The following is a 144,179-nucleotide window of genomic DNA, read 5'->3' as shown; positions in this document are numbered from 1 at the left end:
TCAAACAACACCCAAAACACTCAAAACTGCCTTAAAAACACTTTCTGGGCAGTTTTGAGCACTTTGACTACTTTGGATGAAATTGGGTAATAAAATGAATCAAAACACTTAGAAACACAAACTAAGACACTTTCTAACTAAGTTGGACGCTAAAGCATAGGGGGATTGAGTTTTTTTGACGAATTTGAAAACAAAACTTAAAACTTTGTAAAACGAACAAATTTTAAAACGAATTTGGATTTAATGAATGGAATGGAAGCTAGCTAAGGGGTTCATCTCCACACATGCCATACTTGCACACAAAACGATTTCTAATTGTTTTTCAATAACCCATGAATTCTCAACGCCCCAGATTAATCGTGAATTGCACTAATTAACCCTCAGATTTTCCTAACGTTATTGAATTGGATGATTGCATACGACAACCCAAAGCATTCCCCACAAGTTCCCTACATGAATTGCATAATAGAGATACAAGCAAGAATCATTAAGTTCTTTGAAAACCATAAGCATTGACGAAGCATTCGTTACTATGAATTGCATGAAACTTATGCCAAGAATTTACTTAACGCAATTGAGGTCATCAACTTTTACTACTTGTGAATATAAGTTTGTAACGATTAGGAGAAACTTCCTTATATCCTAGCATTAGATTTACGCATGATAATTAAGCGTGCACTCTCAACCAACACACACAAATCAGTTTAATTCAAATGGATAAGTAAATTGAATTCACAACTTATGAAACGCAATTAGAGGTAATCAAATCATATAGCAAGCATGATCATGGTTTCGAATCCCCCCCTAGCCAAGGGGGTTTAGTTCCTCATACGTACAAGACAAAGATAAGTAAATTTAACCATTAAAATCAAGGAGAGGAAAACACCTAAAAATTCCAACAACTCAAACTTGAATTGTATGAACGTTTAAGCCCTCTTCTCCTCCTCTTTGTTGTGGCACAAGGTCTAAGGACAGGTTTTGGGGTGGTATTTGTATGGAGGAATGGATGTGTGATGGTAGGGTAGTGTTTTGGAGGGATGGGGAGTGTTGGAAATGGATGTGTGATGCACGGCTCTTTGTGGAAGGCTGGAATGGATGTGTGATGCACGGCTCAAAGGGGAAGAGAATGGTGTGAAGTGTGTATGAATAATGCTTCATTTGTGGCTGCAATGGATGTTTATTTATAGGTGGCTGAATGATTAAAGAGGGAATATGATAGCTAGGGAGAGAATGTGGCTGCCATCATGAAGAGTGCATGGATGTGGCTGAACAATCACATGGGAAAGCATGTGGCTGAATGGATTAAAGAGGGAATGATGATGGGAGAGCATGTGGGTGACAGATAGGTTGGTTGGTGGCTACAATGGAAGTGTGGAATGATGATGGGAGAGCATGTGGCTGAAAAATATGTGAATGAATGAGAATATGGTGCGGCTGCAAGGTTGTAGTTTAGGGTTTTTGAGTGAATGGCTGAGATGGTTTGATGAATGAATGGATGGCATGAATTAGGTCGGCTAGGGTGAAAATAAAGGGTGAAAATCTGAGATGGAATGAATAATAGAGCTAGGGTGCGGCTGGAAGTTAGTTTATATAGGGTTATAGAAAATAAAACCCTAGCTTATTAAATCAAAGGCTCACAAAATTAGGGAAGAATTTTGGTATAGAAAAGGGTATGTGAATTATGGCTGAGCTTGGTATGAAAAAGGAATGTGTTTAAATGGTTTAAAACAGGAAACAAGGCCCTTCCTTGCACGGCAAGGAAGGGAGACACAAAGGGACTCACGGCATGGCTTAAGGTTGCAAGTTTTGTGACCTAGAATAGGTAGGAACCTTTGATATTGCTGAAATATGGAGTCATTAAGGCTCTAGGAAAGATTAAACCCAAAATAGGAAACCTTGGCTTAACTTTCCAACTTGAAGTAGGAAACCTTCTTTGACTAAGATTCCTCATTTGATTAGGAATCCTCTTCAATTTCGTCCATTCTTTTTGCTCCAAACGTAAGCTATCCATTCCAAGCCCAATTTTGCTCCAAAATGCAACTTTTTGCTTCCTTAGCCATATGAACCTAGAAACACACGAAAATGGCATAAAGGACTAAAATAACTAAAGAAACACAACGTAAATGCACGAGAACAAGCCAATTAAGTCGCATAAATATGCTCCTATCAGTTTTATGTCGTCGGTTCCAATCAAATGTCATCATAACTGAGTCGAAGGAACAGCCACTTCGAGCTAAAGCATTGCAACTAGCGCCTTCAACTGCGGCAACATTTAAAAAAATGATCGGTGTAGGCTAAAGCCAGAAAGTTTTTGATAGGCTCGGCCCTTAAACACATAATAACAAGCCGTCTTCAGCCGAACGGTGACTTGATTTCGACGTGCCATTTTACAATGAAAATTATTATGCGTGCAACTCTAGCAACTCAAGTTCACTCATCAGCGAACCTTCAAGCCACCTGAGTCACACAACTAACGTTGGTATAGTTACAATTCCCCTATCAGTGTATATATCGTGTTGTCCAAATTGCAGAAACATAGTCACCAAATAATAGACTGTATGGCTTGTTGATAAGTAACCCAGGCTACCCTAGCTACCAAATGGCAGCCGAAAGAAATGGTGGGTAATGAAGATGACCGACAACCTTCGACAATCATAATCGAGTTACTTAAAAGAAAGAAGGTAATCGATCATGATTTTGAAACCACCATTGAAGAATCCAAGAAGCGAATCAAACTCCTTCTTCGGCCTGGGGAGATGAAAACTCGCTTCGAGCACTTTCAGAAAGAAGCCGAAAGCAAACTTCCTCTGTTACCCCTACAAGAGCCATTAATTAAAGTTAGATGAAATCGTTACCCGCCGTTTCTCGCTAAGGCTTTGGAATGCCAAATGCATGCCAAGAGTCTCTTGATCTGGCGTTAACCTCCCCCGATGTCGAATAGATCATCTAAAAGTGGTCAAATTTGAGAATGAAAGCTAGGTTCTAACATATACGTGAGGCTCGAGTTCTCAGCTTTTAGGTAGAACCATATATTGATTGATACTGTTGATCTTCCTTTCTCTCTCGAGGACTTCCAAAACTACGGTACCATTTTGAAGTTTTCTCAACCGTTTCTCTTTTCGGCCTTACAGTCGATAAAAAAAACCTCATGGCGTGTTTAGATGCGTACTTAGACATAAGAAACGCTCGCATCACATATCAGGAGCGGACTCGCAAAGCTTTACAAGCGTCAGACCAAGTCTCAATGCCAAGAGAGCTAGTAGTCGAAATTCAAAACAAAACAGCTCCGACAAACATGTCGCATGAATGTGCTTTTGCTGCAACGGAAGATGGCTAATTGAGTAATGCCCATGAGTAAGACATTTCGCCCAAAAATCTAGAGGATGAAGACCACGACCTAATGGGCTCTTCGATCATCGACAACATAAGTATCAGGATGGTCCATGTCTTACTCGTACAATTCTGACCGACAACATCCCAACCAAATTTCCTGGACAGTGACATGATTGTTAAGGAAGCCACATAAGTCGATTTTGTGGTCACCAAAGAAACTGAGCAAATAAGCAAGGAGGATAAACTTAAAACAGCTTTCGCCGAACTATTTCCCCATTCTTCATCTGTTAATCTTCATCACTTCAAGTCGTTGTATGTCACAACCCATATTGAAGGATACCCGATTTCCAAAAATTTTGTCAACTGTGGAGCAACGGTCAACATCATACCCATTTCTATCATGAAAGCATTACATTGCTCCAAAGATGAACTCATTCCATTAAGGGTAACCATGGGCAGCTTTGTCAGCGACAAATCTTAGACTAAGGGAGTGTTTCCTTTAGAGGTGAATATCATAGGTCAAAATCACATGATCGCATTTTTTATAGTCAATTCAAAGACTGAGTATAATGCATTGCTTGGTCATGATTGGATCCACCAAACTGGTTGTATCCCCTTGTCATTATATCAAGCCCTCATCTTTTGGGATGACAAATCGACTATAGTTCATCCCACCGATAATCAGTTGTTCGAAGCTAATATGATTCAAGCTTGTTATTACGATGATCATGTCGGCTATATCACCCTGTAAGGTTTCAACGAAGAAAGACAACCAACTCGAATCTTAGTTCAGAAAGTCATCGATGTTGATGCTGAGACTGTTAAGCAAGATTTGACGAGACTCGAGTTGGCTAACCTAATTGATGATCCCGATGCCTGATACCAAACATGATATACGCCGAGCTGTGGTTTCATCTATCATAGAATGCCTGTTAGCCCATTGGTATACTATTTCCAAGCAATCGAATTCTAGCATGAACTTAGTTGAGTTCCTCACCTAAGGAGACATGGTTCAGTCCTGTCACTTGATAAAGTCCAAGTTACCTTGGTCGAACACAAAGACAGTCGGCTTTAAGTCAAAGATCCATTAGACATAATAAACGTTGGAATGGCCGATGACCCTTGACTGTTATTTATTAATTCTTTGTTGCCCCAACCTATGAAAGCGAGCTTTCTAAACTGCTCGAAGAATTTAAAGACTGTTTCGCTTGGAGTTACCATGAAATGCCTGGCTTGGATTAAACACTCATCAAGCACGAATTATGCATCAAGGTTGGTTGTAAACCTTTCAGCCAACCCCCCTGACGATTCTCAACTGAAGTTCAACATTTAAAAACTGATTTTATTCAGACAGCCCGATACATCGAATGGTTGGCAAATATTATCCCAGTTTTGAAGAAAAATGATGCTCTACGTATTTGCATTGATTTTGGTAATTTGAATTTGGCAACCCCTAAAGACAAGTATACAATGCCAATTTCAGACTTGTTAATTGACGTTGCAGCAACGCAATGTTATCTTTTATGGATGGCCATGCTGGTTATAACCAGATTTTCATTGTTAAGGTCAATGTCCACAAAACTGCTTTTTGTTGCCCCGGGGCACTGGAGACCTATGAATGGGTCGTCATGCCTTTCGAACTTAAGAACGCTAGTGCCACATATCAACGCGCTATGAATACCATTTTTCATGACCTGATTGGCATAGTCGTTAATGTATATATCGATGATGTTGTGGTCAAATCAAAGCACTACCGAACACATTTAGATGATCTTTGGCAAACTTTCCTTTGTATGCGCCAATATAATCTTAAATGAACCCTGCAAAATGCACCTTTGGTGTATCGGTAGGCAACTTCTTAGGTTTCCTTATACATCATCGTGGCATTAAGGTAGATGAGAATAAATCTTGAGCAATCAGTGATACTCCACCCCGACAACCAATAAGCAATTACAATCCTTACTCGGCAAAATCAATTTCCTTCGCCGTTTCATTTCTAACTCGGCGGGGAAAATGAAGGCTTTTTCCACGCTCTTGAAACTTAAGGATTCTAACAAATTCGAATGGCGCAAAGAACCTTAGGATGCTTTCATGCAAATCAAGGTCTCCTTCACTACCCCACCTGTCCTTGTGCCACCTCGGCATGGTAAACCTCTTAAGTTGTATATCTCGGATGCCAAAGAATCCATTGGTTATCTTCTTGCGTAAGACAATGACACTAGGCAGGAGCATGCCATTTTTTATCTTAGCCAGAATCTTAACTTAGTTGAGATAAATTATTTAGCCATCGAGAAACTTAGTTTGGCTTTGTTCTTCGTTGTGTCTAAACTCAGGCATTACATACTCCCTTCTGTTACTCAAGTCATCACGTAGACAGATGTTATTCGCTATATGCTTACTCGGCCGATATAGTAAAAGGTTGAATTGGGAAATGACACTGGCGTTGTCCGAATTTAGTTTGCAATACAAGCCCCAAAAAGCTATCAAAGGACAAGCGTTGGCCGATTTCTTATCTCAACATCCTTCTTCATACGATTTTGGGGCCAACGATGTCGAAATTGGCATGGTGGAAACATGTGATAATTATTAGACGATGTATTTTGACAGCTCTAGTACCTCGACCTCGGCCAGCATTGGAATCGTCATCCAATCCCTTGATCACTACCGATGGTATTTTTTTCTCAAGTTGGATTTTGATTGTACAAACAATCAAGCCGAATATGAAGCCCTCGTCATCAGCCTTAATGTCTTTCACGTATTGAAGGCAGCCCACGTGCTCATCCTTGACAATTCAGAACATGAGATTAACCAACTCAATGGGACTTTTCGTTGCATAAGTTGTACTTTGGCGCCCTATCATATGGTTGCCAGCTATTTAGCTGAATCATTTGTAGGCACTACGTTCAAGTAGATCTCACGAGTTTGAAATATTGATGCAGACATGTTGGCTCAAATAACCTTCAGAGAATAACTCATGGGGGACAAACTGGGCTGGATCATACTAGTGGTGCGACGTCTACAGCCAGCGTTGGTTAATCAACAAGTTCTTCAACACGACCACGTAATCCGTACACGAGTTATATCCCTACCTTCGCTATTAGAACGAGAGGATCATATAGATATTTTGCACGGTCGAGACATTACTAGACGATTAGAAAAGATTAATTATGCAGTATCTTAATGATCTCAATGGCAAACACGACCGCAAGACAGTGGTACATGCCACTAATTACATAATGTACCAAAATGAACTATACCAAAAATGTGAAGACGATATATTGTTATTGTGCCTCGGCCCCAAAGAGCATGCCCAAGTTATTATAGAGATACACAAAGGAATATGCAGGCTCATCAATTCGGATGCAAAACACATTGGTTGCTCTGCTGACACGGTTAATTTTGGCCTAGTTTGTTAAAAGATTGCTCTGAATGTGCGTGAGGTTATGTACAATGTCAAATCCATGGGCCTATATAGAGGGTCCCGATTGAATTACTTCACTTGATCACCAAGCCATGGCCATTCAGAGGATGGGCCATGGATGTAATTAGCAAAATTACGCCATTTTCCAGATCAGCAAAATATGCATGGATACTTGTAGTGGCTGACTACTTCACCAAGTGGGTTGAAGCAAAACCATACGCCAAGTTAACATATAAAGAAGTTTGTAATGTTGTAGAATAAAACATCGTGACAAGATTCGGAGTACCAAAAACAATTATAACGGACAACAACATGATTTTTATGGCCAACAGGTTTAAAGAATACACAGTAAGTTTGAAAATTTTGCTCGAGCAGTCCACATCGTATTACCCATAAGCAACCAGACAGGCTAAAGCAAGTAATAAAGTTTTAATCAGTATCCTTGAGAAAATAATAAAAGAAAAGCTCGGTATATGGCATTTGAAGTTAAAAGAGGCACTATAAGCATATTGAACTTCACTTCAATTGGCAACAGGGACGACCCCATATGCGTTAACTTATGGACACGAAGAAATGCTATCGGTCGAGGTAAGCATAAGCTCTTTGCGAGTTATCAAACAAAACATTTGTTCAATGCCGAGTATAGTTAGGCTATAAGGTAAAAGTTGGAGAATCTGGAGGAAGCTCAGCTCGATGCCTATAACTTACTAGTGGTGCAGAAAAAGATTGCCAAACGAGCTGAAAATCGACGAGTTAGGCAAAAGACGTTCGGTGAAGGTGAGTTAATGTGGAAAACCATGTTACTAGTAGGGATTAAGGATCCCAGATTTAGGAAATGGTCGTTGAATTGGGAAGGAACATTCATCATCTACAAAGTTCTCGGCAATGGGGCATACCACCTTAAGGATCGAACTGGTTTAATTCATAAATTACCAATTAACGGGAAATTCTTAAAGAAATACTATCTGGTCACTTGGGAAATGCAAGAATAAAGGCTTTGTTTCATTAATTTTGAAAGGGAGTACACACAAAATTACAAAAAGAAATTGATCAGTCCATAAGTCGACACCAGAAAAAATTCTAGGGAGTCACTTTGCCCATTGTAACCTCGGCCTGTCATGTTCTTTTGTCAGCCTTTAGTTGCTGTATCCACTTCGAGCCAGCCACGTACTCTGCCAATTGAGGTTTGTTTGACTCAAAATCTTTTTCGAGCTCAGAAGCAATGGCCGACCTCTGACAATAAAGTTCGGCGATTTGACGGTCAAGGTCGGCCAATCTCTCCTTCTTTGCCTTTATTACCTCGAGCCCTGATCAGATAGCTTCGTGAGTGACCATTGCAGCCTTCAGGTCGTCATTTGTCCGCACTTTCCCATAGAGTTGAGGCCTTTGCGTTGGAAGATTTATAAGGCCGAAAGAGATAGAAGTTCATGCAGTTTGGGAATGGCACTAGACTCGTCCATAGTTGCAAAAGGCCCAACCGTCGCCGAAGTGTTGGAGAGAAAAGCGTTAAGCTCGACTTCCCATGAAGGCTGCATAGAGAAGAGTTGTTAGAGAAAAGAGAATTCAAAAGGATGGCAGAGGATGAAGTTGTTTAGGACCTGCCGAGAAGAGACTTTGGCAATATCTGTTGGTTTGTTGGTCGAACCCAGAGAGCTTAATGGCCAAGCCTAATGTTTTAGGTAGTTTTTCAATTCATACAGCCAATGAAGGTTATCTACGTTTGATGGCTACTAGGGTGGCTAGGAAATATAAATAACGTCATTTGATGCATAAAATTTTCAGTGATATAAGTGATTGAGCACCCGCCATTTAATGCTTTCCTTGGTTTACAGTTCTAAGGCAAGAAATTATAAAAGAAAATGATGATGAGTCTTACAAAGGTTAAAGAAACCTCTTGATGACAAATGTCGAAGTTCTTGTCCTAGGGATGAACTGGCGTCTTTATCGTCATTTCTGGCTCAACAAGAGGCACCGCTTCATGTCCTGGACCTACTTTGGCCGCATAGGGGTCAACCTGGCCCACCACCTCGACCGTCGATTGGAAATCACCTTGAGGGGATGTGACACCTTTGCCTTTGCCTAGAGGCAAGGGACTTGTAATTGGTGGTTCAACTCGTCGAAGACGCCTCACCAGCGAGGGTACTTCGTTCTCATTCTCTTGATTATAAAAGAAGATCGTCTGTTAGTTAGGACATCCATTCAAAATGAAAGGGAAACCATTATTAAAGGAAATTGTTGAGGTCAAACAGTTTTACGGTACCTTTGTCGAGACCTGGATAACAGGAGAAGGAAGAGGGATACTAGAAGTGGTTGTTCTTGTGTTTTGGCTTGAAATAACATGATTCTCTCGTTCTCCCTTCTTTTCCTTTTTCTGAATACGCTTTTGGCACTGGGCAACGTTACCAGCCATCTTGACCTCCAGGCAAGGTAGTTTGCTCATTGTAATCGGTGCATTAGTGGTGGTCTTTTCGGCTAAAAGTCACAATAGTTGCAACTTCTTTGGAGGAGGATCGAGGTTCTTCTTGGCTGTGATCATCGTAACCACATCGGCCCGTTTATTTGCATGACCACCTGGAAAAACTAAGCCTGAGTCAGAATGAAGTTTGAATAGACGAACAGAGAAATAAAAAAATATATACCTTAAGCTGTCTTCTTGGATTTTAGAGCAAAATTCTTCTTTGGTTGATCGCCAAAAAGTTTCTTTGAAGTTTCCTCAGTCGAAGCATCGAATAAATCCTTGAAATAAACATCCCACCAATTGGCGAAGGTGCTGGTACTATGGGTTTCTGAAGTATTCGACCAAAGGTGGAATTTGGTACATTACTCTTAAAATTCTTGCTTGGCTTCCTCGCATTCCCTCTTTGAGGAGTCGAAGAGGTGTTATCGGCTCAAGAATGAGTGAGAGATGAGGAGTGGCACTGGACAGCCCTGAAGCAAGCCCAATTGACAAGCTATGAAGTGGGGATGGTAAACTTCCTATCTAGCTCGTCGAGCATCGCAACCAAAGGGAAGGTCACGAGCTAGGGTAAACAATCCCCAGGATTGTCGAAGGTCTACTTCCTCCCATGCTAATGTAGGGAGTTTGATGGAAGACAGATATTTCTAACGGCGGTAGACCAGAAATTTGTCATCTGACAAATCTTTAAGGCCGAAGAAATACTTGAAGATGTCTTCGGCTGAGTGAGTAAGAATGGGGCACGATGCCAATTGAAGACCCATCACTTTAGAAAAGTTGAAGCTTGGGATTTCTAGCCTCAACGTGGCAAAGTAGACATGCAACCAGAGTGGGTCGTTCTGTTTTGGATCGATTTTCCCAATAGAGGCCTCGTCCAAACACCGAGTGAGGTTAGCGATGATGGTTGGCCTAAGGGCCAAGACATGGCCACTGGTATATTTTTGACCAAACACTTGTTTGACTTGGTACAAAAGATGAATTTATTGTACCAGTAAAACAAAAAGGCCTTGTGTTCTCCTTTCTTGAGACATTCCTCATCTGAGCTAACAAAGTGGCTGATTAAGGTGTTGTAGTTGAAGAAATTCTTGTGCCGTTTGTGCATATCTTCTTTTTATGCTGCCTAATCTTTCTTTGTCAAAACTTCGACTGCATGATCGTCGAAGACTGTTTTCAAAACGAGGATGAATTGATACCGAGAAAGAGTAGTATCAATTAGGAGACCAGAGGGAGAAATGCCAAGTATGGTTATGACATCCAGCATGGTTGAACCAATGGACCAATAGGAAGAACCATAGTATTGGTGGCTAAACACCAGAAACTCAAGGCAGACATTAAGATCTCTCAGGTCCATGTTGATCTCAAGGGTTGAAAGTTTGATGGTATTAAAGATGCCGATAGTTTTCCACTCATCACCAAAGTGTGGCTCCATTCGGGTGACCCAAGCGGCCCAGGTCACGGGGGTCGAAGGCTAGGCTCCTTAAGCTTTGGTCAATTCCCACTTTGACCAATCATACCCTTGGAATAAAGATTTTAGGCAACGGGCCTTTAGCATTTTGGTGATCATTTTTGGGGCATTGTCTTTGAAGAGTGGTCCCAGAATCTAGTGAGAGACGTTTGAATGACCCTCAAATCAGAGGGTTTTATAGCATTCTGGTTGATGAAGTCTTAGCAGTTGTTGAATTCCTCGGTAACTTGGTATTGAAAGTAATGAAGGCCATTGATGAAGGTTTGGAGGTTTTTCTGGGTTTTGAAGTTTGGGTTCTTTTTCTAGGCTGAGAGCAAAATGGCAAGAATTTATGAAAGTTGAAAGCGGGAAAGTTCAAATGAAGCTGGGCAGAGTATTTATAGGCAATTGGGGGAGAATATCAATGATTTAGGTTTAAGAGATGAAGGGTAAATCCAACTGGAGAATTTCATAATCATAAAAGATCTTTTGAAAATCTAGGGGAAGAGTCTAAAAAGCACGTAAATTAAGGTTGCACGATTGTGTGTAATGGTGAAGTTTATGATGAAAAGATGTTTCGGTGTTTGCACACCTCAAATGTGAGGATACACATTATTGAAGATGTACAGTCACAATGAGGATCTGCCACGTGTCAAGTTTTGCAACGTTTTAAGAAAACTAATAGGGGTGAGAGATTGTGCTTAATAAATGCGTCTAGGTTGTTGTAGTATTCGAGGCTTGCAATGTTCACTGGTTTTTTTCTAGAATGAATATGTTAAGAGTTTATTCTTTGGCAATAAATCACTTCTTCAAGGTTGAGGCTTGGCCAGGAATTATAGGCCGAAAACTTCAAAATCGAGGGGGTAATGTTTAGGCCCAAAATAATATTTTGGGCTGAGCTTAGAGTCGTTCTCGATCCAGTAACATTCATCTAGAATCTTGTCATAGGCTGTCCAGTCAAGGTTGGATCCTATTACAAAGAGGATTGGTTTAGATAAGGGTGAGGTAATCGAACCCTAGTGCAACAATGAGTCTTAAAGCTAAAGATGCTTAGAATTAGGAGATGAATCTGGTTCGTTAAGGAGCTTAGTTCAAAGTCCTATATGGGTTAGGATTGGCCGAAACCTGATTAAATTAGGTTGAGGAGTTCTAATCCAAGTAAATTACTAGTTCGGCCATAAGGGGGTTCGTTGCAATAAATAGAGAGGGGAGTGCATCATTCAAAGCTCCTTCAAATCAACACATAATTTTCCCTGTGCAAAGCTTCTCAATAACCCTGAGATTTTTTCCTATCCCCTTTTTTTCTCACCGACACATCTTCAATTTAGATAGACAACATTGAGCCATAGAATCAGCTAACTGAAGAGCACTTTCAGTTTGGATAAACAACACTGCTTCGAGATCGACATGTTATTTATCCAAGTCTAAGTCAACAAGGATTTTCGAGTCTTTGTTGGTAGAGGTCATATCATCAACTTTCTCGGCAAAGTGAGGTGTTACCAGGTTACTAGCCTCAGCACATTGAAACCCGAGTTTTATTTTATGATTGGATATTTGCAAGTACATTTTAGAGTTCGGCATTCTGATGGTCGAACTACATTTACAATCAAGACATTTATCTCTTTCGACTATTTGTGTCCGTACAATCTGGTACTAGTTCAACGTACTTATACTCTTACGAATATAATTACCGAGACCGAACCTGGCACTGATGATTTGTGAACTTCGAATAAACTAGCAGCCTTGTCTTCAGGCTCTAGAACCCAAAGGCCGAGACGTGTTTCTTCCTCGGTTACAATCGCAAGATCAAGAAGTCAGCAGCACACCCAATGCCACATCAACATATTTTACTCCTTGGCCGAACTAGGCTGACGAGTTAGCACGCCCCGTATACAACAGAAGGATGTAGTTACCTTATTAATTATTTGGCATGCGCGCCAAGTAAGCTTGGTAGTTTTTAGGGTCAACAATATTGTTGAATAAACCCAACATACTTAATACACTCCATATTTGTTTTTTCAATTACAAATTTTCCTCATACACACCACATACTTCCTCATAATACCCTCACACCCCACATTCTCAACACATACCTTACATTTTCTACATACATCCCACATTTTTCAAATCTTACAACACTCATTTTTAATTTTCAAGGATTGAATCAAGCTACCATACTGTTCCCATTTTCTACATTTTTTTTTTCTGAATAAACAATATTATCTAAGAGGGAGATGGCGGGCTTAGCCTTACAATATGCTAGCAATAATGTGGTTCAAATTAACCTTTGGCGAGAATTGAACCTAAGACCTCCCCCTTACCAATATAAAAGAATACCACTAGCCCATAGTACTAAGTGGCAGCACCATTTTTTATACATTTATTGTTTCATTTCCATCTTGCCCATTTTGTACAAATCGCTCTATTTTGGTATGAAATCTCTTAATCAATTTGTCAAATGATTTTGTGTAGGGAAGCTAATGTTTTTTCTTATTCATATTTGGCCAACTTGTTTGACCTGCACACAGATAGATACCATTAAAACATCAAAACGCACCTTGGTATAGTGGTACGAAGAGTAGAAACTTGCTAATCTTTATGAATTTATTGACTCATGATATTCATAATAAATTATGGGATTGAGTAAGACTTCGAGGTGCCATGGCTTTTGTTCTCGCTTTGCAATCAGTCCTTGATCTCCCAGAAGAAGGGAAAGGGATGGGCCATGGCTTTTATAAAATAACACAGAAAAAGGGAAAGAGATTGGGTAAGGAGGGATGTGGCATATATGAAAGTGCAGTGAAGGTTTTCAAAGGTGGAGGTGTGTTGGATAATGAAGAGGCAAGATCCAAGAAGAGAAAAAGAAGGCCTGGTGTAGTGGGCTTGTTGACATACAACAAAAGCAGGCTTAAATAATTACCAATGTTGTTGAAATTACTAGAATAATGAAAAATATGAAGTCTTACCTCATGTGAAGTTTTCGAAATATCGATTTCATGTTCCATTCGTCAAAAATAAATTTTCTCAATCAACATGTTTGTAGTTTCATTGGTTACAGTTTTGTTCAACAATGAAGGGTGAGATGGGTTTTGATAGTTGAAGAAGAAAAATAATATGTTAAAAGTGATTTGGGTGTATTTAGAATTTTTTTTTTAACCCAATAGGGTCAAAATTGTCATTGCATAGTAGGGTACATAAGTCAATTAATATTAAGTTTTAATGTGGGGTGCTAATATAAAAAGCCAATTTATATATGAATGGTGTGCATAACAAATTCGATATCTATTTATTTATCAACTACTTTTTTGTTTTTTGAACAAACGATATTACCTATAAGGGATGGGGAAGAGCATCATAATGGACTAGAATAATGTGATTCAACATCACCTTTGGCGAGAATCGGACCTAAGACCTCTCATTTACAAATGAAGAAGAATACCACTAGACTATAGTACTAAGTGGCATTTACCAACTACTTAATATAGATATATTAGTTTTATATATAAAAAAAGGTGTAGTTTATCAACAAACAAGTTTACAATCATTGGTCGGTCAATAAGATATTCAAGGACAAGTACAAATTACCCCTTGTCCATGGAAAGATTAATTGCACAATGCTCAAAATTATTTAGTCCAATGATCTTATATTTTGACAAATGATAGCATTAGTGGGTTAAACTATTAGTTGTTAGGAGAGAGAGGAATTGTTGGAGATTGAATTCACACCAAAGTGCATAGGCGTGATTGCTTTCCGCCATATGGAAAAACACCATTTAGTTTAATTTCAGTATACTAATTTTTATTTTTAGTCAATAAAGTAAGTTTAATTAAAAGAGAAAACTAGTACAAGGTAAAGACAATACAAAGAAAGAGTCCAAAATAGCCAAGCAAAAGCCCAACTCCATAAAAGAAAATTACAATGAAACAGGCTCTAATTGAGCAGTCTATAGCAACATTCCAACAGAAAAACCTAGACTTCAAAAAGTAAAGGAGCCAAAAGGATGAACGGAAAATGGGGGTAGGCAAGCTACCCGTGCCATAATCTTACCTACTAGTGCACCTTAAATGCTCCTAACCACCCAAGCCCATCGTGGGAGGAGACACCCGATGAAATAAGTAGCATGGGTAGATGGTGGGGGATTCATGATAAGGAGTGATATTTGAAAAGGAACAAGGCATAAGAAAATGATCAAAGACAAATGCAAAGCAAATTGAGACAAACTCAAGGCAAATTGAGACACAAAACGCTCAAAGTGATGACAACCGAAAAGCTAAGGGCATAAAAAGATAATTCAAAACCACCAACAATGGTGGTTTGATGTAGGAAAGGGGAATTAAAACCAAGGAAGGAAAAATAGAGATAGAGTCGGAGGGAAAGGTTAAAACCAAAAACAGGGAATGATGGAGGGAGAGGGAGGATTTAGAGGATGAGAAAGAAAGGGTAAAGGGGATAGGGGCTAGGAAAGGGTGGGCACTGGGCTGCTGCTGACCCTAAGTCGAAGTAATGGGTTGACATCTAGTAAACTTTCAGAGGTAAGGGTTTTGGGATAGAAGGAGAAGGAACAGAGTCATAGCAGAGGGGAGAGTCTAAGTTCTGTATATATACTAATGGTTGAACAAAGTAAAACGTCCCACATAGGCTATCTCACAAAACAAATCACAATTTATATCAAATGTTTCCACTTCTAGTTGTATCAAGGTCTTTTGCATAAAATTTCAACACAGGTAATTTAAGTAGAAACAATATTGATGCAATTAGTGGTGGACCGCAACCTGCGTCTCTAGAACTTTAACATTGATTTGATTGCCAAAGAGTTGTTAGCATTAGTGGCAAGCGAGGAATTTAAAACAATGGGGTCAAAAATAGCTTTCAAAAATCGATCATACTTTCATTTATAATTGTCCACGACATGTTCTCGTATTTTGGAAACGTCATATCACAACATCATTATCAATAAAATGAAAAACATCTTTCTCAATGCATATAACCAAACTATTATTCAACCATTGTTCATCCATCCTATTACTATGTGGATTCTTCATAATTTTCATCACCGAAAAAGCTATTTCAACTGAAGCGGTTACAACAGGTAAAATCAATGCTAATATCACTAGGAAGTACATCAAAGGATACTGTCTATCCCTCTTTGTCTCCACCAAATTTTGTGAAAGACTACAAATTCCTTTCAACATAGAAAATTCATTATGCAAACGCATGCCAAAAATATAATTCTTAAGTTTATCTTCAAGAAGTGTGAGCTCCATATCAGAAAAATTATTTAAAATTGACCAAGACAAACTAGCTTTTCAATGTCAAAAGATGAGAATGAGTCATCCGAGCTTAAACATGCAACACAAAGAAGCAACTATGTACTTGCCTCATTAAAACGACTGTCCAACTCTTAAAGTTACTTATCAATAACATCAATAAAGAAACCAACTCAATAGTGATGAAGGTTTGTCAAATTTTCAACTCTATGTCGTGATCGCCCTCAAGCTACAAAGATATCATTTATATCAGGAATGTTAATTTCATGCTTGCCAAAAAAAGAAGAAACTTTATCAAGCCAAGCATCCCATCCATTATCCCTCAATGCTTATATTGTTGCTTACATGCTTTGACTAAAGTCATAGTACTCACTATATCGAGATCTTCTTTTTGCAATGTCTATAACACATTTTGGGATTCTCAATATTTCCTTCATTAGAAGAAGGCTAGAGACAAAATCAAAAGATTCAACATAACATCCACTTCACCTCTTTGACTAAGACTTTCACCATCATCTACAATCATCTAAAGCACCTCAATTACATAAGAGAACACTTTAATCAAACTTACCAAGGTATCATAGTGCGAGCCCCAACATGTATCACTTGCACGTTCGAGATTAGTTTTTTGGTTCAAGCCTTTGCCCACTTGGGACCTTATAATTTTGAATAGCTTCCATATCTTTGGCTTGTATTTCTCTAACCATGTCTCGACATTTACAAGATGCTCTGGCAATAGTAACAACATTATTAACCAAGCAAAAAAAAAAAAAAAAAAAAAAAAAGACAATTTCAACATGATGTTTTGTCATAGCTATAAGAGCAAGTTGACGTTTATGTGCAAAGCAATGAATATAAAATGCACTTTCAGTTTCTTTCAAAATAAGTGTCCCAAGACCATTAAGCTCACATTGTATCTTTATAGCCCCATCATAACCTTATCCACGCAACCTACATATATTCACTCTGTTTATAGAGAATAACTGATTAATTGCCTTTTTAAGTGATAAAGCAGTGGTATTAGGAACATGTTTTATGCCATTTGCTTCTTAACTGATATATCACACGATTCATCAACCAAAATAGAAGGCGTCATCACCAATATCAGACATAATAGCATTGGTGGTTTCACGTGTTGCTGCAAACATAATATCTTTTTGAATATTAGGTGACGTTAACTTGAGATTTTATGGAGTATTTTTAAACACCGCATCTTTAATACCATTATTATGATCTGTAAGAAACTTCATAAGCTTAAGAAAATTACCATTATTGCTTAAATCTTCACTTTCATCATGACAGCAAAAAGCAAAACCTTGTCGCAGTAAAAAGCGAATGCAATCAAGTGATGCATTCAAATGTGTGCGATAACAATACGTGCTTGATCTAACTGCTTGTGGACAATTGTTTGAATATGTTGATTCTGATTCATTAAAGCTTCACAATGAAGTAAAGCTTGGTTGTGAGCACTATTAGGGCCTCCAACATAAACTCGGAGTCGACCTATTTTTTTTCAATTATGAAAACCTTTGCTAGTAAAATTGTCATAGCTCACTTGGTCTGGAACCTCTAGCTTAAAGAGATAATGACTTTGACAGAAAACAACATTTTTGGATATGCTATACTCCAACCAAGTAAGAAAGTCATCGAACCATTTCTAATTGAAACGTCGTTGCACTCCTACTAATGACATATATGGGAATTAAGGGGTTTGAGGTTGAACCAATTCCCTCTGTAAATAACCTTTTCAGACTTGATCTCTAATATTTGGATCATATTCTGATATCCAAAGTCGAAGCCAAGATCTCCTGGAAGATTTGCCAGTATACTTTCTAAGTTACTTTCATTTGAACTTTCAGGAATATTCGTTGTAAAGGGTGAAAGATTATGTTCGGTTGATTTTCTCTTAAAAGCTCTTTATAACTATATTAAATAATACAAAAAAAGTCAACAACATAATATAAGTTTGATCAAATTAACAACCACTGACTCAATCAAAACTACAAGCAATAAAAAATTCTTAATTCGGCAATTTTAGTCTTTAGTGATTGAGGCTTGGCTAATGAAATTAACTAATGGAAAATTATGTCCAATCCCCAATGAAAATTTGGAATTAACTAATGAAATTTGGAATAAACAAATAATGAGTATATTTTGCACATGCACTAAAAGAATACCTAATCTGACTAAATTATACTACATTCAAGAACTTTTTTCATGCCCGATAATATAAAAGGAGACGAGGATGACACTTTGCCACTCTCAGACCTAATTCTAAGTTTTGTTTCCTCCATCTAATTCCTTATTTTCCTCCGTTTAATACTGGAATTGAATGAATAACTTAAAAACTGAAATAAATTTGAGATAACAAAAATTACAGATGATTGGAAATTTGAGATTTTTAGATAATATGATCAATTCAGCGGAGGTGTTTGATTGAACATGAACAACGGAGAACCTTGAAATTTAGATTGAGGATATGGCGTTTGTTCTATGGTGAAGGAGTCGAGCGCAGAGGTAGTTTTGTTCAATTAAAAAAAAAGTATTAATTAAAAATCATTATTTATTTCTTATATTTCATATGTTGTTGGTTGCTGCTGCAATGCTACGATATGGGTAAAAGAAAATTTTCAAATGGATAAGTTTACAAAGTTATTGGGGCCAAGGGATGTTAATGCCCTTGCATTGGCTTTGCTAGTGGTTAGCATACACCTTTACCAACTTAAAGATTTTATGGTTCCAAGGCGCTCTACATTGGTTTGTATCAGTTTTTGTTGGTCAAACTTATTTATGTTAGTTTGATTTTCATAAATGGCAATTAAGGTACTTAAGAATTGAACTCAACCTGTTATACTCAAGGTTTTTTTTTTTTTTAATATTTGTAAATTGATTCCAATATTATATGAATCAAAATTGACTACTGAATGTGAAAGACTCAACACCTAAGAACCTTGCTACAAAATAATTTGTATACGTTGATGTAAATTGCATCAAGAGTCGAGAGTGCTAAAACAAATTAAAAAAAAATATTAGAGGAACTAAATTATAATGTTTTCTTATGATACTAAATTGTCCATCACTTTTGTTCAAATATAAGTAAAGCATATACTAAATGTAGAAATAAAGAGATGCACAATAATATAAGCATAGAGTAAATTTAAGGATTTAAAAAAAAAAAAAAAAAAAAAAAAGGGGACCTAGGGCTTAACCATTGGATTGAATTTAATGAGATTGTGTGGTTAAGATTAAATAGGACATAAGATTTTTCTTTCCCCTTTTTCTTTTTCCTTTCCAGTTTCTTCGTCTCTTCTTTTTCCTCAAGAAACAATGCAAGGACGCACAGGCACAACACAACCAGAGCTTCGCACAAAGCTCTAAGAATCTTAGACCATCACCTCTGAACTTTGCAATTTCAGGTATGGGTCTCCTCCTCTTTGATTATTATAGGTGATTAATTTGGACAGTCGGTTGAACAATTGGGGTTATGTTTTCCAAATTCTAAACACAAAAACATATTGCGTTCTGATTTAGGGTGGTTCTAGTTTTAAATGGGTTCAAAAAGTTGGTAATTTTCTTTCGAGGTTTAGGGTAAAACTTATTGACTCACTGAACTTGTAATATTTGGAAGGAAAGAAAATGAGTAAACCAACTTTACTATTGTCATTGTTTTAATTTATTGTGATAATTAGCACGGAATTTTATTTTCTTACTCTAGGTTTGTTGTTGATGGATTGTTCCAAAATCGACACAGTATCTAACAATCCAGGAGTTAAACATTGGAAAAATAAAGTTCAAGGCAGAGTTTAAAAAGATTGCTATGTCAGGATATCATTGATGATTTAATCTAAGAGGACGTATTGATATGCATGTGATGTGGCAACTGGTTTTCTACCTATATGAACTGCTTGAGTTTTGGCTTTTGAATATAAGCCATATGTGCATTTATCTAAACAGCAACAAGCAGAAGTATGAAACTGAAGTTGCAAAACTCATGCTTTGAGCAAGCAGTGGTGAAATTAGCAGCAAGCAACAATATAAAAAGGAAGGTGCAAAACTTATTTTTTAGTAATTAGCAGCAAGTAGCAATATGAAAAAGAAGCTGAAGCTGTAGGATGTCTTTCATGTTGCCTCCAAAGTTATTTATCAAATATTTTGTAATGTGTAATTATTTTTCACTGTTTAAGAAACATTGTAAAAGAATTGGATTAATATTCATAAAATGAAAAAAGGCATTAAATGTCTTCCATGTTGCCTCCAAAGTTGGTATGCTATTGTTCTTTATCATGGAAATATAAATTTTTGAATAAAGTTATGCAAAACACTCAAATTCCTCAAGTTCATGATTAATTCCTTCAAATTCATACCGATTGTGGAGCTTCAGACAATGCCTCCAAAGTTGGTATGCACTTGCTGCTTAATCAAGTAGTGGTGAAATTAGCAGCAATCAACAAGCAGAAGCATGAAAAAGAAGTTGCAAAACTCATGCTTTAGCAAGTAGCAGCAAGCAACAATATGAAAAAGAAGTTGCATGATGTCTTCCATGTTGGCTCCAAATTTATTTATCGGCTTTTTGTAAATTATAATTTTTTTTTCACTGTGTATGAGAAGCATTGTAAGAGAATTGGATTGATATTCATGAAATGAAAAATGGAATTTGATGTCTTCCATGTTTCCTCCAAAGTTGGCATGCTATGGAAAAAAATTTCTAAATAAAGTCATACAAAGTACTCGAATCCTTCAAATTCATGGTTTAATTCCTCCAAATTCATAAAATAAAGTTATGCAAAATAGAAGAACTCTATTAACATCATATAAATTAGGAACATCAAAATGAGATCAACATCCTGCAGCTAATGAGTGCTCTTCACCTACAATTAAGCAAAATAGAAATCATAAAAATATTATTGATTAACAATAATAATGCTATTATACCTGCAAATAGTGTTGGAAAGGTAATACTACCTGCTATCAATTACACTGTCATGAAACATTTTGTTCCACAATGGGCATTCTACATCAAAGCCAATAAACACATTTCAGCTATTGATACATTAATTGCACAAATATACATAGAAAAACAAGCGAAGTATGTTTTCTTATCGATTTTGGAGCTTCGGACAATTTATGTTGTCATAATTAACTTCTTATTGCCCACACCCATGACAAAGGTTATCATTAATCCTCTTCTTGCATTTTCCTTTCTCTTTGCCCTTTTTAAGTTTTTTTTTTTTTCCTCCAAATCCTTTGGTCTTAATAGGATCGGGTTCAAGAAAACCAACATCACCTGCTATATATCTTATTTTTGCAGGAGGTTCCACATCTTCATTGCTACCACCAACCAAAGACTTAATCTTCTCATTCACAACATCCATCACCTCACAAAAGAGTTTACATACCTCATCATTTAGAATGACTATCAATTAAATATGAATGTTGTTGGAATAATGTATCAAACCTTTCAACCAAGGATTTTTCAACAAATATCTTCACACCAGAGTTGTTTACTACAACCGAAGATTTTGCACCCATCTCTTCAAAATGTATTCATTTGACAATATCTAAAGTTAAAGTATTTTATGCAAATATGCCAAAAGATAGTTGCATGGAATTCTTGAACTGTCATAACTTTTGTAGCTACATGAGGAAAAATAAAATCCCTGGATTTTTCACACAAAATTTTACAAACTCAACTTTTTCATCATCAATGCGCAAAACTTTAAATATGTTATGAGCACTATTCTAAAAATCACCGCCAATAGTCGGTTGGCTACCACCTCGATTAATCCCTAGACATTTGAAAATAAAGAAAGGACATCTAGACTTACTTAAGCGCTGCCTAGAGCACTTAGGTGCCTACCTACCCCACCTAAACTTGCCTAGGCACATCGCCTAGGACACAACTCTCACTTAGACATAAAATAGATAGCTTTCATTTTGCATTTTATTTTATTTTTAATAAATTGTATGAGCCTTGGTGAATACTTAGATCAACACACATTATAAACTTGTTTCCCATGTTTTCATTATGTTCTAATACTTTATAATCTATATGTCATTATATTTTGTAATTTATGTATCACAATGCAATTATGTATTTTTAAGTATAAGAAAACACTTTTGTATACAATAAACAATAGATTTTACCTAAATCCGCCTAATCTGCCTAGAACCCACCTAGCCGCTTAGGCGCTAGGCCCCAGCCCTAGTCCGACTAGCGCCTAGTGTCTTTTAGAACCTTGGCTATAAGTATCATTTTCACTTATAAGATTAACATTATAGCTGTAACATTCCCACAACTACTCTCGAAAATCAAGGTAAGAGCTACGTGTATAAGTATTGGCCATTTGTGTATTCATCCTAATAGGGCATTTGAGTTTTGGCCTCTCGTTCAAATCAATATGATCTGCCTTCAACTCCAAATGGTGTTGGCATACCAATGCCCTATTATATTTAACCATAAAATCGAGGAAGAAGTTATTATTGGAAATATATTTCTTTAGAAATGAATGTCAACTCTCAACTCTCTGACTAGTGGAGCAATTTGTAGATAAAACATGATTCACATAGGTTGTAACCCAAGTAGATCGAATTTTATATATTGATTGCAACTAGACGTTACCAAATAATCCAATTTTTTAACAACGGCCCTTCATTTCACATCCTCTTAGTTTCAAATGCATGCTTTGAACTCTAGATACTAATCTTTGTATATGATCACAAGAACTTATCCAAAACATGTCACGTATAGTATCTGTGAAACGTGTTTGGAAAATAGTAGGGAATGACTTTTTTCATGACCAGATCTTGATCAGTAATAATCGTTTTTGGAGCATCACTTGGCATGACATTCAAAAATTCTCTAATTAACCAAACAAATGAATTTTTCGTCTAGTCACTTAAAAGGGCACCAGCAAAAACAATTGTTTGACTATGATTGTGTACACCCATAAAACTTATATGCTTGCCTAGAACTTGCATCGGCCCAAAAACAATGAGTAATCTTGTGTTCTTCGTCTACTTGAAACTTGAATGTGAATTCATAATTTCTTTCTTGCTCTAGCAAAAAATGATCATGCAATATTTTTCCATCATGCTCCTTCATCTTATTCCACACTTATGTTCAATAACTGTATAGATCTTCTTGTGTGCAACCATATTTTCAATTCCACCTACCTAAAATTCAAGAAGGTCAAATTGTTTGTGTGGAGGTATGTTTTCCAAGTCAACTAATATTTTATGACGCTTCGCAACCTAGCAATGGGACTTTAGCAAGTGGCGTCTTCATGGGGATACCATTAGATGATTATGACCCTCGTCAAATATGGTGACTACATACCCACCAAGTTTTGATCTCATAACTATAAATCTTGCTTAACAACCCTCTTTGGTTAATCCATGATGCTTTTATTCATCACCAATCCATTCTTTTGTACTACGTCCCTCTTTGTTGCACACAAACACCTTTCTCATGATCTCACCATCCTTATTTTTAACTTGAATGCATTCGAACACTAAACCCAGCCTCCCTTGCATAGTTGTTGTAAAATTCAAGCACTTCGTCTAATGTTTCTAAATGTTGACCTGTGGTAGGCCTAAACTCATCCATTACTTGAAGATAGAAAAAGGAAATGCCAGCTGCTGCTTCTGACGGATTTTCTATGGGAACTTGCATCCTATTAGCTTCCATAACTTGAATAGGCATTTCATTAGCTTCCATAACTTGAATAGGCATTTCATTAGTTTCCGTAACTTGAATAGCCATTTCATTATCTTCCATAAATTGAACGTGAGCACAATCAAATATCCACAAGAAAAAGAATAATAAAAAACATTAAAAAACTTAACAAAAGTCAAATTATTCAACCATTTTATAGTAGCACATTCAAACCATTGAGCCAATTTAAATTAGAATCCTAAAACCCGAAAGAAAACTACCAAATTTTTTAACACATTCGAAACCATAACCACCCTGAAGCAAAACCTAATAGGTTGTAGCATTTAAAATTTAAAAATTATAAACTCCAATTGTTCAACCCACTATTCAAATTAATTACCTAAAATAATCAATGAGGAAAGCCCGAATCAGAACCTAATAGGTTGTTGTGTGAGGTGCTGGTGCGGCTATGTCACGAGAAAGAGGAAACAAGACAAAGAAACCAAAAAAGAAAAAGGAAAAGGGAAAAGAAAAAAAGAAGAGGATAAAAAATTGATTTTATGAGCTTCTAATTTCAACCACACAATTTCATTAAAACTAATCAATGGTTTAGAGTGTGATCCCTATTTTTATTTTTAAATGGGGATCCATTTCCTTAAAGAACCTGTTATACAATTAAGCATATACTAAGGGCTAGTTTGGATTGTGGTGATTTTAAGAAAAATAACTTATCAAAAAAATTTGGAACATCAAATGTGTTTGGTAAAACAAAATAAAAATGTCTTTTTAAAAAAACTGGATGTCCCAACTTCTACTTATCAGCCTATGTTATGTTATTTACAAGATTGTATCCAAGGTTTTGGTGAATCATTTGAAGCTTGTTCTGCCCAAGCCTATTTCAAACCATCAGAGGGTTTTTGTCCCAAGTTGGTTGATATCCGATAATACTATCTTGGCCTCTGAAGTTGCCCATTTTCTTTTATGATGCAAGCAGGGTAAAAAAGTTTTTATGGCTATTAAACTGGACATGATTAAAGTGTATGATCGTGTTGATTGGCATTTTCTCTGTCAAGTTATCGAACGTCTAGGCTTCCCGTTTAGGTGGTCTAACCCTGTGATGCGGTGCATTTCCTCTATCTCATACTCATTTTTTATCAATGGCTCTCCGTGGGGTTATAGTCACCCAGAAAGGGGACTTAGATTGGAGGATCTTTTCTTCCCGTACCTATTTATTCTTGTGTCGAGGGAATGTCCGTTTTTCTGTCAAAATGTGGGGCGGATGGAAATATCCAGGGAATTTCTATCTGCAGGGGTGCCCCTACTATTAACCACCTGCTGTTTGCATATGACGTTCTCATTTTGCTAAGGCAGACCATTCTAACTGATCTCAGATTGTCGAAGCGTTAGGCTGTTATGAGCAGGCATCAGGTCAATTGGTAAATCACACTAATAGTACCGTGTGCTTTAGCAGAAATGTCAACCTCCCTGAGCAATTTGTTGAGAGTAACTAGGGTGGATAGACATGAGAAATACTTGGGCCTCCCTACCCTTATTGGCCATTATAAGAAGGCATATTTTAATCACATCAAGGAACGCCTTTGAAAGCGTCTCCAAGGTTGGAACGGACGACTTCTAAGTGCAGCGAGCCAGGAGTTACTTATTAGGGTGGTGGCTCTAGCTATTCCACTCTACACGATGCATTGTTTCCTTCTCCCTAAATATTTTTGCGATGACCTTAACCGAATAGTGGCTTCGTTTTGGTGGAATGGGTTCGATGATTGCAGGAATATTCACTGGTTATCATGGGACAAACTTTGCGCTCCGAAGTGTGAATGGGGGGTTAGGTTTTCACAACATGTTTGCTTTTAATCTTCGCTTGCTAGCTAAATAAGGCTGGAGATTGACCCATGATCACCAATTGTTGGTGGCCCGTGCTTTAAAAGTGAAATACTTCCCGAATGGCTCTTTTTTGGGGCTAAGGTCAGTAGCAATGCATTGTTTGGTTGGCATAGCATATGTTATGCTCGCTCTGTTATCAAATGGGGTTCTCGGTGGTTTGTTGGGTCGGACTCATCTACTCGGATCTGGGATGATCCTTAGATTCCCTACCCATCTCGATTCGAAATCTTTCCCCCAAGCCTCCGTGGTGTAATCTGGTTTTTGTGGAGGAACTTATTTGTAATCAGTCATGGAATGTCCCCCTTGTCAAATCACTTTTCTCGGAGGTTGAATTTAATGCTATCATCTCTATGCCCATGAGCATTCGGAATATTAATGATAGGCTGATATGGCATTTTGATAGAAATGGATGCTTCTCGATGAAAAGTTCCTATCAAGGGGTGTGAAGGGGCCTGATAGGCAATTCTTAGGTGTCATCCTAATCGGGAACTTCATCTCTTCTTTGGAAAAAATCTGGTCCACTCGTGTTCCCCCCAAAGTCAAGATCTGTGCTTGAAAATTCTATAAGGATATTGTTCCAACACGGGTATCTTTGATCAGGAAACATATCCCTGTGGATTCATGCTGTGTTTTGATGAAGCTTTTATTCACCTATTGCATGATTGCTATTTCGCATCCTGTGGTTGGATGATGACCATTTTTGGCAAGCCTCATTGTATGGATAGAGCCTATCGGTTTGTGATTGGGGGTTAGAGTTAGCTTCTTTTCTTGATCATCATAGCTTCAATCTTTGTTTAATGGTTTGGTGGGCCATATGGGGTGCTCAAAATAATATGTTGTGGAATGGAAGGACTAATAGACCATATATTATCATAGCTAAGGCAATTAATTGGTGGCAGGATTTCTAGAAGATTGCCTCGGTGAACTGCTCCAGCCCTGCATCTCGAATTTTATTGTCTTGGACCATACCCCCACCTGGTTGCTTGAAGATAAATGGTTATGGTGCTTGGAGGGAGTCTAAGATGCTTGATATTGTGGGATTAGTGGTTCGTAACCATCTTGGCCATTTTGTGGCGGCCAAAGCATTGGTGTTTGAGTTTGTTTCATCGCCTCTCCATATCGAAGCCCTTACGGTTCGTGATGGGTTATTATTAGTGATTCAAAAAGGTTATCATGATATCATTATTAAGAGTGATGCGCTCCAAATTGTCCCGACGTTACGCAATGGTCTTCCCAATGGTTCCTTGATCGGTAACATTATGGAAGATTCGAAGGCGTTGTTGTCTACAATCACTGGAGCTACGGCCGCCCATACTCGTCGCCAGAATAACGAAGTTGCTCACCTCATAGCTAGATATGCTCTTTCTAGCTTGACCAACTGTTCATGGACCATGGTTTGAGGAACCTCCGGACATTATCTCTGATATTCTTATAACCTATTGTAATGTCTAAATTTTAGCTTCTTTTCTAGGTTGTAGCCTTAGTGACTTTTAGGGCTTTTGGCTTTCCTTTTATACTGAACCTTCTATCTATGAACTAATATCGTTGCCTTCAAAAAAAAAAAAATTGTTGTCAATAATAATAGAAAAACATAGAAAAGTAAAAGCAGGGTTTACCATGCTTCTAAAAAAAAAAATTTTTTTTCCATAGCATAATAATTAGTGCCCATTTAATGAAATTTTACAAGTGGCAAGTATAGGCTCATATATTTTACAAAACTACAATCTTTGCCCCTATATTATAATCTTTGACAATTATTATATCACATTAAATATCATATTCTTTTTAGTCATTTAACATATTCATACTAATTTATTTAAAAGTTTATCAAACACTCAGACACTGTTTTTTTTTTGTTAAAAAACTTTTGCAAAAAAAAAAAAGTTTATCAAACACTCAATAACTTTAGTTTACAGCTATTTATTCTTATAACGCAACAAAAACAATTTTTTTAAAAAAGTAGAGCAATACCAAACCAAACCTAAACCTAAATGTAGGAAGAGACTGTTACGTACCGTGCATACTCTAAGTTTGAAATTTGAAGTGTTTAACAATTAAGTACTTCTAAAATGGTTAAGTCAAAACGGAGACCCGACCCGAGGTTACATGGGGGTCGTACCGTTTGCCTTTCCTCCCTTTCCCAATTTCCATTCCAAATTCCAATCTGGAAAGCACAAAAATGAAGAAACCGCCAAATCCCGGAATCCACGTGTCCTCCTCCCTCACCATCCTATGTGTCTTCCCATCGCAACTTCTCGCCCCGAATACCCGACTGCTCAGCCACCTGTAGTCTTCTCTCTCCTCCCACTCTCTCTCTAGAAACCCACATTGCAATATTTCCAATCCATTGCGACACACATTTGTCCATCATTTTGTTTCATCTGAGCACACACACCCCGACATTTGCGCAAAACTTATCGACCCGGTTCGGCAGAAAAGTTTCGCCTTTCGGCTCCGGAAAGCTCGAATTGTTCCCAAATGCAATGGCCCACTTCGCCATTTGAGCCGGTTTCTGCAAAGTTCGCGTCTTTTGTTGATTTGGGCATCGCTTGGATCTCGAAACTGCTGGGTGCTGAAGTTGTTTGGTGGTGGGCAGGAGATGAACGCCGTTGAGGAGGAACAGACTGCCTTCGAGATCGGGGTGGTGGTTCCGAAGCGTAATGTGAAGGAGGAAGATAGAGCTTTTGATTGTGTGGAGGTTTTGCTGGAGGAGTTTAGGAATTTGGGTTTGGTTGTTGAGAGAGTGCATGGCGTTGTCGATGAGTTCATCAAGGTTTGATTTTTCAACTTTTCTACTTTTGTTCATTTGCATGTGTTTTCTTTTTTTAATAATGTTTTGTTCAAACGATATTCTAATTAATCTAATTTAAATTTGAAATTCGAAACTGGGTGCAAAAGGAGAGAATGTTCTTTTGTTCTATATACTCCCACAATGATTTTTTCATTTGGGTTTTTAGGAATTGACTAATTGGCTACGGCAGATTTTGTAAATAGTTTATGATACGATATTTGTATATATAAATATTGCTTAGTAAGGATGGAAAGTTATTTAATTTGTTACTGTATTACTGAAAGAACCATATCTATTAAAAAAACGTATAAATTTCAGGGCGTTTTGCAAATTTACGATAACGCAACATTATTCGTGGCCCGTTTTGTCTTTTGATGAATGAAAATGGTACATACAATTGGGCAGTATTTTATTTATAGTCTTTCTTGAGTTTGGTTTCTAGTTTCTAGAGCTTAGCTTTCTTTCTTTCAGCTGGCAGCACCTTCGGAGACGCTGGGCAGGGCTGCAGCGGAATTGCAGATTAAAAAACGAACTGCTATCGGTAATGATACTGTTGTATTCAAGTTGGCTTTCAAAGTTTCTTTTATTTAAGTTCCATATCTGCAATGTGATTTGATTCTTCTACTTGAAAAGTTAATATGACACTTGGTTTCAGGGATGGATTTACAATTTGAATGGGAGGAGGTTGATGCTTTTGTGAGACAGCCTGATGGTTCAGTGTTCAGTTGGTGTGAGCGTTTTCGCTGCTATAGGCACTTAATCTATGGAATTGTGAGTCATTCAGCATATACTCATACTATAATGTTCCAATGGCTTCTTCCTTTCCGATGTTTTATTTCACTCTTTCACTTTGATTTTACATTTCAGTTTCATGTTTGTCTCCATCCTTTTTTGTTATTACGCTTTGGTTGATTACATCCATCAATTGGCGGCTGATGCTTGACTTTTTTTTCAAAATGTTGTATGAGTAGATGTAATGCAACTGAAACCCTTTGAATAAGTTCAATATGACTATATTTCTGTGTGCAAATATTTATCCATAAATGTGCCATTGACAAGGTTTGAATTGTAAATTTACAGATTAACAAGAGCCGGTCAACTGTAACTTTAAGATTTGATGATAAAGAGCTCCGTTGGGAAGTCGGGGAGTATTTACTTCAGAAGTTGGAATCAGAGGGGATTGTCAAAGAAGTGTTTCCTTTACATGGTATGCTTACAAAATTTTAAACAGTTTGTATCTCTGTTGAACTCTATATTAATATGATGTTTGACTGATAGATGAAATAAAAAGGAAGAAGCTCCTTCACTCATGGGCACTACACTGGTGGGACTTCACAAACCAGCCGATAGATGAGATTTATTCATACTTTGGTACAAAGGTAAACTAGTTGCATTAGCAAAATTATCTTTTTCCATATTTTTCCCAGCACATTAAACAAGAATTTAACGTCTTTTGTAGATTGCCATCTATTTTGCTTTCCTTGGAATGTATACAAGGTGGTTGCTCTTTCCAGCTGCATTTGGGCTTATCATGCACATGTTTGATTTTGGGTGGGTCAGAACACTATTTCTTAGTTTCCCTGATGGCTGTCAACATTATTATATTTGTGCATTTTTGCTTATTTAAACCGCTGTGTGTTTGCATAATGCTTCTGTAGGTCATTGCAGTTACTGGTGCTCCCTATTTTCTTCATAAGCATAATACTGTGGGCTATAATGTTTTCACAGTTTTGGAAACGCAAAAATAATGCCCTTTTAGCCAGGTAACTTGGTTTACAAGAAAATTGTATTGTAGCTATTAGATCTATGCTTATTCATTTTTAATTTATTTTTGTTCTTTTGTCTTACTTTAACTCTTCTCTTTCTGGGTTGCGTATTTAGATGGCAGATTAGTTATCCAGTTAGAGCTGACTTGGGATATAGACAGGGTGTGGAGTGGAGTTCCTCACCATCTGTTGAGCTCGCAAAAAAGCAGGGGACAGACAAAACAAAAGAAAAAGAAATGTTCCAAAGAATTGAGTGGTTTGGACGACTCATGAGATTCAGAAATGATGCTATCGTTTTCTTCAGTATTATATGCCTTCAATTACCATTTGAACTGGCATATGCTCATATTTATGAGGTTATTGAGTCTGATATTATGAAGTGAGATGCCGAGTCCTCTTGCATTCATACAAATGCATATACTTACATGTTATAATTAAGAATGAAGATGACACTTATCGCAATTTTTTTCTTTTCAGGTTTGGGTTGACAACCGTTTATCTTTTTTCCATTCAGTTCTTTACACAGATTGGAGGCAAGATCTCCGTCAAGCTCATTCAATATGAAAATAATGAAAACAAAGAAAAAAGAGCTGACAGCTTGGTCTATAAGGTGGGTTAAGTGGAAATTTATTCCATCCCTGCTGACTTTATTGCTATCTCTTATAGAGGGCTTTTTTACAATTCAAGGACTTTTTGTTTTTTGCAGGTGTTTGGTCTTTATTTTATGCAGTCGTATATAGGAGTGTTCTATCATGCCCTTTTGCACCGCAACTTTTCTACTCTCCGCAAAGTCTTGATTCAACGCCTCCTTGTGTCTCAGGTAGATGTTATATTTCATTCACTGTTTTTCTTTCTCTAGTTTATTTCTGATGTTCTTGTATTGGACAATGCTTTGTAGGTGTTGGAAAACTTGTTGGAAAACACTTTGCCATATTTAAAGTACAGTTATAAGAAATATAGAGTTCAGTAAGTCTGTACTATGTATTATCTTTTGGACATTCATGTTTTTGGAGTATTTTAAGTTTACTTGAACATAACCTTGTCTGCCATTCTGGTGTAAAGAAGCAAGAAAAAGCGTGAAAAAGGTTCAACGACAGGGAAGATTCGGTTTGCTTCTAGGGTAGAGAAAGAGTACCTGAAGCCATCTTATTCCGCTAGCATTGGCATGGAACTTGAAGATGGGCTGTTTGATGGTAATATACTAATATGTCCAGTATATTCAATTATATATTCTTTCTGGCATCTTTAAAATTTGAATTTTCCTCATTATTTGTAAGCAATTTTCAGTATATTTCTAGCTGATTAGATCTGTGTTTGACCTGCAGACTTTCTTGAGGTGGCATTGCAGTTTGGAATGATCATGATGTTTGCTTGTGCATTCCCTCTTGCTTTTGCCTTTGCAATTTTGGTATGTTATGCTTTATGGCCGCTTGTTCCCTTTTAAATTTTTTATGTTGGTAGTATTCTGCTTAAAATTACACTTTCGCAGAACAACATCACTGAAATTAGGGCGGATGCATTGAAGCTTCTTGCCATGTTGCGAAGACCAACACCTCGCTTTTCCACAACAATTGGAGCTTGGCTGAACATATTTCAGGTACTTATGGTTTGTGGTTTTGTATATATCTTGTGAAGCAAATACAAAGTTCATATCACTGAACTTTGTGTTCCTACTGTTTGTTTTGCTCTTTCATCATCGTCTTTGTAATGCGGGGTTGTCTGCAATTTGTAGTTTCTCGTAGTTATGTCTATATGCACCAACTGCGCACTTCTAGTATGGTTATATGATGAAGAGGGCAAATGGAAGATAGAGCCTGGCCTGGCTGCAATTCTTGTTATGGAACATGTTCTCTTGTTGATCAAATTTGGATTCTCCCGCTTTGTTCCCGAGGTGATTTCCTTCTCACCCTTCTGAACACAGTTACATATTTTCTAATGGTTAAAAGGAAGATCAAATCACCAAATAAACATTAAACTGGTTTTTCTTGCAGGAACCTGCTTGGGTAAAAGCCAACCGTGTGAAAAACGCGACAACAGCTGAGAACATGTGTTCTAAACAGCTCTTGAGGAGCATTTCTGGAGAGAGGACGACGTTTGGTAATGTCAAGAAGTCGCAATGAGGTAGGAAGTATAGGTTTTGTGGTTGCTGTCTTCTCATAAGTTAGAAAGTAAGCCGGATTTGTTCTTCAAGAGAACTTTTCTACAATGAGGTCAGAGACTTGAGCTTTTACAAAGTTGGAGCTGAAGTGGCACCGAAATTTGGGTTTTAGTTTTTGCTTGTTCTTATGGTGGACTTAAATTGTTGTGTAGGTAGATAGTATTGGAGAGTATTTACTTTCCTTGAGATTGTTTAAATTCACATTTAATATAAGATATAGCAGAAATGTGATGCAATTTTGTTCTTATTTTGCGAGTTCAAAATCAAGTATTTACATTTAATATGACTATTAAAGCTTTCTTAATATTATGGTCTAAATTAGTTGCATATTTTTTTTATATATATTAACCAATTATAGTTCATGCAGCAAAAAAGATGTAAATACTCTCAAGAAACTCGAGGATGATTGCTTGTCTTGCCAATTGTCTTCCTCACTTGGTCCTCATGATGCAGTTTCAGCCTTTATGTATGATGCCCCCAATTGGTGCGATGTCAACAGAGCTCCTTTTGATACTAGCTTGCTTGATATTGAGATTTCAGACGTTGACCGTTGTGCACCTGAGTAGTTGACTGCACTGTCTTCCAAGAGTGCGTTTAGAGGTTCATATTCTATGTCTAATGAAACTTGTCATTCGGTTGATCCTGACGAGAGTGCATTGGATTTACTTGAGAATTGTGACTCTGAGGCGCTACTTGAAGGCTGTGAGTTGGTAGAGATTGCAGGAACAGGTAAGTTGGAAGTTGAGAATGCAAAATTGAAAGCAGAACTGGCTTCTGCAATGGCTGTGATTTGTTCATTTTTGGCCTGAAGTAGACTTTGAATCATTGGATGGTAGTAAAGTGGATAATTTATTGAAGGATGCCCAGAGAAGACAGCTGAAGCCTTGCACCGGAAAGATGAATATGGAAAGCATCTACAATCTGCTTGGGGAGAAGCAAATGCGGTGTCTTTCATTGAGAAACGCATTCACGAACTTGAACAGAGACTGTCTGATCAGTATTCGCAAAGCCAGAGGATTTCAAATGATAAGAATGCCTCTGAATTTGGAATTTTGTCTGATAAGATTGGCAACTGCAAGTACGAAATCTTAGGTGGTAGGGAGTTCATATACCTTGCTCATCTAATACCGTCCCAAATAGAATTGACCACTCAAAGGAATCTCAAATAGAGTACGATTTCGGACCACTCAACGGAATCGAGGCGAAGCGGGACGGATTAACCATACGGAATCATAGACATCCATCCAATAGCATGATTTCCCAATGTGGATTAACCAGGTAGGATCGCCTATGGATTTGATGTACCCAACTACGTAGTTACTCCCAATGCGGATTAGCCAGGCAGAGTCGCCCCTCCAATGCGTATGGTCCCTTAATGTGGATTAACCAGGTAAGACCATAGGCAGCATCGAATAGTGTGGTCCCACAATGTAGATTAACCAGGCAGAGTCACCTCTAGGGTGTGCATGGTCCCCTAATGCGGATTAACCAGGGGAACCATGAACATGCCTCCAATAGCATTGGATTTGTTACAGTTGCCGTTCTAAAATTCTCATATCAATTACCATATTAAATTTTGAGTATCTCAAAATACATTAACAATGCCATGCTAAATTTTTGGAATACCAAATTTTGATATACTAAATAATTCGGTTGGTATTGTGACAGCTCGTCCTAAATCATTTGTACTGTAGGTATGAAATGACGATTTTGCCCTTGGTGGTTAATTGCCATTTTTGGGTGTTGTTTAGTTGTTCTTTTTGGTTGTGAACTCATCTAGGACCACACACCTGTGGACCTTTCTCTCTCCCTTCTCTCTCGGACTTTCTTCCAATTTCTTCCTTATCGTACGGACAACTTCGAAGATAACGTTCCATGCACGGATCGAAAGTTTGAAGGTTGGTTCTGGACTCCTTGCAAGCCCAAGAACTCATCCAACCATTTTTAGTATGTGAAACCTTCCAAAACCCGAGAACTTAGTTTTGGTGCACTATTCATGCACTTGTGATCGTGGATGTTTCATCGAGTCTTGAGGTTGTAGGAAGCTTTAGGACGTCTTCACAAAGCTTGGGGAGTAATTTTGAAGTGTTTTGGACGTCGGGAAGCTCGAGTTCATCGAGTTATAGGTTTGGTCGGATCATCGAGGTTCCTTTGGCGAGATTCCGTTGGATTTGAGTTCCAAAAGTGGTAAAGTTTTGTTCTACTCGTTGTAAGCTTCATTTTGGTACAAATTTCATGGAATTTGGTTGAGAAATGAAGAATATATTAAGGTTTGAAGTTTTTTCAGAAACCGGTAAAATTTTGAGTACAGATGGCAGCAACCGACGAGGCTTACCCAAAAAGGAGGTGAATATTCCGTCAGAGTTAACGGAATATTCTAACAGCGTCAGGTAACGGCCATTAACTTCTGTTAGGGTTTTAACAGAATATTCCCTAACGGCGTTAGGGTTTCCACATGCGTGCCAGGCACGTGCCGCACATGAGAGGTCAAAAAATTATTTTAAAAATATGGGGATGTTCATGAGGTTGAGTAGAGCATGTTGGTACATTCAAACACTCTAATTGAGTAATGTATGAGAAGTTATTACCTAAGGTTGGTTATGTGCGTTAATTTGACGTTTATATAGTTGTTTCGCATATAGGTGAGGACTATCCAAAGAACGAGCGCAACCATGCGAGGCTCGGGGTTTACGATCCTTCTACATATCAGTGAGTGGGCTTTTGTTTTCAGTGTGTATATATATATATATATATATATATATATATATATATATATATATTGATTGGTATCTTTCCAGAAATTACGTTTTAGTGGTTTTATAATTGAAATGTCATGTCGAATATCATCGATATTATTATTGTGATTATGTTGGTTATGCTTTGGTGCAGCGGACGCTCAGGTAAGTCAGGTGAGTATGTTGTTAGTGATAGATGTGGTGTTGATGAGATTGAGTTATAGCTTATATTCCTGCACCTCGGTGATTGTGCTCCACCAGAGTAAGACCTGGTTTGGTACTGAGGTGATTCTGAAAAAAGCTGCTATCAAAAAAAGCTGGGAGCTGTTTTTGTGTTTGGTAAACATTCAACTTCAGCTTTTTTTCACAGTTTTGGGTGGAAAAAAGCCAAAAATAAGAAGCTGCAAAACCCAGCTTTGAAAAACTGGTTTTTTTTCACATCTGTTTTACATAAAAGTTTACCAAACACTCTAATACTGCTTTTTTTTTTCAAAAGCACTTTTATAAAAAAGTTTACCAAACACTCTGCTGCTTTATTTCACAGCTGCTTATTCTCACAGCACAGCAGAAGCAGCTTTTTTTCAAAGCACAGCAATACCAAACCAGCCCTAAGACCTGGTTTGGTATTGAGGTGATTCTGAAAAAAGCTGCTATCAAAAAAAGCTGGGAGCTGTTTTTGTGTTTGGTAAACACTCAGCTTCAGCTTTTTTTCACAGTTTTGGATGAAAAAAAGCCAAAAACAAGAAGCTGCAAAACCTAGCTTTGAAAAACCAGCTTCTTTTCACATCTGTTTTACATAAAAGTTTACCAAACACTCTAATACTGTTTTTTTTTTTCAAAAGCACTTTTACAAAAAAGTTTACCAAACACTCTGCTGCTTTATTTCACAGCTGCTTATTCTCACAGCACAGCAGAAGCAGCTTTTTTTCAAAGCACAGCAATACCAAACCAGCCCTAAGGCCTAGCCTTCACGTGATCGTTCACCTCCTGCACCGTACGCTCACCTTAGATCCAAGGCAGGTGCTAGCCTGTCGTACAGACCACTTTAGGTGGTTTCGACTCGTAGGTGACTTGCGATACATCGCACAACCTTCACGTGATTGTAGCATTGAGCGTAATTAGATACACCAGCCTGTCGTACAGACCACTTTAGGTCGTTCTGACTCGTGTGCAGGATAGTGGTTAAGGAGCTATAGTTTCAGCCGTACAGATCACTTTAGGTGACTCCGGCTGACGTACTGATATTACTGGCATATTACGATTTGTTTTATCTCACCTGCTTGATGCCTATACTATTTGTTTGGATATTCTGACATGGCATATTTTGGCATGGCAAATTTGAGCTTTATCGTTTTAGCATGATTTGATATACGAGTATGAATAATATTTTTTGGAAAGTATACGGGTTTTATAGAGAGGGGTAATTACTTGATATTGAAATGGTTTGAAAAACAAACTTTGTTTTTGCCCACTCACGTTTTATGTTTTGCGCCCCTCCAGGTTTTAGGTAGCGAGGATGTTGGTGACGAAAGAGGCATCGAGGCATTTCTGACAGAGCACCCTCCATGAAGGACTTTCTAGTTAATGCTTGTGTAGTATTGTTTATTCTAGACTACACCTAGGATACTTGAGCTTTTACTTTGCATTTCTCCTTCCATGTTTGTCGCTATCACTCACTGATCTTTTTATTGTAAATTATCTCGTCAACTTTATTTTTCTCGTATTTTCACTCTTCTACTTCCGCATTGCACACTTGGCTACGTCACCCTCACGTGATGGCCAGCACGCCCCAAATTTTGGATTCGGGGTGTGTCAGGTATAGTATAATAGTGGCAACATACCACTTTGATTATGTTGTTATAATATAGTATTTCATATCATATAAACAATAGTGTACAGAAAGGAAAAAAGTGTACATAAATCTTTTATCATATATATATAAAGCAAACAAGTTACCCAAATGATTGTAATCATGGCTACCTCCCTCATTGAGGAAAGCTAGAGCATCAATGTGTTTAGACCTGCCTTGCCTGACCTGGCCCTTCACACTAGAATCATAACATTATCATACGCGGATCAACCTGTAATTCTAACAATGTATTTTTGTCAACTGAATCGTCTAGTTTTAAGCTCTTTCCTCAAATATTATTTTTACAAAAAATCACACCTATTTGAAACTAGATATTTTTGTGATTTTGAATTTGTCTAATTTTGTGTAAATAAGATTTGAACCATTAAGTTTTTAGATACTTATTCAAATATCACCCTTACAAATAATTAGCCGAGTCAGACAACAAAAATTCCCTTCATCTTTGCTGCTACAACGGAACCCTTAAAATCAGAAGAAACTTCCTCTTTGGGTCATCTAACTATAAAAAAACAAGACAAATACACAATACTTGGGAAATGAATGAGATGACGTTGTGGAATGAGCAAATATTTAACATCATATTAACTTATTAACCGAGGAGGGAGAGGATTTCAATCTGACATGCAATTTTTTTTACGTAATCCCAATATGTTGATAATAAATAATGACGCCAACAGATGGCATCATGATTCATTCGTGGAGATGTTATTTTAACAATTTTAACCAAAATGATCATTAAAATTTGCATAACATATCACTGTGGTCCTTAACATTTGAAATCAATAGAAGTGGTCATTGAGATTGTCCACCATCAATCATTTTAGTCCTTCCATGCAAAACTATGTTAAATAAGGATTAAAATAACAAAGATACCCTCAATTTAATAAACAATGGACTAAAATGATTTGACAAAAATTAAGGGTATTATGGTCATTTTATTCTTATTTAATGGAAAATTTTCACGGAATAACCAAATTGATTGATGGTGAACAAACTCAAGAACCAATTCTATTGATTTCAATTCTTAAGGACCAAAGTGTAGAGTTATGCAAATATCAAAGATTATTTCGGCTAAATGATGCGTGATTTATGCGCACACAAATTAAACCCTCTTTTTGTCAATTGTAGTATAAGTATAAGTAGGGATCGTTCTGGACCGGGGATTAGGAGGGATTGTTAATCTCTTGGAAACTGACTCAAAAACGTAAAAACAATATAAAACACTAAACTAGACTCAAAGAATGTGAAACTAAACGTTAAACCACTAGGACAAACCAAAAGACTCGAAATGCTTTAAAAACACAAACTAAATTGATTTCTAACTAAATTGAACAATAAAGTAAAAGGGGGATTGTGTTTTGGACGGAATTAAACTAAATGAACAAATTGCAATTAAAACATAATGTAAATATGAAATTGATGAAATGGAATGAATGGGAAGCTAGCTAAGGGGTTCATCTCCACACATGTTACACTTGCATAATAAAAAGATTCCCAATTGCATTTCAATGAATTATGAATTCTCAACGCCCCGGGTTAATTAGGTCCGCTTAAATTAACCGTCAAGTTTTCCTTAAGTTAATGAATTGGATGATTGCATACGACAACCCAAAGCATTCCTCACAAGTTCCCTACATGAATTGCATAATAGAGATACAAGCAAGAATCATTAAGCAACATGAAAACTATAAGTGTTGACGAGGCATTCGTTACTATGATTGCATGAAACTTATGCCAAGAATTTGTTTAACGCGATTGTTTATAAGCAACCTCCACTACTTGTGAATATAAGTTCATAACTATTACGTGAAACTCACTTATATTCTAGCGTCAAATTCATGCATGAAAATTAAGCGTTCATTCTTAATAAACATACATAAATAGGATATCAATCAAATAGTTAAACAAATTGAATTCACAACTTATGAAACGTAATTAAAAGTAATCAAATCATATTGCAAGCATAAACATATATTTCGAATCACCCCCTAGCTAAGGGGGGTTTAGTTCCTCATAACTTTGAAATCAAAGAAACACCTAAACATTCCAACAACTCAAAACTTTGAATTGTATGAACGTTTAAGCACTCTTTTCTTCCATTTCTCATACGTACAAAACAAAGAGAATTAAAATGAAACTTTGAAATCAAAGAAACACCTAAACATTCCAACAACTCAAAACTTGAATTGTATGAACGTTTAGACACTCTTCTCTTCCTCGTTGTTGTAGCACAAGGTTTAAGGATAGGTTGGTTGGGGGGATGGAAGTGTTGGGGAATTATGGAAATGGATGAGGATTGGTGGAAATGGAAGATGGTTTTTGGATTCTAAGGGAGAAAGGAATGTGTTTGTGGTGTGTTGTTGTGTTGTGAATGAGATGATTTTTGAATGAATGAATGCAAGGGTATTTATAGGAGGAGTGGAGATGTATATGGCTATTTGTTTAAGGTGTTTGTGGTTGCAATGATGAAGAATTGCATGTGGAAATAAAAGGGAAAATGTGGTGAAATGATGAAGTAGGAAAGTGGAAATGCATGTGACTTGTTTGTGGAATAAAGAATGAATGGTTGAATGATGAAGTGAATGCATGTGGAATTAAAGAGGGAGAATGTGGTGAAATGATGAAGTAGGAAGGTGGAAATGCATGTGAGATGTTGGAAAGGAAATGGGAATATGAGTAGGCCATGGCATGGGAGTTGTTTTGTTGGTGTAAATGTGCCATGGTTGCAATGATGAAGAATAAAGGGTGCATGTGGGGTGGAATTGAATGAATGCAAAGTGAATGAATAATGAAATGAGTTAAAGAGGAAGAATGTGGTGAGTGATAAGTGAATGGAAGTGATAAGTGATAAATGAACTAGTTTAAAGGGCTAGGGTTTAAGCACATAGAATGGGCCTAAAATAGGTTGGTTTGCATGGCATAATATGTTTCATTGGGCTAGAGGTTTTCCATGGCTCAAAGGATTTGTTTGATTGGGCTAGGCCCTTTGTTTGATGTCCCCAAAGAGCATACAAGGCTTCAATTTCGTCCATCCTCTTTGCTCCATGATTAAGCTATCCAATCCATGCCCAAAAGTGTCCCAAATAGCCTCAAAATGCACTTTCTTGCTCCCTAAGCCCTTAGAACCTGAAAACACACAAAAGAAGCATAAAGGACTAAAATAACTATGAATTACCAACATAGATGCACGAAAACAAGCTAAGTAAGTCGCCTAAATATGCTCCTATCACTAAAAAGCCTTTTAAAAACCCAAAAGCTGCTGCATAGGAAAAAGGCATGATTATGGGAGAGATTTTTTTCATTTGTCCCCTCCACTTGTATTATGACGTGTGACAACCCGTTCCTACTTTTACGATTTTATTAATTTTAAATGAGTAATTGACAAAAATGCCCCAGAGACGAGATTGTTGACTTTCGTTAATTGTCATTTCGTGATGTGTACGAGTTACTATTTTACCGTAGTTTCGAAATACTTAATTGTACAAACGTGTAGGCGCAAGCGGAATCGAAATTAGAGTTACGATTAAGATTTTACGAAACTACGAATTCAAAAATATTTTTGTAAAAATTACTTTTTTATATTTTATATATTTATTTCAAATTTTTATATTTTTATCTCTTTATTTTAATATTTTTTAAAAGGATATTTTAATAATTTATTTTGTGGCCCGTGGGGCCCACACTCACCTCTCAATCTCTCATGCGTGTCCATTCCCCTAGTCTCAGGCACTCTCTTTCTTTCCCTCTCTTCTCTTTCTCACTCTTCACCTATCCCAAATCTCTCATCCGCCATAGCATCGACGGCAACACGGCCACCGCACACCATCTTTGCCGGTGCACACCTCTTTTACAAACTCTCCACCGATGAACGGAGTCACGCACCTGGCCACTCTCTCTCCCTTTTTCCTCTCTGCACAGTGGCACCGCCACTGTTCAAGATTCACTCTGGCAATTTCGCGCTATTTCCGGTGAGGTGTTATGATTCACTTGTAGGCAATTTCAAGATTCACTCTGGCAATTTCGCGCTATTCTCTCTTGTAGAAAATCTCAAAACAGTGCACAACAATACACTTAATAATTGCTTGATAACCATTTCATTTTTAGTTTTTGTATGCGGCATAGAAGAGAGAAGAAGAATGAAAAAGAGGAAAGAAAAGTGAAAGCATTGTTCTAAAAGTCGGCCTAGGCGGTGCCTATCCCCATCCTGCTGCCCAATTAGATGGGTGAAGTCCTCCTATGGGAATATCACAAATGATGCGATTCAAGACTTCCATTATAGTAATACAATGGTCATGAGATATGTTGTGCTTCTTCTAGGAGGAGCAGTTCAATCAAAGAATGGAGAGTGATTATGGAATGTATGAAATGGACGGGATGAAATGACCATCTTAGCCTCACACGTGAGGCTCACTTGTAGGCTACCAGCGGAGGGACGATGAAAGTTTCAATTTTGGACATAAATCCTAACACACTTTACCATAGGATATAACATACATAATAAGTAGGAATTATAATCATTCCAATAGCCGTTACAAAAGTAAAATATTTGTCACTATAAGATATATTTTTACTAGCAAGTATTCCAAAAATAAAACACTAACAATTCATCAACAAAACCGCTCATGCCCGGTGATGCAAGAGAAGGCATTGGCATATAATAGTTATCAAACGGGTCCTAAAGATTTCAGACGCTTTTTTGTTTGATGGAACACGAAATTATACCAACTATTCCACATATCAGTTGTCAAACTACACTAAACTGGCTTGTCACAATGTGTATGCGGTAATGCTGCAAACCGCGACATAACTTAGGAACTGAAACCACTTCCCTATATATATACAGCAAATGCTAGTTCACAGTAACTGTAATCTAGCTCGTGTACCCACTTGTGAAAAATAATAGGAAATGTCTATGTAGTTCCATGAACCAGCATAACTTAAGGAAATGAAACTCACTGGCTATCAGGCTCGCCCGAGCATTTCTTGCTCCAAACAACCGAACCTGCTTTCCGCTCCCCTCGCTTTCTCTTGTTTCTAGGAAAACTTACATCTGAAGCCAAGCATGACTCTAGAGTTGATTGCTCCTGAGGAAGAGCAGCTTCTGCCGAGGGAGCAGGGTCTGATTGTGGAGTTGGAAAAACGGCTTCATGTATATCTTTCTCTGGTTGCTCATGTTCCTCTTTAGGTTGGTTGTTGATCATTTGCAAAGTGTGCTTCTCTGCTTCAGCCGCCTCGTTATGTATCAGGACATTATCCACAATCTGTAAATTACAACATTCCGTCTACCATAAGGTAATTGATGGACTTGCCCAAAAATTTGGGGATGAGTTTCTGTTATGCAGGGAAACAATAGGTAACTAAAAAGGTATCTTTATATTACCACTAAATGCACAAACAAAAATACTTTGAGCTGCTAGCGATATCGATTAATTATCTTAACTATAATGATGGCAAAATTTTGGGTTTGGCGTAACTTTTTAATTCCCAATTAGGCCCTTTGTTGAAACAAAATTAGTATCCAAATGTGGTAGTTTTTGGGGAGATGACATCCACTGTGTCAATTTTACCGTATTTGATATGTGATATGTATCTGTCATCACATAGTAGAAATATTTTTGCTGCATATTTCAACTAATAATTTTAAACTCAGTGGAACAAAATGCGAAAGTAGGGAAGACTTACATCTTCGCTTGAGTCTCCAAACTGCGGCTGATGGAAGGTAACGTCAACAGCAGATGGTAGTCCCACAGTGCTTTCAATTATATCAGGAACAATGATTCCCTCCACAAAACTTGAGACTACACTTTCAGGCATTGCGAGATCCCCAACATTGTAGTCTGATACATGTTGAGCTGATGTATATATAGCTCCCGCAGAGATTGTGTCTCCAGTGCCAGGAGACAATGCTGGACTATGTGCAGAGCTGCTCTGTGCATCACAGGATACAAGAACACTCAAATTTTCGCTGGAAGAAAACCTAGCAGCATTTTTGGACATCACCACATCCATTTGATACTTTAACTTGTGAACCCGAGAGTGCACTGTCTCAATTTTCCAAAGGACATGCTCCAAAGGCTTGCCACCATCTCGGTACTCAAAGAATGCCCAGTTATCACCACTGCTGAGTTTATCGTTGTAATCCGCACTCTGCCCTGAGATTACTATCCCCTCAACAATAATAAAATAAGTTTTTTTTTTTTTTTTTTTTTTTTTTTCGGAGTCTATCTTAAGGAAACAAATTATGCTTGAACAAGTGAATAAAGAAGAAACTATACACAAGCATCAGAACACAATGTAAAAAGCTGCTGAATTGAATAAGATTGGCAAGAATGAAGAGTCCTACAGCTATTATACATATCCAAGCACTCATACAAATATAGAAATACCATGCAAGGCAAGCCAACAATGAGGTAAAAACTATACCTGCATTACTAAAGTCATCAGCAACGGAAGTGCCATCATGATCGGATCTTTTATTTTCTGCAATACATTAGAATGCTAGGATAAATATCATTGCGGGTGGTGTATTTTGTAAAGGAGAGTGAATGAGCAAAATCATGGTGTATTTTAGTATAAAGAAGAAGCTCCCACCAAGATAGGAAAAGACATTATGATTTGAGATATATGGTGCTATATCAGTTGTGTCTTCAACTCTTTTGCGTTTCCTCCTCTTCATAGCTTTCTTTCTGCGGAATTGATTACAATATGGCAATGACTTTGAACCAAATTCTTCCAAAGGAAATTGGTCCAGTCCTGTATGTCTTTTTTTACCATATGCTACTCCTAGGTCTCTGGAATACTTTAGTGCTTGTGTTTCAATTTCCTTAATTCTCAATTCCATCCAATTGCAGCGCCACATTACAGGACGTATAAAGTTTCTCCAGTGATTTGTCAACTTCTTCTTCCTGAATTAGAAACAAAGGCAGTTGGGAGATTCACGTGAGGGGTTATAATAGTTCCCAGAAGTACATGCCCAAAAAATGACACAGAAGCATCAAAAACTCATGCCTGTTCTTGCATACTTGTAAAATTGGAGAGACGGAGAATGTTTGACTAGTTTTTTTAGATGGAAAAACCACCTTAGAATGTAGATTGTTCCAAAATTAAAAATGCTTGTCAAATCAAGATGTGCATAATACAAAGGGTTTCATCGTGCCATTCCAAAGCTTGAGTCTAGAAGTAGTTAATCATGTATGAAGTAGCATGCGAGTTACGACTTGCAGGGTACAAATGGAAATCACAACTAGATATAAACTAGAAATAATAAATTACAAGGAGGGAAGAAGAAGCCGGCACACACCTGGTTTGAAATGCACTCGCAAATGCATCAAAAGCAGATGTCAAAGTATTGTCCTCAAATGAATGGGACTGCACTTCACCTTCTTCACAAAATCCAGAAAAAGTACCAGTGTCAGACGTAGTGTCGGCAAATGAGGTTGAATATTCATCAGTTGCGTCCGCATCAGGATGGTCAGTTTCAGGCTGCTCCTGATTACTTGTGCACTGAATTATATCAATGTCGAAGATTGAAGCCATGTGTTTTCCCTCCGATGCCGAAGCAGAAGCAGAGTTTGGCAAGGAAGCCCTCCTAATTTCTGTATCATCATCAACAAGTTCAACTTTTGGGTTGACAAATGGTTTACAGTCTTGGTCAGCCTCCATGAATGGTTGGGCAGGAGCCATAGCCACCAGCTGAGCTGAGCTCTGTTCTTATAACACCAATTTACGAATGCTTACTTATAATATCGAGGAGGAATTGATGTTGGAATATCACGAGTACCGATCATTAGGATAACATACATGCATAATTGGCATATAGATATATATAGAGAGAGAGAGAGAGAGAGAGAGAGAGAGAGAGAGAGAGAGAGAGGGTGGGGGGGGGGGCGGGTGGGTTTGCCAGAGAGTGTGAGTGAGAGTGGGAGTGAGTGAGGAGCTGAGGAGCGGAGAAGGTTGGTGGTGGTGGCGGTAGCGGCCGATGAAAGCAAGTAGGGAGTGATGAGTGCGTAACGTCATAAAAACCTAAGCACAAATTACACAATGGCCTCTAATTTCCTAATAATTTCTTAATTTCCTTGACAGAGTTAAGGCTTTCCCGCTTTTGGTAACACGTGTGAGTGTGCCATTTGCCACGTGTTACAATAAATTATAATATAAAATGTTATACTACGTGTTCCAATATAAGTAAATGGCAATGTTGATATGTCGTGTTTTATGATATATATATTTTTAATGTTCCTCACTTATATTATAAAATGTGGTATATTGCCTTATATTCCAACTACACTGAAATAATGAGAACTTACTTTGTGCTAGTTGAATAATATATGATGGGGGGCACGAGAGAAGTAAGGATGGTGGAAAAGGTGTGGTAGAACTATATAGAGAGATACACACACACACAAAAAGAAAGGTAAATAAAATAAAAACTGAAAACATAAACAAAAGCTTACTTTAAATTGTTTTGGCTTTCAAGATTTTATTTGTATTCATCTTTCTTTATTTCTTACTCTCCCTCAAAAAAATTACATTAGTGGTTTGACAAATAATATGACCGTAATAATGTAGGTATTGTATTGCATTTCAGGTTCAGCTGAATATGTTCTCCAATATACCCTATTGACTTGATTAGTCATTGCATGCGGTTAAATGTCACTCCTTACTTGTGAGACAGCTCAAGCATAAATCACAAATTGACTAAGTGATACTCATTATTCTATTTCTCTCTTCTTTGTTTCATCTAACCACTCAAGATTAAGTCGTGTGGTGATGCTAAAGGTTGACTACTTTGACAACTAAAGGAGAACCAAAGGTGGAGAGTTTAAAGAGAAGATTTGGAGAACAAGAAGATTGGTGGAGCAATTTATAAGGGTTTTTCTAATAGCTTCAAGGGTGAGTTTAGTTCATCCTTCTTCTATATTTCTAAGAGAAATATGTAGTTGTTAGAGGTATGTCCTAAAAACAATCAACGAGTTGATAAACTATATATTTCAGACAATACCACGATAGTTCATGAGCTAATCACCGGGCAAGATCACCATACATCAATTAAACCATATAAAAATCTTTTGGGTGAATCCATGGACAACTTCAATGAGATTGTATAGATAATTCATAAATAAGAATGAAGTAACTTAATGAGTAACGTTATTGAGACCATTATCTCGTGTGTTTATCCTAAAACTATTCCCAAACGTTGGAACTATCGAGTGAATATTGGTAATTTCGAAAAGATCAGTGCACACTTATGTTTGCATATGCAAAAACTCATTGCCTTAAAGGGATCATACGAGCAAAATAGTTTACATTGGTGTTATTTTCATCACCAAAAGGGTTTGGCATTAATCATATATACTTATAAATGTGAACGAAAGTACTGTAGTAGAGAATGACTATTATACTGTGATTCCAAACTATATAGTTTCTCTGTATCATTATTCCATATCGACTTGAACAGCATAACATATAGCTAGCTAGGTGTTACACATAGTTAGTAAGACTCGTGAAATGGATAATTTGTTTCACAATAAGGGTAGAGCTAAAAGGGTTTTAAGTTCGCTATACGGATTATTGGAGATTAATCGCTCTTACTGCCTCATCAGTTAAAACCTAGTGGATCGCACACCGTATTGGGAAGCTAAGATTACAAAAGTGGGTTGAACCAATTAATTATGATTAATCAGGAGATGGAATAATTAACTAAATGAATTTAAGTTAATTATTCATAATCGTAGAGAAGCTTGAAAATAACAAGTGGTCCTCAAATGTAACAAGCTTGAATTTTTGTTTACAGTATTATTTGGGTGAACCGTCAATTGAGTCCCTTAATTATCACCTGAGTAAAAATTAGGTCCTTAAACTAATTTTTCAGAAATATCAGCCATTGAATTATAAAAATCTGCCAATTACATCCCAATTATTAGATTCAAAACTACAATATTCAATTTTATGTCAATTTAAGTCATGTTATTTGCATGTGATACACATTGGAGGGTAGATTGGTAATTTTTAATAAAGAACTAGCGTATGGAGTTTACTTTGGAGGATGAATTAGATATTAGATTCGCAACCTATATGAAATGTTAAGGGCTTATAGGCAAGAAAATGATGGTATAACACTCTAAAGTGTGTCAAGTGACTTAAGTTGATGAAAAATTAGATAAAATAGCTTTGAAAATAATAGTAAGGATGAAATTATCAATTTTTAATGAATTTAGGAACTTATTTTACCGAAAAAAAAATTCAGAGATCTAATTTTCACTGAAGTGATGGTTCATGGACTAAATCGGCACTTCACCCTTATTATTTTAGTGGCACAAGACACCATGTTATTTTAGTAGCACAGAACATCATGCCGAGACATTAAATCCCGTGGTTAAACCCACTACCATTCGCACCCTTCTTAATTTGGCGATTTCTTGGGATTGGCCGTTACGTAAGCTATATGCCTAAAATGTTTTTCCTTCATTGGGGAAATATTTCTTTGTGGTGCGTAAGAGCATCTCCAATGGGGGCTATGTCCTCTATGAAACTACTATATTTCAAGCCTTAGTGAGAAATTTTATCCCCAATGAGCCGAAAAATGGGTTTAGATCAACCACTGGGGTTAGCAACTTCCTTTCTTGGATAAGATAAAATTGAGCTACATCTAGCCTAAAAAAATAGTGGGTTCCACAAAAAAGTAGCAACCCATGTGAACAAAATTCTATCACTCTCCCTCCTCTTAAGAATACACTTATACTCTAATTTTATTATTTTTTTAAATTTTTTTTTCTTTCTTATTTTTCTTGCAATTTGGGTAACTAATGATTGTTTTAAATTCCATAAGAATTAAAATTTCAAATTGATTTAACGTTCATGGGCATTAGTGTGACATCTCACATTGCCCAGGGGAGTGCTCCTTATATGTATATTCTCATCCCTACCTAGCACGAGGCCTTTTGGGAGCTCACTGGTTTCAGGTTCCGTAAGAACTCCGAAGTTAAGCGAGAAGGGGCTAGAGCAATCCCATGATGGGTGACCCACTGGGAAGTTGCTCGTGAGTTCCCAAAAAAAAAACCGTGAGGGAATGGTAAGTCCAAAGCGGACAATATCGTGCTACGGTGGTGGAGCGGGCCCGGGATGTGACAATTAGTGGGCAAAATTTTCAAATATTTTTTTTTCAAAATTGTATGATACTAATTTATCAATTAGTGCTAGATAAATTGATTATACGTGAAAATCAAATTATTTCAAATGGCGAAATGGGGGTTTGCTTCTTTCAGCATATGAGATAGAGATAAGAGAATCTAATTCAATGAATAATTCATAAATGATGAAATCTAACTTTGTCAAAATTTGAAATTTTTAGGTTGAAAGGTTCATACAAATAAAAAAATAAAAAATTTAAGTTATTACGTCTAAAAATCAACTTAAGAAAAATTAACAAAAAATAAATAAAAAATAAAAAAATCATCACTTAATCAAATTACTCTATAAAAAAAAATATAACCTAAAATTCTTTTATAAAACCTCAAAAATTCTTAGGCCATCTCCAACCGACAGGTTCAGAGGGCCAGAGGGTGCCGAAAATAGCCCGAAAACGTTCTCCAACCGAGGGCTAGGCTAGAGGACTGTGGAATCTAAGAGGGCCCCACAGAATCGAAGAGGGCTAGAGGGCTGGAGGGTTGGTTGCAAGCAGCCAACCAGCCAGCCTGGAGCTGGCCAGAAAATATAGCTTTCCTGTCGGTTATAACCGATATGATTGCTTAAAAAAAAATATTTGAATACAACGCCTAGTCAACTAGCCATTGTATTCAAATTTTTTTTTTTTTTTTTTGTTTTTTGGGCCAATTTTTTTTTTTAAATTCTTAAAAATTCTAATTTTTTTTTTCTTATATATACCTAAACCATTCATTAAATTTTAATTCTAATTTTTTTGTTTTTTTGCCAGTTATTGTTGTAGTTTTTTAATTTAAGTTGTTGGATTTGAATTTAAGTTGTTGTAGTTTTTAAATTTAAATAACAAATTATGTTTGGCCCTATGGCCCTTTGGCCCTCAGTTGAAGATGGTTTTTTATGACAGGGCTAAAACGAGCCCTCTGACTCTCTACCCCTCGGTTGAAGACAAGCAAATATAATTATGTATTATTTATTAAAATATTAAAATTTTGAAGAATCTTAAAAGGACCGGAGGACTAGCCCTCGGTTAGAGAGGCCTTAACAGCTCTTGAATGATCACTTTCTAGCCCCTGTGGATACTCTAAAGCCCGGAACGAACCAAGGCTCTCCCACACCAAAAGCAAGACCATCGTTTTGTTTTTGCTTTGAGTCTTGGGAGGAGAGACTGTGAGACTCGTGAGCTCGGAAGGAAGAGATATGGGAGCGTTGATGGCGGCTATGTTGGTGGTGCTCACGGTGGCAGTAGCCTCCGGTGCATCGAAAGAGCAGCTGAGCACAAGGAAATGCGAGAATCTTGGTTTCACAGGTCTCGCTTTGTGCTCTGATTGTAACAGTTTGGCTGAGTATGTCAAAGATCAAGGTTACCCATCCAATCCAATTCTCCTCCCTTTTTCTCTTTCTTTATCAAATTCCCACACTTTACTTTTGTTGTTGTTGTATATTTTGGTTGTGTGAATTGCTGTTGTTGTTGATGGGGTTTGAAATGTTTTAATCCAAATTAGAGTGAGTCTTTAGGAATTGTCCCAAGAAAAAAAAAAGAGTGACTGTTTAAGAGCTGTTTAGGTTAGCAAACATTGATTGGTGCAATCATAGAACAAAGTCTGAGAGTTTTAGCACTGCCAAATGGCAATTATTGACTTTATGGGAAGGAATTTGTGATCTGACGAGGAGGAGACTCCATTTCTTCAGGTTCCCAACTTTGGCAATTATCATTTGTAGCAATTAAGGACATAGATATTAGGAGCACCAAAAGATATTTGAGTCTTGAATTCCATCGATTTTCCATACCGAATAATGTAAATACAACTGCATAGCTGATGATCATGGAAATAAGTGGCAAGACGATGTAATTAGTGGCCATTCCTAATAGTGTTTGCGTTATAAGACATCACTATCACTTGCATTTTTTGGAGATCACTTGCATTTGTCCAAGCCCTTGGAAGGAGATATCTCGTGGTTACGACTCTTTCATTACAAGATGCCACTTTGTTGCGCAAACATGTTGATAGAAATAGTTTTGGGAATATGAGTGGTTGGGAAATTCTACCTTTAAATCTCAGTTCCAATCTCTACAGTAGTACAGTATACCAGTTGTCGTAATATGGCCATTTCTAGTGTTGTGGATTTTTTCAGTGGATGGATGAACTGGAAATTTTGCTTCAGGAGAAATCGAAAGGGAAGTGGAAGAATCTTCATCCCTTTTTGAGATTGCTGGAAAATATCATTTTCCACCCTTCTATGATGGATTCAAGGAAATTGTCAAGGTATTCTTACAAATCTCACTATAGTTTCGTTGCTAATCACGGCAATGAAACTCTTTATTTACTATTGGACGATATGGAAATCCAGAGCTCCATCTAAAGTAAAGATGTTGGATAATTGCCCGTGTCAAGGTTAACACTTGTGACACGGTTCATAGAAGGCACCGCTCTTACCGCTTGTCGCCTTATTGGTGTATCTTATATAAGTTAGATTTGAAATCTGTTGATCAATCTTTCTTCATTGTCTGATGACATTGGGCTTGTGGTTGAAGCTGGTTAGGGAGATGGGTACTGTATAATTCCAAGGGACTGCCTCTCTCTGCTTAGTGAATCTCACCTTTGGTTTGGAAGGGTAATAAAGTGAAGGTGATGCTGGGTTGGATAATTTTCACTAAGTTTTGGGTGGTTTGGATGGAGATAAATGGAAGGGTTTAGGTAGATTATGCAGGAGCTGGTTTTGCGGAGGATTTTGTCAGCCCTCCCGGTTTCTGTGTCTTGTGAGTTCAGGGGAATTACCCTCTCCTTAATTTGAGTAGATTGGAAGGCAGCTTCGTTTTAGTTTGTGACTTTGTGTTAGGGTGCTCTTCAGCTCTGTGGAGTTGTCTCTTTCTCTTTCCATTTTCTGTTTCGGGTGGTTTGCTTGACCACTCCTTCTGCTGTTTCTGCTGCTTTCCTTTTTTTAATATAATTGTTTCTTTATTAAAAAAAAAAAAAAAAAAGACACAAACAAGCTTACTGAAGTCCTAGTTTTGACTGCAGAATTGGTATCCGACTGTATGAAATGTTGCACTGAGGATTCCGATGATTCAATGACAAAGGTAAGTAAATTTATACACACGATGATTGCTCGAATTTGAAATTATATTTTAATCTGCCGATATCCTGTTGGCTCTGAGACTAGCTAGGGATTGTTGATTTCATCAGTTTTAGTTGCATGAGACTTTCTAGTTTAATGTCAGGAGTCTCAGGACATGTTAGGGCAACTTTAGATGTTTTGAGAATTTTGATTCCAAGGTTTATGCTATAAAAATGTTATCCATTGGTACACATTACCTAATTCTGCAAATTGTAAGTTTCCATCGGAGGCTTCTCTCTCTTAACATTTATTTAATAGATAAGGAAATGCTTAATATGACTGTTTATAACTACAGATCACGTATTCTGGTGCTATACTGGAAGTCTGCATGAGGAAACTGGTTTTCTATCCCGAAATTGTTGGCTTTATTGAAGAAGAGAAGGATCGGTTCCCTTCGGTCAAAGTCCAATACATTTTCAATTCTCCACCAAAGTTGATCTTGCTAGATGATGCAGGCGAACATAAGGAAACAATAAGGTGAGCATCCTTTTATCATTCACATAGAAACAGTGGACACAACCCTCTAATTTTCTTTCACAAGGTTTCTCAAAATATGGACGGCCCATTTGAATGTTGCCTGAACCTGGCCATGCACATCTATAATCTCTTGCTTAGAAATTTATCATCATTGGTATTCCTTATGGGAAGAGTCGCGTTTCTACGAACTTATTATTTTATCTCTGTCACAGAATCGACAATTGGAAACGTGAACATATCTTGCAGTTTCTGCAAGGGAAGGTAAAGCCTGCTTCTGCAATCTGAATACTAGTTATTATCTTCTGTCAACACCTTAATCTGTATCTCAACACAATCATGTATTTTTTGTATCCTCTTTTTGGAAATTTTGATCGTGTATTTATTCCAGAGGTTTTAAGCTTAGGTTATTTGCGTGCATGAATAGTCAGAAGATTTCTTACAATAGCATCAGCAATTCATACTTTTTCTCTGTGACTGTTTGGATTTGGCCATCCGGCATTAACAATAGGGTGAACTTAGGTCCCTAAACTATTTTTTCAGAAAAATTAGTCCTTGAATTATAAAAATCTGCCAATTACATCCCTAATATTAGATTCGAAGCTACTTTATTCAATTTTTCGTCAATTTAAGTCAAGTTACTTGCATGTGATACACATTGGAGGGTAGATTGGTAATTTGACATAAAGAAATAGTGTATGGAGTTAACTTTGGAAGGTAAATTAGGAGTTAGATTCGCAACTTATATGAAATGTTAAGGGCTTGTAGTGGAGAAAATGATAGTATTATACTCTAAAATATTTCAAGTGACTTAAGTTGACGAAAAATTGGATAAAATAGCTTTTAATATAATAGTGGGGATGAAATTACCAATTTTTTAATGAATTTAGGGACTTATTTTACCTAAAAAATAGTTCAAGGACCTAATTTTCACTAAGGTGATAATTCAGGGACTAAATCAGCACTTCACCCTTAACAATATGCAGATTACTAGGCTTATAGGGATCATTTGATAGTGTTCTACAAGTGGTACCTAAGCCAGCTCATTTGGTAACTATTTTGTTTTCCAATTTTAGCGTTTTTGTGCGTGCTAGAAATAGAAGAAAAGTAGATGAGAAAAATGAGGAATGGAGAATGATGAAGGGAGGTGGTGGGAGAAATGAAGGAGATGGCATGAAAACAAAAACTTGGATGATAGGGACATGTTTGCTTGTTTGATGACCATTTAGTTTTTACGTTTTATTTTTCACTTTTTCTACTTGAGATGTGAGAAAGTATATGGTTGTAAAACGGGTCCTAACTCCTAAGTAAGTACATATGGGGAGCTTTTTGTATTCTACGACTAGGAGTTATGGGATGTCAAAATGGATCCCCTCATGGTTTTAGGGAGCCTTGTATGTAAGCTAGTTGCTTAAGTTAACCTCGAACTGACAAATTAAGGAAGCTAAACTTACGAATCAAGTCTTGCCCCAACCAATCTAAGTTAAGAGAGGGAAGGGATTTGTCTCTAAATTACATTTGGACAATGAAGATCCGTTAGTATTGGTCTCTAAATTATAAATTCACGAGTATTACTTCTTTAATTGTTGTAAAATGGAGTAATTTTCAGGGTCCAAAATACATACAGGGTTTTAAGGAGGTTCATCGAGGGTTATAAGAGACTATTTCTCTAATTGGGTTAAAGTTGATGAACTATTGCTATAATTTTTCTCATTTGATTTTTCTATATTTCCTCCTTGATTAAGCTTCACGTGCATGTCACGTAACTTATTTTGATGGAAATTCTAACAGAGTTGAAGAAAAGAACCATAATTACACGTTTTTATGAGTTAAGAGATCAATAATCATAAATTTTTAATTGAATGGCCATTACTTTAATTAAGTTAAAATTAATGACTCATTTCTACAATTTCCTCGGATAAGCTTCTTCTTCCTCATATGAGAATCATAAATTTTATTTAAAAAAATAAAATAGCAAAGGAGCGAGAATTCCCATAAATTAATGAGGTTGGTTAATAATGTCAAAGGTTGGTAGGGTCAACCTCTTTTTTCCCTTGGTGAGTTGAAAAAGGCTTGTTGAAGGTGCAAAATCATTGTCCCCAACCCGACAACCTAACCTAGGGATGGGCAAACGAGTATAGGAATCGCGGGTCGGGGCGGGTATGAGCTGGTTCTTAATTTTAAAAAAGAGAAACGGGGTGGGCCTTTGTAATTTTTGGTTCTGGCCAATTCTTGAAGTATAGGAACAGTGGGTACCCGGACCGGCCCGTTTGTGATTGAAATGGACGAGCGAGATTGAAGAGATCATCTATCCATCTAATCTTAATCGTTAGTTTTAGGTTTCCTCGTCCTTGACCTCGACTCTGTCACTCGACTCGAGTCCTCGAATTCGATTACGTCTCTCTCCAAAGTCAGTGCCTTGTCGTCAACCCAATCAATCGACGATTGCTAGTGCTGCGAGGATTGGAGCAACAACCCAATCTCACTAGTCACTCCTCTCAAGTCTCACCGTCACCAACCATGTCGTCGTCGTCGAAGAAGATCACCTTCAAGAGCTCGGATGACGAGTCGTTCAAGGTCGAGGAGGCGATGGCACTGGAGTCGCAGACCATCAAGCACATGATCGAGGATGATTGCGTCGACAACAGCATGTCGACGCCACCAAGCCCGATGAGAAGATCTCCGAGGACGATCTCAAGGGCTGGGATCAAACTTTGGTTTGATTCTAGGGTTTCATAATTTGGGATTTGGTTGGGTTAGGGTTTTTTTGATTTGGGATTAGGGTCAATTGTGTTGTTTTAGCATCTAGGGTTATTGATTTAGGGGTTTGATCAATGGGTTAGGGTTTTTCATTTTTCTTCTGCAATTTTATATCTTTAGCAATTCAATTTTTTTTCGATTTAGGTATTCATTGGATTTGATCGATGTGAAGCTAATGTAAGGTGAATGATTATTGATCTGGAGAGTTGGCAGTGGAGATGAGCAGTTGCATGCCTCATCATGTTTGATTTCGAGCCACGGGTGGTGGTGGGAACGTTCTTTTAGTTTGGAACACAGTTTGGACTCAGCATCAGGGACTAGTGCTGCAACATCCGTCGCCACTGCACGAAGCGACTGCTGAAAACCACGACGAGGAAACTCGGCAAGAAGATGATTGCGACAAGGATGTCTGGGAAGAAGGTGGTGGTCCGGTTCCTAACGATCCAGAGAGTTGAAGAAGAAAAGAAGAAAAACAAAAAAAACACCAAGGACCCGTGGATCCAGCCCGAACCGGCCCATTTCAATCAGGCCTAGTAAGGTTCGGTTCTTATATTAGAAAATGTAATCCCCGGTCCGGCCCAGCCCGTCTCCATTGAACTCGGGTCCGGTCCGGTTCCTTCAAAATTGGGCTCGGCCTGGCCTGTGCCCACGCCTAACCTAACCTATCCATTCATTCTTTTATTTTATTTTATTTTTTACAAGCGAATAATAATCTACAATACATTTATTTATTTATGAAAAAAGGAGAATATTTGAATACTGAATAAAGTAAGTTAAAGAAAAAATCTCTATATACTAGGACAATTCATTGTTAGCCGTTGTTTTTCATTTTCTTACTGAAATAGAAAAAAAAGAAAAATACCTATCAATCAATATTAAAAATAGATTGGGATATTTGATTAAGATCACAGAAGAAATTTTATGCGCCCATCTTTTCTCCCATGACAAGATTGCCGGCAAGATTATTATGTTGATGCTTTAACTTGTTGGAAATTTTAAAATTCCATTCCTTAAAAAGAAATTATTTTATTATATGAGTTTATTTTTAGCTACGCTTCCTAGAACTCGCTTTTAGTCTCATTTTGTTATATGTAACTCAAAATTCATCACTTTACTCCCTGAAACTCTTAGTTCTCTTCACTTTGTCCCTTGGAACTCGATTTTAATCTCATTTTCTCCCCTGAGACTTGAAATTTTTTTCTCCATAAAACTCAAAATTCGCTCTATATTGCTTTAGATCTGTTAATTTCTTATGAGTTTGATTTGGGTGAGGCAGGCTAATCAATTTCTTTTTTATTCTTTTCGTCTCTTCAATTTCTTTTAAACTTGAATTGGGTGCGCAGGGCTAATCAATTAATGTTTTATTTTTTTCATCTTTTCAATTTCTTTTAAACTTGATATTCTCTAATTGTTGAATTTTAACTCATAATGGAGATTTATAATCAAACTTATTGCACATGTGGCATAGTCTATTGGGTGTTTGGTCCTACATATTTTTCAGGAGGCGACCTATAAGTTTCAAGGAAAAAAAAGTTCACAAGTCAAAGTGGAATAAATTTTGAATTTCAAGAAGTAAAATGATGACTTTTGAGTTACCGTGGACAAAAATCAAATAGGATTCCAAGAAACGTGGCTAAAAATGAGCCCTTATTTTATTTTTTATTTTACAAAACCACAATTTTACAAGTTGTGTTTGAGATTGTAATTAACCACATTCATTTGCACTCCTACACTTAGCCCAAATCTCTTACCTCGAGTACATGTATCGTCGTATCGGTAATTCGAATGCAGGAACAGAGCAAGGTAAGAAGCCCGGTAACTTGGGCAAGGCAAGATAAAGGCCAAATTTAGGCCCAGTTAATCAACCTATTCAATTTAAGTCATCGCAGCATAAGTACATTGAAACCACTCAATATAAGTCATTTCATTTAGTCAATATTGCGATGTGAGATTCTTATATTCTTAAACAATATTACTAAAGAAGAGTAAGCAAATTTAGTACAAAGAGAAACTTTGAAGTTAATCAATTGGGATGTGATGAGGATTGTGCAAGCTGAATTGCACGCAAAGATTTGGTCGTCCAACTAATACTCTCCCCACACAAAACTCAAATCAAGAACCCATTACTCTCGTGCCATGAGAGCCTAGAACAGCACTTGAAGTGCATACAGGGCATCTGCGTCGCAGCGCCTGCCATCTTGAGTGCACTGGGAGAGAGATTTAGGGACTAATAATTTGGTGTGGGGGGAGTTCCCAGCCATTCTCGACAGAATCCCAGAAGCTTTCCTACAAGTTTTGAGAATTGGAGGTTTAGGGTTTGGGTTCTGGTTTCTACTACTCAATCAAATCTCAAATCGATATGAAATTTGAGGTTTAGGGTTTGGGCTCTCGGTTCGTCTGAGTTCGCCTGTCAGCTACACCACAATCTGCGAGAAATCGGTATGAAATTTGATTTTACCCTAAAGACGACATTCAATTCCATTCAATTCATGCAATGCAAAACAAACTTCTTATATAATGCAGGCATTGTATACAAGTACATTTCGCGACATCATTTAAGTTACTCAAAATTATGTCACTTCATCAAAAGAAATTCTCACTTTACCAAAATTGGGACACAACGACGAAATCATAAGCAACATTTAGTTCTTGAATCTGGTGCTCCGACTGATTCCTGCATTGATTCCGGTGGCCTCTCCACCATACGGACCTAAAGGCTTCCTCACCTCTCTTACCTGTCCTTTTCTACTCTTCACTGCCTTCTGGTGCTTCAACTGCACACGCACAGAGAAAGAGATGAGTTATTAGAGCAATCATTTAATAGCCTGCAACATTACATGTGTTCGACTATTTGATCAAATACCTTGTACTTCTTTCTTGGATTCTTGATCAGCTTCTTACGAGCACGAGTAAGTCCCCTGTTCTTCTCCATCTGGTGTAGATACGGAGGAAGAAAACAATACGGTGAGCCAACAACCAATGGTAAATATTATGTAGCCAATTAGATGAGCATAGTCAAAACTGGCTTGTATTTACCTGATATGTAATATGGCGTTTCCCATCAACAGTTTCAGTTTCCACCAAAGATGGAACTGTCGAGGACCTGCAGAAGCAAAGCACCAACACAAATTACCAACAATAACTCAAAACCACCAACCCCCTTCCTCAACCAACAATAACTCAGAGAGCAACAATGATGAAAACAAACTCAGTACGAAAAAGAATGAACCCAAACATGAAATATGGTAATCAGATTATGTAAGATTAACATTTATTGCACAGCAGCTAGAACAATGTAGCAACTAACCACAATGAAAAATGTACCTCGAATAAATCTCAGCTTTGGCAGCAAGTTTTGCAGCTCGTTTTTCTTTCACTTGTTCGTAAAAGTCATCTTCTGAATCTCCAATTTCACTATCCTCCATCTCCACATCTCCATCATCCGAAATAGTGCCATCTTCATCTCCAGCATCATCCTGAGACTTGATTCCAGCTCCTGCAAGCACTCGAAGCTCATGTTTTCTCCGCCTTTCCCCAATATCATCTCGCCGAGGTAAATCATCATCACCTGAGATAGCCTTCTCAAAAAAAAAAAGGACAGCGGGAATTATTTTAATAATCCAATGATATATTTCAGCATCATGACAAAACACATCAGTGAATCTCTTTTTCTTTCGAAAGAGGAAAAATGCTGTTTTGCAAATGTACCGCTAGAATTTTATGGTCACTAACAATTTACCCCTACTGATCAAATTTTTCATCAGTATATCACATGATGGGCAACTGTGACACTTTAGAGTGCAAATTGGTATTTTCAACACGAATTGGGTTGAGAGGGATCAAATACAAGTCTCCAACTTCAACAAAATGAGGTCAGAATGTGAAGTATCCATGGATTAAAGTTTCGCCAATTTACTGAATATTGGTAATTTCATGCCTCTGAAAATTGAAATGGGGGGTAAAGCATCTGTATTTACTTTCGACGCAACCTTAGTGCAATATCAAATATTGATTCTACGATGGAAAATCTCCAATATAACCAACTTTGAGCAAAGTAACGATTAAAATTCGGTATAAACCCAGCAGAAATTCAACCATTTTCGGTGAGATTATGTGTTCACTAACTTCCCTCGGGATCGTGTGACCGAGATCAGACCACACAACCTCCCAGCTAGGACCACTGTAGGCATGGATGAAGAAAATCCAGTCGATGTTCATAAAAGAGCTTCAAACTCTCAGAGAATGAAGAAGACGGTAAAAGTTCAAACTTCAGACTTTACACCCCTATTAATTAACAATTGTCTATAGTTTTTAATTCATTTGATGATAGACAGCTGTCCCCACTGCACTAACCAAATCTTTCTTTCCAAAACTGTTGATCTTTTAAATTCATTTAACAAAATATACCAAAATTAGTTGTTAGTCAGCACAACTCTTCTATTATACATGAATATTAGTTTTTCCTACTTTCTATTCATTATAAAATCCATAATGCCCTTATATTTTTTACCGATATATCCATAAATTTGGACTACTGATATATCCACCTACCAATATCCTAACCCATGGATGTTTCTGACCCAAATTGGCGTGGAAAAGACTAATGTACCCTCTGAAATGACAGACGTGCCTAATGGTGACACTATTAAACAGAAAATTGAATGGAATGTGAAAAATAAAAATTGACGAAGGGGGAAATTTGCTAATTAAGAACCAAATTTTCCAAAAAAAAAAAAAAAAGAAAGAAAACTAGTTCAGGGGACAATTGATGGTGGCCACAAAGATCGGAGGCAGATTTCCTAGAAACCACATGGTAGGGATGGCCAATGGGTACTCATTAGGTGTTATGTTGTATGTGTTAATTGGGCTGGTGACTGGTCGTGGTAATTGTGATGGTGCGGGTACCTACAGGTGTCCATTGCCCATCCCTATTCCTCACCCGGTTATCTTGAACCATGATTACATGATACTGTGTTGAAAACATAACAAGTAGACAACTAATGTTCTGATTGCATTCTCCACAAAATCTACAACACCGAATGTAGGAAAACAGCATCCAGATGTAATAAGCCAGTGGAAGGAAATGCAGAGGTTTATTTCCAGTTCGAATCTCTAAAGGAAAAATGAAGGCTTTAATTATAAATTTCAGTAAGTATCATACCTAGGAAAGAAGTTAAAAACAAGCATTGATTGGGAAGGCAGCAGTGGTGAGGTCATACCTTGGACTTATTTGGATTAGTAGCAAGTTGGGAGAGTTTACTTGCACGACCATTGTTCAATCCATGGACGCCACTCTCAATATTTACAGTGTCATCATCAAAATCATCATATGATTCAAGCTTCCTGTTTAAATTGGTTGAGTTAGTAGTACTCACAATATAGGTACAAGTACATACTAGTAAGTATAGGAGCAAAGTGGTACCCGTTCAATGGCTTCAGAAGTTTCCTGGGTTTATCAGTTTTCGGAGTGATGGAACTGAAGACACCCTTCTGCTTCAACTTTTCCTCAAGGGCAGCTCTTACTTTCAACATTTTCATGCTCTGTACACCAACTTCATCATTCTGCCACATACTAAGAGGTCAGCATAAAACAAAATGATAATCTTCTTGCAGCCACAAAGAGAAATACATTACAAAATTTAGGAAAGAGAACAGAATCACAAACTAGTTAACAAATATGCCATGTATTTACCTGAAATTTGCGTTTTCCCACCTTGTTTTCATTATCCTTCAGAGGCTCCACTATTTCTACCTTAGTAATGTCATGCAACTGCAATGAATTAAAGTATGAATCTCTTAAGATATCATTTCTGAAAAACAATACAATGTAAAATGCTCAAAGACAGAGATTAAAGCAGTAACTACCACAGTTGCTTCTTCTCCCTCAACCAAGATAGGTTGGGGTCTGTATTCTTTAGCAAAATCATCAGATGCGTCAATAGAAGTCTCTTTACCAGACTTTGCCACCACTTCCACCCCATTATATTTGTTTAAAATTTCCTCGAAATCAGATGGTAGATTCCCATCAAGTTGCTTCATCTGTAAAGGGAAACCCACATTAGCCAATATCTTTGGAACATGAAACAGCGTATCTTCATACAAACCATTACTATAATAAGATCAAAAGGAAACAAAACCCTATACTTCCATAGGTAATTGTCAATCAGCACTATGCAGGGATCATTACAAAACAAGCTGAAGTTCGACTCAAATGGGTTGTAATTTTCCTTTTGCCCCACACCAGTTCCAGTTATAAACAATACCAAGTTGCAATAGTATCCTGATCTCCAATGTGACCTTTAAACTGCAAATTAATTACAACATAGTTCCATCGAAACCAATAAAACATAAATTTGAAGATAACAATTAAAAATCCTTAATTAATTGGGACAACATTTTACAAGAGCGATTAGAAAACAGGTTCAGACATTATTGTCAGGTCAGTTATACTTATATATCCAAAGTCGCAATAATTGTAATATGCACCATATAAGTGATATAACCACTATTTCAGCAGGCATTTAACTTTTAGACATGGTTTCTGCCCAGATATTTAAAATTCCAGTGTTGCTATAGGTCTGCTACCATGACCACAAACCCAAAAGAAGCGGCAGACAATCCAACTAAATTTATGCTAAGTATCAAAAGGAGAGTTGCTTACTATAGAGAAGGGACATATTCTCATTATTCAATGGTCACACATATTCCATCTTTTCAAAAGAAAACATGTACATAAAATATAACTTGAGAGATGGGAGCAAAAGCACTGCATCAAATGTACATGCAATTTGTACGCACATATGTGAATATTATTTACTTTTTCAAATTAAAATCTTTATGGAGACCATAACCAACTTATAGATCTGTGTAAGGCAGGCAAGTTCAAGATGCTCTTGCGAGTGAGTTAAAGGAAAAAAGACCACCTTATCCAACAAAATCTTGATCTCTATGAGGCGAGCAAGTACTGGATGGTCACGAACTGGTTGTCCTTCAGACTTGAGAAGAAGGTAGAATGTTATTGCTTGGCAATAGGAAAGCAGAAGAAGCTGCTTAACCTCTAAATAGCGCATCCCTCCTTCCAACATGACCTCCCCTTTTTTAACCTTCAGAAAACACAAATTTCAATAAAACTTAACACAACCGCGCAAATGTATCAAAAACATTTGCATGTAACCAGGGGGAAAAATCAAACAAAATTAGACAATAAGAAGAAACCTAAACAAACTTGACCCAGTATTTGATATACAGATATTGAAGTTTAAAATCATAAGAGCATATTTACAGCTAGAAGGAACCAAATACATGGATGATTATGAATTTATCCCAACATATTAACTCCTCAAAGGGACTGATCATCATACCACTACATCTACAGGCATTCATGCTGAAGACAGATAAACATAAGTCCTGTGTCTTAAAATCAGCGTATGCTTTGAAAAGGGTACAACTTGGACAATCAAATTGTTGTTCCAAAATTGCCACTTTAAGTTTCATCTTGGTGTAGGTTAGAAATTATTTTTGAAGTTGCAGGAAATATATATTTACGCTACCATCACATCTTTTAGAACAGTCACATCATTTTGGGGCCAAAAAGAAATCTGTGAGACAGAATCAAGGAGTAATGCTAAAAATGATTTACGAAAAATATAAAACAGATTCCCGATGCAGACATGAACATCCCATCTCCAGGCACGATTTATTTTATTATAACTATAAGCAGTGAAACCCATGAATGCAAGAATAAAACCAACAAATATAGAACAGGGAAAAGTATTGACATTGCAAAGCCTAAGAGAAAAAAAGGAGACCTTGTCAAGGAAACAAAAAAAAAGCAGAAAGGAGACCCTCTCCAGAAAACAAAAAGAAAAAAGAAACAAAGGAAACATCAGGCTGGGGTAAATCCATAAGAATGACACTATAAAGGCTTTAGCTTCAACATCATGACAAACAAGACATAACATTATCCTGAAAAAAATGCCTCTTTACTCTTCCTAATAAACCCTCCATTTTTTGTAATAAAAAGAAACCTCCATACCAAGACTCCAAGAAAAGTGTTTTGCAGTGATACTTAAGAGTGCATTCAAAAGAAAAATGGGATAACACTACAAATTTGACGGTATATAGGTAGATTTTGAAAAAAAAAACAAAACAAAAAGATCAATACCTTGCCCAGAAGTGGATTAACTTTTCTTTCAAGCTCTTCATGTGCATCATTCAGCTCTGACAACAACCCAACTAATTCTGGTGCAGAACTGGACGGAACAAGCATTAACTAAGCAGGGTACAACAGAAGAGGCAAAGAAAAACTAAAATAAATACAAAACAAAGATGTTCAATTTTGAATCAAGGCACAGGATAAGTAAAATAAATGCTTAAAAGCATTTATAAAGAAGCAGAATACCGCATTATACAGAAAATTTAAACTTCTCACAAACCAACTGGAAAAAAAAAATAATAAGTGTTAAATCAAACAAAACGCTGCACAATTACTTGGTACAACACCCCAAACCAGTCCATTTGAAAATACTAAAGTGAACATCACCTATAGTAGGTACACGTAGTTAAAACTACATTTAAAAAATATTATGGTTCCTAGACCCTCAGGTTCCAAGTGCTAAAAAGAGAAAAAGAAGAAAAGAATCCTGATTCTTTAATGCCTAGTCACTCCATAGAAATAATTTAAAATGGAAAAAAACTGCATAGCACATATAAAATATAAAACTGCACAGCACTCAAATCTTTAATTTAAAAAGAAAATATAGAGATGAAAAAAAAAATTACTTATACTTTAATATTTTTTTAAAATAAATATATAAGTGAAAAACCTTACTTGTATAAAACATCCATTTGCTCCTCCTTTGACAAGGCACTCAAATCTTTCTTCACCTCCTCATAAGCTGTACACGTGCTATCTGCAACATCAATTTCCACTGGAAACCTTTTTGTACTGTTTCCCTTCATTGAAACTTCCTGTATAAATAAAGAAAATTGATGGGCATTTGAAAGAATATTACATCATAATCCCTCTTTTGAAGTTTGGTACAGACTATATTTAACTTATTAATTTCATCCATTTCTCCCAATCCAAAGAAAAGATTCAAAAGAAACCCCGGTCTTCAAACCTCACCTCAAAAGTTAATTCCTTATTATTCTCATTTTCGCAAATATTGTCAAGCCCATAGTCATCCAGCGTTGAAAATTTTGCCCTTTCTTTCTGCAGCCTCACCACTTCTGCTTCTTCCTCTTCAGCAGATTCATCGTCACTTGATTTTTGCTACATCAATAACAGAATAACTAATTTAAAAAATCAACACAAAAGAATATTAATGTGTACACAGGACTCCTGTGACTCACATTGTGATTGAATTTGAAAGGGGGAAGAAAAAGCTTAACAGAAAAATTGTCACATTAAGTGCTATAATATATATATATATATTATAGCACTTAATGTACATGCCCTCACCTCAAAATCGCCATTATCAACACCATAATAGTTTTGCCTCTTTCCACCCCATACAGGCTTTTCTTCTTCCTCGTTTTCTTCATCATCATGCAAATCATCCTCAGCACCAAACTTCTCCCTTAAGAACTTCTGCTGCCTAACAACTGTAATCATACATAACTATGAGCAATTATGTAACTTCAAATAGGATGTGGTCCTAAAACTAGAAACTTGTAATAGCCACGAGAATGTTAAGAACGATACTTTTCATGAGTAATTACATAAATATAATGATTTTTCAAACCAAAAGGAACAAAAAGTTTCAAGATAGAATACTGGAGTTTGAAACAAAGTGGTTTGTTCACCTGATGAGGATAGAACCATTCATACAATGAATACAAAGTGACCTATACATATCATGTATATTTCATTATACACCCTGTCAATACGTGGCATAGCAAAGTTCATAAAATTTCAAAAGATGATTACTTTCTTCATCTAATGCAGACCTATTCACATATACTTCATTAAACATTTATTCTTGACAATACTCAATTTTCCAAAGATTTAAACTGAGAACTATGAAATCAAGCATAATAGGAAAGTTTTTGTAATCTGAAAACCAAAAAATCTTAAAACATCTTCTTACTTTTTGCAGAAAAGCCAGTATCCCGATCATCATCAACGTCGTCGTCGTCGTCATCAAGAATATTCTGTTAAGAGTATTACCAATACAAGATTAGAATCTGAAGATAAATATATCAATTATCACTTTTAAAGATGGGAATAAAATGAAGTTCAGAAGTTCATATACAAATTTTTTTCATAAAATTCATGGAAAACTGAAACTCTTTATAGAAACCATCAGAGAGTTATTTCAGTTACCAAGAAGTAAAAATGAACCCATAATTGCGAATGACACAGACCTAAGAATTTCATCAATAAAAAAACAAATGAAAAGCACATTGCAGCACATAAAAACTGATTCTGCATCACTCCAACTAAAGAAATTAAACTACTAAATAGTTGTAAAAGGTCCATAGCAATTTTAGAACTTAATGAAAGGGAATATAATGAATAGAAAACCTCCAAACCAAAGACGGGTTGCTCGTTGTCTTCATCGGAATCTCCATCCTCTTCATTAACATCAAGAGGAATTATATCTCTTTGTTTGTGAACTGCAACCAAAGGATTCAGTATAACCCATCAGTTTCTTGTCCAAACATGAACTATGCACAACCATCGATTTCCAAATACAATAAAATGAAAGCAAAAAGAAGATTAAACGCCTATTAAACCAGTTACTTTCCCAGTCCAAATTTCATTCTCTTGCGATAGTGATCGTAACAAATGTTAAATATCCAAAATTAATTTATAAAAACAATTTCAACGAGGTATTAAAAAAGCAAACATCAACTCAATTAACAAAACAATAAAAAATGATTTTAGTTAAAGTAACATACAGGCATCAATTTCGTCGTCCATGTCGTCATCTTGAATGGGACTGTATTCATCCCGAAGCTTTCTCTTACTCTGAATTGGGTTTCCATCACCTTTCTTCAGACTCTTTCCCCTCTTGCCCATTTTTTCGCAACCTTCTTCAATAAGAATATACAAAATCAACTTTACCAAACAATGTAAATACCAACTTTACTATAATTATCAGGTTCAGAAGTAATACCATTAATTTTGTAAAAAAGAGAGAGAAAAGTAAAAGGAATAAAAAGAAGCTAAAAGTCACTTTGACGAACATACATCAAGTTAAATACCCATTTATCAAGAACATTGACAGTCATAGGGTGGTCAGTTCCATTCGATTCGGTTTTTTTATCGAAACCGAAAACCAAACTGAAGTCACTGTTCACAGAACACATTTAGGCTGTCTGCAATGACGGGTCAAAGAAAAATATCTCATACAAGCCATGGTAACACAACCTTGTCAGTTGTCACCTACCCCCGATTCAATTGCATAGTTCCTTTCTTCTCTTATAGGGTCCTTGCCAAACTCAGTCATACAAGATCTTGTCACTTTGAGTGGGTTCTTGCTATGTACACCAAGCCTCTATGCTTAGTTACTCACGGGATTCGGAAGGGGGCCAGCAAGTGTTTTCTGAAAAAACTCGCTGTCCCACCCCCCCCCCCCACCCACTCAATATATATGTGTTTTAGATGCTAACTCTTTGGTTGGACAGAGCAGGGACTCCTATAAAGATCTTTCCACTCATGCATCATAATCAAGCATGGAGGGCTCCGAAAAATGACAAGAATCGGTGTCGTGGTGGTGCTACGAGATGGCGATTTATTGTACAGAAGAACAGATCTGCGAGCCTAATGATTTACCACAGACATTTTCTATGTATAAGAGTTAGAGAGTTAAGCGGAAATAAATATAAACAAAAGAGACCGTTTCCCCCCAAGAACGGTTGATTGGTCATCCTGACTTGAAGCGGGTTCAAAAGATCAACCGTATTGAGTTTTCACTATCATTTTTATGTATTAGCATAGCAGGGGATTGAGCAAAAACGAGTGGATGCCAACATACTTAAATTCACCAGTTGAAGACGAACAGTTAATCCCAACTTTCAACCATGTGTAGAAAGCAGAAATAATAACTGCAGAATTATGGTTTTATGTTGGACCTCTCCTCGAAAGAAAAATGGTTAATATTCATTTGAGAGAAGATGATCAATAATCTTCTTCTTTTGTATTGATTCTTACAATATCATAACAATAAAAAATGCAAACTGATCGAAATTCAAATAGAACAATAGGGTCCCTCTCTGCTAATTTTCTATTATATTGCCTGATTATTCAAACAATTAACTATTTCTAATTTGCTAATTGCTAAGATCTATCATCAGCAATTAACCATTATTCAACCAATTAACCACTTCAACTAGAACAATTGGGTCCTTCTCGCCCAATTATCAGCAAACAATTGAATTGAAGACAATATGTATCCTGCAGTGGAAAAGGGGCTGCTCATGGCCGCAGATAACTTACCTCCGCGAATCAAGGTAGCTTTGACAGCTGTCGACCGAGACAGCTTTAGGGTTGACGGCGAGGAAGGCGAGTGGTCGACGTCAAAATGGGTTGTCCGGATTCAAGATGGTGAAAGGGTTGAGGCGTGCTGCAGCCTGCTACAAGCCTGCGAGCCTGCGACCTGCCTGCAAGTCTCTGAAGTTCGAACGAAGAAAATTATCAGAGTGGTGACTGACTGAGGAAGGCGCGGCGCGGGGAGACAGAAGAAAGTTATCAGACGGAACGAAGTAAGTTGAAACTTGAAAATCTGCTACTACGGTTGTACAAAACAAATGATCGTTTTCGCTAGGTTTAGGGTTTTAGGGTTTAGGGTTTAGGGTTTAAAACTTTAGAGTCAGACTAGTAAATTAATTATGTTTTAATGTTTTATTTTTAGAAAAACTAATGAAAATAGTTTGAAATGACCAAATAAATGATAAAATGAATAATATCATAATCGACTTTTTAGTGTAAAAATATGATTTTTCGTTAAAATAAACGGTACCGTAGGTTTTTTGTTAAAACCCCTATTATTTTTTTGTTGAACCATGTTTTAATGTTTGGTTGACTTCTTTCTTCGAGTTAACCAATTAAATTGCTTAGTGTAATAGAAGATTCAAAGTAATTACTTTGTTTATATTTCTTGCTAAAGTAGACAATGTCTCATTTGTTTCTGAATAGCTTCTTTTTAAAAGTGTGACATCCCGTCCCGAGATTATAAAAACGTACGTATGAATTTACGATTTTACCCCCTAGTTCGTTACTTTATGTGTAGTTTTGTGTTGTGTGGTGTTGTAGGACCACACACACACTCATACACTCTCTTTCTCTCCCGGGATTCCCTCACTCTCTGTCTCTTCTCTGTCTCTTTCCTCTCTCTCTCCCCGAGCTCCCTTCTTCTTCTTTCTTCTTCCTTCTGAAAACGTACGGACAACACACACATCACCCAAACCTTGATGGATCGAAGGAACCAAGGGCATTTTTGAACTCGTGAAGCTCGTACGAGTGCAACCATACCATTTTCAGGTGAGAAATCCTTCGTTTTCATGTCGATTCGAGGTGGTCCGATTTAGGTACTATTCATCAACTTTTTATTGGTTGATTTTTAGGACTTTTCAAGCTTATAGGAAGCTTCTTGAGGTCCTAAGGAGGCTTGGAGTAGTTCGTTGGAAGTTTTTGGACGTAAGAACACGGAGAACGACAAGCTCAAAGTTTGGCCGGAGCTTTCGAGGCTTTTTCCGGCGAATCCACGGCGAGTTAGGGGTCGAGACAGGTATGGATGTGTTCGTCTCGTCAATACCTTCAATTTGATATATTATACGTCGAAAATGGTTAAGAAACGAAGAAGTTATGACACTTTGAAATTTACCCAGAAATTCCGGCAAAAACCCACCGCCGGCGAAACCAGTCCGGCGACGCGAGGAAGAAGACGCGCGCGTGGGCAGCGCGTGAACAGGGCGCGTGGGGGCGCGTGAGAGCTCCAAATTGAATTCTGAAAATTGTCACGCGTTCGTGACGTCGTGTAGATCACCGTGGTATATTCATATACCCAATTTGAGTAACGTATGAGAAAGTTATGGACGAATGTTTGGCGTATGCGCGTTAAATAACGATAATTTGGTTACTTTTTGTATAGGTGAAAAATTATACAGAGGAAGAATGTAACCAATCTAGGGGAGGCTCAGGAACCTACGAGACGTCGATATAATCTGTGAGTGGGCAGTTGTTTTTCAGTATATATATATATACGTATGCTTGACGTATTTTCCAGAAAACGTATTTTAAAAGAAATACGAATTAAATATCCTGTTATACATGCATCATACTTTAATATGTGCATTACCATAATTATGCATACTGTTGCATGGTGCTGAGGAGGCCCAGGTAAGATACATTCGATATACGTATGAAATACATTTGATATACGTATAAAATATGTTTGGAATACGATCGAAATACGATGAAAATACATATATACCTATATACGTTTATATTTCCAGAAATTGGTTAGAAAAGGTTATTTGTTTCATGCCATGCACCATATGTTTGTCGTTTATGCATCATCACATGTATTAGTAGTGGCATACATATATATATGCGTATTGGGTGCTGTGGATGCACAGGTAAGTGCCAGGTAAGGTTATTCGTATTTACATTCAGCAGTAGTTGGAGATGCTTAGCGAGCTCATAACCTGATTCCCCGGTGTTAGTGCTCGCCTTGAGCAGGGCCAGCCTTCACGTGATGTTCACCTCCCCTGCACCTTATGCTCAGCTTGGATCCAAGCTAGGTGCGTAGCCTGTCGTACAGACCACATGAGGTGGTTCCGACTCGTAGGTGACGTGCGATTATTCGCCCAGCTTCACGTGATCGTAGCACTAGAGCATATTTATACGCAACACCCAGTCCTGTCGTACAGACCACATGAGGTGGTTCCGACTCGTGGGCAGGTTCAGTTGTTTAGTTATTGAGATTGAGATTTGAACTCTAGATTCAGCCGTACAGGTCACTTTAGGTGACTCCCGGCTGCCAGTAACATGTTATTGATATGGTTTATACCTGAGCACTTACATATCATTATGAGGCTTTGATTGGCATATCTTGAGCATAATTGGCATACCCTTGAGCTTGATTGACATATCTATACGTACGTATATATGTTTATTTTCTGGGAAAGTATACATGTTTTACGGAGAGGGGTTACAAAGTTTTGAGAAGTATTTGGACTTGGAAAAGATTTGTTTTACTGACCCACTCAATTTTGGTTTTGCGCCCCTCCAGGTTCAAGTATATGCAAAGGTGTGGTGACTACGAGGAAAATTCAACGGTGTTCTGACAGAATGGACCAAATGAGGACTCACCTTCGGGTGGTTCATCTTAGAAATTGTATATTTTTAAAGCTTCCGAACTGTGTAAATGGTTACGTCACTCTCACGTGACGGCCAGCATGCCCTCCTTCGGGATGGGGTGTGACAGTTGGTATCAGAGCCTAGTTTCAATCTTGGACATCTTGAGAAGTTCTAGTGAATTCTGTCAGAACTACACCGCCTCGTAGCAAACCACGTAGTTAGAGGAACTTAGTCTCCCTGATTTAGCTGTTAGGGGAAACTATTATGTTGGGTGATTCACTATATTATCGAAAGGGACATTTTAAGATGGGTTATGAGTTGAATTTGAATCACCTTATGAAATGATGGACCGAGGGAGCAAAGTGATGAATTAACCAATTGGAAAAGATGTTTTAGATTATGCAAGTCAAGGGAATTTTCCTTTTGACAGAAGGGTTGAGACGACTAACTGGTTGGAGTTATGAACTTGTATCCTGGTGGAAACAGGAGTATAATTCGTTGTCACCGGAGGAAACAACCGATTGAGAATTGTTTAAGGACTTGTTTAAATAAAAGAATTATTCCTCCGGCATATATGGATGATAATAAGCAAGAGTTGTGATTTGAGACAAGGAAAGATGACGGCAAATAAGTATTATAGAAAGTTTACAGACTTGCCTTATTACCATCCGGATGTTGTTGATAATCCGGCAAAGATGTCTCGTCGTTTTAGGCTGGGTAATAAGAAGAAGTGGCGTTCTTTGGGTGACCACTATCCATTATAATTCTTACCAGGAGTATACAAGATGTTGTTGAGCCTTAAGGACTCTGAGATTATGTCCAGTGATAATGATGAAGAAGAATAAAGGAATGGGAATCAGAGGAATGATGACAAGGATAAAGGCCAGTCATCTCGAAAATCTTGAAAGATTCGGAACTTCAAAAGAAGTGAAGCTAATTCTAGTTCTTTTGGCAAAGGTTTTAATGCCATTGACCAAAGGCGAAGTGATAGATGTATTGGTAATCCCAGATCTCAGAGACAAGGTGATTTTGGTAAAGGAAATGTACCTTTGTGCTGTAGGTGCAATAATGGACACCTTTGAGAATATAGGCGAGAAAGCAGTGGACGCTTTACAAGTGGATAGATGGGACATAGAACTGCAAATTATGTCCAAAGCCAATAGAAGTCCTAGTAGTCTTCTTTGCCACAACTGGCGCCGATCCAGCAAGTTTCTGGATCTATTAATTATGGTCGGTTAGGCCGTGGTGTACATGAACGAAGTATTTACACTAATAGAGGTTGTGGGAGACGACAACCAGCCCAGGGATGTGTTAACCACACATCACTGCAAGATACTCAGAATTATTCGGATTTGATTAGGAGTACGATAATTATTCTTAATGACTTAGCTAGAGTCTATTTGTTATTAATGTAGAAATTTTATGTTATATACAGTGATGAGTTGCAGACCACACGAGGTGGTACTGAATGTGTGCAAGATATACTGATATGATGAGTTAATTATGAGTTATATATGCAGCCGATGGCTGAGTTGATTAGAATGAAAGAGTATGAGCTATGTTTATAGCCGAATGTTGAATTGATTATATGTTATTCCATCATAGTCACATAGAGATGATGAGCATTCTGTTATGATACTTGGCATGACATACATTCATATTGCCTAGTATAATTTGAGATATATTACGTATATGAGTATATACTTTAGTTCCGGGAAACCAGTTATTTTCCATCGGTCTGGATGACTAGAGATTACTTTTGTAAGTATGTAAAGTGGAGTAAGGCAGGCCGTTATTTATGCTGTGAGAGCAAAGAGATTGTTATCAAAAGGCTGCCAAGTATACTTATCTCATGTGGTACTAAATAATATCACTTCTGGTATTGTGGAAGAAGTGGGAAGAGTCAAACATTTACCTGACGTTTTCCCTGAGAATTTACCTGGATTGCCTTTAGGCAGAAATGTGAAGATCAATATCGATTTGTTTCCAGTATAAAAATTTTATGTTAGAGATTAGTTCATGATGAGTTAAGAGAATTGGAAATTTAGTTGAAGGAATTGGTTGATAAAAGTTTCATTCAACCTAATACAACACTTTTGAGGAGCCCATTTCGTTGGTGAAAAAGAAAATGGACCTTAAAGACTATCCATTGATTATAGACCATGGAATCAGGTAACGATTAAGAACCGTTATCCATGATGGTGTACTGATGTTTAATGAATCAGCTCAGAGGTATTTGTATATTTTCTAAGATTGACTTGAGGTCTGGATATTATTAATTGAAGATTATCGGTGAGGATGCCCTTATGATAACTTTCAGGACTCGTTAAGGTCATTTCAAGTTTGGTGATGCCATTCGGAGTGACGAATGCATCTACTATTTTATGAATTTGATCAATGAAGCATTCCAATGATATCTAGACCGATTTGTTGTTGTTGCTATTGAAAAGATTGATAAGACTAAAGCAAAGTATGCTAAACATCTTAAATTGGTATTGCAAAGATCGAGGGAATGTCGATTGTATGCTAAATTTAGCCAATGCCAATGTTGGATGAATCAAGTAGCATTTTTGAGATATGTTATATCTGCTTCAGGTATTCAAGTGAATTCTTAAAAGGTAGCAGAAATTGAGAATTTAGAACAACCACGAATCATGATTGGGATTCGGAGTTATCCTAGCTTAACAAGCTATCATGGACGGTTCGTGAAAGATTTTTCAGTCATTGCCTTGCCATTGACAAGAAAAGAGGTTAAGTTTGAGTGGGATGATAATTATGAGTAAAGGTTTCAACAGCTGAAGTATTTCCTCACTCATGCACGTATTTTAGTATTCCCAGAGAATGGTGGTAATCATAAATTTTTAGTGATGTTTCTTGAATGGTATTGGATGCATGTTGATGCAAATGTTAGGGTGATTACATACATTTCACGACGAAAGGAATCTCATGAAATGAATTACCCTACTGATGATTTGGAAGTCATGATTACCATTCTTGCTGTGAAGTCATGAGGACATTATATTTGGTAAGAATGCAAGATTTTTACGAATCCAAAAAGTCTCTAATATCCATTACTTGGAAAGATTTTGATATGAGGTAGCGAAGGTGGATTGAATTGTTTAATGAACATGATTGTATGATCAAGGAAATCGTAAAATTGTTCTAGCTGATGCACTTGGTGAAAAGACTGTGGTAAGAGTTAATGTCTGGCACGCTTGCCAAGATTGTCTTCTTGTGGATTGGAAATCAACTGAAGTAAAGTTAAGAATGGAAGATTGAGAAGAAGTTGTAATTGCTAATTTTCAAGTTAAGTCTTTTTGGTAAGGTCATACTCAAGACTCAAATGGTTAACGAAGAAAATTAAGAATTAACCAAGACAAAGAAAGAAGGGAAAAAGAAAGATTGCTGAGTTCGAGAATAGGATGGTTATGATTGAACTTGAAGTGATAATTGATCAATGTACCAAGTTAATACATTTACTCCAGTGTTGAGTAATAACCACAGTGTAACAATACTTATATGTTTTATGGAGAAGAGATTTGGGTTACGGAACTGCTAAGTTTCTTAAGTATGTTGATTGCGCAGTTTCCGATGTAACGCCATAAGGACTATGAAATATGTCGATTTTTGGCTGATTTGTGGAAGAAATGCTTCTGGATATAAAAGATTCGATCACGAAAGAGTTTTGGTAGGCCCTGAAACTATGGATGAGTCTTCTCAAAGTATTCAGGTAATTAGGTATAACCTGAAAGTAGCTTAGGACAGGCAGAAAAGTTTAGCAGATCGACATGCTACGGACAGAATGTATGAGGTCGGAGATTAGGTATTTTTGAAGCTTTCACCGTGGAGAGGTGTTGTACGGTTTGGAAAGAAGGGGAAGTTGAGTCCAGGTACATTGGACCATACATGGTCACAGAACGAGTTGGTGAGGTAGCTTACAGGTTGGAGTTGCCTCCAAAGTTGACTAGAGTGTATAACGTTTTTCACGTGTCTATGCTCCGACATTATGTTGCTGATCCGTCGCATGTGATACCTCCTCAACCGTTGGAGATTAATCTAGATTTGACCTATGACGAGGAACCGTTAACGATCATCGATTGAAAAGAAAAGGTTCTGAGGAACAAGACGGTGAACTTAGTGAAAGTTTTGTGGAGGAATCTTTCAGTCGAGGGAACTACATGGGAGACAAAAGATCGGATGAAGGATTTGTATCCTAGATTGTTCTTCGATCACTAGGGGTATATTTGGTTGTTTTGAATTTCGGGACGAAATTCTATTAAGGTGGGTAGGTTGTGACATCCCGTCCCGAGATTATAAAAACGTACGTATGAATTTACGATTTTACCCCTAGTTCGTTACTTTATGTGTAGTTTTGTGTTGTGTGGTGTTGTAGGACCACACACACACTCATACACTCTCTTTCTCTCCCGGGATTCCCTCACTCTCTGTCTCTTCTCTGTCTCTTTCCTCTCTCTCTCCCCGAGCTCCCTTCTTCTTCTTTCTTCTTCCTTCTGAAAACGTACGGACAACACACACATCACCCAAACCTTGATGGATCGAAGGAACCAAGGGCATTTTTGAACTCGTGAAGCTCGTACGAGTGCAACCATACCATTTTCAGGTGAGAAATCCTTCGTTTTCATGTCGATTCGAGGTGGTCCGATTTAGGTACTATTCATCAACTTTTTATTGGTTGATTTTTAGGACTTTTCAAGCTTATAGGAAGCTTCTTGAGGTCCTAAGGAGGCTTGGAGTAGTTCGTTGGAAGTTTTTGGACGTAAGAACACGGAGAACGACAAGCTCAAAGTTTGGCCGGAGCTTTCGAGGCTTTTTCCGGCGAATCCACGGCGAGTTAGGGGTCGAGACAGGTATGGATGTGTTCGTCTCGTCAATACCTTCAATTTGATATATTATACGTCGAAAATGGTTAAGAAACGAAGAAGTTATGACACTTTGAAATTTACCCAGAAATTCCGGCAAAAACCCACCGCCGGCGAAACCAGTCCGGCGACGCGAGGAAGAAGACGCGCGCGTGGGCAGCGCGTGAACAGGGCGCGTGGGGGCGCGTGAGAGCTCCAAATTGAATTCTGAAAATTGTCACGCGTTCGTGACGTCGTGTAGATCACCGTGGTATATTCATATACCCAATTTGAGTAACGTATGAGAAAGTTATGGACGAATGTTTGGCGTATGCGCGTTAAATAACGATAATTTGGTTACTTTTTGTATAGGTGAAAAATTATACAGAGGAAGAATGTAACCAATCTAGGGGAGGCTCAGGAACCTACGAGACGTCGATATAATCTTTGAGTGGGCATTCATTTTTCAGTATATATATATACGTATGCTTAACGTATTTTCTAGAAAACGTATTTTAAAAGAAATACGAATTAAATATCCTGTTATACATGCATCATACTTTAATATGTGCATTACCATAATTATGCATACTGTTGCATGGTGCTGAGGAGGCCCAGGTAAGATACATTCGATATACGTATGAAATACATTTGATATACGTATAAAATATGTTTGGAATACGATCGAAATACGATGAAAATACATATATACCTATATACGTTTATATTTCCAGAAATTGGTTAGAAAAGGTTATTTGTTTCATGCCATGCACCATATGTTTGTCGTTTATGCATCATCACATGTATTAGTAGTGGCATACATATATATATGCGTATTGGGTGCTGTGGATGCACAGGTAAGTGCCAGGTAAGGTTATTCGTATTTACATTCAGCAGTAGTTGGAGATGCTTAGCGAGCTCATAACCTGATTCCCCGGTGTTAGTGCTCGCCTTGAGCAGGGCCAGCCTTCACGTGATGTTCACCTCCCCTGCACCTTATGCTCAGCTTGGATCCAAGCTAGGTGCGTAGCCTGTCGTACAGACCACATGAGGTGGTTCCGACTCGTAGGTGACGTGCGATTATTCGCCCAGCTTCACGTGATCGTAGCACTAGAGCATATTTATACGCAACACCCAGTCCTGTCGTACAGACCACATGAGGTGGTTCCGACTCGTGGGCAGGTTCAGTTGTTTAGTTATTGAGATTGAGATTTGAACTCTAGATTCAGCCGTACAGGTCACTTTAGGTGACTCCCGGCTGCCAGTAACATGTTATTGATATGGTTTATACCTGAGCACTTACATATCATTATGAGGCTTTGATTGGCATATCTTGAGCATAATTGGCATACCCTTGAGCTTGATTGACATATCTATACGTACGTATATATGTTTATTTTCTGGGAAAGTATACATGTTTTACGGAGAGGGGTTACAAAGTTTTGAGAAGTATTTGGACTTGGAAAAGATTTGTTTTACTGACCCACTCAATTTTGGTTTTGCGCCCCTCCAGGTTCAAGTATATGCAAAGGTGTGGTGACTACGAGGAAAATTCAACGGTGTTCTGACAGAATGGACCAAATGAGGACTCACCTTCGGGTGGTTCATCTTAGAAATTGTATATTTTTAAAGCTTCCGAACTGTGTAAATGGTTACGTCACTCTCACGTGACGGCCAGCATGCCCTCCTTCGGGATGGGGTGTGACAAAAAGGACTTTCGCTTCAGAGTTTTTAGCCTTGCAAAATGGTCCCTACTGATTCACATAGGATTTCAAGTGTCCTATGCTATTCGGGGATTAAAAAGATGTCGTATTTTATAACTTTGGCTTGGTTCGGTTTGATTTCTAAATCATGAAAATTGAAATCTAATCAAGCCATTTTGGTAAGGTTTGGTTTTGTAATTTCAGTTCGGTTTTTTCTTCAATTCAATTTTTTAGTTACGCTTCAGTTTTCAGTTTATTCAACCTATCCATAGTCATATTTTTTATTTTGCACCCTAAAGATTATTAGTTTATATAAAAGAGACTAACTAGCTCTTCAATTTTGATATTGCAATGGTGGAACCAAAAATTTTTAAAGTAAGTTGGCTAATTAATTTTTATAAGGTGGCTCATTAAATGCTAACATGAATATCAACCGACAACAGTAAATAAAGAGAAATATAAATAATCAAGTGTAAAAATTAATACTTTGCGTGAGAAGTGCTTTACTGAGAGATTGTTTTCATTAGTTGAGTAAACAAGTATCTCTAAATGTCCAAATAACATACAAACTTGAGTTGATAATGAGTTATTAAGGTTTATTTGGGTGGGTTATTAGGCTTACTTAGATGAATTACCTTTTTTAAGAACAAGGATCCTCTCCGGATCCTCTTTGTGGGGATCCGGGAGATCAATCAATTTTGTTTGTTCATCGTAGATCGAACAGTTAGAAATCATTTTAAATTTTAAATTGAATATAAATAGTACGTAACGAAAACTAACCGTACTATATACGATGAACGGACAAGATTAATTGATCCCCCGGATCCCCACAAAGAGGATCCGGAGAGGATCCTTGTTCCTTTTTTTAAACAAACAATATTATTTACGCTAAAGGGGAAGGGGTGGGCTAAGTCTCACAATGGGCTAACTACTTAGACTAATTACCTTAAACCATATGAAAATACATGTGTTTTGTTTTTGGAACAAACAATATTATCTACACTAAGGGGGTATGAAGTGGGCTAAGCCTCGCAATAGGCTAGCCTAAGAATGTTGTTCAAATTCGGTTTTGGCAAAAATCGAACTTAAGACCTCTCACTTACAACTGAAGAGGAATACCACTAAACCATAGTATTATGTGGATATATATATATATGTATTTTATATAGTTTAAAAATAAAAAGATAAAAAAAATATTATTTACGCTAAAGGGGAGGAGGTGGGTTAAGTCTCACAATGGACTAGCTACTTAGACTAATTACCTTAAATTATATGAAAATATATGTATTTTTGTTTTTTGAATAAACGATACTATCTACACTAAGAGGGTGAGGAGTGGGCTAAGCCTCACAATGGGCTAACCCTAAGAATGTTGTTCAAATTTGATTTTGGCAAGAATCGAACTTAAGATCTTCCACTTACAATTGAAGAGGAATGTCATTAGACCGTAGTATTATGTGAATATATATGTATTTTATTTAGTTAAAAAAAAAATAATAATAAAAAAGGGAGTCTACTTGGGCTATAGCAAATGGTAGTCGTCATGTTGGCTTCAGTCCTTGGGACACCACACTGAAGGTACATGAGACCTAAGAAGATGGACAGAGAATAATGATTTGGACAACCAGCACTGAAGATGCATGAGAGATCTAAGAAGATGGATGGAGAAGAGTGATATGATGTGAAAAGGCAACTTCACACGACAACCAAAGGGTGGAATCGACTGAATCGACAGGGGAATCGATTGAATATGGAACCAGCGGTGTATTTAACAATGAGATTTTTTTTTTTTTAGGGCAAACAATAATTTTATTCATAAAATCCACGACAAACATAGACACACATGTGAACATAATTACGGCCTCTAAAAAGACCTTAACCGAGCAAAACCCAGCGGGAAAAAGCTCGATCGTCAGTTGATGACAAACCAGTTACAGACTCGGCATGAATATAATCTAGTAAAATTTAGATATTTGAATTCATTAAATTAGAGAACAGTTATTGGCACTCTAAAATTCTCATTGTGCACTCTAAACTTTCTATATTTAGAAAGAAAAATATACTTGTAATTAGACCTGGCATTTCAAACCCAACCCATTAACCCGACCCGTTAAAATGAGTATTCAGGTGAGTGTTTAATGGGTCGGATGGTTAACAGGTCAATCCGTTAAGCACCCGTTAAATAACAGGTCATTTTGGGCGAACTCGCGAAACCCGTTAACCACCCGTTATTGAGGACTTTTGTGTTCTGTCTCTGAGAAGTTTTTGGTGGGGGAAGGAGATGAAATGTAGAATGTGCTATCCAGGTGTTTGATGAAATGATCTTGTGAAGATGGAAGGTCATGTCGTTGACTTCGACGACAATGTCACTTGGTAATCCAGTGGTGCAAAACCTGCAAAGACGAGATTTTGAAGCGAGTTTTGGCGAATTGGTGCATTGTTTTCAAATGGGTCTCCAACAGAAAAATCGAAAAGGTGAGGTTTTTAAATTGAATTTGACCATTGAACTCACCATGCTTGGCCTTTGGAGCTTGATTTCTCAGCTGCCGTCGTCGCCTCTGATGCTGCCATTTTCTCGGTAAGTCTCTGTGCATCTGCCTCTTGAGTGAAAGAAAACCCTTTTGAGTAGGGAATCAGTAACCCAGATCCATGAAAGAGACGAATGGGGAAAGGGATTGACTTCAGTTCACTGAAACAACTGAGAGACTGAAGGAATAAAAGAAAGGTTGATGGGAATGGAATAGTGGAAGAAATTGGGTGGTTGTGATATTCCGTGATAATCAATTTAGCATTTGGAGAGAGAGACAAGAGAAACAATGAAAGAAAAAAAGAAAAAAAAAAGTTAACGGGTGAAAAAGGTGAAGCGGGTGATCTGTTAGCTTAACAGATTGGGTTTGGATGACCCGTTAACTTCACGGGGTAGGTTCAGGTGACCTGTTAAATAAACGGGTCGAGTTCAATTCGACCCAAAACCCAATAAACCCGACCCGTTTATAGGTCTACTTGTAATAAGTGCACAATAATATTTTTGAAGTGCCAACTATAGTCCCTATATAAAGAGGCACTTGAAATATTTGACAAAAGTTCAACGAGGGAGAGTCAAACATGTGCAATCCATGGGAGCTTGAATGACTCAACCGCTAAAGTAACTTCTGAGTTGTGATAGTATTGTGAAATGAATATATTTATAAACTTTCTACTAAATATAACTTCGGTTAATTTATGGACCATGATTGTTTGGGCCTATGACACGTGGCATTCAGGGCGGTTAAAATGATCAGAAAGCCCTTATGGTGAGATCGGAGCTATATGAGTATTTTGGATCAGACTACCACATGCCAAGGTAGTCCAGCACGGTTCGATTAGCTTTAATCGGAGTGCGACCTGTGAGGTAGCCTCAGTTTGGCTTAGCTTAACTTTTTTAAAAAGTAGGTATGAAAAAATGTTGGGACATTTTAGATGTCTAATAAACACTTAAAATCAACTTTTTTTTTTTCTTATTGATGAAAAAAAGCTAAAAGCCTAAAGCTGGAAAAAGGCAGCTTAAAAAAATCAACTTATTTCAACAAAACACAGGTGAACAGTAACAAGTTAATGAACTTTTCAATTTTCCAAACCTACCCTCCCCTTTCTCACCCTGTCTTGCCCATTTTTCCGAGAACCCACATTCGACTTCCTTTTGAGATTTCTCTTTCACTCCTACTTCCCTTCTCTGTTTCAGAAAAATCCTTCAGGTGTGAAGCCATCTCTTTAAAAAAAAAAAAAATTGCTTTATATTTTAAGCAAGTCTTTCATTTTTCCTTGTTCATTTAATTGTTTTCTGCTATTATACAGATCCTAAAACGTGACGGAAAGATTGGAGCTTTCAGCTTGCTACACCATATCTGAAAGAAGTCGTCCTTCATCCTAACGATCTCTCTCGTTCTCCAGGTCGCGTTCTCTGGCTCGACATCCTTCTTCTGGTAAGCTTCTCTTGTCTAAAATTTCTTTATTTATTTGTTTGGTTTTTTTTTTTTTTAATTTGGGGATGGGAGAGTGAGTGAAAGAGGGGTGGGAAGAGCGAAGGCTTGTGGAAAAAATTAATTGGGGAACAAATTAGGGTTAGTGGAGGAAACAAGAAAAATTGAGCGAGAAGTAAGAAAAATTGATGGATTCTATCTTGTTCATTATCTCAATTGCTCTGTGAACTGCTCTGAATTAGGTGTGATGTATATCTTGTGCAACCCACATGTCCTCCTGCAAATGCAAATTTTATGGAGCTTCTTGTCATGAGTGGTTCTTGTCTGCTGACTGTGGGTCGGAGCATTCATGAGTACATGTTGAAGGTGGGATTAACAGGGAATTTGCAGGTTACGAATGCACAGTGTATCTTGAAGCATGGTGTTGCTGCTAGTGCTATAGCGAGTAAAGCATTGGTGCTTGAGAGTTTGCGAAGAGGGGTGAATCAGCAGCAAAACAGTAGGGTGAATTACAGGCAATCAAGGCTTTGTTATGTTATGAAGTCCTCTGCAAAAGAAATTGCTTTTGCTCAGCATTTTCAGCATGCACTACAAGGTGGAATTGACAAGCTTGCGGGTGTTATTGGCCTTACTTTTGGTCCTAGGGAAAGGAATGTTGTGTTGGATAAGTGTGGTAGTCCTAATGTTGTGAATGAAGAAGTCAAATTTGGCAGAGCTCTTGAGTTACCGCACGACATTGGAACTACCATTGAACGGTTTTGATGTTGAACAGAGGGCAGTGGTTGCAGTTGAATTGAAAACATGCCTTTTCACAAGGTGTAAAGTCTATAAAAGGAGTTGAGCTCCCTGAATTGTAAGAGATCAGAATTTACAAACAGTCCAAAACCCAAAAAAAGATTGGAGCCCTGCTCCCATCTACTTTGCCTTCTCCATTTGCCATTTCTATTGCTGCTTGCAGGTTGAATAGGGTCATGAGATTTGTGATCCTAGCGTGTGAACTCTGCTTCTGATTTATCTTAGGGTTTAGGTATATATTCTGTAGTGAAAAGGCATGACCTTGAACCTCCCCTTGCATCCAAGAGTTTGAGTTTTTTAGGTTATTACAAATATTGCTCCAACTCTGTTATAACCTTTTTTTGTGTTGTCACAAAACAATTTGATTATTTCAGCAAGAAAATTGGGATTGCTTGAATCTTGCAACTCTTATAGTTGAGTAAACTGGTAGTCCAACATACCCTGTACAAAAAAAAATATTGAAAACCCAATACATATCACGTATAGCTTTATAGCAAGGGTTTGTACGTGGTTAAGAATGTTCACTCATACACCAAGGTCCTGTATTCGAATATCCCTCTTTCCGACGTCCCCGTATCAAAAAACAAAGAGAAACAAATGGCTTAATACCAGTGTGTGTAATTACCCTAACCAAAAGAACGAGAATAAAGAGTTAATTACCTCATGAAACATGGATTGGTCTAAAATATTTCAATTGAAGTAGTTTGTCATACTAATTAATATTTAAGATAAGGTTTATAAATATTTTTCTTTTAAAAATAAAGTATATTTAGTAATTCACCTTTATTTGTTAAGAAAATTAAATTAATGACACATATAGTATTATACCCTTTTTGGTTATTTTACGTAGTCACAGCTATTTTACATAAAAGTTTACCAAACATTATAATACTACTTTTTTTTTTTTTCCAAAAGCACTTTTACAAAAAAGTTTACCAAACAATTTGCTGCTTTATTTCACAGCTGTTTATTCTCACAACATAGCAGAAACAATTTTTTTTTCAAAGCATAATAATATTAAACGAGCCCGTAGATTGATGAGACTAATTCTAAACATTTATTGCATTTGAATATTAATTGGCTTCAGTCCTTCTTTTGTCTTAAACTATCAATGCACAAACTTATCAATTATTGACAAACTCACACTCGAATAAACATTTTTTCATACACTGCAAGACCAGTTTAACCTTTGAGTTACAGCTGCAGTGTTTGTTACCATTGCTCCATTATCAGCTAAAACTTAACCATCTGTTATGTGTGTATGTTTGCTCCTTCCTGTAAATATGATAAAATAAATAAAAAAATTAGTGTTGGATTGACACATAGTTGTTTTAAAGAACATTGAACGATTGAGTCAGCTGATCGGAGATTAATGTTTATGTGGAGATTAAGTATGTTTTGTTTATGGTTATTGTTGCTTTTGGTGTGTATCACAGGATTGTTATAATTTGTCTTCAGGTATCTGAGTTTTGGGACTCTGTTTATTAGATTGGATTATAATTTTGAGTTGATATTAAGCGGTGGTTTTGTTTTTTACAGGGTTTGAAAACGTTCTGCTCTTGGGTTTTGAAACATTTGCGTTCGTCTTCCAAGATTTTTTGTGCCAAAGGTGAGTGATTTAAAATTTTTGGATTGTCAGCTTAAAATTTTCTGTGCCTATTTTCATTGCAGGTTCAAATTATTCTAAAACCATGTTTATGGAAGAAAAAACAAGCTCCCAATTAGGAAACCCAATGAAGGTAGTACTCTTTGCTTTCCTGCTCAACTTGCTTAAAAATGATTTCCTAACCATTATTGTTTTTCATTTATTTGTTTACAATTTGAACAAATTCTTAACTTTTACAGCAACCATAATTGATTCCCATTTTAATTCACTTTCTGCCAATATTGTTTCGGTCTTTCTCCATATTTCACATTCGATTGTTAATGTGAATTCAATATGCTGACCTTTATACATTATAAAACTGTTGTATGCATAATATTTCATCAAGGTCAAACTTTAGTTTCTTTGCACCGTATTTTCTGTTACCTAAACCTCAGTACTTATTTTAATTACAGTGGAAGTGATTGAAAATTATCAAGAACTAGTATCTACATACCGAAAGAAATAGATTGAAAATAACATTATTTGGTAGTAAGGAAAATTAGGGTTTCAATTAAAGGATGGCAGGAGGAGGAGGAGGAGGACCTTTGGAGCAAACTCCAACTATGGCAGTTGTCGATGTTTGTTTTGGTTTTGGTTTCGATCCGCATCAAATATTTCATTCATTTAATTGGAAAGGTTTCCTTTCACACGTAATTGGGTTAATTTCATCTTATGTAGTCACTTTCGGATTTATTATGAATGCGAAATGAGGTATTTTGATTAAATTTTAATAGTAGTGGTTGACAAAGAGAAACAAAGGAGCTCTCTATGAAGCTCTTGATAATATGGTATTAGGGCTCCTATCTTTGTTTCTAACAGTAGGACAATACTGCATTTCAGATATATGTACTTCGAAGGCTGTTGAAGCAACTTGGGATGCATGCAACAATAAGAATGGTGCTTGAGATGACAACTCCGGCAGAAGGCTTCTCTCAGCCTTGGATCCAGTGGGGGGTGGCCGATATGAGCTGCTGGATATGAAAAATGTGCAACCTAGGTATGTCGAAATACATATACAATATTGTATATGTATAGTTTTCATAAAATTGTTGAGCATTGTGAGTGCATTTTGTGTGTAGAGAGTGAAGAACGTACTGTTCACAAAGGCAAAACAGGGAACAACAACTACTTCATATGGGAAGAAGAGGTTAGTTTAATTGTAATTATTATTTTTATTTGGTTAAATTCGAAGTTGGTTGGCTTGCATCTAATTCGGTCATTTGCTTGCATAGGTTGACGTCACTGGTTTTCTTAATGCTGGTGATCGAAATCAATCCAAGTTAATGTGAAAATGATATCATTATTTTTGTTATGGTGAGAACTGATTTAAATTAAGAAATTGAATTACTTTTTTTATACCTCTTCTGTGATTATTTACTGAGAATTTGTTAATTGTTTTAATATATATATGAGATAGGATTTCTACGGTCATTTCTCGTCTTTAGTGATTGTTGAATTTCTACATTCATTTCTCATCTTTAGAGATTGTTAGATTTCATATTGTCGAATAGTTTATGGATTTTCATATTAAGTGCATCAATATGTTGTTGCAGTAATTCAATTAGATGTGATATAAGTTGATGTGTTTATACCTTCAAAGATAATTTTTCACACAATTTCTAATCCTGCAGCAGTGCGCGGGCAAAACTTTCTAGTGTTTACTGTACACATATTCATGTTAGTGAGAACTCCATTGTTGCAAAATGGTAGCATTAATCCTTGGACTTAAGATATATATCTCGCATGTCTTGTGAATAGGTCTCAATCGTAAAATATGTCAAATAAAACATGATAGAGTAAAAGAGAAATAATGCCTTCAATATTTTAGTTTCTTTTTTCTTTTAAAAAAAAAACTATTATTAACATTTTAAAATGCACTGTTTATAAAAGTATTTTTCTTTTCTTTTTTTTTTGTTAAAAATAGTATTTTTATTTTAAATAGAACGCACATTTGAATTTTTTTTGGAATGAAAATAATAATTCTCCTTTATAATTTTATTCTTAATTTTGGTCCTTTATATGTAATTTTATAAAAGGGTAGTTTTGTTACTAAACTCTATAAATACATGTTTAGTGAATTTTAAAATTCACACAAAAACATGTTCAGTGAATTTTTAACTTTTTTCGAGTTAAAATGTTCACAAAAATAAATTATGATAATCTGCGTATATTTTATTTTGAAAAAAAAGTTAATTTAAATTCATTCTTTAATAATTTGAGGTTAAAATTTTAACCTAGTACTATTGAAGCAAAAAAACTATTTATGAGTTAATAATTTTAAGTTTTGACTCAAGAGTTGGATGGTCTTAAAAGTTTTAGGTGGGTGGAAAATAATGTTGGTGATTGCCCATTACACTATTTATATGTTTTTGAGTGAACGGTTAATTTAATCCATGAATTATCACTTGCGTGAAAATTAAGTTTCTAAACTACTTTTTCCAGAAAAATTAGTCATTGGATTATAAGAATATGCCAATTACATTCCTAATATTAGATTTGAAGCTGCTATATTTAATTTTCCGTCAATTTAAGTCACGTTACTTACATGTGATATACACTGAATGATAGATTGGTAATTTTTCGTAAAGAAATAGTGCATGAAGTTAACTTTGGAGGGTAAATTAGACGTTAGATTCGCAATCTATATGAAATGTTAAGGGCTTATATGCCACATCCTAGCCCGGGGTCCACCACATCCAAGGCCTGCTCCACCACCGTAGCATGATATTATCCACTTTGGGCCCCGACTACGCCCTCACGGTTTTGTTTCTGGGAACTCACACGAGAACTTCCCATTGGGTCACTCATCATGGGAGTGCTCTCGCGCACTACTCGCTTAACTTCGGAGTTCCCATGGAACACGAAGCCAGTGAGCTCCCAAAATGCCTCGTGCTAGGTATGAATGGGAATATACATATTAGGATCACTCTCTTGGGCGGCGATGTAGGATCTAACAATCCACCCCCCTTAAGGGTCCGACGTCCTCGTTGACATGCACGCGGCCAAGGTTAGACTCTAATACCAAATTGTCACATCCCGGCTCGGGCCCCTACCATATCCCAGGCTCGACTCCACTGTAGCACGATATTGTCTGGCTTGGGCCCTGACCACGCCCTCACGGTTTTGTTTTTGGGAACTCACACGAGAACTTTCCGATGGGTCACCCATCCTGAGATTGCTCTCACGCGAACTCGCTTAACTTCGGAGTTCCTACGGAACCCGAAACCAGTGAGCTCCCAAAAGGCATTGTGCTAGGTAGGGATGAGAATATACATATAAGGATTACTCCCCTGGGCGATGTGGGATCTAACATTATAGGCGAGAAAAAGATGATATTACGTTCTAAAGTGTGTTAAGTGACTTAAGTTGACAAAAAATTGGGTAAAATAACTTTGAGTATAATAGTAAGGATGGAATTAGCAAATTTTAATGAATTTAGGAATTTATTTTACCGAAAAATAATTCAATAACCTTATTTTTGGTGAGGTGAAAGTTTAGAGTTTAATTCTCCCTAAGTTTGTCCACCATTAATCAATTTGGTTATTCTATGAAAAATCTCCATTAAATAAGGAGAAAATGGCAGAAATACCCTCATTTTTTTTCAAATTATTTTGTCCATTGTTTATTAAAATTGAGGGTAAGAATTTCACAGAAGAACCAAAATGATTAATGGTGAACATATTCAAGAACTAGTTTTATCGATTTCAAATCTCAGGAGCCAAAGTGAGGAGTTATACCAATCTCAAGTACCATTTTGGCTAAAATGTCTTCAAGAAATAATATAAAAAAAATAAAGAGATTTTAATCTTAAATAAAATTTTCTCCCTAATACGAAATGACTATTTATGACCTCATAATGTTTTGTATGCTCTACACTATATACGAAATCTCTACAAATACGAACATGTTGTAGTTAGAATTACATCACATGTGTGTGTAAATCCTAATAGATTATGTTTACGAATCCTATATGAATTTATCCTTTCCTAGCAAACATTGTATTACTTGTATGGTAAGTAAGCCCATTTTACATATAAAAAAGCACAATGTATGGCCCAACCCTATCCTTTCTCTCTCTACCGCCGCATCCCTCTCTCTCTCATTTAATATAGGCCGCACCACATTGCCAAGTACGCTTTTGACGCTTCACTAGGGAACCGAAGGCTATTCTTGTTAGAAAAAAGGAAAGAACACAAAAACTTCTGCAATGCAATGCTGAGAACTTTCACAAACCAGGGAGAATTCTTATTGAGAAAGGAAACAAACACTACAGCTATTAAATAGCCTTACACTTGACACGAAAAGAAATAACAACTGCCCACGATTTTACAGCCCTACAATCGTGGTAAAGACTACGTCAAAACAGAAATGCATACTTGTCCCTCAAGAATAGGGATTATTGAATAACAAACCCTAAAAACTAGGATCCCTAGCGATGACTGGAACCCTAACGAAAAACCCTAAAAACTTTAACAATTCTGCTATAAGGCTATTCACAATATTCATCAAGCAATTCAACTATCCTCTAAAACACGGTTTCAATTTTGATATTTTGAGGCTTACCTTTTGGTTGGTGGCTGAGAAAAATGGGGGAAAAGGAAAAGAAATTTTTAGTGTTGAGTGGCTCGATGGTGGTGTTTCTGCAGTGATTTTTTCTAAAATTAAGTCCAAATGCATTTTTGTTTATGTGGAATCTACCACGGATTAAGTCCATTACACTGTCATAGATTAAGTCCATTTGTTTTCACCTCAAATTCTTACTCTGAATCTCTCTAAATTTTTGCATTTTAGTTCGGACTCCCCTTGCAACATCATAATCTGCTCTTGAGCCAGCATGACTTTATGTTTTTTAATCTATTGTTTGATTTTCTGGGCTTATATTATTTGTTTCCCTCTACTTTGTTTCTCATTCTTGGTTGTCACTGTGATCCTGTGATTGTTCAAAGGTCCGTTGGTTTCTCTTTTTTTTTTTTTTTTTTGGGTTTAAGTTTTGTCTCTGTGATTCTGGGTTAACCCAGTGTTCTTAAATTTTTATTTTTATTTTTTTGAATGATGTTAGACATTTTACATGTTTTTTTTGTCGGTTGCTTTCTTTCTTTTTGGCATTTTCAATTTTCCAAATTATTGTTCAAAGGTTGGTTGCTTTGGTTGGTTGGTGTTTCATTAGGTATTTCTGGGAGTGGACTCTCTCATCCACCCCGAAGTGCTTTAATGAGTGCCGTTGATAAGTACACTCTCTCAACGATCCAGAAATATTTTAGGAAAAATCACAACTTACGTGTTTAGGAAAATGAGTAGCCTTTTAACAATACATGAGTGCAACTGATTGCATTCGTGTGTTTTCGGTGCTTAATCAGTTATCATGGGAGAATCTTTGTATTCTGTTCAACTTTTCTGCATCTCTCATGTTGTTTGTTATTGTGAGGGTAATCTTGCGTTTTTTTCTTCATGTGTGCTTATGTTTTAGACGGCTTTTTTAGAGAATCTATTTTTTTCCCCCTAATGGTAGCTGTTTTGGTTGAATCGTTGTTTTTTTATTTATTTGTCCGTCATCGGATCATCGTTGTTGTGCTTTTCTGAGGCTTTATCGATTTTTTTGTTCAGTGATAGTTGTGTTCATTTGTTTTTAGTTCTTCATTAGTTGTCTTGGCAGCATCTTTGTTCCCTTTTCAGCTTATTCGAGTATAAAATGATAAAGAGTGTAGATTAAGTACAAGGTTCGATACCCTCAAATATAAGGAGTAAAATTTTTCTCAGTTAGCTTAATTATATTTAGGCTGATTCAATGAGAAGGAAAAAAAAAAAAAAAAAAAAAAAAACAGTATGTGAGGGAAAATGCGGTTGAGTGCACTGTTGGATTTGATTAAAGGTAAGTATACGTGGTTGCATCACCTAAAGCTAGCTCAACCTCGAGCAATCGTCCCATCCCCTATCTAAAGACTAGACAAAATTGTATATTGTTATCCAATATTTGCCATATAAAGCTAACAAAATTTATTATACAATTAACTGATTAATTGTATATCTACTTTAAATGGTGCCTAAACTGCAAATATTTGATCCTAATGGCTGTTGCTTGTACTGAGCAAGCAGAAGACCCTCATGTGTGGCTAAAGTTGTTGCTTTGAGAACGAGATCACTCCAACCTAGGCGTACTGGGTTCCAAAAACTTCCCTGTGGACTTTTTGATCCTTATTAGCTGCTTGAAGGGGAAGTGCCAGGTTCCTTCGGCAAATGTAGGAAAGAAAATGAAAATTGACATTTTAAGACTTACCCTTTGTTTGGTGGCTGAGAAAAACGGGGGAAAGAGAAAAGAATTTTGTAGCGTTGAGTAGCTCAATGATTAAGTCCAAATGCATTTTTGTTTATGTGTGAATATGCCACAGATTAAGTCCATTGCACTGTCAGAGATTAAGTTCATTTCCCTGTGTCCATTTGTTTTCACCTCGAATTCTTGCTTTTGATCTCTCTAATTTTTTGCAGTTTTGTTCGGGCCCCCAATGCAACATCATTATCTGCTCTCGAACTTTGATGCAGGGGTTCTGAGCCATTTCATCTGAATCAAGACTTTGGTATGCCACTTGAACTGTGATGCATTGTTTACCTGTGCTCTCCATTTGAGGCAGTGTGACTTTATGTTTTTTTTAATAGAATGTTTGATGTTCTGGGCTTATATTATTTCTTTGCCCTCTGCTGTGTTTCTCGTTCTTTTTTTTTTTTTTTTTTTTTTTTTTTTTTTTTTTTTTCTTTGGTTTCAATTCAAAGGTCCCTTGCTGTCTTTATGATTCTGGTTTACCCCAAGTGTTTTTAATTTTTTATCGAATGTTGTTAGACATTTTACATGTTTTTTTGCCAATTGCTAAATTTCTTTTTTATGTTTTCAATTTTCCAAATTATTGTTCAAAGGGTTGGTTGGTATGTTCATTAGGTTTTTCTGGGAGTGAGCACTCTCATCCTTCCCGAAGTGCTTTGATGAGTGTTGTTGATAAGTGCACTCTCTCCATGGACCATAAATATTTCATGAAAAATCGCAACTTACATATTTAAGAAAATGAGTAGCCTTTTAACAATACATGAACACAACTTACATATTCAGAAAAATTTAGGGCTATTTATGACACGCCCCAACCTCGATATTTGGGTGACGAAGCCATTAAAAACATGCATACTGATAAAATATGTAATTAGAACGAGATACACTAGTGCATAATTGTGTTCAAGGCATACAACTAATCAAGAATAAAGTGAAAGAATTATGATAGAAAGGTACGAACTGAGGAATGGGTCCTACATAGAGGAGGCTCGAGATGCCTAAGCGGAAGTGTCCTGACGCCAGGATCGTGTGTCTCGATTATAACTCCTGAAGGGGAAGAAACGGTAAGTGGACCATAATTGATATTGATACTAATAATATGAAAACTGTTTTCATACTACATATAGTAAGTTTTCTGAAAACTCTAGCATGCCATGAAATCATTCGTAAAACAAATACGAGTAAAACCATGCTCAATAATGGTGCTATCATCACCCGAATGCAAATCCATAAATCTCATCAATACTGTACTCTCTAGAGGTATCATAATAGTCCGAAGGCAGTACTTGTCCATCACCTGAAGGTGAAGCTGTATGACACTGGGTTACGCCAGTGAAGGTAGGCCCCATCACCCGAAGGTGAAGCTGTACGACTTCGGGTTACGCCAGAGAAGAAACATTTAACATCACACTCTAACAGTAACAGTGGCTAGTGAAGCTATTCGACACTGGTTTCGCCAGTGAAGTTAAGGGTATATCATAAATATCCTCAACTGTGTCCTATGACCATAGATGTCTACATACCCGTGTTGTGTGGATGTGCTATATGATAACCCACTAGTTAAGCACCGAAAACATACCTCAAAAACTCATATCCAAATCTAGAGCTCAAAAGCTCAAAGTCTTTTCTTATCAAACCATGATAGCACATATTCATAAATCCGTAAAATAAATCGTATTCATAATCCATAAAATTTCATATACGAAAACTTAATAATCCATTACCTTTCGTAAAACATAAATTCGTGAAATTATAAATATTTCATAAAAGCAATTTAAAATAATCATAATTTCTTCATAAAACATAAATCTAGAAATCCAACACATGGAACATAAAATGTAATCAATTCATGAAATATGAATGCATACAAGCCTAATATTTTATAAAATCATGCAAGTTTAGAAGGGGTCCACTCACAGTATTTCATTGCCTGTAAGCCACTCGAACTAGCGAGGATGAAGTCACTTCCTATCGATGCACCTAACCACATATAGAGGCCATTTAGTAAAACTCTACTAAAACGATTGAATTTTAGAAAACGGATAGCAGATTCGGATTTGGCATATCAAGAAACTCAAAGAGGGACCTCGGGTTCCCCCATGTGTAGCTGCAGGCGTTGCCACAAATCAATGGCTTGGAAGGCCAAGCGCCACCGTACACACTGCCAAGCGTCAAGTTCGGTCGTTGGAAAGTTCATCGAAAAAGTCGTTGGCGCCGTTGTCCATGGCGGCGGAGCATAGTACCTACAGCAGAGGCACGTGTGCTCCACGCTCCGGCCATGACGTGCACCCACGCGTGGACATGGAACTGGGATAGGATTCGGGTCAGGGCTTGGGTTAATGAGTTGGGCCAAGTTAGGGTAAATGGGCCAATGGCCTAGGTTACATGGCCTAAAGGTTTAGGCCGGGTCCGTTATTGGGTTAAGGGATTAGGCCTAGACAATGGATTGGGTTGGATCCGATTAGGCTAGTCTAGTTATTGGGCTGGTTTTGGGTTGCGGGTCAAGTGTTTGGGTTTCCAAGTTGGGCTGACCCGGTTTCAAGTCGGATTAAGAAAGTCAAAATTTGAAAGCTTTATTCAACCTTGAATCTTAACTAAAATTGCAATCTAATATACCAAATTGAAGCCTAAGAAACAAGGGATCAAAATGCACCTTTGGTTTCCTTGATTGTGGTAGGAGTTCGCCGAAAAATGGTCTGGAAGGCACAAGTTCTCACTGGAAACTAAGGAAGGTTCCCCTGAGTATGTCATGCGTCCAAAACCATACCGCACACTTCTAAATTATCCTAATCGTGCCCTAAAAATAATCTTGGAAGTTTGGGTTGGTTCTCGAAGCTCATCGCCATTGGAGATGGTGAGGATTCGCCAGAGAAACGTTTGCACAATGATGGTGCCATTGTGAAGAGAGAGAGACATTGTCCTGGGCTAGGGGTTCGAGAGTGTCACTTCGATCAATGGGGAAAGGTTGGTAGAGGCGATGGTCCATAGGGTGGCTCACCGAAAAGGTGTCGGGTGTGGATGAGCTTGGAGAGAGAAGGAAATGGCTGAGAGAGAGGGAAATTATTTCCCGGGGAAATACAAAGAGAAAGGTAGGGAAAAAGAGAGAGAAAAAGTTCTAGAGAGAGAGGTCATGGGAAAGGGAGCGGAACACCTCAAAAACAAGGAGGGGATCTACCACGTGTCAGTGCGGGAGTGGTCCAAGGTGAAAAATATCTTGGCTTGGAAAATTACCAAAATGCCCTTACATTTCAAATTCCGTAAAACGTTCCTCGTAACTCCAAATCCGATTCTGCTTGCGCCCACATGCTTGTAGCGACGATTCGTACAAGGATATGCTAAGAAAATGGATCTTACATGACATGACAAGGTGGTCCACAAAAGTCAACGTTTTTGGCTTGAGGGGCATTTTCATAAATTCACACTTTAAAATTAAAAAAAATTGTAATATTTGGGGATGGGTCGTTACAATTTACATTCAACCTATAGGTATTATTAACCCATAAAAAATTAATTTACGTATTTTCTTTGTCAACTATCTCTTCCAAATTTGATCTAAACAACTATCTAAATGGTTTTTGGTTACACTTTCTTTATTAATTATCCGACTTTTGCAAACTTTTTTTTTATGTATTTCTTTATTAATTAGTGTTTTTAACATTTTTGACAATGTTGCTGTTCAGCCTGCAAGCTAAAAAGGATTTAAAAAAAAACATAAATATTGACACTATATTTAATTTGTGATTTAGGGTAACTAAAATGACGAAGGCGATTGATCGAAAAGAACAACAAGTTCTAGGTGGAGTTTTGGTAAAAAAAAAATTTAAGGAAATTGGTTAAGGCTCGAAAAGATGAACAACTTCGAGGAACAGCACTGAGATATTTTGAAACTGTTCCAGGACCCAATGCATCGAGAGCAGTAAAAGTAGAAAAAATGAAGATGAGTTTACTTGTTTATGGTAAAGGTGCAACTCGAAACAAGTTGGTGGTGCACACTATGTATTCGCCTGAAAATTGTAGTAATTCGCCAAATGAAAAAGTTCTGTTGAATGAGAAAGTTTCACAACGCTTTTTGGGGTTATTCGATTGGGTCTACAAGTTTGACCGCTAGAAGAAGGTTGGAATTCTGTTGCTCTTGCTTATCTCCACCATGGTGGCCTTCTGGATTTTAAATATCTAGAGACGGGTGGTTTTTTAAATGAAAAAAGGGTCATGCAAACGTTTTTGTTTGGTCATGAGCACAATGACGTAAACAATGAACCCCTTTATTGTTTTAAGAATAAAATGTTGTCATTACTCTTTTTTACACCTTTTTAGTACAGTTACGTTCTTAGTAATGGATCTTTTTTGCTGGCTACAATCTGATCGTGTTGGGATTATGTTTGTGAGTAGCGTATCTATTGTTGATGATGGGATCCTTTAGCTCATGCTTCTTTGCAGATTATACATTTTTAAGGCAGCTGTTCTATTAATGTTTTTGTTTGATTGGTGAGTAAGGCATTCTTATTCATGGTTCTTCGTTTATGTAGTCTCATGGCTAAAAACGCCAATATATGCAACATGGCTACTAAAATTCAAAGGATTTATTTTTAAATTGCAATTTTAGTTGGTTTCTGTGAAGATTCTAATGGTTTTCTGTTTTTAAACTCTAAAAATTTTAGTTGGTTTCTCTAAAAATATATTTGTCTAAATGTGTGTGCCGTGTGTGTTCTTTGTTTGGGGCCATGTATGGATTCTTAAACCGTGGTGGTTAATGTGGGTTTTAGGTGAATTTTTTGAGTGGGGGAGAAGGGGTGGGTGGGAGATTTATATTGTTATTCTTAGTTGGTATATAAATATTTGAATGTGCTAGACATGGATATCATACAAGCAATGCAAGAATTGAAATTACAAGGGATGAGGGCAGTTTGTAGAAGGTAGAAGGTGGGTTCAGGGATGGTGAAATTCGCCTAGGTGGTGAGATTAATGGTCGTGGTTTCATGGTCGCATAGTTAGCTGTGAAAAATGGCGACGGTGGTCGCCTTGCTGTTTTTGTGCAGCGAGCACAATGTCAAGACAGAGAGAGAGAGAGAGAGAGAGAGAGAGAGAGAGAGAGTTGAGGGAAATAGGGAGAATGGGCAGGCTGGTGCCTCGCCAAAGTAGCGAGTGAGGTGGTAATAGCTGCTCGAACAGGATATTGGTGATGCGTTAGAGAACTTGACCACTCTCTTAATCCGGTCTTTTGTGAAAAAAAAACAAACAGAGTTATGGATTAGCAGAGTTTGCAATTAGGGTATTTAATCTTTGGCATGCTATTGTCATTCTTTGAATAAAATTTCAATGGACAACTGAAATAAAACGAACAAAAACTTGGAGAAGTTCTGATTTTTAATTTGTTTGGTAAGGGATTATTGTGATGCCTTTGACAATTGAATGGTGAATGCATTACGTTGCTTGGCACACAAGTCAATATTGAATGGTGGAGAAGAGGTTCTAATTTCTATTCCAAGCCAAAATACTGCTACCACCATCATACTGTGTCATTAGACTTTTAGCTTTCTTCCCCCTCCATAACACTTTAGGAAATTGAATGGTATTATGTATGCATTGAGAAAATAATGATAATATTTAATATTAATCGAAAAGAAGATTTGCGATTAGTTTTGTCATTTCGTCTTCATGCTTTTCTCATGCTAACTAAACTACTAGGGTTACACTAATTATATATAAATATTTGCACCACTAGGTCCACTACCGTGTGCTCCTCATCTACCATAAGTATTAATGATCTTGCGTCCAGTAAGACCTTCATCACCCATGCCCAACTTGCATATCTACAATGATTGTCATTCCAAGCATTGATAGATTTTAACTAAGTATTTGAAGGTGTTCCCAACACCATTTGTGTCTAATTCAAGCCAACTCTCCTGCTACCAAATGGAATGACAGTGCATAAAGCCCTTTTTGTTGACGAAGCCTTCCTCCCTAGTCTAATCAATTCAGCAAACACATTATGCCCTCAGAGAATATGTACATTCACCATTAAGGAGGCGCTGACTAGGGCATTTTATTTTGAGCCAGTTTATACAATATCAACATTAATAAAGCACAGTATGGTAAGAGAGAGTGCTAGCGGTGGCAATGGAGCTACAACTAAGGGGGTAGTGATGGCGACTAGGAGAGAAGTGAGAGAAACAATGGATGAAGGAGATAAAAGTGTGAAAAGACTTTACTAGTATAAAGGATATTTTGTAGTTTTTTTTTTTTTTTTTTTTTGAACACTTAGATTGGGGGATGCAACACGAGGACTTCCCAGGAGGTCACCCATCCTAGTACTACTCTCGCCCAAACTCGCTTAACTTCGGAGTTCTGATGGGATCCGGTGCATGTGAGTTGGTATGATCGCATCCAGGATATTTTGTAGTTTACACTCAAGAAAAAGAACAAAAACTAACGAAGTCATCTTTGGCATATATTAACTTTTGTACCTGCTTGAAATATTTAAAAAATGTTGTCTCAATATAAAATTAGGCATTAAAACTATATTTTATGTGTAATTTTTCCTAAATTAAACCAAACATTATTTGTAAACAAAATGTACAATGCGAAAAAGCTCACACAATAACTTACCAAAAGCAGCAAGATGTCATTTAATTGTGAAATAATAAAATTAATACCATAAATACAAATTATTGAAGACCCATATCTATTTATTTCACCAAATAATTAAAAAAAAAATTATGTGCATAAAACAACAATAATAAACAAATTTCAGGCCCCAACATTATGAGAAAAACTTATGTAGGGCTTGGCCTGCCATTGAACTTTGTTAAATGACATTACCAATCCATTCAAAATTTGCCACGTGGCAAATCTTAAATATTACCATTTATCTTTCTTTTATATTTAAGATTCTCATAATTATTTTTTCTATTAATTAATATACACAATTAGATCAATCTAATGGTTCATTTTTTCCACTTCTTTTGCCCTTTTTTCTTCCAAATATCCCCTCTAGTATATGTTTTGCCAAACTCGTTACTTTCTTCCCTCTCCCACTTCTTTCTCTCTCCCAATTTTTTCTCTTACTTCTTTCTTCATCAAAAAAAAAAAAAAAAATTCTGCACCCTAAAACCTTCTCCAGGAACAATCACGAATTTGTAAGTTTTTTTAATTATTTATACAATAGTTGATTTGATCATGTTAACTTGACATGAATAACCCACACATATACATAGACATATTAGGGTTAATATGTTAATATGAATAACCCACATATTTATACAATAGTTTTTTTTTGTTGTTCTTTATTATGAGTTTTTATTAATATGTTAGTCTAATCTTTGATTTTTTTTTTTAATTGATAGGTTACTACCGAATTTGCTTCTTTCATCTCAAAGCAATTTAAGTTAAGTATTCTTTCATCAAGCATCTTGATAAATATCTATTTTCAACCTCTCCAACAACACCTATGCAACACTCTTCAAAAACTAAACACTCTGAATATCCTCACTCAATGGAATAATGATCACCGCTTCAACATTACAATATCGAATTCAGTGTTTTAAAATCTGTGTGAAAAGATATTTCCGGCATATATCAATTCAACTAGATTGATGCGAACAAACAATCTAAGATAAACAAATGAGCACATAGGAAATACTATGAAGTTGGCACCAATTATTTCATGAAAACAGAAACACAATTTTTGAAGAATAAAAAATGAAATCATGTGTGACTAACCAAGTTAGTGGAGATGCTAATAAGAACTTCTTTTGTGCATTTGGGAAGGAAAAGGAGAGAGAAAAAGGAGAAGAAGAAAAATATGAACCAATTCATCTCATGGTGTATATTAATTAGCTGGAAAAATAATTATGATAGTTTTGAATATAAAAGAATGATAAATGATTATATTTAAAATTCGCCACATGCCGAGTTTTGAATGGATTGTAATGTCATTCAACAAAGTTTAGTGGCAAACCAAGCCCAACAAAAGTTTTTACCTATTTTCAGAGACTAGATGTATCGATATTCAATTTCAGAAATCATTTGTGATAAAAATCGTACAAAAATATTTTCCAAGCAAAAGTTACCAAAACCGGATAGATGGGCTTCACTGGACGGGCCTGGTTCAGAAGAAAACAGCGGGAACCATTTGCTGGTCATATGTAACGGCCCAGACCGCAGGAAAATCACAAGGCCAAAAAGAATTGAGAAAATAAAAGTGGTGATTGAGAAAGGGGGAGAAGTGATCATCATCTTGTTGAATCCTATCTATAAAATTTTGCAGCATTTCAACTGACTTCTCCCTCAGAATGGCCACAAAATCGCAGATATTTACAGGATTGACCATGGCGTCGACGCCTGCCTCTTCGTTCCTAGCTTCTTCTTCAAGCTCCAACAGTCTCTCCATGGTCAGAAAACCTCTCACGACTTCCTTCTTCAATGGCGGAGGTGTGTGCCTTTTGATTTACTCAAGTTTTCAGTGAATGGGTATCTTTTAGATTTCAATTGGACTTCCATATCTGCACGTTTGCTCTGTTTTTCACCTTGATTTGAATGCTTTGAGACTTGTTTATTGGTTGGTTGGGAATCCAAATAGTTGTATTGAGCTTAGTGGGGAGTGGGTTTTCTTTGCTTCTAAAGGCTGGCTTTCAGTGGGGAATGGGGAAACATTTCATGGAGAATTGAGTTTCTGTTTTCAAAGGTTCCATCTTGAACTTGTAGTGGGGAAATAGGGGAGATAATTAGATTTTGAGAAGACAATTGCGTTTGGTATTTGCTTTGGGCCTGTTTCGAAGTTATTTTAGAATAGCTGAAAGCCTTTTCCTGATAACCAAAAGCGCTTATGAACATGTGTGGCAGAGAAAAGCAAGAAGAAGCATCTAGGTGCCTTTTTATTTATTTAGTTATTTTTTTTCCGGAAGCACTTCATTTGATTATATATTTCAACGTTATTCTAATTGAAGCTCTTATGAAAAGAAGTGCTCTCTAGAGAAGCATTTCCAATTGGGGCCTTTCTATATTTGGCTTCCAGTTCTTTATACAGTATGTTCTTTTCATTAAGCGTCAATTGCTACTTCATTTAGTCTCACCCGGTACTCCTTGCATTGGGACATTGGGAAAGCGTTAGCTTCAACTGTTCAGAAATTTCTGTCTTAAAAAGGAGCTGGTTAGAAATTCTCAATTGAGACTCATGCAAGAACGAGATGAGGATGACATAGATATTCTTGCTCCATCTCAATTTCTCGTCAAGTCTTCAACGCGTGGGATTTGATGACGACATGAAGTAGCTAATTCTGATAAGAAAATACAAGCAGGCATGTATTTGTGCGCTTCTTTCATAGTAAAGTAAACATTTTATTAGCTACACCATTGTCGTGGAAACATCTGAAAAGTAGTTTATTTTAACAAGATATCTACAAAATTTTGGAACTAACCTTTATCCACTAGGGATTAGCTTAAAAGGGAGCTGTTACTGGCACCAAAAAAACAAAAAAATAAAAAACCTTCCTGCATTTCTCTATAGTGAAAAAGATGAGGGTGGGAGGAGTGCAAAATGACTATTCTGAAGTGCTATAACAATTCCCCAACATAAATGTAAAGGAGATATATTTTTTAATTTATGGTCAAGCTCAAAGAACGTGTACATAATTTATTTATCTTATAGAAAAACAATTACATTTCTTCAAGTCAAATGAGAATGATATTAAAGGATATAACATTCTATCTCTTCAAAAAGGATGTAAGGTTCTTTGAAATCCATTATGGCGTATTTCAGATAGCATAAGAAAAAACTATTTACAAAGGAAAACACTACCACTGCAAATCTCTGAGTCAAACAAGGTCCTATTTGCCAAAATCTTAACATGTGATTCTAGACAAAATACCTTTTGTCCAATTAAATCTGCTAGCTTGCATTTGGATGTGATTATGTCTCTCTCTACTGTGAACAGCTTGACGAAGTCTAAGAATATGCTAGGTTTAAAGTCTTACTTTTTATTGATTTCAAATTCATTCTTAATCCACAAGTTTTATTAACCTAAAAGCAAGTAAAAAAAATTACATCTAGATGCAAGTGCAATTGACTAAATTTCTGTTATCCCATTGAACTTTATTGTTGGGTTTATGTATGTCTGTTGTCATTGAGGATGTGTTTCTCTTGGTGAATTCCTGTTTGTTGTGTGCAACAAGATACATGAATTGCATACTATGAGTTAATGATATAAACATTACTTATGCATAGAAGTAAAAGGTGGACAACAATTAAGGTCTGTAAGCAATGCATTTTGCACACCCTGTTGTGGAGTTTCGCAATAACCTTGAACTCTAATCTTGTAGGTTTTGTTTTTGTTCTAGTATCTGTTCTACTAAACTTGCAAATTACCTAAAAATAGGTATTAGATATTGGCTTACATTTATTTTATTTTCAGTTGGGGCTCTAAAAGTTGAAGTGATTAGGGTTTCTCCTTCCAGTCGACCACGTTATTCTAGACAACGTGGGGGGGCTCTTGGTGCTCGTATGAACCTATTTGACCGGTTTGCTAGAGTTGTCAAGGTGATATCTTATGAATGATTACTGTATTCACATAATAAATAATAATGTGATGGTCTTATTATAACTGATTGTACCTTTTTCTTCTTACATTAATTCTTTTATTTGCAGTCATATGCAAATGCATTAGTAAGTACCTTTGAAGATCCTGAGAAAATCTTAGAGCAAGCAGTTCTTGAAATGAATGATGATTTGACAAAGATGCGTCAGGCCACAGCACAAGTAAGCCTCATGTTCCCAAAACTTTTACTTCTTTTCTTTGTTTTTTTTTTACTTCTTAATGCAATTGTTTTCAAAAAATCTCATGATCGACTCGTTTTTCTTTTCTTCTACAATATTTTATAATTGTCTTTTAGTTTTCATCTTCCCTATTTTGTTATAGATGACAAACTGAAACGGCAAGTATATCATCCATGAATAGCTACTGTGTTAGCTTTAGATATACTTTGGATATCTCATAATTTTCTCTTTTATACATTGTATAGAAACAGAAAACTTCCTCTGTAAGTTTTCCAATTGTCTTGAATGAATAAATCAGTTACACAGATGTGAATATATATAGCCTTAGCTGCCTTAGGCTAGTTACAAGAATACCCTCAACTACCTTAACTAATTTCAGTTACTAACATAACTAATTACATTTAGCTTTAACAAACTATTTACCAGTAACTATATTGGATGACTTGTCATTCTCCCTAATACACCCCTTCAAGCTAAAGGAGGAATCATAGAGGATTCCAATTGGAAGCTTGGAACACAGATAAGAGAATCTGCTTTTAGACAAAGATTTGGTGTGGAGATCAGCCAATTGGTCTTCACTGCAAACATAGTGGACTTTGATGAGATTTGCTAGTACTAACTCTTGGATGTAGTGATAGTCAATCTCAACATGCTTGGTTCGAGCATGAAAAATAGGATTAGATGGTAAAGAGATTGCTTAGATATTATCACACCATAGTGTAGGCAGTGTAGGTAGAGGGAAATGAAGATCTTTGAGAATTTTGCAGACCCAAGTGAGTTCTGCAGCAGTATGTGCTAAAGAATGATATTCAGCTTCTGTAGAGGAACAAGCAACAGTGCTTTGTTTCTTTGCATTCCAACTGATGAGATTAGAGCCAAGAAGTACATAATATCCACTGGTGGACCGCCTATCAAATGTTCAGCCAGTGCAATCAGCATCATAGTGTGCTGAAAGATTGATAGGACCTTTAGTGAACCATAAACCATGGGAAATAGAACCTTTAAGAAATTTGAGGACCCTTTTTGCTGCTTGAAGATGTTGTTCTCTTGGAGCATGCATAAATTGACATCTGATTGATAGCAAATGCAAGATCCAGTTGAGTCCAAGTGAGATATTGTAACCCACCAACTATAGAGCGATATTCAGTGGGATTTGATAAGAGAGGCCCACTGTGATCCAGTTTCTTAGAACCGAGAGGAGTGCAACAAGGTTTTGCACCCTCCATATTTGTTTTCTTAAGGAGATCAAGTAAGTACTTGGGCTGATGTAGAAAGAGTCCTTTGTTAGATCGGTGTACTTCCAATCCCAAGAAATAGTGTAAAGGATCAAGATCTTTCACTGGAAACTGAGTGCTAAGTTGTTGTATAAATTGTTGACAGAGTTGAGAGTTGGGTTGGGTCCAGTGATTAAGATATCATCCACATAAACAAGGACAATGACCAACTGAGGTCCATTAAGGACAAAAAAGAAGCATCAGATTGGGATTGGTGAAACCCAAGTGTATGAAGGGCTTGAAACAATTTATCAAACCAAGCTCGAGGAGCTTGTTTAAGACCATATAAGGATTTCTTCAGCTTGCAAACAAAACTGGGAGAGTTAGGATCAATAAAACCAGGAGGTTGTTGCATGTAAACATCCTCCTTTAAATCTACATGAAGAAATGCATTGCTAATGTCTAATTGGTTCAAAAACCAATTATATTGGACAACAAGTGTAAGGAGAATCCGAATGGTAACTGGTTTAACAACAGGATTGAAGGTTTCTTGAAAATCAACTACTTGCTAATGAAAGCCCTTTGCCACCAAACGGGCTTTGTGTCTGGTTCCATTAGGATTTTTCTTGACCCGGAACACCCATTTACAACCAACTACATTCTGAGAAGGATGAGATGGAACAAGAGACCAAGTGCCTGTGGTTATTAAAGCATTATATTCAGCTTGCATTGCAGCTCTCCAATGAGCATGCTTTGATGCTTGCAAATAAGTACTGGGAACAAATTCAAGATCAACTGGAAGTGGATGTTTCGTTGCTGCATAAGCTCTAGACTTGTATATTCCAGCCTTAGATCTTGTAATCATAGGATGTGTATTCCCATAAATAGGTGGATGACTTGTCTGAATAGGCATTAGGGAGGATTCTCTGAGAGAGACAAAACTGGAAGAACTGTGAGAATTATCCACTGACTGATTGCATGAAGGATTCTCAATTGAAGTTGAGATCTGAGTGATAGGATTAGGTACAGAAGTACACTGTGGTTCTGAAGAGTTACTAGCTGTAGGGGAACTTGAGAAGTGTTTGCTGAAGTGAAGGTCCAAAGATGGAGAATATTCTGAAGATGAATTCTCTGAATTGGAACTGTGGAGCTGCAGTGACTTAAATGGATAAGATTTTTCCATCAAAGACAACATGTCTCGATATGTAGATTCTATTTGTCATGGGATCAAGACACCTATAGCCTTTATGTTGAAGACTATATCCCAAAAACACACAACTTTTGCTTTTAGCATCCAATTTGCTATGAATGTAAGGTTTAAGCCATGGATAACATTAACAGCCAAAGACTTTCAGTTTAGAGTAATCTGGGTGTTGGTTGAAGAGAAGTTCCCAAGGTGACTTTGTAAGACTAGAAATAGGAAGTCTATCAATAAGATATATTGTAGTGGAGAATGCTTCAACCCAGAAAACTTGAGAAACATGAGAGGCAACAAGTAATGTTCGAGCTGTCTCAACAAGATGTCTATGCTTTCTCTCTGCACAACCATTTTGTTCAGGAGTATGTGGACAACTAAACTGATGAAATATACCATGTGCACTAAGAAATGAAGCAAGAGCGTGACTAGTGAATTCACCCCCTGAATCTGAATGCAGAATCTTGATTTTATTTCCACTGAAGTTTTCTACATAGTTTTTGAAAGTAACAAATGTAGAAAATACATCGGACTTGGACTTCAATGGAAAAAACCAACTATATTTGCTAAGGTCATCAACAAGAAGTAGGTAATACTTGAAACCACTATTAGATGTGACAGAGGTAGGTCCCCACAACTCACAATGCAGAATTTGGAGACTTTGAGTTGTTGATGAAGAAGCCACTCCAAAAGGAAGCTTGTAGTTCTTAGCAAGTGCACAATCTAAGCAGAAAAAATCAACAGTCTTCTTGCCTTGCAGTGCAAGATTATTGGTAGATATGACCCTTCTAAAAATTGAGGAGGAAGGATGTCCTAAGCGTTTGTGCCATACTGTGATAGGTGCTTTGATGCTGAGAAAAGTTGAAGGTGGAGAAGTATGAGAATTGGTGGAACCTTGTAGAGGATAGAAACCATCCCTAACAAGTCATTGTAAAAGCATCTTCCCCGAAATGCGATGCTTGACAGTGGATCTCTAAGGGTCAAGAGTCAATGAACAGTTATTATCCTTAAGAAATTGATAAGCAGACAAGAGATTATGTTTCATGAAAGGAACATGTCAAACATTTCTGAGCTTAAAGGAATTATGAGGAGTGTGCAGAGATGATGAACCAATATTATAGATAGATAATCCTTTACCATCTCCAATGTACACTTTGTCCTCTCCAGTGTAGGGAGTAGGAGAAGAAATATTGGCTACATCATTGGTGATGTGGGAAGTGGCGCCATAATCAATTAACCAAGGCTGAGAGGGTTTGGTTGAATGATGCACACACATAGCAGCAAGTTTGGCTGGAGGAATTCGACCATAGATGTCCGGATTCATACGATTAAAGCAGTCAATTGCCTCATGACTGGTAGAACCACAGATCTGATGAGGAACTTTGAAAGTGGAAGAACCTTGGTAATTGCGAGAGCCTTGATAATTTCGATTTCCACGATTGTTGGTGAAAGTACCGCGATTATTGTGAAAATTGCGATTGCTGCGATTTGAGGAGAAATTACCTTGAAGTGGCTTACCCTGATTTGAGTTAAACCAAGAAGCAGAATGAAGTGGTTGGTTCTGAGCAGCAAAAGCAGATGGAGTAGGAAGCAAGGGAGGCTGAGATTGCACTGAGAAGGCTTGAAGGGGCTTAGTTGCAGAGGAGGAAATAAGAGTCTTGCGGCGAGCCATAGACAACTCTTTGGTGAGTAAGAGACCATGGAGTTCATCAAGGGATGTAGAAGATAACCGCAACATGATGGAATCAATAAAGGACTCGAATTCATCAGGCAATCCATGTAGTGTGGCAGCAATTAGGTCACGATCGGACACTGAAGCACCAGCAACTTGCAAGGAGCAATTTCCTTGATTTGTTGAAGATACTCAGAGATGGACTGAGATCCTTTTTGAATTGATTGAAATTGCGATCGCAATTGGTGAATGTGAGCCTCCGAAACTCCACCAAAGCGCTGTTCAAGCTTCACCCAGAGCTCGCGAGAAGAGGAAACCCCAACCTTGAACGGAGTGATCTCTTCTGATAGGGTAGAATTAAGCCAAATCAAGAGATTGAGATCCTTTTCATACCAATCCTCGAAGGCAGGGTTCATCGAGCGATCAAGCAAGAATGGCGAAGGACAAATCTTAGTGCTATCAATGATACCAAGAAGTTTGTATTGCCTGAAAGTTGGAGCAAAGAGTGCTCGCCATGGCAGATAGTTGGATCTTTTCAGCTTGATTGGCACCATACTGCCGATGTTGTGAATCGTAAGAGAGGTATACGAATTCAGAGGACTTGGATTAGAAGAAGAATTAGGGTTTTGGACCGAAGGGGAGATGATCGGAGAAGACGATCCAATTGGTGGCGATTAAAATTGAGCAGCCATATCTTGCAGAGATCAAGATTCAAGAGAGATCGGAGATGAAAAATCGAAGAATCAGAGAGAAGAAAGCAAGAATCGATCAATTTGACGAGCGGAAGAGAGGTCGGTGCTATGAAGTAGAATGGCGAGATACCATATAGAAACAGAAAAACTTCCTCTCTAAGTTTTCCAATTGTATTGAATGAATAAATCAGTTACACAGATGTGAATATATATAGCCTTTGCTGCCTTAGACTAGTTACAAGAATACCTACCTTAACTAATTACAGTTACTAACATTACTAATTACATTTAACTTTAACAAACAATTTAACAGTAACTGTATTGGATGATTTGTCATTCTCCCTAATACATTGCTTGTGTTTAATTTTTTAAATGGTCTCGATTTTACGCTTTAATGTTCATCTAGCATTGATCATGCCTATTCTCTGTCTTTTCCTCTTTCTCATGTGAAGGTGTTGGCATCTCAAAAGCGGATGGAGAATAAGTACAAAGCTGCTGCACAAGCTTCTGAGGACTGGTAATGTGGATCGGGTTGATATCTTATTGTCTCAAATAAAGCAGCAAGTAATTGTTAAAATCCTGGTGTATGTTACTATAGGTACCGCAAAGCACAATTAGCTCTTCAAAAAGGAGAGGAGGATCTTGCACGTGAAGCTTTGAAGAGGCGTAAATCTTTTGCTGTAAGTTTATTATGCTTCTACTATTTTTTTTGGTTATTTTATATTAGTATTTCTAGTTTTGAGAAATGTGTATCATTATTAAGGAAAACTTCTATTTTGTGTGTTTAGGAAAATTGAGCTCACGCCATCAATTAAAAAATTACCTTGTTATTCACAAGCTAGTTTTCTCTCATCGTGAGGCTGCCAAAGTTTCATTGCATTATTGTCTTTGTATGTTTTCAGGATAATGCTAGTACTTTGAAATCTCAACTTGATCAACAAAAAGCTGTTGTTGATAATCTTGTGTCTAATACACGGGTAAGCGAATTTAAATTATTTTGCTCATAGTGAGGTCATCAATGGCTACCTAAATTACATTTGTTTTGACTTTTTGTGTAGAAAAATCCATCAATTATTCTATGAAATCTATTTTGTGTAGCTTTTAGAGAGCAAGATACAGGAGGCAAGGTCGAAAAAAGATACCCTCAAAGCACGTGCTCAGTCTGCAAAGTTAGTTTATTCTATCATTCTCACTTTCCTTTCTTACCAAGTCTGTTATCTTTTTGTTTTATTTATTTATTTAATTAAATTTTAGTTCAATTTCTGGGTCAATAGAGTCTGGTATCCCCTTAGCGTTGCTGGTAATTGCTGCTATGCTGTTGCTTCAGGACTGCAACTAAAGTGAGTGAGATGGTGGGGAATGTCAATACAAGTAGTGCTCTTTCAGCTTTTGATAAGATGGAAGAGAAAGGTGAGGCGGCTGTCAATTATGGAAATAGTTTATGATTTATTGAAGCTCCATTCTGCATTTCCATTTGATGCTGATCTTCGTTTCGCCCGAGGAAATCTTTGGATGCCCAAAGTCAACCAGCTCTAAAATGGCTGCTAAATCAGAAAAATATAATTTCAAAATGAACTGATTTGCGTATGGAATTCCTTTCTGGACTCTAGTTGACTTAAATATTTGAGGGTACAGTCTGCTTAAAATATATTGAGAGAAAGTTCATCACATTGTACTTTTATATGTGCTCAGCGTTCGTGTGCCCAATCCCTGATTGGTAAGCATGTGATATGTCAAATTTAAAATAGTTGATCATTCGCATTGTTGGGTTTTGACAGCCCATGATGAGTTGTCGTAAGTCTATTAGGAATTATAGTCTTAGACTATTAAATTGTTTACCCAATTGGAGTTGTTTTCTCAACTGGAGTTGGTTTCTCAATTGGAGAAGGATTCGTAACTAGATTTCCAATTAGGATTAGTAATCCTTATTGAAGAAGACCTTTATTATGTCTATATAAAGGAGCTATTGCACTAGTTTTGAATTGGAGCAAAACAATCAGTTGTATACCACTCTAGGAGTTAAGAGTTAGAGTATATTGTGAGGAAAAAGTGTGTGTGAGAGAGAAGAAAAGAGATAAAGAGTATTTCTTGCTCTTGTTCTTTCGTCAAGTCTTAATCCTAGAGGCTTGGCAAGGTTATTTGTTGTACTCATTATTGACACAGTGAAAATTAGTTGTTGCTGCCCCATGTAAATTTTTGGTGTTATTTATTTGATTATTTTGTTTTCGATTTTGAATTTGTTCTATTTTTTCCATTCGTAAACGAGATATTCACAACACACATTCATAAAAAGAATTTCCTGGTTGCTAATCAGTGTTACAACTTACAAGTACCAAAAGATTGTTTGGATTTTAGAAAAAAATCATTGTTTCGTATATTTTACAGCCTCCCAGTCGCCTGATTGAGCATGTTAGATGTATGTTTCCTGGTAAATATGTAAGATTAGAGACGAAATCAGACTTTGTCATCAACAGGAGTTGTCCAGAGGTACAACGTCTGATTGAATGTAAGAACTAGAGATTGTTCATCTCTTCCTTCAAATTGGGATGAAGTGATGTTGGACGACGAAATCAGACTTTGTCATCAACAGGAGTTGTCCAGAGGTACAAAGTCTGATTGTATGTAAGAACTAGAGATTGTTCATCTCTTCCTTCAAAATTGGGATGAAGAGATGTTGGACGATGGTGTGAACTTTGCCTAATATTTGTAAACAGAAAAAGAAATCGGCCTGGTATTTGTATGTGATTACGATCTTTCTGATCCTGGCCTATGTTTGTTCTTTCACCAGTAGTAGCACTGTGCAAAATTCTGAGAGTTTTGCTCTTCCCAATTTGCCAATCCCTTTTGATCCATTTCATGTCTTTTTGCATTTACCAAGGGTGCTTATTTCTACCCTCTACAGTGCAAGAATTTCTGTTACTGTAATTGCATTGTGGCCTTGCTGCTTCCACCTAGAAAATGATTTTCTTGATAGTCAGTTTTAGCACATCTTTTTTCTGTTGTTAGTATACAAAGAAAACCACGAATATGTGAGTAAAGTCATTTTCAGCTATCAGCAACTTTGATTCAGTTAATTAATTAAATGAAGGAGTATCCTTCCTGCCTTGGCTTGAGATTATCAGCCATGTTCCTGTCATTATGGATGTTTTCTGTATATAACTTCCGTTGCACAAAGTTGATTGACTTCTAGTCACATTGTTGCGCACGTTACATGTTGATTGTCTATCTTTGATCACACACACACACACACAACCATACATTAATTTATATGGATTTTTATCAAGTATATTAATTAATCTATTCCTTTTTCATCTGAATAGTCTTAGCAATGGAATCCCAAGCAGAAGCTCTTGGTCAGTTAACTACAGATGATCTGGAAGGAAAGGTAACACTTTTATCTTGCTTATTTAGGCACCATGCCATGTTAGATCTTGTGTTTCTACAACTCTATATGATCTTCAAATTGATAAGAACAGGGGAGGAAGGGAGGATAAAATCCAGAACATAGTTCAAAAATTTGACGTGGAAACAAGTCAAAGAATGAGCTCAATGAACTGTTTTAAGTAGTGGCAAAATTTCTGTCATTTTAGTAGAGCTCCCATCTTATTAGTGGTTGGAATTTCTTTACGGACGTAAATGCGCACTTGAGTAACATGAATACCCTACATATCCTACATACTATTTACCTGTATTATTTGGTGGTTGTAATTTCTTCATGGACTTAAATACATACTAAAGCAACATGGATGTCATGCATACCCTACATACTAATGTTTAGATGTTCGCTACATTTAAGTTTAGAGAGTGCTCAAAGCAATTGTTCGAAACTATTGCAGGTGGCATTACCATTCAAGTGTTGATAGACAAAATTACAATGATTTTCGTTTGGCTGATATTCTTTAAATGGAAGGCTTGTCAGTTTATTAAGTTCATATATTTGTCTGGGCCATTTTCTATCTGGTTACAGGATGAATTAGGTCATTATCATGGTATAAAACCTTTGTTTTCTTCTGTTTTCCAAAATCTCTTCTATTATGCTTGTGCTTGCTTTGGCTGTACATGAGAATTAACTGGTAAGGAAGTTGTTAAAAGTGCGACTTTAGTTTAGAGTGTTGCCTCTCTTAGCCATTAGTTTAAACGTTTGGGCTATTGGGGATTTCTTAATTGTCCATGTCTAAAAGGTGTTCGACTGTTTGATATCCGTTTTAGGCTTTTAGCCATTAAATGAAAATGAAAATTTTGAATTTTATGCAACCTTCCCATTCCTCTAAATTCTCCCTCTTGTTTGTTTTGATTATGAACCTAGAAACTAGAATAAATTTTCAAATCCAGATCAGAGTTGCCAAAGATTGAAGAATAATAATAATAATGATAATAATAAAAAACTTTAGAGAGGTGATTAAGTTATTCTTCTTTATTTGTTTTTTTTTTTTTTCGCTTTTTATGTTCAAACAGATGTATCAAACCACACGAAAATGAGAAGGCCACAATCCAGTAACTTCATTGATCAAACTACGGAGAACTCATTAGTGTGTAAAGGACAATGGCATGAAGGTGCACTGACATTAACGGTTGGAACAGTTATTATCAATCGTAATAAGGTGGTGTTCTTGGATATTGTGGGTGAACTTGCTAGGACTTTGGGGTCGATTTTGGTTCAGGACCTAAGTTTTGGCCATTGTTGGTCAGAGTTTTGGTCTCCATTGTTTTTTGTACATGCTCAGCTGAAAGATGTTCAGATATATAGAATGGAAAGCGGGTTTTGTAGTGTTTTTCAAGAAGAAACCAAAATTTCGTTTGGATCTATATTGTTAATGGCATGGTCTTCTCATTGTCTCTCCTAGAGGTCAACTTAGAAACCTCGGAGAGATTTCACTTTGCAGCAGAATAGAGTAGAGTGGAGAATGCAGTGGGACTGCCAGTAGAGAGCAGTGGTTTCTTCTCCATTGTAAATTGCATTTTAAAATCTAAGTAGTCCATTGCATCTAATGGTTAGGTAAGTCATGCACAATTTAAACATTTGCAAAAGAGAAATCCTGTTGAACTACCCAGAGAACGTGGCCCTCATGGGAACCACTATATATTATATGGTGTTTATAAGTGGCATCCTGTACAGTTCCTTTACAACAAAAGTATGAGGAGTTCGATTGATATATGCTTGTGAATCAACGTCAATGGTCAAACCAAAGTGGAAGATTTACGATGTTTGGCTTGTAAATGTTTCTATTGTGCATCTACATTGCTCATTCTTGGGACACAATTGACAATGTTGTAGTGTTTCTGCAATAAGGGGAACATGGATAGCGTCTCACTTAATTTTATTGGGATGTATGCATGATCTCTCTGGCCTGGCAGTAGTAATGTAGCAATAGCGATGCGTTGTTGGAAAGAGGGATGTTTGGCATTACGAGAGAACCGGGAGGGACACTAATGGGAGATTACATCAGGACTCTTTCCAGCTTGTTTTGCTGATTTCATTTTTATCCAGATCCTGTTAACTCTTTCAATTACACGTACATGTACCCACATGGATTCACACACATTAGCTAGGAAGTTTTATTCACGTAGATACCCATGAGAACACAGTTATAAACTATAACATATCATAAATGATCTTAGAAAAGAGGATTAATTGGTTCTTTGTTTTTTAACTTTTCCAGTAGTTCTTGATATAGAAGCTGAGTACAACTAATTGCCAATAGAAATTAAAGATTGATAGTTTCCTTTGGACAATTCAAAATTTGAATCATTGATTCAATGTTGATTGTATATTTCTTCAGCTCTTGTTTGTAAATGTAAACATAGAAGGATTGGATCCTCATGTTTGACAAATGTTCTGCAAACCAGCTACATTATTCCAATTGTACCTTAACTATATAATCTATATGGAAATGAGCTTCTCTCCCAGCAAAGAAACTTACCCATTTTGAAGTGATAATTTAAGATGATTATTTTGCACACATACTATATCTGCCTAAGGGATAATACTGAGGATATTATTTATTCATGCTTTTGATTTTTTTCCCTTTTGAAAATTGATTTCTTACCATTTCCTAACCTACACCAAAATTGCAGTTTGCGTTGCTAGAGGGCTCTTCAGTTGACGATGATCTTGCAAACTTGAAGAAAGAATTATCTGGTAGTTCAAAGGTATGGTTATTGACCAGGACATTTATATATTCACGAGATCGTGCATCCAAGTTTCCGCTGATATATTCCCGTGAACTAGATTCTTAACCTTAAGGTTTCTGCCCCATTATTTGTTACATTTTAGGTATCTAATTTTCTTGTAATTCCATCATACTCAATTGGGTTGACCAAAGAAGCATTAAGAGGAATCGTGCGGTCTATTTATATGGGTTGCTATGGTGGTTCTTTTGTTTATTGTGTTGTTTGGTACCAAAATGGAGAATAAATAATCGGAAACGGCTTTGTCCATAATCTAGTGCTCCTCCACTCATTGCTGTTCATTGTTCCCTTTGTTCAAAAATTCATAACGAGATGAATTCCAACCATGTGTCCTAATGGCTCTCAACTGCTAGGTTTGTTGACGTTTTTTCCCTCTATCCTACAGAAAGGAGAGCTCCCGCCTGGAAGAACAGCCGCTCCCAGTAACAAGGCATATCCATTTCGAGATTCTGAAATTGAGATGGAGCTTAATGAGTTGAGAAGAAAAGCCAAGGACTTCTAAGATTTTCTCTGCAGGTACCAATATTGGAATTCTTTAAACGCAAATATGAAGTTGGTTTTACTTTGAGAACTGGTTAGCATTTATATAGGCAGAAATGACGAAAGATTAACGCTGTATAGCTAGAGATCGAACCCAAATCAGAGTGCTTCATTGTCACAGTATGTGCCGTTTTCATGCTCTTGTAATTCAACTCTGCTGCAGCAAAGCCAGTTTTCTGGATAATGCAGGTGGAACAACCTGTTAATGTACAGGTTATGGATTAAATGCGTGTCTTTTGTGTTTGCTAGGCTCATCTCATCATCTCATCATCTCATGGTCTTTTGAGATTTATGGGGGGTTTTAACTTTAATTTGTAAGCCTTTAATTCTAGTTGTTTTTTGATCAATGATAATAGTCAGACTTTAATTTGTAAGAGTTTTTTTGGAAGTGCTTTTGAAATGCTTAAGGCACTTCTGGTGAAATTTATTTTGGAACAAATCTTTAGTAAAAATGTAAGTGAATCATGGAAAAGGCACTTAAAGTGCTTACTGCAAGTACTTAAAATGATTTTTGCAGGAAGCATTGTAAGTGCTTTTAGAACCCAAAAACATTTTCGCTAAAAGAATGTTCGGTCATTTTAAAAACGCTTCCAAATGAATCCCAAGTCTTTTGAGATCTATGAGAAACCAGAGCGCTTCATGGATGGAGATGTTAAATTTCATCTAAACTGGTTTAGGGTTAAGTGTTGTGTTGTGTTTTTCAAGCTCAAAATTATTGAAGGGCTTATATAGCTCAGGAAAATGATTTTCACGAATACGTGTTTTTCATTTTGCTCACTCTTGCTTATTTATATTGTTTAATTATTCTTTGATTCATGTATGTAAAATCTAGAACTTAACAAGGTTTGAGAGGAAATAAGAGGTGTGTGCGTATCTTTCGATTTATGTTGCCCCTTAATTATTATTTATTTTAAAATTCTAACATATTCTAGTTAAAATTTATTACCATTCTTGGTTGCCTCAAATTACCACTTCTTGTTGATATCTGGATTGCTTTAAACCCAATTTACTTAGGGAAATGATTTTTGCACACGCCTTATCTCATTTATTCGAGAAAAACTTGTGTGGTGGTCGATTTACCATAGGACTTTAGTTAGTGGCATTATTACTCACTCAAAACTTGCCATTTGTTAAACATGAAATATAAGAATTGTTTAACAGTTTCAGAATATTAACATAAAACCCAAAAAAATATTTAGGTACAAGATGAAAACGTGAAACACAAACCCCACCCCAGTCCACCTCCATCGGAAAGACGAAGGGGTGGAGGTGGCAGATAGAAATATTGATCTGAAAAGAGGGCTTCTGACATCTTATATGTCAAAGTCACAAAGATGTTCATATCCGAGTTATAAAGATGTTGACCTTGGGACAAATGAAAATGGCAATCTCTTATATAGCTTAGGAAATTAAAATAGCTGAGTAAGGGAAGAAGGATTTCTATACATATTAGCTTATTGGGTTTATGATTAATTGAAAAAAGTGAGTAAAGGAAGAAGGGCTTCTATACATATTATATAGCTTATTCGGTCTGGTTAAGTGAAAAAAGTGATCGAGAAGTAACCGCCAAACCCCCACCAGTTAAAACCCTCCTTTTTCTTTCTTAGCGATTCTCACTCTATAAACCCTAAAACAACACATAAACAATATATGCTATATATTTATTCAAACAAATAAAGAATTTGATGAGTGGAAGAAAAATAACAAGGTTTTTCCAGGTGAGATGAGGTGAACAAGATTAAATTTGGTTTAACAAATGGCACGTTCGCGTCAAACGATAGAGTCTTGACATGGGACAGGGTGGTTAGTTGGTTTCGTAGCCTTTTCAGCTCGAGTTAATAAGTCCTTAGGGGTGTTCTGCACCTTGTGGCCTAAAGCCCTAGTGGTTTGGGAGTCATTGACCTAAAGCTCGTTACATGGGTTGGATCGAAAGCTTAAGTGAACCGACATTGCACGACCACTACTGTTACTGAAAAAATATATATATGAAAAAAAAATTCTTTAGTTCTCTTTTATTTTAGTGTATTCAAACTTATAAAAAAAACATAATAAATAAAAAATAACAAAATAAAGCAGAGATTGTTCTCAAAACATATTTGTAAGACCAAAATTTGAGAATGGTATGCTCATCTTTTAGCGGCCGCTAGCATCTCGGTGGCTTCCCTTAAAACTTGTTTCAAATCTTTCTTACACGGTCCATTCAAAACCATGAACTCCAGATTGGGGAGGTAGTCAATTCAAACTTTTGCCCAAAAGAAATAAAACACTCAATTCAAATTAAAGAACATAAAGAAAGGTTTCCTTCAATTTCTTAGTAACAATGGGTGACAGTATTCTGCCTAAATAGTAGATACGTGTCATAAATAACAGAATATTAAAGATTCGAGCCAGAAATTTCATAAAATGGAGTTTCTAGAGACTCCCAATAACCAATTTTCGCATGAATTGCTAAGGATCCAATAAGTCCAATGTTGATTCTTTCAAACGTGTCAATGGGGCAAATGCATCCATCGTGGCTAGGGTGGATATCTCGTATACGAAAGCTAGCAGTTCGCCTTGTCAATCCTCTAGGGCCCAGATTACTCAATTTTCTTCCAGGAACTATTTGTGTCAATGGATTAGTTCGATCCAAAACTTACGATAATGGGTGTAATCTGAAAAAAGATTCATAAGTTGTTGTTAATGGAGTTGAAGTTACCAAATTCTAAGGAGTCAGTATCAATTTATACTTAATTGCTTTGCATATAGTCCCTCTAACCATATTTTCTAAACAAATCAGAGCCAATTCGAATTGATCTTGTAAGAGATCCGCTTTAGAACGAATACGTTTATTTTTCAAATGATCCATATCGCCCTTGTGACTTTTTTCCTAGTATTTATAGATAAGGGAGAGGAGATTTGGATAGAGGAAACTAAACACAAAACTACGGGTCAAGCGATAAATACTTTTAATTATTTGAGTCATAAGATATTTTTGAGATATAAGGTATTTTCTTTTATTTTTATATAGTATTCCAAATAATATTACTATTTTAAGTTACATTGAGGATAAAGAGGAAGTTTTGAACTCAAATAGTAATGGCGTAAAAAGAGAAAACCTTCACCACTTGCAAAAGTTTTTTAGATGACCAAAATAATCGGTGTGTAATAAGTATTCTTTTTTAGATGAAGATATAATTAGACTAACGAGTGCATGAATAAATTGATTACGAACTTGCCATTTGCGAGATTTGAATTTAAGACTTTTTATTTACAAATGAAGATGAACCCCACTACCCTATTAGTTTTCGTTTTTGCATGTATGGAACTGTGAACACGAAAAATTCTTGAAACAAGAGACAAGAATACGTGTACAAAATAATATTTTTGTGTTTAATGATTTTGGGGTTACGATCTCTCAAATTTGGTCCTCTGATTCGATCTCCGTAAGATGTAAATTTGTTGATCCAAGGGCCGTCGAGGCTTGATCTTGGATGAACAGTTGTAAGTTTCTTCAAGGGCCTTTGTGGCTTTGATCTTGAAGGTTGATGGAAGTTTCTTCAAGGGCCTTCGGGGCTTGATCTTGAAGGTTGATGGATGAGCGGATCTTCAAGGGCTTTTGGGCTTGATCTTGAAGAACGGTTGGTTTTCTTCAAGGGCCGTCGAGGCTTGATCTTGAATGAACAGTTGGTTTTCTTCAAGGGCTTTTGGGCTTGATCTTGAAGAATAGATGTGCGGATTTGTTTGTTGATCCAAGGGCCGTCGGGGCTTGATCTTGGATGAACGGATCTTCAAGGGGGGTTGGGCTTGTTCTTGAAGAATGGGTGTATAGGTTTGTTGAGGTCGTTGATCCAAAGGGCCGTTGAGGCTTGATCTTAGGATGAACAGATGATGAATGAATCTTCAAGGGGCGTCGGGGCTTGATCTTGAGTTGGTGGAAGTTCTTCAAGGGCCGTTGGGGCTTGATCTTGAAGGAGGATTTGACGAAGAACGAAGAGTGCTTTCTTGATCATTCGGGATTTTCTTGAGAACTTTAGAACTTTAAGGCTTCAAGGTTTTGGTGTGTGGGTTTGTTGAGGTTGTTGATCCAAAGGGCCGTTGGGGCTTGATCTTAGGATGAACAGATGATGACTTTCTTCAAGGGCCGTCGGGGCTTGATCTTGAATAATGGTTGTGTGGATTTCTTCAAGGGCTTTTGGGCTTGATCTTGAAGGTTGATGGATGAGCGGATCTTCAAGGGCTTTTGGGCTTAATCTTGAAGAACGATTGGATGTGTGGATTTGTTGAGGTTGTTGATCCAAAAAGCCGTTGGGGCTTGATCTTAGGATGAACAGTTGATGAATGATGAACACTTTCTTCAAGGGCCGTCGGGGCTTGATCTTGAATAATGGTTGTGTGGATTTCTTCAAGGGCTTTTGGGCTTGATCTTGAAGGTTGATGGATGAGCAGATCTTCAAGGGCTTTTGGGCTTAATCTTGAAGAACGATTGGATGTGTGGATTTGTTTGTGCTGTTGATCCAAAGGGCCGTTAGGGCTTGATCTTAGGATGAACGATGAACACTTTCTTCAAGGGCCGTCGGGGCTTGATCTTGAGTTGGTGGAAGTTCTTCAAGGGTCGTCGGGGCTTGATCTTGAAGGAGGATTTGACGAAGAATGAAGAGTGCTTTCTCCATTCTTCGGGATTCTTGGGAATTTGGGGGTTGGATGCTTGAGAGCTTTAGAGTTTCAAAGCTTCAAGGATTTTGGATGTGTGGGGAGTATTCTCTTCCATTTTGGGAGTAGAGAAATGTATTTGGGAATTGGTGTTTTATTCCTCTTGATGGAGAAGCCTATTTATAGGCTTTGAGAGTGAATCACCACCATTCATTTTTTTGGTGAAGTGAGTGGATGATGTAGGTGAAGTGAATGGAGGTTGTAGGTGAAGTGAGTGGAGGTTGTAGGTGAAATGAGTGGAGGTTGTAGGTAAGGTAAATGGATGATGTAGGTGAAATGAGTGGAGATTGTTGGTGAAGTGAGGGAATGATATAGGTGAAATAAGTGTTGTATTGGTTAACATTTATTTCACTAAAATTTCGATGTCTACAAGAACCTTTCAGAGCTCCTTGGTCAACATGTAAACCCCACACGCCCACCAGAAACCCACGACTACAACAGCATTTAATACACAAACTCTCCCCATTTATAAGTGAAACACTTTGAAGCTTTCTCATGCGCTTCCATCAAGCCCCCAAAAGGCAAAAGCTCTTACCAGAAACACGAGCACAGCTGGTAGATCAACACCCCCAACTCCTCATTTTATCATCTTCATGTCAGCGGTGGCCATTTTCGTCAGCCAAGCTCTAGTCGAAGCGAGCAGAGTGTTGTCGGAGGACATCACCGGTGCTAAGCACTTGGAGACTTATTTGTCGCCTTCCTTGTATGACAAGGCTAAGTTCACCATGGAGTTTGTTAGCGTGAGTCATAAAGAGTATGTAAAGATTATGTAGATATTATAGGAGTCCTTTATTAGGAAGGTTAGAGATTGGGTCCTTTTATGTTTCTTTGTGGACGTAGGACTGGATGTACATATATTATTCTTGTGAAATAATAGAAAATTAATTCCTGCCATATAATTCAACTTGGCATCCGAGCCTGGTTTGCTGTAACCCTACTTCTAAATTTTTTTCCCATCGTGCTGCTGCTGTGATTCTGCAAGAGTTGTGTTTTTCTTCCTCTTGCCGTGTGTATTTCTACTGTTGCTCTTGCCGTGCCTTTGCTATTGTGTTACAGTGAAGTCAATGGCTGTAAGGTTTGCAGGAAGTGTTACGTTACTGTGTCTAACAAATCAAGAAGATGGTGGTCGTTGAAGATGGGAGCTCGGGGCGGAAACCTGGAGTTGTTGGTGGTTCAACCAACAATTATGTTCTGGACTCCGAGGTAATCCACAATGATGCCTTGGCAGTGCTGATTGCGGTGAAACTTAATGGATCAAACTATCTTCTTTGGTCCAAAGTATTGAAGATGCATATCACAAGACATGGTAAAAAAAATTTGAGATGCAATCTGGCGATCTGAGCCACTCTTTGTTGACTCGTACTACTCTTGGTGAACCATCATCAAATACAAGTATTGTAAGACGTGTTCTCCTAGCTTCCGACACTGATCATCATACAGGTTGGATCTAGACTCTGGTGTAACGGATCATATGACATATGATAAGAAATTGTTCAGTATATGACAACACCTCATAGAACATATGTGGCGACTGCCAATGGTACTACTGTTTTTGTTATTGAAGCAGGCACAGTGTGTCTTACACCATCTCTCTTTGTATCATTGCTTATTCGTTCCTTCCTTATCTCATCATCTACTATCTATACCGCAGGTTACAGAACAGTTGGATTGTGTTGTATTAATGTGTTTGTTTTTTTGTTTGCTTTAGGATATTTAGACCAAGGAGATAATTGGGTGTGACTCTAAAAGAGAGGGGTTGTATTATGTGGATGACGCCATTCCGAGAAGAGCTAATGCGGTTTAGCATCCATTGCTAGTAATTTGAAAGAAGTATGGATGTTGCATCGCTGATTTGGCCATGCCTCTTTTGGTTATTTAAGGCGTATTTTGCGTAGCTTATTTCATGATCTAAGAATGGTGATCAGATTCAGTAGATTACTGACAAACCCAGTGCTACCTAGCAGCAGGCTACTGCTGAGAAGAGTGATTAGGTTCAACAGTTTCCTGCCGAACCCAGTATTGAACAGACACGGCTCGTTGCAACTGAACCAAGTGCTGAGTCTAGCAGCATGTTATCCCTTCTCTCTAGTTCCATAGTGTCGTCCAATACATCTTCTTATAATATACCTGAGGTAAGTACCATAGATGATTATGCAACTATTCCAATAATAATATTGTAAGTACATATAAGTTACAACCAAGACAAAATCGAGGTGTGCCTCCTAACAGGTTTTCTCTAGAAGGAAAAGTGAAGTATCCAATTGTCGACTACGTATCCTGCAAGAACCTTGCACTTGAACGCAAGGCTCTGGTAAATAATATAGTCCATTAACATTCCAACTCAAGTGGATGAAGCCCTGAAAGATCCAAAGTGGGTGAAAGCAATGGATGAAGGAATGTTAGCTCTATGGAAAAATAAAACCTGGGAAGTAGTGGAACTACCTAACTGGAAAATGCCAGTTGGATGTCCATTGGGTATTTACAATTAAATACAGGGTTGATGGATCGATAGACAGATAGAAAGCAACGTTGGTGGCGAAAGGTTATACTCAAATGTATGGTGTATATTATCAGGAGACTTTCTCTCATGTAGCCAATATGAATACAATATGTGTCCTTATTTCTTTAGCTGCAAACGAATGTTTCCTTCATGGAAGTCTGGATATGATACAGGTGGGAAGACGGGGGTTGTGTGGATTGCGTAAGTCACTTTATGGACTTAAGCAGTTACCTCGTGCATGGTTTGATAGGGTCACTCAAACCATGAAAAAGAATGGATATCGTCAGAAATATTCCGACCATACATTGTTTGTCAGTGTAAATTGAATAAAGTAACTACTTTGATTATCTGTGTAGATGACATGATTATTACAGGGGATGATTCTGACGAAATACTAAGGTTGCAGAAAAACCTTGCGGTAGAATTTGAAATATTTTCTTAGGGTTGAGGTTGCCCGTTCATCCAAATGTATTTTCCTATCTTAGCGTAAATATGTTGGATTTGTTAAAGGAAACTGGTATGCTAGGGTGTAAACCTGTGGACACTCCTATTTTTGAGAAACATCATCTAGAGATGTATCTAGATCAAGTATTGGTTGATAAAGGCAAATATCAAAGACTTGTAGGAAGAATGATCTATTTGGCTCATACTCGTTTGGATATTGCCTATGCGGTAAGTGTTGAGAGTCAATTTATGCAGTCACCAAGTGTAGATCACATGGCCACCATCATGCGTATTTTAGCATATTTGAAGTCCACACTAGGCAAAGGAATATTATATGGGAGACATGGACATTTGAGAATTGAAGGTTTTCCGATACAGATTAGGCTGGCAATGTAATTGATAGGCAATCTACATCTAGGTACTTTACTTTTGTTGGGGGTAACTTAGTTATGTGGTGTAGTAAGAAACAGAAAGTAGTATCACGATCATAAGCTGAGGCTGAGTACAAAGGTATGGCCCAAGGAATTTGTGAGATTCTTTGGTTGCGTAAGCTTCTTTGGGGGATAGGGTTCATACCAAGGGATACCATAAAGTTATATTGTGATAACAAGTCTACAAGAGATATAGCACACAATCTGGTACAACATGATAGGACGAAGCATGTGGAGATTGATAGACACTTTATCAAGCAGAAGCTCGAAAAAAAAGATTGTATCCATTCCTTTTGTGAATTCCGAGGAGCAACTTGCAAATGTCCTTACTCATGCAGTATGTAGTAGAACGTTCGATGACTCACTTATCAAGTTGGGCATGTGTGATATCTATGCACCAACTTAAAAACTAAGGATTGGATGCATATATATTATACTTGTGAACTAATCGAAAATTAATTCCTGCCGCATTATACTTGAAAGAGGCCTTCATAATCGACCAGTTGCAACTTGAAAATCCACAAAGGCAGACAAGAAGTTTTATTATTTTCTTTCTTCCTTTTCATTGGCTATTTGTTTCTGGTAGTTGAGATACATGTATATGTAGCGTATAATTTTTCCATATAGAATATAATATAAATCAATGGAACAAGTGTAAATGGAAAATAACACTCTTTTGTTGAATCATATATTAATAATTTAAGGGGTGTGCTATCCACATACCCCTTTTTATTTCCCACACACCCTTCTCAATTTTTGGCTATTAGATCGAATGAATTGAAGAAGATCAAAGGATAAAAATTAACAAGGAGTATGTGGGAAGTAAAATGGGTGTGTGGATAGCACCACCCTAATTTAATGAAACATATCGATACTAGTTTAGTCGATCTGCAAATGCAATTAATGAATCTTGTATTACGTACTAGCTAGTGACTTATATGCATGCAAGATTTTGTTTTTCGTTCATTCTTCTATCTTTTCCCCTCTATTCTCATGCCCTTTTTCAATTCCTCCTTTCTTTCACATATACTAGTGATAGGAGCATATTTATGCAACTTAGTTAGCTTGTTTTCTTGCATTCATGTTGTTAGTTCTTAGTTATTTTAGTATTTTAAGCTATTTTTGTGTGTTTGTAGGTCCAAATGGTTAAAGTGGCAAGAAAGTGCAACTTGGAGCATTTTGGAGCAGTTTTGGGCTTGGAATGGATAGCACATGCTTGGAGCAAGGTGGATGGATGACATTGAAGACCAAAGGAGGCTAGGAATCTGCTAAAGAGATGAAAGAAATTAATTCAAGATTTGGAAGAAAATGAATCAGCTACAAAGAAGGAAACATGAGTCAAACTTCCTTATTTTGACTTAGTCAATCCTAATCTTTTCCTACTTATGTTCCAGCTATCAAAGGGGTTCCTAATTAATTTAAGACACTTAAATATAAGTTCTAGAAGCCTTAATCCCAGTCAAAGAGTCCTTGTCGCACCAAGTTTCCCTTTCCTTTTCCTTGCCGTGCAAGGAAGTTCCTTTTCCTTCCCTTTGGATGCTGCCGCAAGTCCCTTTCCCTTTTTCTCTTAGGATTTTGACTTAATTACTCTTTTTTCTTGAGGATTTGGGGTCCAATTCTTTCCCAAAAATATTTAATTAAAGTCATGATCCTTTTCCTAAAATATATACATTCTGCTGCACAAAATAAGAACACATCATCATTCACCTATTTAGTGACCATTCATCCATTCTCTCCAACCCACATCTGCACCACCTACCATCCATCCACCACAACCCAATTTCACACCCATTCACCCTTGTGCCGCAGCAAAGAAGAAGGAGAGAAGACCCCCTTGGAGCCGTGCTTGCTATTCAAGATTGTTGGATTGTTGGAGCGTTTCTAGGTGTATTCAATCTTTATTTTCAATGTTTAATTTATATTTTCTTTGTTTTACAGTGAACATGATAGCCTAAACTCGATTTAGCTAGAGGAGATTTTGAAACCATGATTATATTTGCAATATGAATTGATTAACTTTAGTTGTGATTTCATAAATCGTGAATGCAATTTACTTAACTATTGGATTAAGAACTTATTCTTGTATGTTGATTGAGGGTGCCACACTTAGTTTGCATGCATGAATTTGATGCTAGAATATAAGGGAGTTTTACATAATCGTTATGAACTTATATTCACATCATGTTAAGTTGAATTCTTGGCATGAGTATCATGATGTCATAGTTATGAATGCCTTGTCAATACTTATGATTTTCACAAAGCTTAATGATCTTTGATTATATCTCTATTATACTGTTCATGTAGGGAACTATTGAAGAATAATTTGGTTGCCGATGTGTATTCCATCCAATTCAATGACTTAAGGAAAATCTGAGGGTTAATTAGTGATGTCACGGTTAATCTGCGGTGTTGAGGTTCACGGTTATTGAAAAAGCAACTGGAAATCAATTTGTATGCAAGTGTGTCATGTGTGGAGAAGGACCCTCTAGCTAGCTAATCACCCATCAATTCATCCAAATTCGTATTCCTTTACTTAGTTTCTGCAATTTACTTGTTTTTACTTCAAATTCGTCAAAAACCCAATCCCCTTTACTTTGTTGTGTCAAATTAGCTAGAATTAGTCCAATTTGTGTTTTTAAGTGTTTTGAGTCAAGTTAAAGTTAGAATTCGTCCAAATCACCCTTTAGTGTCTAGTTTGAGTCTTTTTGATTGTTGTGTGCTGTTTTGAGTATTTTTAGTTTGTTTTGAGTCATATAAGTCTAGTTAAGTGTTTTCAAGCCTAGTTTTATGTTTTAAAGTTAGTTTTAAGTCGATTAGCAATCCCTCCTAATCTCTGGCCTAGAACGATCCCTACTTGCATCTTTACTACAATTGTCAACAAGAGGGTTTAATTTGAGTGCTATCTTTTATCACATCAACTGGCAAGGGGTTGGAAGGGTTGTTCAATTTGGGCCCATGACACTTTTTTTTTCTGGAAAATGAAGGACCAGGGAGTTCAACTTACGACTTTGCCGTGATATAAGATGGGTTTTAGAGTTTTAACAACATTTGAAAGGTTAAAATAGCTTTTAAGTTTCAAGGATGTTTTGAGAATTTTCGTAATTTTTCATTTTGTTTCCAGTTGCATCTAGGGGGTTTCTTAAGACTTATTTGACACCGAACTTCTTTAGCATCTGTTGCAGATCCTCATCCAGAGTGCGATACAGCTCTGTCATCACAGTATTTTGCCTATGGACTGTCTTTCCAATCACTTTGTATGATGGACAAGATGTTATAAAGCGTGTGAAACTTCCCAGCTTGACCAAGGTGGGACAAATGAGATGGAAGGAAATTTCCACTGAAAAACTCCAACAAGTTGTACCCCTCCTTAAATGAACATTACAAACTTCCATCTCAGGTTAATTCTTCTTCTGCTTCTTCTTCTTCTTCTTCTTCTCATCCTTTGTAGGGTTGATGGCAACGCATTTGACACTGGACTTCTTTAGCATCTGTTGTAGATCCTCGTCCATAGTGCAATACAATTCTGGCATCATGAATATTGTTGCTTTCTACGGAAAAAAATAGAGGCTGATCAGCCCTCCCATCCCTTGGATGTTTTGTTATCTCTGTCGCCACAGCATTCTGCCTATGCCAGTTGTTATGTCTGTCAGGTCAGCAACAGTTTTAACCTCCTCCTCCTTTTCAGCTTCAAAAGTGTTAAGTGTTAAATTCTGAGGCCACTCTAAATGCACTTGACTTATAGTCCTCTTTCCTCCGAGCCGCAACGTTCCCGTCTTTTGATAATTAAATATGTATTAGTTATATATTAAATATATATTAATTACAATACCCGAAAGTCCAAATTCAAGGTTCAACCCCAAATTTGCTCCTAATGGTCTATCTTTCTGATCATTTTGTATGATGGACAAGATGTTATAAAGTGTGAAACATCCCAACTTGAAATTTTCCATCTCAAGTTAATTCTTCTTCTTCTCATCCTTCGAAGGGTTGATGGCAATAAACAACTCTAGGATTGTATTCAAGACACCTTATCATATTATTAAACAAAATTCAAGAATTTTCCTCATTTCTCTGGTGTTCCTTTCTATCTATAACTTCTGATGTGTCATATACCCTCTTCATATTCTCAATAACGAAAGGTGAAAACTAAATAATAATCAAACGAATGGTAAATTGAGACTTCGTGCAACAACGTTGCCAATGACTTTTGAACTCACAACTATATCCAACAAAGTTCCAGATCAAATTCAATTTGAACTAAAGATCATTGTCATTTACCAATTAGCTTAATTCTCTGGCTACCCCGCAAAACCAAGCTCTTTGTATGTCAGCCATGACTCCAAATTAAAACTACTTGGTCAACACGCAAGTCCTCAAAAGGTACTAAAAACTTCAACTATGATAAAGACAGACGAATACGGTTAGGTCTGTCTTACATTCTGCTGGCGTTTTGGAGTACTCATCTAAAGTATCCGGTAAGTTTAGTTGGATTTGTTTAATTAATTTTTTTTATCCATTACTTAATACAAAATTGACTCATTTCTTAACGATTGTGTTCTGTGTTAGACTTTATAGATATCATGAATAGCTGAAAAACACTAACCTTGAAAAACCCATAAATGATACTAGATTGATATTGTTCTTGATGTGTACATGGCATGCGGTAAAGATGAACCAACTTGACAGAACGGTGTGGAATAAACTCAAAATTTGCAGGCTGCTTCTTTTACGATAGAAATTATATTGGAATCCTAAAAAATAATATGTTAGTTAGCCAAAGTCTTCTGCACCTCTACCATTCCTTCAACTCAATAATGGGACGATCATATCAGATTTTGCGAGGTGTGAGCAAGGACCTTAGCCTTGTATTTATATAGGCCTAACCCTAGTGAATCTTCCCATCATGATATCATTAGGGTTTCTATCATCCATTAATATTGATACACCGAATCTCTTATATCTTGAAGGAAAGTATTAGGAGCTCTTATTCCTTAAGCAGTTGGATATTAACTTTGTTGAGGGACCAAGCGATAGCAATTAACCAAACTCTAACCTTTACACACACTCCAAGCAATTCTTAGATTAACTGTAAAGACCTATTAGGCATTAGATAAAATGAAAATTCCAACACTCTGAAGTCACTCATTACAATTCATAGACCTTTGTAATTATTGACTATGTAGAGGTCACAGTGCATTGTAAATCTTGTAAGCTAGCTAGATCAGTTAATATGTTAGTACTATATATCATTAATTTTTCCTATGCATTTAAGATTCTTGTCCAATTTTTCTATGCATTTAAGATATTTGTTCAATTTTTTTCATTTCTCACTATATCCTTCAATTCGTAGAAAAGACAAAATTTAAATAAATCGAGCTTCCTAAAACAAAGCTATCTAAAATACTATATGAAGACTTGTTGATTACTCAAGCAGAGGCCCCTTTGATCCATTGTTCCATATTTGACCAGAATTAAACCATCCATTTTACATTTCTCCAGCCCAAGTCATAAGTTTAGCCATGGTATTTGACTTAATCATTCTCGTTATGAACTGAACAAGAACTAGACACTAGTTGTCACAACTAAATTAAATAGTTTGCGCGACGAGGGAGACTTTGTCGCACAAAGCATTTTTAGGTCGCACAAAAACTATGGCAATGCACAAATCATCGTGCAGAATTTGTTGCACAAAGGTTGTGAAAACGGTACAAGTGTGCTTTGTGACAAGAAATTTATGGGGACGTCAACAATTTGTCTCGAAAAAATTTGCGCAACGAAACATGTAAGAGGCGCGTAATTTTGCGTGACGACCCGTCTGCGTCATGCAAGTGTAATTTTTAATAAAAATAATAATAAATAGAATAAAAGGAAAATTATATATAAAAAATATTTCATACAAATGACCCAAAAAAAAAAAAAGAGCAAATTAATGAATAAAAATGTATGTACAAATACAAAGTTTTAAAGAAAGAGGGAACAAAACTATGAAGAAAAAAAGCGGAATAATCTATAGGCAAGTCGTTCGGAGGTGCTTGGTAATCTTGCTGCTGATAGGGGGTGGGGTCGGAGGTCGATGTGCCTGATTGTGTGCATGCTCAATGTGGAAGGGCTCTAAGGGCGGTGGTGTAGAAAAACAGGGGAGACGTATTCCGAAGGAATTGAGAGCTTGTACAAGCATTGAAATTTGAGACTTGTACGATGCCAGCTCACTCCTCAGGCCAGTGACTTCTTGCGTCAAAGCCGTAACCTGGCCCTTTGACTGTGAGGATGACGAGGCTCCACTCTCCCACCGCTTGACATTTCCCATCGCCCAACAATATGTCCCTGGCCTTTGATCGAAAGTTTGGTCCAACATCTCTATCAGGATGTGAAACCCCGCATCCTCAAGGGGATCCACAGACTCAATAGGCATGTCCGAGGGAAGTTGGGAAGCGGACTCCTAAAGCACCGATTGACCCTTCTCCATCATAGTTGCTTGTGAAAAAAAATATGGATTATCAATAGAAAACAATTTGAAATATTAGTATAAATCTTTAATGCATAAGAAATTACTTACATGAAGGGACTGGGTCAACTCATCCTCATGCCGAACATAAACGTTAGCAAAGACGTCGATCTTCGAAAATTTTGAACCCTCCTGAAATAGAAAAAGATAAAGAAAATGTTAGTACGAAAAAAAAAAATTATTAGCAACATTTTAAAATTGGAAATGAAAGCTGTAATATATACCTTCCGCCGCGCCTCCATCCTATAGGAGAAAGGCCTCAAACCCAAATGTTGGAGAAGAGTCTTCTTCTCCCGATTGATCTTGTTCGCCTTCGCCTTCTTTTGTTTAGTCAACACATGTAAAGAACAACTACTCTACATGAGGAATGATGTGGGGTTTGACCTTTTGGTTGACAAAGTATTGTCATTTTGTGTCCAACATCATATTGAGTTTATTAACATGGATGAGACATATGTAGCTCATGGGAGATCGGGTCGTAATACCCACCAAAAGACCAACCGTCATGGTTACAAAGTGGAGCTCTTTTTTGTTGTCATTGATTCCCAGCTTACTATAAGGAAAATTTGTGAAAAACATGTTCATTTAAGCAACATCAATAGCATGCAATTAACAATTAAAGGCGGAATCATGCTTGTATGCACTTAAAACAAAACATTTACCCATGAAATTCAAAGCCTAGTAGATAGGTGAATCAAGACTCAACTCAAAAACAAAGTGAGTTGAGAAATCAATACCTTTGTAGATTCCTCTTTGCATAAGCAAAGGCTAATCACCCAAAGAGAGGGCCTTCATTCCTTGCATCTTGGATCCATGGATTTGGATGGATGAAAAGGTTTCTCCAAGTTCCCAAAATTGAGAACCTCTAAGTCTCCACACCAAGGTATATTGAAAGAAGAAATGAGTGACCTAGAGGAAGTAAGATTGCTAGATTTTCCCCTCTAGATTAGCCGAATTCTTTGAGAGCAAAGGGAGGTTTGTGTTCTCATCTTTACTCCCTAGAAAACCCTAAAGATGAAATGGCTATAAAGATGTCTTTATACCACCTCACAATGGAGTGGCAAACTTGCAATTAAGCCAAGTTCACTACCCTCCTCTAAATGGCCGGCCTATGGGGATTAATTGGGCTATTTGGGCCTTTGTGAATCATTATTCATTAAGTTGTCATACAACTTAAGTCAATGGGCTTGACGTTCGAAGCCCATTGGGCCTTAAGGTCCAAAACTATCCCGAGGTCTTCAACGAACTTATTCGTTTGATTAATAATCATATTAATTAATCCTTGCCATAAATAATTAAACCATTTAATTATTCTTACTCATCTCCGTTGAATCTTCAAACTCTACCTTACACGGTGTACGATCCATTAGGTTCCTTTTAGCGAGGCAGTGGGCGATTCAAACTCTTTCAAATCGATTGTGAATTGAAACTTACTTTCAATTCTCCCGTTAGTGATAATACACTTTTAGGGCTTCCACAAACCATGAGTGACACCTAGCAGCATATCATGGTTACCCAAGCTAATCAGAAGAGGTCGAGAACCTATTCAGTTTAGGATTACAAATGCAATACGGTCTTTCTCTAATACAATACTCTTGACCACATTGTTTGGTTTGATAGTTTATTCATGTCTACTATCCAATGTGAATCTTTGTACTTATATGATTACCTTGAATGTGATCTGGAACGCATTCCAACATCTCATTCATACTCTGGCCAGAGATTCCAAATCATATCATAGAGTATTCTCCCTCAAACAGTTTGAAGGTTAGAGATCCCTTGTTGCGCATTCACTTGCCTCCATGGCTAAGTGGCTTAACCCCGACGATGCCGTGGACACCCTGATAGAGTGACTTTGACATAATCAAAGATTAAGGACCTAACCACAAGACAACTGTGATGCCTCAGGTCAAAAGACTAATTTGCATTATCCCAACCATGAGTTCTCATGTGACATGAATATGAGAACTCTTCGTTGATCGTGTTCAGTGAACTCATTCTCTATTGAGCACCTACGTACTTGTCTTGATGTCACACACACCAATGACTCGAGACTAGTCACTCTCCCTGAGAGAAGACATAGCACGTACTGATCTTAACGGACTGTCAATGCCCAATTGACAATCCTATGATCAGGAACGTTTAGGATGTGTCAACGAAAGAATGGTCTCATGAATCTAACTTCTTTAGATCGCATTCTTCCAATCACATATTCCTTGGACTTATCGTTTAAGCATATAACATTTATATGAGACGGCTCAAACAATAATGTTTGCCCTTTAAACTACATTAGTTTGAAATGTCCGTAAAGTATCATCATATGATTGGTTTTAGGGCACATTTCCAACAATCTCCCACTTGCACTAGAGCCAATCAGCTTAGTCATCATTGATGATACCTCTTCTGTAATTCATTTCATAAATGGCTGAGTAGTAGGCCTAGACAATGGATATCTATATGTTATCCATAGAAGCAACCTTGAGAATAACAACGTCACCATTATACATGATTCTCAATCATGTGGTTCAGTCTCTCATTTGAGTTCGGACCTTGATGAGACCTTGATTCCCTGGCTTGAGCTATCGCCCCATTAGTGTCATACACTTTCTGGTTGGAACCGAATGAAGAGTTCATGAATGAACTTTCCCATCCAAACAACAATGTTGTAAGCTTCTATATGGCAATATATTTTGCATACATGATGGAACACATTAAAGTCATTTACTTTTAACGTTTCCACCCAAATATCTCTTTAGTCATAATGAAGAGATATTCTATGATGGATTAGATTCATAATCTAATACATTTACGCTTCCATTACGTTACTCTAATTCTTCCTCATTCTTGAGGAATCCATCCTTAGTATTTCTTAAATACCTAAGAATTCACTTGACAGTTGCCATGGTTCTGATCCTGGGCTTGCACTGATATCATCTTGTACCGTTCTAGGTACGACTTATATCAATGTTTTCATACAATATGAAATACATAAATCACCTTTCTGCGTATGCATAAAGGATTCTATTTACGCATTATTTCTTTGGGAGTCAAAGGGTACATTCCCTTTGAGAAGAACAACTTCCTAGTCTCACTAGAATTGTCATTCTAATTGAAGTTTATCATCATATGAGAAACTTCCTAGCATCTCTTGTCTATTTTAGGGATTGATATAATCCAATTATATCTTGAAATCTATCATTATAGATTTCCATCCCATGTATATAGACTATGTCTCCCATATACATTTTATCATTATAGAATGTTTAAAGTTATAACTTTAACGATGAAGAATTCCTTTCATTTTCAAAATTAATATATATCATGTATATATATTCAAATTTAGGAATATGATCAACTCCCACTAATCTTTTGTAAACCTAGTAAACAAAAGATTCATTTACATCTTTATGAGAAATCAAACAATTGATCTTTTCTCATAAGACGCTTATGGCTCCCACTAGCTTGCTAAGATCCATGATGGATGGATCTCTACAACTAACATGTCTTAGAAGTATATATCATATATATATGGGTAATTGATAATGTCCAACGAACTAAATCTTATTTATGTTCATTCTTCTCCTAATGGAGAAATTCATTATCTTATGATGCTACTTTCCTTGATGTTTTTCAAGGAAATTAATCTAAAGTGTTACTTTTTCCTTGGATCAAATCTAAGGAGGTAAATATTTTAGACGTCTTACTCATCTACTTACATTTCTTGAATTCTTTGAAACCTTTTGCAAAGTATTCGGACTTGTGTTTATTCAAAATAAACTATAGTCCAACCGAGAGTGATCTTCGGTGAATGTCATACAACATGAGTAGTATTATGTTGTGGACAAGTGCCACTAACATCTAAGTGAATTAACCTAAACAACTTTGTGATTCTTTCTTCTTTCCAAAAGAATAAAGATTCGAACATCTCGCCTCTATACAATTTTAACAAGAAGGTATTGGATCCGGATCTAACGATCCAAAGCATCCATCTATGACCAACTCGTAACTTATGTTTTAGAGGTATCACAACTCAGTTGGGATTAGTCACTACCTTGCAACCTTTTGGGTTTTAAGCATCATCGTATTCTAAACAGTTAAACTACCACATCATCTCTACTATAGAGACAACCAATTAAATTACAATAATCTAATTATTGATTAATAAAGAACAATGTTTTTGTCAAACAAAACATTTATCCGTCTCTACTATAGTGACGGATTTAAGTTCCTTAAAATTGGAATGTAAAGATAATCTTTAGTATTTTCCAATTTCTTTGGTAGTTCATATGAGGAAGTAAGTGCAATCCGCTTTCGCAGAGATCTATATTCGATTCACGTTTGGAATGTGAAGTACTTTCTCTTCTCTCATTTAATCTTCTACTTCTTATTAGCACACTTTTACAACAATTGTAAAACATAGTTACTAATACGGAATCAAGCATTCAAGTAAAAGAACCAACTGTTTTGAACTTTTCAAGAACATTTTACAACACCTTCAAAAGGTGTGTTCTTGACACTTGCAAGACATGCAAATACCCCTTCCAATGTCCATCCTTTCATAAAGAAAGTTTGTTCCCTTGGAGTTATTTTGCCTTCTTCATTTGACTTTCCTTTTGACTATAATAGTCATGGTCCCTAAACTCCCACTATCTCTCTTGAAACTTATTTCAAATGTGTTATACACATCAAACGATTTGGAGAGCGTGCGGTTATTGTTCACTATATAGTTTACAATAAACTTAGTGAACCATTAGGATAGGGACACAAAGGTGAAGTCCTTGCCTAGTTTCCGTCTCGTTAAGTGGTTTAACACTTCAACACTCAATGATTCAAAATCATCATAAGTCCATATAAATGGACTATTTTTGTCAACCAACCATTATGTTCTAAACATAATAACAAACTTTCAAGAGTTGTTCAAGGCAACTCTCATTTCTTCATACAACAATTTGTAAGTGAAGAATCATGGCACATAAAGTGTCCATGCCCTTGTGCTTACTTCTCAAGTTCTTTGTTCGTGTAACAAAGAGACAAGCACTAGAGTTTGCATTGTCCTCTTCATGGTAGACTTATCTAACATGTTCTTCCATTGATACATTATCAATAGGAAGATTGTGAGGATGAGACTACTTAGTTACATCTACAAGCCATTAAAGACAATCTATGGGATTGTAGAACTAAGTCCGGAAATTAAAGCGTTTGGTTTTTCTTTGTCAAGTTTTGGATAGCGTTTGCAAATATATTGGTAAACAAATACATAACGAATATAAATTGATTGATTTTAAGCCATTTGATTCGGGTCTTTAAATCAAATAGCACCACCCACTATTTTTTTTGGCAAATTCCATATCCCTCATCGGAATTCGAGAGTTTTGGAGGAAACTCTTAGTAGGGTATGGGAGGCTCACTATTACCAAGCCCACCTCACGATGATACGATATTGGCTAGCATTAATAATAATGAGAGAGTACGCTTACTCATTTGCATCTTATGCAAGTACCCATCTTATTTGGCCTCTAGAGAATGTTGCCTCACAATGATATGATATCGGCGCCATTGCACTTAGTTAAGTTATTCCCACCATGCTTAGTTCATGAAGGGGTTCAAGAATAACCTCACGATGATACGATGTTGGCTATCCTCGTTGCCTACACTCACCTCATCATATGCGTATAGACTCCTCCTGAATGTAAGCATGCACTTTGTACTCCCCCATGATAGGGTGAAGCCGGTGTACAAGTCACAAACGATTGAAGCCTACCACGGTGGAAGGCCACGAAGAGATATTCAAAGCATCTCTCGCTTATCAACTTAATATTGATTTGTTGAGGGTTTTAGGTCTCATCACATATAAACATACATTTTAATCCAATTAAAACATTTTGGTCCTATTACAACTATTGGTCCATTTGATTGATTTAGTTGTATATAATACTCCCACTAAGCTTTTAAAACGGTTTTTAAAGCAAGAGTATATGATACTACTAACATAAGGTTTGCATTCATTGATGGACTATATAGTTGCCTTAGGGCCTTAGGATGACTATGAACCTTTGATTCGATTCAACACGAGCCTAGTGTTGAATCTCGGTCTAGGGATGAAGATTGATTTTAGTTACGCGTTTAATCACATTAAGGCGTGTTGTCTTATTGGGCGTTGGACCCAACTACTCCAATTTCATGCATATCGAATAAAACAAGAAAGGAGTACTTCAAAGTAAATAAGAGCTTATGCTCTTTTACAACAATTGATCAAATCAAATTACTTTAAAGTAAAGAAGAGCTTATGCTCTTTTACAACAATTGATCATCTCAAATTACAACCAAAATTTAATCTACACATTCCCATGGTTCAAACAAATTTGAAACGGCCTTTCACATAGCTCAATTATCGGTAGGCTAAGGTTCATAATCACCCTTTCTTTAATTAATTAACGCTTTAACTATTAAACTTGAATGCAACATTTTCATTTGGTTTTTGTATCCATAGAATTGATTTAAATGGAACTAAATATAATGAAAATCCAATTCTCATTAAAGAGACAAAACAATTTTTGTTCTCATTCTATTTGGGCCATTTTGCAAAAACACAAACTTTTGGGTCAAAATACAAATACACAAAAGTATCAAAACTTTATTTAATTGCACAAAAGCACCCCACTATAGGGGTGGCCGGCCATAGGATAGTAACATAGAGTTTTTTGATAAAAAGAATTTTGTAAGTGGATTTTGGTGGGTGAGATTAAAGATGGTGGGGATGGTTTGAAAAGAAAATATACCTTTGATATAATTAAAAACATTTAATTATTTCTTACCAACAAACATCATCCATCAACTAATATTCAAAATTATATCTTTGACATAATCATCATCCATTAACTAATAATCAAAATTATATCTTTGACATAATCATCACCCATCAACTAATAATCAAAACTTTATGTAAAACATAAAACTTTTGAATCAAAACTTCAAAACTTTTTGTTCTTGATAAGAACTTCAAGAAATATGAAGAACATACATGAAAACTCATAATAGCTCCATGGATGTTTTCTTTCATCAAAAACTCAAATTTTCACAACTCAAAAGAGGGTTAATATCCTAGGGTACTTAGGGGTTCCAAAAAGCACTTTAAAACCATTTTAACAAGCCTAACATGAACCCAAAAAATCACCCTTTGGATTTGGCCGAATTTCCCAAAACACTTGGCACCAACTTTTAGTTCCATTATTCATGCTCATATGAACTACATCTACAACATTTGAGATGGCAAATTTTCTAACAAAATTTACATTCAAAGAAGCAAGAATAAAGCTTGTAACAATTACAACATTCAAATCATAAACTATGAACTACAAAACCCAAAAGGATTCACCAACTACTAGACTTAGGCTCTTGATACCACTATAAGGAAAATTTGTGAAAAACATGTTCATTTAAGCAACATCAATAGCATGCAATTAACAATTAAAGGCGGAATCATGCTTGTATGCACTTAAAACAAAACATTTACCCATGAAATTCAAAGCCTAGTAGATAGGTGAATCAAGACTCAACTCAAAAACATAGTGAGTTGAGAAATCAATACCTTTGTAGATTCCTCTTTGCATAAGCAAAGGCTAATCACCCAAAGAGAGGGCCTTCATTCCTTGCATCTTGGATCCATGGATTTGGATGGATGAAAAGGTTTCTCCAAGTTCCCAAAATTGAGAACCTCTAAGTCTCCACACCAAGGTATATTGAAAGAAGAAATGAGTGACCTAGAGGAAGTAAGATTGCTAGATTTTCCCCTCTAGATTAGCCGAATTCTTTGAGAGCAAAGGGAGGTTTGTGTTCTCATCTTTACTCCCTAGAAAACCCTAAAGATGAAATGGCTATAAAGATGTCTTTATACCACCTCACAATGGAGTGGCAAACTTGCAATTAAGCCAAGTTCACTACCCTCCTCTAAATGGCCGGCCTATGGGGATTAATTGGGCTATTTGGGCCTTTGTGAATCATTATTCATTAAGTTGTCATACAACTTAAGTCAATGGGCTTGACGTTCGAAGCCCATTGGGCCTTAAGGTCCAAAACTATCCCGAGGTCTTCAACGAACTTATTCGTTTGATTAATAATCATATTAATTAATCCTTGCCATAAATAATTAAACCATTTAATTATTCTTACTCATCTCCGTTGAATCTTCAAACTCTACCTTACACGGTGTACGATCCATTAGGTTCCTTTTAGCGAGGCAGTGGGCGATTCAAACTCTTTCAAATCGATTGTGAATTGAAACTTACTTTCAATTCTCCCGTTAGTGATAATACACTTTTAGGGCTTCCACAAACCATGAGTGACACCTAGCAGCATATCATGGTTACCCAAGCTAATCAGAAGAGGTCGAGAACCTATTCAGTTTAGGATTACAAATGCAATACGGTCTTTCTCTAATACAATACTCTTGACCACATTGTTTGGTTTGATAGTTTATTCATGTCTACTATCCAATGTGAATCTTTGTACTTATATGATTACCTTGAATGTGATCTGGAACGCATTCCAACATCTCATTCATACTCTGGCCAGAGATTCCAAATCATATCATAGAGTATTCTCCCTCAAACAGTTTGAAGGTTAGAGATCCCTTGTTGCGCATTCACTTGCCTCCATGGCTAAGTGGCTTAACCCCGACGATGCCGTGGACACCCTGATAGAGTGACTTTGACATAATCAAAGATTAAGGACCTAACCACAAGACAACTGTGATGCCTCAGGTCAAAAGACTAATTTGCATTATCCCAACCATGAGTTCTCATGTGACATGAATATGAGAACTCTTCGTTGATCGTGTTCAGTGAACTCATTCTCTATTGAGCACCTACGTACTTGTCTTGATGTCACACACACCAATGACTCGAGACTAGTCACTCTCCCTGAGAGAAGACATAGCACGTACTGATCTTAACGGACTGTCAATGCCCAATTGACAATCCTATGATCAGGAACGTTTAGGATGTGTCAACGAAAGAATGGTCTCATGAATCTAACTTCTTTAGATCGCATTCTTCCAATCACATATTCCTTGGACTTATCGTTTAAGCATATAACATTTATATGAGACGGCTCAAACAATAATGTTTGCCCTTTAAACTACATTAGTTTGAAATGTCCGTAAAGTATCATCATATGATTGGTTTTAGGGCACATTTCCAACACTTACAGAGTTAAATGATCGCTTCAATGAAACAAGTATCAAATTGCTCATTTGTTTGGCTAATTTGAGTCCAAATGATTCTTTTGCAGCTTTTGACAAAGAAAAGCTACTTTGCCTTACCCTCAAGATTTTACTAAGCAAGACCTATTGGCACTTGAAGATCAACTCGATATTTATGTTCATTATATGTGTTCGAGAAGTGACTTTTCTCAGTTGCAGAGCATTAGTGATCTTGCTAAGAAAATGGTGGAAAAAATGTTGCATCAAGTATTTCAATATGTGTATTTACTTATTGAATTGGCTTTGGTTTTACCTGTTGCAACTACATCAGTGTAGAGAGCATTTTCCACCATGAATATCATTAAGAGTCCACTCCGCAACAAAATGGGGGATCAATGGTTAAATGATAGCTTAGTTGTTTACATTGAGAAAAATGTTTTTTCTTGTATTGACAATGAAACTATCATGACACGTTTTCAAAGTATGAGATCCCGTTGTGGACAAATTTAGTATTTCTAGCTTGTTTAGCACAAATATTATGAATGAAAATTGTAGTTTGCCATTTATTTGTTCAATGATAATTTCGTCTTTTTTTTTTTTTTTGGAGCTTTTATATTGGGACCATCCTAAGTTAAAATCCTGGATCCACCACTGCCTAGACCATATGGGATTGGTGCTGGATTTTACCAGGAGTGCTGGGACATTGTCAAAGATTCGGTAAGTCCAATGATAAAAGATTTCTTTCTTAATATCTCGAGTCTTAGGCTAATTAACCATACGAATATCACTCTTATCCCAAAGGTGGATAATATGGAAACAGTTGGTAATTACAGACTTATTAGTCTCTGTAATGTAAGTTTTAAAAGTATTATGAAAATTATCATTAAGAGATTAAGACCGTTATTGGATTGTTGTATTTCTGAGTCTCAATGGGCTTTTGTTCCTGTTCGCTTGATCCATGATAATATTCTAACTGCACATGAAATGTTCTTTAGCTTTAAAAGTAAGAGAGGAAGGGTGGGTTCCATGGGCACCAAGATTGACCTTGAGAAGGCCTATGACCTCCTGAACTAGGACTATATTAGATCTGTCCTTTTAAAGTTTGGATTTGCTGAGAAATGGGTTCAGTTGGTTGTAGTGTGTTTAACGTCCACTTTATCCAAATCAATGGTTCTGCACATAGGTACTTCTACCCTTCTAGGGGTATTAGACAAGGCAACCCGTTGTCGCCCTATATTTTCATCCTTTGTAAGGAGCCTCTTATTCGTCATCTTAATTTGCTAGCCATTAATTCAAAAAACCATGTAGGTATCCTCTCTTCCCCGGGAGGGTTTAGAGTTTCTAATTTAGTGTTCGTTGATGACTATCTTTTATTTGCTAAAGCTACTTCTAAAGGAGCTAGAAATATTATCTAGGTGTTAAATTTATTTGCAAAAGCTTCTGGTCAACAAATTAATTTTCACAAACCTTCTCTTTATTTCTCGGATAATACAACTTCCCATCTGAGAAATGCTATTGTTAATATTCTTTAAATACAACATAAAACTACAATAGGTAAATATTTGGGGACACATAACATTATTTTTTGGAAGGACTCGGTAAACGAGCAAAAGCTTTTTAAGAGAGTCAAACAGAAGTTAGCAGGCTGGAAAGCGAAGACGATATCTAAAGCCGGCATACTCACTCTTATCAAATCAAATATATCAGGTATGCCAAATCATCTTATGTCTTGTTTTAGTAATCCCACTCGGATGACAAAACGTTTAAATAAGGAATGTAGAAATTCTTTTGGGGAAGTGATCGAAATTTTGCTCCAGTAGCTTGGAACAACATTTGTAGATCAAAGGATTAGGGTGGTCTTGGTATCCACCGAGTTGATTATTTTAATAATGCTTTCTTGGCCAAATTAGGCTGGAAGGTGCTGAAAAATGAAAAGAACTGGCTGGTCCAAATAGTTAGACGTAAATACTTGAAAAGAAGCGACTTTCTTAATTGCAAGATTAAGCAAAATCATTCTCTTGCTTGGAAAGGCATTCTTCAGAATAGGAATATTCTAAATATGGGTTTGAGAAGGGTGGTGGGTAATGGTAGGGAGATCCTCTTCTGGTCGCATTGTTGGGCTTTTTCTTACCCGCTGTTCTACCTCATACTTTAAACGCAAAGACAGAATATCAACTGGAATTTAAGGGTTAGTGATTTTATTGATGATAACCGTTGGGATACCAATAAATTACTAAGTATTCTGGATGCTGATATTTTAAGGAAAAACTGTCTTGTGACCATTCCCTTAAGGGACACCAAAGACTATGTTATTTGGATTTTTTCTTCCTCAGGGGAGTTCTCGATTAAATCTGCTACATGGATTCAAGGTAACAGTAACTAAACTGTTAATTGTAAAAAATTGTTAAACAAAATGTGGAAACTAACGATTCTGCCAAAATTCAAAATCTTTTCTTGGCTTTTGATCAGTGGAAAATTAAATAAAAAAGAGAGGCTTGGTAGGTTTATCCAGTCTTTAGATAAGTCTTGCCCTGTTTGTGGTAGGGAGGAGGAAACTCCAGTACATCTGTTTATTAGTTGTGAGTTTGCAGAAAAAGTGTGGTCACTTTCCTCGTTAAATTATGGGTTGAGTACTTGTAACCAGTGGAATAGCATGAGTGAGTGGCTGGATTCTCTTTGCTGTTCTGAAAAGAAGGATTTGAGTATTCTAAGCAAATCCCTTTTAAATTGCTGGCAAATTTGGAACAAGGTGTTCCGAAGTGTGATCCCACTCCCGACTAGATGTGTGTCTGTGGCTGCCAGGTTGGTCTGGATTACTTTTACTCTTTTTTTTTTTTTTTTGAACGCCCAGAAACCCATAAGATAGAAGGCCTACAAAGAGGCAAAAACCAGTACAATATACAAGTGGTGACAAGGGGATAACCACAAGGACCCCTCCACCAAGTAGAGGTGTCACCCCCATCACCACCACACCCAACTTAATGAGGACAAGGAAGCCCGTCATTATTCAACACAAAGACCAACGAAGATGGGGGCCTATCGACCCACACAACATCACACATCTCCGTAAAACCACACGACGCTATCTCGTGAGCCACGCCATTAGCATTTCTAGGCACCCAAGACCAACGACACTCAAGGAAATTACTTCCTAACTGCTTGACCCGGGCCAGCACAGGGAAAGCCTCCCAATTTCCCTTGGACAGCGAGGTAAAGAGACAAGAAATCGCCTCAAGGGAGTCAGATTCAAGAATGACATACCTTACACCCAAGTCTGCTCCGAGCAGGCACCCATGCAACAATGCAGTAGCCTCCGCAACAACTGCAGAAGGAGCTTTTAAAGCATACTGCGCTGCAGCCACAAACTTGCTTTCCATGTCCCGCACAATCACTCCGACAAAACCCATCTTTGAGGCCTTGGACCAGCTCGCATCCACATTAATCTTCACAAAAGGAAAGGCCGGAGCACACCACCTTGCATCCCGGGAGTCCCTCCCGCCGACGCCCCCTCTTCTAACCCCATCCAAAGCCTTTGCACCAAAAAACGAACTCACAGCTGCAGATACAGCAGCCAAGACTTTAGAAGGATTAATGGACACCCCATTGAACACAAAATCACAGCGAGCTTTCCAAATACACCAACAAGTAAACACAATATAAGCTCGCCGCCACCCAGCATCAGCAGAGATGCTAAAACTCGGAGAGAAGACCGCCTGAATCCAGTCCAACCAATTAGGGAGAGACAGACGATCCACTTTATAACCCAAAGCCCCACCAAACCAAATTGGTTCGACCCAAGAGCAAGCAAGGAAAATGTGCTCAATAGTTTCATCATGGCTGCAGCAAATAGGACAGGTAGCGGCCAAAGAGGACCTGCGACGGTAAAGGGCTTCCCGTGTGGGAAGACAGTTATGCACAGTAAGCCACATAAAATGTCGCAACTTGGGAGGCACCTCCAGATTCCAAATCCCCTTCCATAACTCCTTGGGAACCTCACGAACAGAAGGCCGCTGCTTATCCCTCACAGCAATCGATCTAGTTTGCAACCATCTGTAACCCGACTTGACCGAGTAACACCCATTCTTGCTCAGATCCCAGATAAGCCTATCCTTACGACTTAAATCCCCAAGAGGCGTCTCCTCAATAGCCTGCATAGCCTCCCCCGAAATGATGCGAGAATTATACGCGCACAAATTAAACCCTCTTTTTGACAATTGTAGTATGGATGTAAGTAGGGATCGTTCTGGACCGGGGATTAGGAGGGATTGTTAACCACTTGGATTTGACTTCAAAAACGTAAAAACAAGATAAAACACTAAACTAGACTCAAAGAATGTGAAACTAAACGTTAAAACACTAAGACAAACCAAAAGACTCAAAATGCTTTAAAAACACAAACTAAATTGATTTCTAACTAAATTGAACAATAAAGTAAAGGGGGATTGGATTTGGACGACTTTAAACTAAAAATGGAAACTTGGAAACAAAACAAATTGTAAATATGGATTTGACGGAAATGAATGGATGGGAAGCTAGCTAAGGGGTTCATCTCCACATATGTTATACTTGCATACAAAACGATGTCTAATTGCTTTTCAATAAACCATGAATTCTCAACGCCCCGGGTTAATTAGGTCCGCTTAAATTAACCGTCAAGTTTTCCTTAAGTTAATGAATTGGATGATTGCATACGACAATCCAAAGCATTCCTCACAAGTTCCCTACATGAATTGCATAATAGAGATACAAGCAAGAATCATTAAGCATCATGAAAACTATAAGTGTTGACGAGGCATTCGTTACTATGATTGCATGAAACTTATGCCAAGAATATGTTTAACACGATTGTTTATAAGCAACCTCCACTACTTGTGAATATAAGTTCATAACTATTACGTGAAACTCACTTATATTCTAGCGTCAAATTCATGCATGAAAATTAAGCGTTCATTCTTAATAAACATACATAAATAGGTTATCAATCAAACAGTTAAACAAATTGAATTCACAACTTATGAAACGTAATTAAAAGTAATCAAATCATATTACAAACATAAACATAGTTTCGAATTACCCCCTAGCTAAAAGGGGGGGTTTAGTTCCTCATAACTTTGAAATCAAAGAAACACCTAAACATTCCAACAACTCAAAACTTGAATTGTATGAACGTTTAAGCACTCTTCTCTTCCATTCCTTATACGTACAAAACAAAGAGAATTAAAATGAAACTTTGAAATCAAAGAAACACCTAAACATTCCAACAACTCAAACTTGAATTGTATGAACGTTTAGGCACTCTTCTCTTCCTCGTTGTTGTAGCACAAGGTTTAAGGATAGGTTGGTTGGGGGGATGGAAATGGATGAGGATTGGTGGAAATGGAAGGTGGTTTTTGGATTCTAAGGGAGAAAGGATTGTGTTTGTGGTGTGTTGTTGTGTTGTGAATGAGATGATTTTTGAATGAATGAATGCAAGGGTATTTATAGGAGGAGTGGAGATGTATATGACTATTTGTTTAAGGTGTTTGTGGTTGCAATGATGAAGAATTGCATGTGGAAATAAAAGGGAAAATGTGGTGAAATGATGAAGTAGGAAGGTGGAAATGCATGTGAGATGTTGGAAAGGAAATGGGAATATGAGTAGGCCATGGCATGGGAGTTGTTTTGTTGGTGTAAATGTGCCATGGTTGCAATGATGAAGAATAAAGGGTGCATGTGGGGTGGAATTGAATGAATGCAAAGTGAATGAATAATGAAATGAGTTAAAGAGGGAGAATGTGGTGAAATGATGAAGTAGGAAGGTGGAAATGCATGTGACTTGTTTGTGGAATAAAGAATGAATGGTGGAAATGTGAGTGAATGATGTGCATGTGTGTGAATGCATGTGTTGATTTAAAGAATAGGTATGCATGTGAATTAGTTTGGAAAGAGGTGGGTGTGCATGTGAGATGAAATGCATATGTTTGAAATGTGTAGATGATTATGAGTATGATAAGTGATAAATGAATGATATGTGGTGAGTGATAAGTGAATGGAAATGATAAGTGATAAGTGAATGGAAGTGATAAGTGAAAGGTTTGATAAGTGATAAATGAATGATATGTGGTGATAAATGAATGATATGTGGTGAGTGATAAGTGAATGGAAGTGATAAGTGATAAATGGACTAGTTTAAAGGGCTAGGGTTTAAGTACATAGAATGGGCCTAAAATAGGTTGGTTTGCATGGCATAATATGTTTGATTGGGCTAGAGGTTTTCCATGGCTCAAAGGATTTGTTTGATTTCCCCAAAGAGCATACAAGGCTTCAATTTCGTCCATCCTCTTTGCTCCATGATTAAGCTATCCAATCCATGCCCAAAAGTGCCCCAAATAGCCTCAAAATGCACTTTCTTGATCCCTAAGCCCTTAGAACCTGAAAACACACAAAAGAAGCATAAAGGACTAAAATAACTATGAATTACCAACATAGATGCACGAAAACAAGCTAAGTAAGTCGCCTAAATATGCTCCTATCAAACTCCCCCACACTTAACTTTTGCTAGTCCTCGAGCAAAACAGAATAAAAACAAATAAACAAAACGACACTAAACACTTAAGACACAACCTAAACCTTCCAACACCCGTCTTAGGGATTTCCAATGCACATGACATGTTAGAAATCATCATTCTCACAGATTTTAGTCATCTTCACACTTAAGTACATTCTTAATCATAGTCACCATATACTAGTTCACATTTAAGCATTTAAAACCATATTTTGAATGTAGTAACATGCCTTAGAGAATTTGCTCAATTCCTTACAAGATATGCACTCGATTTTCACTCAGAATTTCTAACTACACACCCTAATCTAGTCATATGTGAGAAGATTGATGTAAACATGAAAACGAACACTCACATATATGTATCACAAAGAACGCAATTTCTGGAGTTAATAAGCATGTTTAGATATGATCTCATGAATGGAATGCTACTACTTAGACGCGAGAACCAGTGACACCATATGCTCATACCAAAATCAAACTTCACAATTGAAATACATAACACTCAAGATTGAAGTCACGGGTTGTAATGGGGCTTGGGGCGTGTGGATAACAAAGAAGGGATATGGAAAACAAAGGTTCTTAAAGAAATAGTGAGCAAGGCAATTGAATCAACTTAGAATTCACTTTTGAATGAAAACTCAACTTTGGAACAAAAAGGGAGACAATTTAGGGCCAGAATTGGTGTTTTGAGCCCTTACTTCAATCACTCATTCTTTCATTTTTCAAGCTCTTTTTTCTTTCTTTCTTTTCTTTTCTGTTTTTCTTTTCTTTTGAAACTCAAAACATACTTAAGAACAAGCATTCCTTCTCCCACACTCATTTTCTTGCATAATGTAACTCAAAAGGAATTCAATTAAGTCATGCTCACTATCTTCTAAGAACAAAGGTGTGGATTATCCTAAACTAGGCTAGGTGAGGATAATGTGGGTTGACAAAGAATAAAGGCTAAACAAAGCTCAACGGGGGTAAAACTTACAATATATACGAAATATGGGAAGTGAGGTTATTTGGCTATGGTGGTAATTACACAACTTCATCTTGAATATGTTATGTAAATCAATAACATGCTTTGAATGAAATGGGCATGAGTTCTAGCATTTGGAACTATATGATGAAACGCCTTCTAAGTAGTAACCAAGCAAAGAATAATGAGATCATGCAACAACTTTAGAAAACAAGAAATCACAGATTATACTCTCCAAAGAACGTTATAGGCTCAAGTCTCTCAGGGTTGTAGCGTTTGTTTGAGTTCCTTCCTTCAAGCATGTTACATAACTAATTTTTTCTTTTATGATTGCATGTGAAGTCATACATTATAACCATAACCAAGCATATACCAAGAGTAAATCAAACTTTTCTCCATGTTTCTAACTCTTTTTAACAGTCATGCAATTAGAAACCAAATCCTTATCATTGTGTTGGAAGGTGACCTACGACACAAAAACGACTCAAAACACTCTTTTTAGGCTTTTCAAAACATGTTTTTCAAATTTTTTTTTTTTTTTTATGTGATTTTCGAATTTTTAAGTCAAAACACACTAAACACACTTAAAAACAGCAAGAAACAACATTTGAAGTTATGGTGGATAAAACCCTACGAATTTGCATCAAAACACTTTAGTAACTCCCCCACACTTAAATCAAACATTGTCCTCAATGTTAAAAACCACACTAAACACAAACAAACATATAAACAACAATTAAACATACTAAACATGGCAGAATGTATCTAACAAAGAGAAGAGTTTAGAGATGCAAATCTGGTTATGGAGTGTTCGTTCCATCTTCTCCTTGGTGATTGCAGTGAGGCTTGGATCTTTGTGATTCCACAGGCTTACTCTTGAACTGCGCTGCTCCCATCGTTGATTTTCCTTTGTGCTACTCTTGAACTGGGCAGCAGGCTTCCTTTGGTCTCCCTCGAAGGTCTGAGCTTCCTCCTCTTATCTGTTTCTTTGTTCAATCTCTCCAATTCGTATTGAAGAGGGTTAGAGGATAGCTCAGCAAAGCTAGGTAAGCAACCAGGGAATAGAGTCCAGATAGACTCCAAGTGCCGGCTGATTGCTTCTTTAACTTTGCCATGCAAGTAATATCAAGGACAAAGGAAAAGACAGGGAAAGAGCATGATATGAGATACCTTTGCTTTTGCCCTTGATGATATGAGATACCTTTGCTTTCGAAGAGGCAGCGAATGAATCCACATGTTTCGATCCACCGTTTCCTCTTCCTCATTTGTACTGCAGGCATTTGGTATCTTCTTTGGGGGATACATCCATGTTTGAAAGTGTGATCTCAAGAAAAGTAGAAGGAGAAATCTGAGCATGTTTGAGAGGGTTGATTGCAGCTTACATTTTCGGCTGAGAAGGAAAATTATGCATTTGTGGGTGTATGCCTTGCCATGAAGGTTGATGTATATAGGAATTGTAATGGCAAATGGCAGTGCGGATGCGGCAATGTCCTCCACGCGTCTTCTGAAAAGCTGGGAGCTTTTGACAAAGTGGCACGCGTCTTCTGAAAAGCCGGGAGCTTTTGACAAAGTTGCACTCGCTTTCTGGAAAGCCGGGAGCTTTCAGCTTTGTCACCCACGTTTGTCGGCTAAAGTGTGGAGCTGATTTCTCGCCTTCCACGCGTCTTCTGAAAAGCTGGGAGCTTTTGACAAATTTGCACACGCTTTCTGAAAAGCTTGGATTGCGTCTGAAGAGCTG

General features: G+C 37.0%; 7 protein-coding genes, 3 long non-coding RNA genes and 1 other non-coding gene across 16 annotated transcripts; 8 read left to right on the top strand and 3 right to left on the bottom strand.

Annotated features, from left to right (window-relative positions):
- The first annotated feature begins 27,574 nt into the window (after positions 1–27,574).
- On the top strand, positions 27,575–32,436 carry LOC103930513 (anoctamin-like protein At1g73020). Its single transcript, XM_048577043.1, is given in 17 exon segments — positions 27,575–28,035; positions 28,037–28,247; positions 28,737–28,806; positions 28,921–29,036; positions 29,346–29,472; positions 29,544–29,644; positions 29,725–29,816; positions 29,924–30,028; positions 30,147–30,410; positions 30,509–30,641; positions 30,738–30,851; positions 30,930–30,997; positions 31,094–31,224; positions 31,357–31,439; positions 31,521–31,628; positions 31,764–31,922; positions 32,023–32,436. Coding segments are annotated over 17 exon segments (2,094 nt in total). The 5' UTR covers positions 27,575–27,952; the 3' UTR covers positions 32,152–32,436.
- An 8,822-nt stretch (positions 32,437–41,258) lies between these two features.
- LOC103930511 lies at positions 41,259–44,639 on the bottom strand. The gene is made up of 5 exons (XM_009339854.3): positions 44,095–44,639; positions 43,386–43,699; positions 43,218–43,274; positions 42,477–42,955; positions 41,259–42,055 (listed from the first exon to the last, which is right to left on the bottom strand). The coding sequence occupies exons 1-5, from the start codon at positions 44,475–44,477 to the stop codon at positions 41,747–41,749; spliced, it is 1,542 nt and encodes a 513-aa protein (XP_009338129.3). The 5' UTR covers positions 44,478–44,639; the 3' UTR covers positions 41,259–41,746.
- Positions 44,640–49,083: 4,444 nt separating this feature from the next.
- LOC103930510 (selenoprotein F-like) lies at positions 49,084–52,009 on the top strand. Its single transcript, XM_009339853.3, has 4 exons — positions 49,084–49,314; positions 50,975–51,033; positions 51,367–51,548; positions 51,761–52,009. Exons 1-4 carry the CDS (start codon positions 49,152–49,154, stop codon positions 51,831–51,833), a joined length of 477 nt encoding a protein of 158 aa, XP_009338128.2. The 5' UTR covers positions 49,084–49,151; the 3' UTR covers positions 51,834–52,009.
- A 2,056-nt stretch (positions 52,010–54,065) lies between these two features.
- LOC125473755 (SKP1-like protein 16) lies at positions 54,066–54,760 on the top strand. Its single transcript, XM_048577032.1, has 2 exons — positions 54,066–54,275; positions 54,620–54,760. The coding sequence occupies exons 1-2, from the start codon at positions 54,066–54,068 to the stop codon at positions 54,758–54,760; spliced, it is 351 nt and encodes a 116-aa protein (XP_048432989.1).
- Positions 54,761–56,791: 2,031 nt separating this feature from the next.
- On the bottom strand, positions 56,792–67,031 carry LOC103930508 (something about silencing protein 10). 2 transcript variants are annotated; one of them, XM_009339851.3, is made up of 17 exons: positions 66,751–67,031; positions 65,211–65,345; positions 64,834–64,925; positions 64,397–64,460; positions 63,769–63,911; positions 63,433–63,579; positions 63,136–63,275; positions 62,470–62,557; positions 61,229–61,408; positions 60,171–60,344; positions 59,998–60,075; positions 59,728–59,867; positions 59,525–59,648; positions 57,630–57,883; positions 57,342–57,408; positions 57,169–57,237; positions 56,792–57,079 (listed from the first exon to the last, which is right to left on the bottom strand). In XM_009339851.3, the coding sequence occupies exons 2-17, from the start codon at positions 65,329–65,331 to the stop codon at positions 56,948–56,950; spliced, it is 2,013 nt and encodes a 670-aa protein (XP_009338126.2). In that variant the 5' UTR covers positions 65,332–65,345; positions 66,751–67,031; the 3' UTR covers positions 56,792–56,947. The 2 variants fall into 2 exon arrangements, with proteins under 2 accessions (XP_009338126.2, XP_009338125.2); XM_009339850.3 differs by having other exon boundaries at positions 65,211–65,342.
- Positions 67,032–67,513: 482 nt separating this feature from the next.
- Positions 67,514–68,201, top strand: LOC125473758. Its single transcript, XR_007255601.1, has 3 exons — positions 67,514–67,794; positions 67,878–68,041; positions 68,142–68,201. It is a non-coding gene; the product is annotated as an uncharacterized LOC125473758 (long non-coding RNA).
- A 51-nt stretch (positions 68,202–68,252) lies between these two features.
- LOC108867882 lies at positions 68,253–73,528 on the top strand. The gene is made up of 3 exons (XR_007255600.1): positions 68,253–68,303; positions 68,405–68,479; positions 69,548–73,528. It is a non-coding gene; the product is annotated as an uncharacterized LOC108867882 (long non-coding RNA).
- A 29-nt stretch (positions 73,529–73,557) lies between these two features.
- LOC103958941 lies at positions 73,558–74,643 on the top strand. The gene is made up of 3 exons (XR_007255599.1): positions 73,558–74,236; positions 74,320–74,483; positions 74,584–74,643. It is a non-coding gene; the product is annotated as an uncharacterized LOC103958941 (long non-coding RNA).
- Positions 74,644–79,783: 5,140 nt separating this feature from the next.
- On the top strand, positions 79,784–81,328 carry LOC125473756 (ruBisCO large subunit-binding protein subunit alpha, chloroplastic-like). Of its 2 annotated transcripts, XR_007255598.1 has the most exons (3): positions 79,784–79,911; positions 80,012–80,139; positions 80,379–81,328. XR_007255598.1 is itself a non-coding variant. In XM_048577035.1 (2 exons), exon 2 carries the CDS (start codon positions 80,431–80,433, stop codon positions 80,896–80,898), a length of 468 nt encoding a protein of 155 aa, XP_048432992.1. In that variant the 5' UTR covers positions 79,853–80,139; positions 80,379–80,430; the 3' UTR covers positions 80,899–81,328. The 2 variants fall into 2 exon arrangements, 1 of the variants encoding a protein (XP_048432992.1); XM_048577035.1 differs by having other exon boundaries at positions 79,853–80,139.
- A 13,828-nt stretch (positions 81,329–95,156) lies between these two features.
- LOC125473759 lies at positions 95,157–95,275 on the bottom strand. The gene has a single exon (XR_007255602.1). It is a non-coding gene; the product is annotated as a 5S ribosomal RNA (ribosomal RNA).
- A 1,823-nt stretch (positions 95,276–97,098) lies between these two features.
- Positions 97,099–111,388, top strand: LOC103930506 (membrane-associated 30 kDa protein, chloroplastic). 4 transcript variants are annotated; one of them, XM_009339849.2, is made up of 12 exons: positions 97,099–97,319; positions 99,299–99,423; positions 99,532–99,642; positions 104,886–104,950; positions 105,032–105,113; positions 105,336–105,410; positions 105,532–105,602; positions 105,761–105,843; positions 107,754–107,818; positions 110,509–110,583; positions 111,008–111,138; positions 111,352–111,388. In XM_009339849.2, the coding sequence occupies exons 1-11, from the start codon at positions 97,181–97,183 to the stop codon at positions 111,122–111,124; spliced, it is 1,008 nt and encodes a 335-aa protein (XP_009338124.2). In that variant the 5' UTR covers positions 97,099–97,180; the 3' UTR covers positions 111,125–111,138; positions 111,352–111,388. The 4 variants fall into 4 exon arrangements, with proteins under 4 accessions (XP_009338124.2, XP_009338123.2, XP_009338122.2 ...); XM_009339848.2 differs by having other exon boundaries at positions 111,326–111,388; XM_009339847.3 differs by having other exon boundaries at positions 97,100–97,319; positions 111,008–111,388.
- The last annotated feature ends 32,791 nt before the right edge of the window (positions 111,389–144,179 follow it).

The sequence above is a fragment of a genome, unplaced genomic scaffold (assembly GCF_019419815.1).
Source record: "Pyrus x bretschneideri cultivar Hongxiangsu unplaced genomic scaffold, Pyrus_bretschneideri_v1 Contig95, whole genome shotgun sequence".
In the NCBI taxonomy this organism is placed as follows: Eukaryota; Viridiplantae; Streptophyta; class Magnoliopsida; order Rosales; family Rosaceae; genus Pyrus; species Pyrus x bretschneideri.
Note: the sequence above shows the minus strand (reverse complement) of the source record. Positions and strands in the feature narration are given on the sequence as shown.

Bases quoted from the DNA above. Each gene is read 5' to 3' on its own strand.
- LOC103930511 (XM_009339854.3), bottom strand. From the start codon at position 44,477: ATGGCTCCTGCCCAACCATTCATGGAGGCTGACCAAGACTGTAAACCA. The intron at 43,275-43,385 runs GTGGGAGCTTCT...AATGTATTGCAG, and splicing joins TAATGTCTTTTCCTATCTTG to AAAATAAAAGATCCGATCAT. The intron at 42,056-42,476 runs GTAAGTCTTCCC...TGTAATTTACAG, and splicing joins TTGGAGACTCAAGCGAAGAT to ATTGTGGATAATGTCCTGAT.
- LOC103930510 (XM_009339853.3), top strand. From the start codon at position 49,152: ATGGGAGCGTTGATGGCGGCTATGTTGGTGGTGCTCACGGTGGCAGTA. The intron at 51,034-51,366 runs GTAAGTAAATTT...TTATAACTACAG, and splicing joins CCGATGATTCAATGACAAAG to ATCACGTATTCTGGTGCTAT. The intron at 51,549-51,760 runs GTGAGCATCCTT...TCTCTGTCACAG, and splicing joins GAACATAAGGAAACAATAAG to AATCGACAATTGGAAACGTG.
- LOC125473755 (XM_048577032.1), top strand. From the start codon at position 54,066: ATGTCGTCGTCGTCGAAGAAGATCACCTTCAAGAGCTCGGATGACGAG. The intron at 54,276-54,619 runs GTTTCATAATTT...ACTCAGCATCAG, and splicing joins AACTTTGGTTTGATTCTAGG to GGACTAGTGCTGCAACATCC.
- LOC103930508 (XM_009339851.3), bottom strand. From the start codon at position 65,331: ATGGGCAAGAGGGGAAAGAGTCTGAAGAAAGGTGATGGAAACCCAATT. The intron at 59,868-59,997 runs GTAAATACATGG...AGTATGTGGCAG, and splicing joins TGGGAAAACGCAAATTTCAG to AATGATGAAGTTGGTGTACA. The intron at 57,409-57,629 runs GTACATTTTTCA...TTGCTTCTGCAG, and splicing joins AAAGCTGAGATTTATTCGAG to GTCCTCGACAGTTCCATCTT.
- LOC125473756 (XM_048577035.1), top strand. From the start codon at position 80,431: ATGGAGCTTCTTGTCATGAGTGGTTCTTGTCTGCTGACTGTGGGTCGG.
- LOC103930506 (XM_009339849.2), top strand. From the start codon at position 97,181: ATGGCCACAAAATCGCAGATATTTACAGGATTGACCATGGCGTCGACG. The intron at 97,320-99,298 runs GTGTGTGCCTTT...TTTTATTTTCAG, and splicing joins TTCCTTCTTCAATGGCGGAG to TTGGGGCTCTAAAAGTTGAA. The intron at 110,584-111,007 runs GTATGGTTATTG...TCTATCCTACAG, and splicing joins AATTATCTGGTAGTTCAAAG to AAAGGAGAGCTCCCGCCTGG.